The 144,179-nt window shown below is 47.9% G+C and overlaps 1 pseudogene; it reads right to left on the reverse strand.

The window, feature by feature from the left end:
- Positions 1-54,867: 54,867 nt before the first annotated feature.
- Positions 54,868-57,161, reverse strand: LOC124672692 (annotated as a pseudogene).
- Between the last annotated feature and the right edge of the window lie 87,018 nt (positions 57,162-144,179).

Consider the following 144,179-nt stretch of genomic DNA (forward strand, 5'->3'; position numbering starts at 1 on the left):
ACGGTTTTGCTCTGCCACGACATGACCCGACGAAGAAAAGCAGAGTGATTTTGGAATTATCAATTCCAAAACCAGGGGGGCATGTGTTATCACCAGAATTTAACCGGATCAGAGGTGGGCCGCGTTCAAGATTGGGCTTGAAGAATATACATGGAAGAAATACGTGAACCGGCCTTGTACACGAAGTTTGGGCTAGTTTGCCCTTGTATCTGTAAACATAGTAGGATACGTGTCGGTTAGTTAGAGTTTGGCTCATGCACGGTTGGGATTATTCCCACGTTAGAAAGTCTACGGACTATAAATATGTATCTAGGGCTATCGAGGAAAACAACAATCACGTTCATCACAAACCAATCTAGGCGCATCGCCAACCCCTTTGTTTCGAGGGTTTCTTCCGGGTAAGCATCATGCTGCCTAGATCGCATCTTGCGATCTAGGCAGTACAAGTCTATCCGTTTATCATGCGTTGCTCGTGCCGAAGCCTTGTTGATGGCGAGCAACGTAGTTATCATAGATGTGTTAGGGTTAGCATTGTTTTACCACGATACATGCTTTCGTCCATGCAACCCTTAGACGTCTAGCCGCCCTTACGCCTATCTTAGGTGTAAGGGCGGCACCTTGCTTGATCATTATCTAGTAGATCCGATCCGTTATGATTGCTCCTTGTTCTTCAAGGATTAGTTTAATATCTGCATAGTTAGGCCTTGCAAACGGGTTGAAGGATCCAGTAGCACGTAGGGTGTAGTTTGCTAGCCCTAGACAAGATGTTCCGGGGATCAACTTCATGTTGGTTTTTAGGCCTTGTTTAGGGTTGGTTTATTATCACTATGCGTGGCTGCCAGGCTCAATCACGAGTAGGATGTTCCGATTATGTGGTGAAAACCCTAGATCGTCGTAGGTCCTTTTAGCTATATATCGATCAAGCAGGACCACCATGTGATCGTAGACCTCATACGAACCATGGGTGGATCGGCTCCTTGAGCCGATTCACAGGACAACCTGAGAGCCGATCGAGGCTCGTATTTAATGTTTACGTGTACGCCATGCAGGAAACTAAGCAAAGCAAATCCATCACCTTCCTGATCAGGTATAGATCAGGTGGCACGCCCTTGCACCAGCATCGGGACGTGTGTACCAGAGGCTTTGCGGGCCGTTGCTCGAGGGACCAGGGCCAACCGCAGCTCTGAGTTGTTCCCGGCTCTACGTGTTGCCCGTCGCTGCTCGCCGGTGGGTTTCTGACGCCAACACATTCTGGCACGCCCGGTGGGACTGTCTTCGACATCAACTGCATCACCATCTACATCTGAGATGGCGGAAGGCACTCCAGTCACGTACGAGGATCTGACCGAGGAGCTCAAGAAGAAGTATGACGAGGTCAAAGCTATCCTCGAAGCCGACCTCATCGGCTCTTTCCAGAGGACCCGCTCACACGGCATCGGGTGGAAAGGGTTCTCGCCCGAAGGCGCGCTCGATGGAGTGGACCTGTCTACCCCTTCAGAAGAACGCACCAGGTCTCTGCGTCAGGAGATTAATTTCATGGTAGCGCATTCGCTACACCGCCATTCTGAGAACCTGGTGAACACTTTGGAGCGTGTCGCCCTTCGGGTGATCCAAGAAATCATGAGGCACTAGTACTCTCCGTCAGGACCTGCTCTAGGGACTCACCAAGGAGACATACCACTCCAGTCCCGACCACCGCTGCCATTCGTGTTGGCAGCACCAGAAGTGCCGAGTTCACCGGCATTCGTCGTCCACAAGATCGGTGGTGACCCTAGTGATTACCAGTTCTTGTATGAGGCGCCTAAGGAGATCCCTCACGGATACACGTGCACATACGTGCCAGATTGCAGTAGCTGGGAACTCACGAACCAGACTACAACAGCAGGGACTTCTGGGACAGCAGGAGGAGCTTCTGGATCAGAACTTGAGAAGCAGACGTGGCTAGCTAAGTACGCCACTCCGACGAACCTCCAGAACTCAACTTCTGCAGCTGGCTCAGATCGTGAGAAGCAGACGTGGCTAGCCAAGTATGCCACGCCAACAAACCTCCAAAGCTCAACTCCTGCAGCTAGCTCAGAGCTTGAGAAGCAAGCGTGGCTGGCTAAGTACGCCACTCCAGCGAATCTTCAGAGCTCCACTCCCGCAGCCACCACCGCGGATCAGATCGGTACGATCTTGAGAGACCAATTCGGCATGGTGCCGAAAAGGAGGGCAATCGGCTATTCCAAGCCGTACCCCAACGAGTACGATTTGATCCCACTAACACCCAAATACCGGCTCCCTGAATTCTCCAAGTTTAGTGGGTCGGATGGCTCCAGTTCAATCGAGCATGTGAGCCGATATTTGGCGCAGCTGGGCACGATCTCAGCATCAGATGAACTACGTGTGAGGTTCTTCGCACAGTCCCTCACAGGATCGGCTTTCGGGTGGTACACGTCGCTGCCACCAGACTCAATCCGGACTTGGAAGCAGTTGGAAGAACAGTTCCACATGCAGTATCATTCAGAGGCTTCCGAGGCTGGCATTGCCGATCTCGCACAGGTACGTCAAAAGCGCGGAGAAACAGTGTCAGAGTACGTCCAGCGCTTCAGGACCGTTAGGAACCGATGCTATTCGGCTTGTTTGACTGAAAAAGAAGCAGTCGAGTTGGCGATGGCGGGTCTCGCATCGCCGATCAAGGACATGGCTTCCCAAGCAGACTACCCTTCGCTGCGCATATGGTTCAGAAACTGTCATTATATGAACAGCGCCACCCAGACTTGTACCAGGACAAATTCAAGCGTGCGGTAGTCCTGGTTGAGGCAGATGAAGATGAAGGCTCTGCGGGAGATCAAGAGATAGCAGTGGCTGAATGGACTCGGGGGGGCAAGCCCCGTGTCCTGCAAGTGGGTTAAGCCACAAGGTCCTCCAAAAGGGTTTGACTTCGACGTGACCAAAGCTGAGCAAATTTTCGACCTCTTACTCAAGGAGAAGCAGCTAAAATTACCCAAGGCCTCAAAACCCCCACGGCACAGGAGTTGAACGGAAAGCCATACTGCAAATGGCATAACACGTTCACCCATACCACCAACGACTGCAGGGTGTGGCGTCAGCAGATCCAAATGGCGATAGAACAAGGGCGTCTAATCTTTAGCCAGTACGCCATGAAAGTCGGCACGCACCCCTTCCCCGCCGTTAACATGGTGGAGTGCACTTACCCTGGGAGGTGCCAGCCAGGTTTCTCGTTTAGTATTAACATGGTAGGGCCTGGGCACCACTCTGGTAAGGACAGAGACGAGGGCAGCCGCTCTCATAGCAAGGACAAGGAAGAAGCCGTTCCACGCGATCGGCTCCGACACGATGGCAAGCGCTACATCACCGAGGGAGAGGTGAAGAATGTGCGATATCAACGACCTCTCTCTGATCATCTCCTCAACAAATATGTGAGTCAGTACGACCAACGCCGACGAAACAGCGACGACGATGAAAGAGATCGTTTGGCTAGCAGGGACGCCAGGAGACAGCGTCGGCATGATCGAGACGAGGAGACATATGAGCGCCGTGCCAAGAACAAGTCAAGAGAGCAAGACGACGTGGACAAGCACTGAGACTGTCCCTTCTTCAAACACTGCTGGGATTCAGGAATGAGCCGATTGCCTACAATCGGCAATTGCCCAGAATGTAGACAGAAGAAGAAGAGCACCGGAGACGTGTCAGTGTTCAAGCGTCTAGGACCTCTCCCATCTCGGAACAAGCAAGCTGAGTCCTCTCGGGAGGAAGATCTCGAGGAGTTAGAAGATGACGATGAAGAAGAAGAAGATAAGTACCACCGGCCAAGGTGGTGCCCTGATGGACTCAGCCGTTCCCAAAACGTAGGGTTCAACGACTACGTGGCTTGGAGGAAGCCGAAAGGTTATACCTGCACACGTTGAGGAAGGCGCGGCCCGATCTGGCCGCGAAAATTCAACGAACCCTGGATGAAGAGGGTCGACCACAAAAGATGGAGTAGCGCCCCAAGCAAAGGAAAGCCGATGATGAGACATCGGCTAGTACAAACATGGTGTTCATTCTTCCAGCAGAGTTTTGTGCTCCTGGAATAGACGAAGCACCTGTGGCACAACTCGACTGTGGCCCACGGCCAGTTATCTTTGAGAAGCCACGTGAAAGAAGCTACAGACACCTGAAGGCCCTGTACTTACGAGGTTATATCAATGGGCAGCCTGTCAATAGGATGCTGGTGGACAACGGGGCGGCAGTCAACATCATGCCATACTCCATGCTACGTCGGTTGGGACGCTCTAGCTCAGATCTGATCAAGACCAACGTTACACTGAGCGATTTCAACGGCCAAGCATCTGAAGCACAAGGGGTTCTAAACGTGGATCTGACCGTAGGGAGGAAAACCATCCCTACAACATTCTTCATCGTCGATAGCAAGAGCACCTATGCTGTCCTGCTAGGGAGGGATTGGATCCACGCCAACTGTTGCATTCCATCCACGATGCACCAATGTTTAATACAGTGGGATGGAGATGAAGTAGAAGTCGTCCACGCAGATGACTCAGCCGAGATTTCAACGGCTGGCATGAACGTTTGGGAGGCGGTAGGCCAAGAGCCACTCTCAGGCATCACTTTGGACGACTGCGAGTACATCGACGTGACAAAAAACGGGGTGAGGCTGGTCTTATCCATCGGCCTGACCGTGTAACAAGAGCAAAGTCTATGGACGTACACGGGAAGGCCGATCCTTGTGATCGGCCCCAAAAAATAAAAAGTGATGATCTTGTATCAAGCACGTCACGTAGTTGTGATAAAACACGAACTCGATGTAAACCTTCATTGAGCAATGCAATCGAAATGGGGGCCGATTCCAGCAATCGGCCCATATTATCCTTACCACATGTTTTCCCTGTGTTCAGTGTCGATCTAACAGGTGATGGAAAGCTAGGGTATGGGTTTACATCGGCTGATGAGCTAGAGGAAGTCGACATTGGTCCTGGGGATAAGCCACGACCAACTTTCATCAGCAAAAAGTTAGATCCACAGCTCAGGAGCCAGATGATAGCTCTGTTAAAAGAGTACCCAGATTGCTTTGCATGGGATTACACAGAGATGCCTGGGTTAGACAGGAGCATCATTGAGCATCGGCTCCCGCTCAAGAAGGGATTTCGGCCGTTCCAACAACGAGCACGCCAAATGAAGGCCGAAATCCTGGAAGAAGTCAAGAAAGAGATCGAGAAAATGTTGGCCGCCGGGTTCATCAGGCCATGCAGGTATGCTGAATGGATCTCCAGTATCGTACCTGTAGAGAAAAAGGACGGCCGATGGCGTGTGGCAATAGATTTCAGAGATCTCAACAGAGCCACTCCAAAGGATGAATATCCAATGCCTGTGGCAGAAACATTGATCAATGCAGCTGCTGGCCACAAGGTGTTAAGCTTCATGGATGGCAATGCCGGCTACAACCAAATCTTCATGGCTCCAGAAGATATACACAAGACCGCATTCAGAGTACCAGGATCGGTGGGCTTGTTTGAATATGTGGTCATGACCTTTGGGATGAAGAATGCCGGTGCAACGTACCAACGAGCCATGAAATATATTTTTCATGATCTGATCGGCAAGTTGGTGGAAATCTACATCGATGACGTGGTGGTCAAGTCTGTCTCCATGGAGGGACACTTGGATGATTTGCGGCGCATCCTGGACCGAACTCGGAAGTTCGGACTGAGAATGAATCCAAAGAAGTGTGCCTTTGGTGTGACGGCCGGTCAGTTCCTAGGGTTTCTGGTCCATGAACGGGGAATTGAGATCGGCTCGAAAAGTCAAGAGGCGATACGCACCATGCAGCCGCCTACCACGAAGAAGGAGCTCCAACGTCTTATCAGCAAGATCAACTTCGTCCGACGATTCATCTCTAACCTGTCAGGACGAATTGAGCCGTTCATGGCGTTGGTGAAGATTAAATCTGATGAAGAGTTTCACTGGGGGGCAGAACAGCAGCAGGCGTTTGACGAGATTAAGCGGTATCTAACAACGCCGCCTGTGCTAGTCCCACCCCAGCAAGACAGGCCGTTCTATATCTACTTGTCAGTAGCTGACACGTCCATCGCTTCGGTGGTGGTGCAACTTTACGAGGGTGTTGAAAAGGTTGTATTCTACCTCAGCAGGAGGATGTTGGATGCAGAGACAAGGTATCCTGAGGTCGAGAAGTTATGCCTCTGCCTATTCTTCACCTGCACCAAGCTTCATCACATCCTTTTGACGGCAGAAATCATCGTCATATGCAATTCAGACGTGGTCAAGCACATGCTGTCGGCTCCTGTTTTGAAAGGCCGACTTGGTAAGTGGATGTTTGCGTTATCGGAATTCGACCTCCGGTATCAGCCGGCGAAAGCAGTCAAGGGACAAGCATTGGCCGATCTCATAGCTGAGCGGATTAATACTAATATAGCAGCACTATCTGTACGTGCATGGGCTATGTTCTTCGATGGATCGGCTTGTGACGACGGTTGTGGCATCGGCATTTTGCTCGTGTCGCCTCAGGGGGCAAATTATTCCTTCTCCATCAGACTATCTACCCCTTGCACTAACAATGTCGCTGAGTATGAGGCAGTACGCAGGGGAATGGAGTTGCTTTTGGAAGCCGGGGCAGAAGCGGTAGAGCTTTTTGGAGACTCGAAGTTGGTGATCTCCCAGCTCACGGATGAGTACAAGTGCGAGAGTGAGTCACTCTTCCCATATTGGATGGAATGCCGCGAGCTAATGACAAAATTTCGGTACATCAACTTCAATTGGGTCCCAAGATCTCAAAATACCGAGGCCAACGATCTCGCACAAATGGCGTCAGGCTATAAGGACATACCAGACGGATCGGAAGTTCAGGTGCAGTTCCTAGAACAGGATGACTGGAGAGCCGATATCTTCAATTACTTGAAGGATTCGGCTCGGGGGGCACCTAAACGGATAAGATACAAGGCCATGAAATATGTCCTTATAGGAGATGACATGTTCTACAGGACGTTGGAAGGGTTACTGCTCAAGTGCCTGGGACCAACTGAGTCTAATCGGCTCCTGCATGAGGTGCATGAAGGCGCCTGTGGAACTCACCAATCGGCTCATAAAATGAAGTGGCTGATCAGGCGATCAGGGTTTTATTGGCCCACCATGCTTGAGGATTGCTTCAAGTACTACAAGGGATGCCAAGCGTGTCAGATGTTCGGGAAGATTCAGATGGTACCCGCGTCAGCAATGAATCCCATCATCAAGCCTTGGCCATTCCGAGGGTGGGGCATGGATATGATCGGCAAAATCCATCCTGCGTCGAGCAAAGGCCACGAGTGGATCCTGGCCATTACAGATTACTTCACCAAATGGGTGGAGGCCGTCCCTATGAAGAAGGTAAAATCAGAAGATGTTATCAAATTTGTGAAGGAACACGTCATTCATAGGTTCGGGATTCCTCAAACCATCACGACCGATGGAGGTTCGGTCTTCATCTCTAAGGAATTCAGAAAATTCCGTGATGAGATGGGAATTAAGCTGATCCGATCATCTCCATACTATGCTCAAGCCAACGGGCAAGCTGAAGCGTCCAATCGAGCCTCGATCAAGCTGATTAAGAGGAAAATTGACGAGAACCCTAGGGTTTGGCATGAAACATTGTCAGAAGCTTTGTGGGCCTATCGCATGTCATGCCATGGAGCTATAAAAATTCGCCATACCAGCTCGTCTATGGGCAGGAAGCCGTATTGCCTTGGGAAATTACGGCTGGATCAAGACGTGTCACGTTTCAGAATGACCTGACAGCTGAAGAATATGCAGCTCTGATGAGTGATACTATTGAGGATGCAACGGAACTTAGACTTTGGTCGTTGGAGAAGATTAAAGAGAACAAAGCCAGGGTAGCTCGTGCATACAATAAGAAGGTGAGACCAAAGGAGTTCCAAGTTGGTGATCTAGTATGGGAAGCAGTGTTGCCATTAGGAACCAAGGATAAAGCATATTGCAAATGGTCTCCTAATTGGCACGGTCCATACAAAGTCGTCCAGGTTTTGAAGGGTAATGCATACATGTTGGAGCAGCTGGACGGCGCTAAGTTCCCAGCAGCTGTCAATGGTCAGCACCTCAAGAAATATTTCCCAAGCATGTGGGACGATGGGCAGTGAAACATGGGGGCCGATTCAGAAAAATCGGCCAGTAAAAAAAAATTTATGCAAATTACAGCCGATGCGCAGACATCGACTTGAGAAATATGGATACCAGTACAGCCGATGCACGGACATCGACTTCAGAATAATAAAAAAGCCGATGCATTGCTATCGACTCTAGACAGAACAAGCTCAATTGAGCAGGTTAACAGATCAGTTCCAAGCCAGGGCCCATGGCATTTGAGATGATTCTCTCGTTGGATTTCTTGAATCTGTGCGTTTGAAATTCGAGAATGGCATGGACACGGATGAGATCTGTTCGACTGCACGAATAGGCAACCGTTTTAGGCCTTAAAATGCGTGTTATGGTAGGAGCCGATGCTCTGCCATCGGCTCTTTGTGCAGCAACTTCGTTTGACAATCGGCAAAATTGGCAAGAAAGCAAAGTTAATGGGGAAATATTTTCTTCATTGATAAGAGGATTTCTTACAAAGAAAGAGCCGATTTCTCAAGGGAGGAAGAACAAAAGAAAGGCCTGTTGGCCAATCTACTACTACTACTAGGCCTACACTAGTAGATCCTAGTCTACGGGCCGTCGCTACCCTCGTCGTCGTCGGAGCTCTCGTCGGCGCTGCTGCCGGCGGGCTCCTCGTCACTGCTCCAGCGGCCCCCTTTGGGGGCCTCGTCATCTTCATCATCATCGTCGTCGTCGTCGTCGTCCGACCCGGCGCGGAAACGCTTCGCCGACGGGTAATCCACGAGGGAGTCGTCGTCGTCTTCCTCCTCCTCTTCCTCGGAGGGGGTGTAATCGTCCCAGGAGAACGAATCGTCCTCGCTCTCCGATTCCATTTCCCCATCGGCGAGGAACTGGAGTTCTTCTTCTCCGCTGGTCAAGGTCTTGTCGTCCTCGGACCAGACGGAGGAGGCGTGGTCCTCCTGGTCCCACTCCTCTGGGGCGCGCTCGTCGTACGCCGCCATCTGAGCCGCCATCGGATCCCACTCTGGTGTGGGCTCGCGGGAGGAGGAGGAGGAGGAGGAGAAGGACTGGGAGGAGAGATCCGACGAGGTGGAGGAGGAAGAAGAGGAAGACATTGCTCTGAGATTGGGGTTTCTTGGTGCCGATGGCCAGAACAGAGCAAGGGGATGAAGTGGCGAAATTGTTTGGAGCGGTTAAATAAAAGGGGATATGGTGGAGATTCAATGCCACAACAGTTTCCGAGGAAGTGGTGCCCAAAGAAAAAAACAACAACGGTCAAATCACGCGGAGAAGTTGAGAAGGCAAGGCATCATGATGAAGGATACTGCGACGGTTTTGCTCTGCCACGACATGACCCGACGAAGAAAAAGCAGAGTGATTTTGGAATTATCAATTCCAAAACCAGGGGGGCATGTGTTATCACCAGAATTTAACCGGATCAGAGGTGGGCCGCGTTCAAGATTGGGCTTGAAGAATATACATGGAAGAAATACGTGAACCGGCCTTGTACACGAAGTTTGGGCTAGTTTGCCCTTGTATCTGTAAACATAGTAGGATACGTGTCGGTTAGTTAGAGTTTGGCTCGTGCACGGTTGGGATTATTCCCACGTTAGAAAGTCTACGGACTATAAATATGTATCTAGGGCTATCGAGGAAAACAACAATCACGTTCATCACAAACCAATCTAGGCGCATCGCCAACCCCTTTGTTTCGAGGGTTTCTTCCGGGTAAGCATCATGCTGCCTAGATCGCATCTTGCGATCTAGGCAGTACAAGTCTATCCGTTTATCATGCGTTGCTCGTGCTGAAGCCTTGTTGATGGCGAGCAACGTAGTTATCATAGATGTGTTAGGGTTAGCATTGTTTTTACCACGATACATGCTTTCGTCCATGCAACCCTTAGACGTCTAGCCGCCCTTACGCCTATCTTAGGTGTAAGGGCGGCACCTTGCTTGATCATTATCTAGTAGATCTGATCCGTTATGATTGCTCCTTGTTCTTCAAGGATTAGTTTAATATCTGCATAGTTAGGCCTTGCAAACGGGTTGAAGGATCCAGTAGCACGTAGGGTGTAGTTTGCTAGCCCTAGACAAGATGTTCCGGGGATCAACTTCATGTTGGTTTTTAGGCCTTGTTTAGGGTTGGTTTATTATCACTATGCGTGGCTGCCAGGCTCAATCACGAGTAGGATGTTCCGATTATGTGGTGAAAACCCTAGATCGTCGTAGGTCGTTTTAGCTATATATCGATCAAGGAGGACCACCATGCGTAGACCTCATACGAACCATGGGTGGATCGGCTCCTTGAGCCGATTCACAGGACAACCTGAGAGCCGATCGAGGCTCGTATTTAATGTTTACGTGTACGCCATGCAGGAAACTAAGCGAAGCAAATCCATCACCTTCCTGATCAGGTATAGATCAGGTGGCACACCCTTGCACCAGCATCGGGACGTGTGTACCAGAGGCTTTGCGGGCCGTCGCTCGAGGGACCAGGACCAGCCGCAGCTCTGAGTTGTTCCCGGCTCTACATGTTGCCCGTCGCTGCTCGCCGGTGGGTTTCTGACGCCAACACAAACCCAATGATGGGTGCACATGAATATATGTTCACAAAATGTGCATTGACCTGATGTTGATCCTAATTGCTATTTCATCACTAGAAAGACAGTACAGCTAAAGAGTAGAAACTTTCAGCAAAGTTTGAGGGAGAAAGAGCATTGCAATAGTCAATAGACATGTTGGCTGAACAGTCCTCCATTTTTCTTGACCATTAATCTATACAGAGTTACAGTAAATTTTATGCACAAATCTATGTCTCTGTATGATCTTGTATTTCATCTAAGAGGACAAACCATGAATCCTACACACAGTTACGGAATCTACAACTCTGTCTGATCTAGCATTTGATCTAAGAGAACGACAACAGTGGGGAGGGGGACAAGGGAGTGGGGAGGGGGAGAGGGACTCTCACCGAACGGCGGCGGTGGCAGGGCGCGGTGGTGATGGCGTTGTCCTCCTCCTCTGCGGTGGCAGCTTGGGCTGCGCGTCCTCCTCCTCCTCCTAGATCTGTGGCGGCGGCTCGGGCTCGGCTCCTCCTCTGCTCGGCGGCGGGGTACGTGGCGGTCCTCCTCCTCGGTGGCCGCAGAGCTAGGTGGCTGCGCTCGGCGGTGGCGGTTGCGCTCGGCGGTGCTAGGGCTTGTCGAGGAAGAAGTACTGCTATTGTGAGTGGGGAAGAAAGGTTCGAGTCGATATTTCACCAAGTGTCTTAATTCTGTGGCGCACCATCCTGTAGATGCGCCACATAATTAAGAGATTCTGTGGTGCACCTAAAGGATGGTGCGCCACAGAATTAAGACACTTAGCAAAACAAAATGGGTTACTGCTATGTATGTCCTGACAGATACTTAGCACTAGCCTAGCGGTTAATTAAGGCCAATTTTAGCCCATTAGTAGCCAGGTTCAAACCCTGGCTTTCACACAATTTTTCTTCCTTTTTTCATATTATAGTTACATTTCAATAAATAACACAACATTATTTAGGAACTAGGAACATTATTTAGGAACTAGGCGCAATCTAAAGGGTGCTGTCGAGTGTCGAAGGTGCTGTGGTAGTAGCATATGTACATACCAAGAATTACATGGTGAAATATATTTGTTATACAATTATTTTGGAGCACGCCGATTCATATTTACACCGGGATAAGCCAAACGACGCCTATGCATGCTATAGCCCAATTACATAGTGGAGGTAGGTACCGCGAGGAGTGGTGACTGAAGGTTCTGAGTGGCTCTCTTGCTGGTACCAAAGATTAGCTGTGCTTTGTTGCTGGTTGTCGATCTAGAGCTCGTCAGTACCTTGCATTGTTGTCCAGTCTGTGGATGGCCCGCTCTTGGCTTGAGCAAAGGGCTTTGGCGATGGAATACCGAGCACATCCTTCCATTATGGTTCCCTTTCGTTAAAAAAAATGGTTCTCTTCGGTAAGAACAAAATTCAAATATTAACTGTGGAAAACAGAAGAAAGAATAATCATGGACTGTGGAACATTCAGCTAACTTTTCCATTTTGTTCAATATGGAGTGGATGCAGACGTCGTTTAGGAGAGTTGTGCAGAGTATACTTCAAGAGGTTAGGTATACGTATGAATCGGCAGAAATGAGAAATATTCTTCATGTATCTACATAGCATCAAATTAACTATACAGTGTAGGAAGCATGAATTTGAGGGCATCCCCGTGAGAAATATTTTTCTAACACAAAAAGGATCTCAAATGCAGATCACTAATGTGTGAAAATTGCTTGTTACTGAAAGTGGGTATAATGTAAGACAGTGCAACAGTGGTACATAAGTATAATTAAAGGTGCGTCATCTATTTTGATTTATCCAGTGTCCATGCAGGGCAGTGTGCAGATACAAAAAGAACCCAGACGAAGTAAATATATATGTATGAGAGTTACTTGCTGCTAAAAGTGTGACTTAAACTGGGAAGCTGGGCAACGTGTATAATGTAAAGCAATGTAGTATGGGAATGGTGTTTTGGCACATGGGAGCATATGCTCCCTTTATTTTGAAATGCATGTTACATACATTTTGAAATTTCAAAAAATTGAAACGAAAAATTCGAACGTACATCTTCATGTGCTACACGCTCACAAAGTCGTTTCATAAAAATCCAACTTGTCGTGTGACGTGTGTAAAAAAGACAAAATTCAATGCTGAAAATAAGGCTTTTCAGGAGATAAGTTTTCTCTTTTTTACACAGACCACAAAACATATTGGTTCCTCGCGAAACTTGACGAACGTGCGAATATTTTGGAGATGTACATGTAAATTTTTTTTTCAAAATTTTTCGACATTCCGAAATATAATTTTTTGATAGAGGGAGCATATGCACCCGGGAGCCGAATTGAATTTCCGAATGTAGTATACTATTCTTTATCGAAAAATGTAGTATACTATTAATATATAGATAGGTATAAGTAAAGGCACGCATCTGTTGATCTATCTAAAGTGCATGTAAGGCAGCAAAACAAAAATTAATAAATTATAGAAGATAAAAAATTATTGCTTACATCATAAAATAGTACCTCATGGTCCACAGCAACGAAGCCTACCTACACATCCTGTCTTGTTTGTTGGTCTCTGCATTCCCAGATTCAGTAAATGCGCACGCGAACTTTCCGACTGAATCCCTACGGCGACAAATTCTTCAATGTTTGAGGCTTGCATGTTAGAGCCCTTGAACCTGCATTTGAGCGAGAATGTTTAGTCTAGAATTATACTCCGATTTCTTGCCCAGAGCTTTGACCAGTGAGTCGTGACAACTAACCTGGATCCTCTCAACCATTTTAATCTCGAGTGTTGATTTTTTGTCATCATACATGTCGCCTGCGAACGGAATGGCCTAACGGAACTGCATGCATTTGTTCACGGGCTCATCTCCATTCTCGACGCCCTGGACCTGACCGTGTCGCGCGCCTGCGAGTCGCACTGAAACTGCTGAGCTTGCACCCATACCGCGACCTTCAGCTACTGGAGGCGGCGTCCGTGACGTCGTCGCGGCCGTCAATCTTTCTTGATGGCCCTCCGCATGCTGGAGCACTCCCTTTGGAGGCCCTGCACGTCCGCAAGGTATCGCTGTGTGACCTGTGTCCAGCCGTGTGTCGATCGCCGCGCGCTGCTGCTGCTCCGGAAGCCTATTCGGAGCGCCCGCGGACGCCAGCAACGTGGCGGTGATGGCGCGCCAGAGCTGCAGTTGCTCGAAAAAGAGCACCTGCAGCACCACGCGGAGCGAAAGCCGCTCGCCGCGTGCGTGAACGCCTCCACCGTCAGCTTAATGCAGTCCTCCACGGCGCACACCCTGACTCGCAGTCTCGCTCCTCCGCTGTCAGCCGCCGATGCGCCTGCTTTGAACAGTCACAAATCAACAGCTACTCGACAAACCGCAAAATTTCGCCGACCAAATCTCACGCCAACATCTGCCTAGCTTAGACAAAGGAGCTGAAGGTGGAAGATGACTCTGAACAAACGACGAAGGAGTACTATCGACCGCCTGCGACGGAGCAGTAACGGCAACGGACGAAATAGGCACAGACGCAGTCGAGAAACGCCCACAGGCAGAACATGAGAACCAGCGGAAAGAACCGATCGGCCACTGCCTCGAGAACGACCACGACCCGGAGGCCTACCCCGCCGCCGTAAACCCTAAACCGTCAGAGGGGGCACCACGTCAAGAAGACCGTGAAGGGATGGACATCAAGAGTGAAAATCATGCCGCCGATGCAGCAACAATCGACAGAGGAGAAAAAGAAGGAGGCCGGCCTCGTCGTCGGCCAGCAGAGCCCCTCGCACTCATAGAGCACCTGCAAGAAGAAACAACCCACATCAAAACGCGAAGGAACAAAGAAAACTAAGAGCATGTCTAGTAGAACCCTTAAAACTGTAAAAGTTTTCTAGGATTTACAGGCCGAGATTTGCAAGTTTTGGACACATTTACAGGTTGAAAAACAGGGGTCAAACCCCTAAAACGGAATATTCTGTTACACGGGTTGGGTTTAGGGGTTCTATTCTTTACCTCAACCCCAACCTCTAAACCTGTCACATATTCATCACAATATGACACAAAAACACAATGAATCATCAAACATACTACAAAAGTAATAATCATGGATGCATGGTTTAGTAGTTTTTACATCACATAATCATCATCTTGCCCATCTCATTGGCACCATCACCAAAAAATTACACGTCGGTGCCATATGCTAGGCCACTCCACCACCATCAAACCCCACCATCATGCGAGTTGTCGACACCGCCATCGCTCATGGTAGTGTCAACTACAAAGGTAGAGGAGGACCCTCGGAACATCCTCTTCCTCTCGGCGATGTCCTCCTTGTACTCCTTCCACCATTGCAATTGCTCTTCATCCATGTCTTTCTTGCACATCATCATGTGCTCCTTCTCTTCCACCATGAGTTCTTTCCATACCTTTGCTTCTTTCACCTTGAGCATCCTCTCCTCCAAGTCGGCCTTGCGGGCTGCCTCCTCACGCTTTGCTTCAATGTGTGCAAGCTTGACCACCTTCTTTTGCTCGGTGATGAGAAGCTTTGTCTCCAACGTCTTTGCGGCGGGCGGCACGGGCGGGGCGGGGGAGGCGTCCATGGCGGCGGCGGCCGGTGCGCGGGGGCGGGGGCGGGGCGACGGGCGGCGGTGGCGGGTGGGTGGGATTGGGAAATTTCCCTCCCGCCCGAAACGAAATGGAAATGCAGTTTAGAGGGTCAACCCCTCTCCAACCCGGTTTTGTACAGGCCAAGAATAGATTCCCAGGTCGGACCTGGGAATTTTTTTACAGTTTTACAGTTTTAGGGGCTCTAGTCTTTGCGATTTTTTCGTCAAAAACTGTAAAAAAGCGGTTATTTTTACAGATTTAGGGGTTTAGGGGCTCTACTAGACATGCTCTAAGGCACCACAGCACACGAAGCGAACGGCAAAAGTCGCCGGCACCACCACAGGCCGTCAAACAAAAACCGTGACCCTCGGAGCTCTCCATGATGCCCAAACCCCAACGAACAAAGAACCGAAGGGATCAGCAGAAAAGGAAAGAAAGAAAAGTGGGGAGGAAAAACGGGGCGGCGACGCTGCAAGAGAATATAGAGGAGACACGTCAGGGTAAACAGAGCTAACGTGGCGGCACACCGACTAAAACACACACCGCAATATTTACTGACAGTTAGGTGGAGACCGGGAGATCCTCCACAATACACGCACAAAATCCGCTGTTACCGGTAACCGGTCACCCATCCATCCGGAAAAAAAGCTGAAGAAAACTAACCAGCGGTCAGGCCGAACAGGAAATCAAACAAAGGCTGCACGTGGTGCTCAACGTATGGATGGGAGCCAGGGAAATTACCACATAAACAGTACCCAAATCAATTTTGAGTGCGTTGACCTGATTGAACTTTATATAGTGTATAATTTGTAGAGAATTATAAATTACTTGTCTCATGCAAATATGTTCTTGCCTCTCACACACACATGCATGTACTTGTCTAACACACTCACACACATGGGGAAGAATGGTTTGAGTCGATTATTTCACCAAGTGTCCTAATTCTGTGGCGCACCATCATGTAGATGCGCCACAGAATTAAGGGATTCTATGGCGCACCTAATGGATGGTGCGCCACATAATTAAGACCCTTAGCAAAACAAAATGGTTTACTGCTGTGTATTGACAGATACTTAGCACTAGCCCAATGGTTAAGGCCAATGTTAGCCCATTAGTAGCCAGGTTCGAACTTTGGCTACCACACAATTTTTCTTCCTTTTTTTTCATATTTTAGTTACATTTCAATAAATAACACAACATTATTTGGTAGTAGAGTATTATAAATTACTTGTCTCATACAAACATGTATGTTCTTGTTTCTCTCACACACACATGCATGTACTTGTCTAACACACACTCACACACATGTGATAGACCAAAAAAAGATATTCTTCGTCCCGACTTCGAGCTCTAGTGTCTCTTCGCAATCTTCTTGCCCTTTCGGTTGTTGGCGGTTGAATACTTTATGCCGGCCACCTTGAGATTTTTTCGCGTGAACGGACAACCTTTAGAGGGTAGGGAGGTCTTCCTTCTTACTTTACTAGTAGTAGCCATGTCGAAGTGGCTGTCGAATTCCTCCTCGATCTTCGGGTCACCGTTCTTGTCCAAGTCTTCCTCGTTGGCGTCTCCTTGCATTCCTATGATGCTCCTCTTGCCCCTCCTCACGACAACACGGCTAGGCCTCGACGGATCGGTGATGAAGAAGCATTGGTCAACTTGGCTACCGAGTACCCATGGCTCATTTTTCGCGGATGCGTTCTTCGATTTTGCATCGGGTATAACCATGGTTGTAAAATATCGGCCTTCTTTTTCGACCTTCTTGGCCCATCTCACACGAAACATTGGCACCGTCTCTCCACAGTAATTGAGCTCCCATATCTCCTCGATCCTTCCAAAAAATCTTTCCTTGACATTAGTCTCGTTATCGGCGTATGACAACATAGTTACTCCTGAGTTTTGATTTTCACTATTTCCGTCCTTTTCCTCGGTGTAGAATCTGTAACCGTTGATGTCGTACCCCTGATAGGTCCTTACGTTATGCCCGGGGCCCTGTGATAAGGTGTATATGAGTTTTTCATCCTCAGTAGAAGGGCTTTTTCTCTGTGCTTCAACCAGTTGAGTTTGCTTGAACCAACGCGTGAAGCTGAAGTTGTGCTCTTTGGTTACGTCTCCCATCTTCCTCGGTCGGCCCATATCGATGTAATTCTGCTCGATCATGCTTTTGTGCTCTTGCACGAAAGGTTCGATCAGTTTTAAGTGTTGTAGCGCGACCCGGTGAGCCCTGTCAAAGTCGTCGCGTCGATTGGCAATGCCGACATGGACTGAGCGGTAGCCCTCGCGGTGACCGACTCCAGCGAGCCTGCCGAGGTGCGTCCTGGGGGTAGACCAACATGATCCTCGTCGTCATCGGTGCTTAGATAATTCTGGCAGAAGGAGATGCACTCGTAGGTTAGAAACCCCTTGGCCATGCTTGCGTCTGGAAGGGCCCTATGACGAACGTATCCTTTCATGACACCGTTCTGCCTTTCGAAAGGCATCATGTTGTGGAGGAACGTCGGGCCGAGCTGCTTGATGTCTTCAACGACATGGAGAAGGAGATGGACGCATATATCACAGAATGCGGGCGGGAAGTAAATCTCGAGCTCACATAGTATCACCACGATCTCATCCTATAGCATCTTGAGATGCCTCACGCCGATCGACTTCCTGGTGATAACGTCAAAAAAGTTGCAAAGGCCAAACAGCGTATCACGGACGTGCTCGTCCATTATGCCTCGGATCGCAACGGGAAGTATCTGCGTCATGAGCACGTGGCAATCGTGAGACTTCATCCCGGTGAACCTCTTCTTCGTTACGTCCAGATATCTGCTTATATTCCCCGAGTAACCGTGAGGAACTTTCACTCCTACGAGGCACCTGAAAAACTGCTCGAGCTCCTCCGGACTCGTTGTGAAGCAGGCAGCGGGAAGCAGCACCGCGTTCTTCTTAGCCCTTTTGCGGAGACATTGAGTCCCTTCCGTCTGATCATCATCATCTTCATCATCGTCGTCGTCAGTATCGGGGGCTTGAAGATCTTTCCTGATGCCAAAATGTTTAAGATCGTATCTTGCTTTCGGTCCATCCTTGGACTTTTCTGAGTTGCAAAGAGTGCCAAGTAGACTCTCGGTAACATTCTTCATAATGTGCATGACATCGAGGCTGTGGGGCGTGTGGAGGACCTTCCAGTACTCCAAGTCGTGGAAAACAGACCTCGCTTTCCATACACCGAGCAGCGGCTCCGGCTTCGGTCGCTTCTTTCCCGCGCTGGGCACTCCTTCCAATTTTTCAGAAGATCATCGATTTCTGCGCCGCTCCTCGGGCGTGGGGGTCCATCGGGCTCATCTTTACCATTGAACAGATCACCGCGTTTTCTCCACGGGTGATCCAACCGAAGCCACCTTCGAGCACCTGGGTACACGGTTTTCGAGGACCCGGGATCCCTTGGTAGCTGTAGATGCGGGGTCTCGTCCATGCACTTCACACAGCCGTTGAATCCATGGCCGACCTGGGCAGATACATATGCGTAACCAGGATAGTCCGTGACCGTCGTGATCAACGCGGCTCTCATATCGAAATACGTTCTAGTGCAGGCGTCCCACGTACGGGGTGGCGTCTTCCACAACGTGTCTAACTCCTCTTTCAGCAGCCCGAGATACAAATGCATGTCGACACCTGGTTGTTTCGGCCCCTGAATGAGAATACTCAGGTGTATGTACCTTTGCTTGGTGCACAGCCACGGGGGTAGGTTGTAAGGTCATACAAACACATGCCAGGTGCTATGCGTGCTACTCTGGTTGCCGAACGGATTGAGTCCATCGGTGCTCATACCCAGCCTGATGTTCCTTGCGTCGCCCCCGAACCTAGGGAAGGCGATGTCCAATGCTTGCCACTGTCCAGCGTCCGAAGGGTGTGTCAGCATATAGCCCATCTCCGGATCTTCTTCGGGCTTCTCCCTTTCCGCGTGCCATTGCATGAGCTTTGCTTCCTTAGGGTCCACGAAATACCGCTGCAGACGGGGAGTGATAGGAAAGTACCATACCACTTTTCGAGGTACCTTCTTGTTCCCAACCTTGTAGCGTCCGTGGCCACACACCGGACATGTGGTTCTGTCCTTGTACTCGCACCTATAAATCACACAATCATTAATGCAGGCGTGGTATTTTTCGTGCGGTAGGTCAAGGGGACACACGACTTTCTTGGCCTCCTCGATACTACTTGGCAATGTGTTCCCCTCCGGGAGACGATCGTGCCAGAATTTCAAGTTCTTGCTGAAGCTGGAATCGGTCCACTTGTTCTGCGTCTTCATCTGCAGGTAATCAAGCGTTACATGCAAGCGCGTATCCTGCGGACGACACCCAGGAAAGATCGGAGTCATCCCGTCTTTCTCCATTTGCGATAGCTTGGCTCTCTCTCTAGCTGCAACTCTATCGTTGCTCGTCTCCTGGAGGAGAAGATCTTGAACATGAGAGTCCCGCAAGGCCGAAATTAGCGGGGTCGCGCCGGAATCTTCTTCTTCATCATGATGATCTTCTCCGCCGGCATCTTCTTCTTCATGATGATCTTCTCCGCCGACTTCTTCTTCATGATGATAGTCCCCGTCGGCATGATGATAGTCTTCTTCATGATGATAGTCATCTCGCTCGACATGGTCTTCATGCGCACCATTTGATGGGGCTGGCCGCGCCTGGTTGTCTTGCATGAAACCGCACCTCAGCAGGTGCTCCTCCAGTTGTCTGGAATCAGGGTAGATCCAGCGCTCGAGTTTGCATGATCGACACGGACATCTTATCTGGCGCCTATTGTTCCGAATCATGTCCTCCTTCGCGTCTATCTTGTATCTAGAGATTCGAGCGGAACTCATCGAGAGGACCATGCTTGCCTGCAAATGGTATACATAGAACAGGAAATTAGAACCGCAACAAATGCACACACATGCATGTGCCGTACCTCTCCTCATGGTATTACATGGAGCGGAAAAATTCGGCATGACCTCTCCTCAAGGTAGGACATATGGGTAGTGCAAAATTCCCCGAAACGGAAATGAATCAACATTTCGGCAAACATCCATGCACCACACCGGCACACACACAAGCGCTTCACCTGCAACAAGCATAGATACACACGACGGCCACACAAGATCTACAAGCATATGCATGTCTCCTCCAAGCATATGTATGTCTCCTCCAACTACTCACCTTGTAGATTCGATACCGAGACGAGACCGCGATCGATGAGTTCGAGAGGACGAGAGAGTATGGAGAGCCTTCTCCTCAACTCCAATTAAGTATCAACCAAAGTAAGTGCAATAAATACCGAAGCAAGTGAAAAGTAGAGCCAAAATGGTATGAGAGAGAAGGGGGGACGAACTAGATGGAGGAAGAAGAATGACTTGTTTAGTGTGGTAGGTGGGAGGTTGGCTCACTTTTGTATATGTGGTTCGCTAATTCTGTGGCGCACCGAACACAATGCGCCACAGAATACCTTATTTCTGTGGCGCACCAGGAAAACTGCGCCACAGAATAGCTTATTTTTGTGGCGCACTGTTGCCGTGCGCCACAGAATAGCTTATTTCTGTGGCGCACTGGGGTACGTGCGCCATAGAAATAGTAAAACCAATGATTGGGGGTGACAGGTTGTGGGGCCCACCAAGTTTTTGTGCCGCACGGTTCGCTGGTGCGCCACAAAATTATGCTATTTCTGTGGCGCACCTTGCCTGGTGCGCCACAAAATAAATTTCTGTGGCACATTTTTCGAGGTGCGCCACAGAACTAAGTTCCGCCTATAAGGGTTTTCCTACTAGTGCAATGCTCAGGCGACAAATAGAAACCCTCAAGGGCCCAGGAGTGAGATTCACTTGCCACGTCCTCCCGCAATTACGGACGAAAATCGACACCAGCTCAGAATAGCGGCAGCACCACAACCATGTCCATACGTTGATCCTAACTCCAACGGAGCGGTCTCGATGATTCAGAAGGGTTGGCCGTCCAATAGAGCTCAGAAAGTAATCTCGCGACAAGTGTTCATGGCAGAGAAGATGCCTCCACCAACGATTGAGTACCTCAATTGGTCAGGGCAAGATATCGGCTTCACAATAGCGGACCACCCTCAGCAAGTTCCTCGACCAGGGCAGTCAACACTTATCTTACCAGCAGTAATTGTAGGATTCGACGTATCTCGAGTATTCATAGATGGAGGCAGCAATCTAAACCTTATGTACGCAGATACACTAAGGAAGATGAACATATCTCTAGGAAATCTAAAACTAACCGACACACGCTTCCATGGCATCACACCAGAGAATCCGAGTTATCCGTTGGGGAAGATCAATCTCGACGTTCAGTTTGGGACCCGAGAGAACTACAGAATAGAAAGGCTGGAGTTTGAAGTCGTGGATTTCCCGTCGTAGTATCACGCCTTGTTGGGACGGCCATCATATGCCAGGTTTATGGCGGTACCACATTACACTTACTTGTTATGGAGGTTACCTGGACCTAAGGGACCAATCACAGTCAAAGGAAGTTTCGCGTTAGCCGATAAATGTGACAAGGATTTCCATCGACTGTCAGAAACTTTCGGGATGCAAGCAGAATACATGGCGTCAAGGCTTACGACTGATTATGATGTGCTACCAGATGTAGGGAGGCCTAACAAGGAACCAACCTTCAACACTGCAAAAGATTCCAAGGAGGTGCAGATTCACCCGACAGATCTGAAGAAAACGACGTCTATCGCGACAAACATGGATCTCGCATAGGAAAGCGCGCTCGTCGAGTTCCTCCGTGAGCACTGGAAAATCTTCGCATGGTGTCCAGCTGACATGCCAGGAGTACCCAGGGAACTTGCCGAGCACCACCTAAACTTGGATCCAATAGCGAGACCAATCAAACAACCTTTGCGGCGTTTTTCGAAGCCAAACCGCAAAGCTATGCTGTCAGAAATTGATCGACTAAGAGAAGCTGGTTTCATTAAGGAGCTGCATACAGAGGCCACGTGGGTAGCAAACCCAGTGCTGGTCCCGAAGAAAAACACTAAAGTCCTTCGCATGTGTGTCGACTTTACGTGTCTCAACAAACATTGTCCAAAGGATCACTTTCCCCTCCCGAGGATCGATCAAATTATCGACTCCACGGCAGGATGTGAACGTCTTTCCTTCCTGGATGCATACTCTGTTTATAACCAGATTAGATTGAAAGAAGAGGATGAGGTCAAAACAGCGTTCATTACACCTTACGGCGTGTTTTGCTACAGAACAATGCCCTTTGGTCTGAAAAACGCGGGAGCAACATATCAGCGGATGATGCAGAAGTGTTTAGCAACACAGACTGGAAAAAACGTACAAGTATACATTGATGATGTCGTCATAACATCAAAAAAGGGGGCAACGCTAATCAAGGACCTGAAGGAAACTTTCGACAACCTAGACAAGTTTTGTCTCAAGCTGAATCCGACGAAGTGTTCTTTCAGCGTCCTTGCAGGAGAACTTCTCGGGTTCCTAGTCTCAGGAAGAGGGATTGAAGCTAATCCCAAAAAAATCCAAGCTATCGTAACAATGAGGAAGCCAACAAAGTTGAAAGAAATACAGCAGCTAACTGGGCGAGTCGCAGCTTTAAGAAGATTCGTCGCTAGATTGGGAGAAAAGGCGTTATCGTTCTACGCCTTAATCAAGCAAGGAGAGAAGTTCCAGTGGAACGAAGAGGCAGATAAGGCTTTCGAAGATCTCAAGCGCACAATTTCGACACCACCAATCCTGGTGGCGCCGAAAGAGAAGGAACCCCTCTTGTTATATATTGCGGCCACACCCCAGGTGGTCAGTACAGCACTTCTGGTCGAAAGAGAAGAGGAAGGAAAACTCCATGGAGTGCAGAGGCCGGTATATTTCATCAGTGAAGTTTTATCGCCTTCAAAACAGCAGTACCCGCAGTACCAGAAGCTAGCATATGGAGTGTTTACAACCGCAAGAAAATTGCAGCACTATTTTTCGGCGCAACCGATAATAGTGGTTAACGAGGCGCCTCTATCCAATATACTAAAAAATCCAGAAGCTACAGGTCGTGTCTCCCTTTGGGGAATAGAATTTTCTCCTCAGGACATGACGTACGAAAAAAGAAAAGCAATAAAGTCGCAAATTCTGCCAGATTTCATCGCAGAGTGGATGGAGCTGCAAAACACAGGACCCCAGGATTTACCGAGAACTTGGACGATGAACTTTGACAGGTCCAAGAGGGTAGAAGGAGCTAGAGCAGGCGTGATACTCATATCACCTGAAGGCAACAAATTAAAGTATGTATTACGGATGACGTTCCCAAACGCGTCCAACAATGAGGCAGAATATGAAGCTCTTATACACGGGATGAAGATGGCGAAGGCTTGTGGTGCAACTCGACTAAAAATCTTTGGCGACTCACAATTGGTGGCTCAGCAAGTCATGAACCAATGTGATGCAGTCAACGATAGCATGGTGGCATACAAAAAAGTATACAATGAGCTCGAGAAGTTATTTGATGGCTGCGAGGTAAATTACATCAGCAGGCTGAGCAACGATGAAGCCGATGTTCTTGCAAACATCGGGTCGCAGTGCCTCGCAATTCCACCAGGTGTGTTCTGGGAAGAGATAACCGAGAGGTCTACAAAGCTGAAGAAGGCACAGAAGAAGCAGAAGTATGAGAAGACCTCGACAACCCCTAAAGAAGTACTCGAAGAGGAGGAGGAACAAGAGCTAGTGATGATGGTGCAGATTCCATGGATGCAAGTTTACGTATCATACATCTTAAGGAAAGAAATACCCGACGACCCAGTTGAAGCAAGGCGAGTTATTAGACGATCCAAAGCTTTCACGGTGGTCAAAGGGGAGCTGTACAAGCGAAGTATTTCGGGTGTGTTACAAAGGTGCGTTACACCCGAAGAAGGAAGGATAATCCTGAAGGACGTACACGAGGGAATATGTGGTCATCACGCGAGCAGTCGAGCTATTACGGCCAAGGTTTTCCGAGCTGGATTTTACTGGTTGACAGCAATCGAGGACGCGTAAGAGATAGTATGAACTTGTGACGCGTGCCAGAGATTTGCCGCGAAGCCTTACTCTCCGGCAGCGGAGCTGATGCCAATACCGTTGTCTAGGCCCTTTGCTCAATGGGGCCTCGATATGGTGGGAAAGTTACACAAGGCCTCGCAGGAGGATACGAGTATATGCTCGTCGCTGTCGACAAATTTACCAAGTGGATATAAGCAAAGCCGATAAATTCACCAGACGCAGCGTCGGCAATAAAGTTCGTGAAAAGCATTGTTTTTCGGTTTGGAGTACCTCATAGCATCGTCACGGACAACGGCAGTAACTTTACATCCAAGGAATTCAAGGCATACTGCGGAGAAGTAGGCATTAAATTGCACTTCGCGTCAGTTGGACACCCGCAAACCAATGGTCAAGTCGAGAAAGCCAATGGCATCATCTGCAACGGTATCAAGAAGCGCTTGTTAGGACCACTGGAAAAAGCTCGACATACGTGGCCAGAAGAGTTGTCAAGTGTATTATGGAGTATTCGAACAACACCAAATACAGCGACACAGGAGACTCTGTTTTTTTCTGGTCCATGGAGCAGAGGCAGTACTGCCGATAGAAATAGAGCATGATTCTCCAAGAGTCACGGAGTACGATGAAGAAGCGTCCAGAAGAGCATTAGAGAACGATGTCGATGCACTTGACGAAGCTCGAGATGAAGTACTATCACGGGTTACCAAGTACCAGCAAGACTTGAAAAACTACCACAGTCGACGTTTGCGGCCAAGTTCTTTTCAGGTCGGAGATTTAGTTCTACGACTCAATCAAAACAGTACTGAAAAACTCGAGTCGCCATGGCTTGGCCCTTACATCGTCACAGAAGTAATCGAAGGAGGAGCGTACAGGATCAAGGACAAGAAGACGGGGGCTCCCGAGAAAAACCCCTGGAATGTGGCGCAGCTAAGGCGTTTTTACGCTTAGTGTCAAAATATAGTCCTCCTTGTAAAAATACAATGTACTGAAACGCCCGCGAGTTTTCAGACGCACTCTTTTCGTTTCAGGGCACCGAGTGGGGCTGAAAGGTTTTTAATGAGGCGGGCTCGCGGTGCTGCAATATAGTAAAAGATATTGGTGATATACATCTTTCTTCGTCGATAGGCTCGGGGGCTCATAACTGACCCGGTACTCGATTGAAGGTGAGGGATAGCTTTCCTCCTTGGGGAAGCGCAGCGCATTCTCCTTCTTGGTGAACCCCAGCTTCTTCAGCAGGTTCATGTCCTGGTTGGAGATCTTGGATCTCTCCCACTCCAGATCTTCGGCAGCCATCTTGGACTCGGGAGTACTATGCCTGGTCAGACGCGCGCGTGGTGGCATCAATGAGCGTGGAGAACAAAGGTGCGAGCGTGGTTGAGCGCTCAAGGCAATGGGAGCAGTGGAGGATTTCTTGCAGAGGAAGAACAGAGGTGCGGCGCGAGCGAAAGTATTGACGGAGGAAGACGATGACCTTAAATAGAGGTGCGGTGAATCGATGCACCGTTGGATGAAGAGATTGCGGGATAGATGGTGTACACGTGGACAAGGGGTAAAAGAGTAATTTCATTCAGACGAGAAAGAACAGGAGCTACAGTACGTGCGCCAGGAAAAGTGGAGGACGTGTGTCCCCCACTTGCACGACGTGTCAACTTGATGAGCAATTTGGGCCCGCAAGGCAGAGAAAGAGCAGTTCTCGCGTTTTCCCGACACAGCGGTCGTGGCTACCGTCAGCAATGATGTCACTTTGGCAAGAGAAAAATTCGGCTAAACAGCTTCATAAGAATGGCGACAACAGAAGATTGTTGATTATTTCGAGAGCCTTTGGTCAAATACAAGTTTTTGATCAAATGCTCGGGGGCTACTTTGGAACAATGAAAAACTCGAGAATGACAAAATAGAAATGGCGAGAGCCTATGATCAAATACAAGCATTTGCTCATAGCCTCGGGGGCTACTCCCATCGGGAGCGCTGTTCGCGCACCCGACAGATATGAAAACTTCGGGAAAGAAGGAAAATATAGCAACGTAAGGTGTTGAGCCTACACCCAAGCACAAGTCCTTGGCTGTAGCCTCGGGGGCTACTACCATTGGGAACGCTGTTCGCGCGCCCGATGAAATTATAAAAAAAAGAGAGAGAGAAAGAAGAAAAAGAGAGCATATTTCGAGTTATATAAATAACTCTACATATACTCCCATCGGGAGAGCAATTTAAGTCATCCGTTGAATCAATAAAATGTGCTATTCCAACAGCCGAAAAAGCACTCGACAATATATTCTCATAACGCCAAAGTTGCGAACAATTTCTGAATGCCGCAAAACTTTGCGAAGGTAAGACCCCCGATCCGTTCTGCGTGGCGTGGCGCCGTCTCTGACGTCAGTTTGCTCCTTTTTTCCGTATCAATAGATACGAAGAAAAATCCTAACGGACGCGTTAGGCACCCGATAAAATATGACTGGGACTCGACAGAATGGTAAGACCTTAAGCGGCACTTGTCGAAGTTTACACCAGTATCTCAAGATCATGTCCAGGGACGTGATCTTGAAGTAGGTTTTTGCGGATTGCCACTGGAGCAGTTAACTAGTACCTGATCCGTCAGATGAACTAGCCCCAACTACCATTATCCCTGTACAATATATAAATTTGTATCCAAAGATATGTGGTAAAGTTCAAAGCTATTGAATGAATATAAAGTTGGAGATTTTCCCTGACTCTGCGATCCAAGCAAAATCTCGGGGGCTACTAACATAGGCATCCCCAATGGGCCTGCCGAAGATGGTACCCGGGGTTTACTGAAGGCCCACGGCCCGAAGAATAAGAAGAATCGGAAGCCCAGATTACTATTAAGGAAAGCTAGAGTTGTATTAGGAGATAATATTTGTAATCTTGCGGGATGAGTTGGAAACCCTCCCGGACTCTGTAACTTGTGTATTACGAATCCCTCGACTCCACCTCTTATATAAGGGGGAGTCGAGGGACAAAGAAAGCATCGATTCATTATCTCACAAACCCTAGTTTTCATATCGTCGATCACTTTTCGGCTGAAACCTTCGAGATCTACTTGCCCTCTACTTCCGACTAAAACCCTTGTCTACAACCCGTAGGCATTGACAAGTTAATCCCTTGTCAGTCACCCATCCTCACACTACTCTAGCACTAGCATGCTTAACTTCCAAGTTCCTTTCCGTCACGCATACAAGTGCTGCGCGCGCATGTAAGTGATACTAGTATCATATCAATCCTATTAACATGTTGGTCGATGTTATATTTCTTTATTGTTTGAATTTCAAATAATTATTTTAATAAACAAAAGTAATGATGTAATAATAATCTTGAATAAATAAATAAACAAACATTACTTTATAATTTGTATTATTTTCAATTTTTTTTTGCCAAAACCAAAACCTGGAAATTTGAAAATTTTATAATTTGCTAAACCTGAAAAGTAACGGTAATCTTTATGCGGGATGCAATTATTAATTTTAATTTTAAAAAAATAAAAAAATATTAATCCTAAATTTCTAGCAAAAAACTAAAATCTTCATGCTTTCATATTTTAATTTGGAATTTTGAGAATCTAAAAATTGGCTAACCGAGTAAACCCGAGTAAATTCGGATGTAAATTTTTCCCACGATCATTTTGATATATTATACGCTTTTTGGGACATCGTAGGAAAAAGTTAATGCCATTTTACCTTTTTCTAAACTTTTTATGCAAAATAATTCGAAATTAAAATTTGTTAATTTTCCGTGATAGTAGGTTGCGTAACATACAGGAATCTCAAAATATTTTATTTTTTGAATTTTCTATCATTTTATTTTCTATTTTACAGAGTTAAAAAAGACGATCCACGGGGGGGGGGGGTGGAGGTGCGTGGGGAAAAGAAAAACCTTTAGCAGCTGTTCGTAACACGAACCGGTGCTAAAAGGTTCGCGGCTGACAACAACCCTTTAGCACCGGTTCGTGGCACGAACCGGTGCTAACGCCGCGGCTGGTTCCCTGGACGTCCAGACCGCACGAACCGGTGCTAATGACCCCTTTGGAAACACTTGTTACATAGAAGAACTTTGGATGGCAATAAATGGGATAGATGGACACACTTGTTACATAGATTAATTCTAGTTCAACTCACAGATCATGATGATATTTTCAAATGGAGGCTTACAACATCCAGCCGTTTTACTGTTAAATCCATGTATAATGATATGCTTAATGGCCACACTCCATATCTTAAGAAGTATATTTGAAAAATGAAGGTACCTTTGAAAATTAGGATTTAGTCAAACGGAATTGGCATGGTGATGTAAGATGTTGTTTCTGTGATCAAGAGGAGACAATACAACACTTATTTATTTCTTGTCCATTTACACGCATGATCTGGAGAATCATCTATATGACTTTTAATATAACTCCCTGATGAGGACATCCCTACTACACTACTACCTCCGTCATTGCAAGATGAAGACGATGCTGCTGTGAAGCTCAAGTCCAATGAAGTCAGGATTGGACCAATGACACGAGCCCGTGCGAAGCTACTCAAATAACAGGTGAACTTGTTCCTAAGTGATACTTTGATTGATGAGAACTTTATACTGCCTAAGTCATATTACTTATGTATGATTAGGTATGAGGAGGGAGCAACCATCACACGAGGAGGAGAGAAGCAGCTGGACGTGAAGCTGGACATGGGGTTGGCCATGAAGCTGGACAAGAAGACATCCCATGGAAGCGCGAGGCAGGAGAGGGAGGCATGCGCGAGGGGAGAAGAAGAAGTCCAGGCCAGCGCCAGGCCCGGTCAGACCGGCCGCCACGCCGGCGCGCCTGATCCCAGGCCCGGTCCAACTAGGCGCCCCACCGGACCAGCCCGACACTGACCGGATCCCCAGCTTGTGCCAACCGGGCACTATCCAGTAACCCCAGACGCTTAGCCCGGTCACCACCCGGTGCCAGACCCGATTGAAACCGGATGGCCCGGTCCTAGGCCCAGTCGACCGGCCGTATGACCGGCCGACTCCGAGTCTGTCTCGACCAGATCCAATCTGGGTCGGTTTTCTATCTGTATTTTCGACTCCTAGTCGCCCTGAACCCCTATATAAGTGCCCAGGACGCCCCAAATTAGGTTTAGACCACGTTTCAGATAAACCCTAGTTCATAGTTGATTTTTGCAATTTTATTGAATCTCTACACCATATTGCATTGATTTGGTGTAAAACCCCTGAAAGTCTTGTGTGATCTGCTGTTCCATTGGGAATTAGACGGTTGCAACTTACCGCTTCGGGGTCGGCGGCTACGTGCGCAAGTGTGTGGAGTTGCGAATATCTTGCAGGGTTGAGAGTTGTTGCATTGGCGACAGGGACCAATCGAGAGACTTCGTTGCGTCATACAAGTTATCATCCACTTCATCATCGTGTATCTCCACTGTGTTCATCCCGTGATCATCATCACCACCGTTGCTTACTGAGAAGATCGGGACACCCCATATCATCTTGGTATCAGTTTTCAGTGTTTCCTCGGTATGCCATCCACAATCCACCCCATAGTTGAGTTGTGAGTGTTTCCTATCCATAAAAAGACGAAGGAGATACAGAAACAAGTATAAGCGCTACTCGACAAAGTTATATCCACATAAGCCTTAGTCCTTGTGTTGTTCCTGTTATTCTAGTTCCTAAGAAAGATGGTACATGGCGCATGTGTGTAGATTGTATATCGATAAACAACATTACTATTCGATATCGTCATTCTATTCCCAGTTTAGAGGGACATGCTAGATGAATTGAGTGGTGCTGTTGTTTTCTCTAAAATTGATTTGCGTAGTGGTTATCATCAAATTAGGATGAAAGAGGGGGATGAATGGAAAACAGCCTTTAAAACAAAATTTGGTTTATATGAGTGGTTAGCAATGCCTTTTGGTTTGACTAATGCACCTAGCACTTTCATGAGATTGATGAACCATGGTTTGCGTGATTTTATTGGCAAATTTGTGGTTGTGTACTTTGATGACATATTAATCTACAGCCACAATGAATCTAATCATACTATACATATTCGACATGTTTTGCAAGTGTTGCGTGATAATAAACTCTATGGTAATATTGAGAAGTGCACATTTTGCAAAGATAAGGTCATATTTCTGGGTTATGTTGTCTCTAAGCATGGAGTAGAAGTAGATGTGTCTAAAATTGAAGCAATTAAAAATTGACCTACTCCCATGAATGTGAGTCAAGTAAGAAGTTTTCATGGTCTAGCAGGGTTTTATAGAAGATTTGTGCCCAATTTTAGTACTATTGTTGCACCTTTGAATGAATTGACTAAAAAGGGTGGTGTATTTGAGTGGGGCGCAGCCCAAGATCATGATTTTGATGAACTGAAGGGATTGTTAACTTCTGCACCGTTGCTTGCACTTCCTGATTTCAATAAGCAATTTGAGATTGAATGTGATGCTAGTGGTATTGGAATTGGTGGTGTGTTGATGCAAGAGGGTCGCCCAATTGCATATTTTTCTGAGAAACTTTCTGGTGCTATGTTGAACTATCCTATCTATGATAAAGAATTGTATGCTTTAATTAGAGTTCTTAAGGTTTGGCAACATTACTTGTGGCCAAAAGAATTTATCATACATTCTGATCATGAAGTTTTAAAATACCTGAAAGCTCAATCTAACTTGCATAGGCGTCTTTCTAAGTGGGTTGAGTTCATTCAGTCTTTTTCATACATTATTAAACATAAGAAGGGAAAATATAATATTGTTGTTGATGCTCTATCTAGGAATAATATGCTATTAACTCAACTTGATGTTAAAATTTCTGGATTAGAGATACTATGTTATTTGTATGCTACTGATCATGATTTTGCTGAGCCTGTTGACTGCCAAAACCCACCGGCGGGCAGCGGCCTTGTCAACACCGTAGAGCCGGGAAGAGCCTAGAGCTGCGGCTGGCTGAGACCCCTCCGAGCGACGGCCCGCAATGCTCTTCTGGTCACACGCGGCGATGCGAAGTGCAAGGGCGTGCCACCTGACCTATACCCGGCCGGGAAGGTGATGGGGATGCCTCGCTTAGTTTCTGCGGGGCATACATGTGAACGTTAAATACGAGCCTCGATCGGCTCTCGGGTTATCCTGTGAATCGGCTCAAAGAGCCGATCCACCCATGATTCGTACGGGGTGCACGAATACTTGGTGGTCCTGCTTGATCAAGATAGAGCTAATGAGATCTACGAAGATTTAGGGTTTTCACCGCATAATCGGATCATCCTACTCCGGGTTGGGCCTCGCGGCCACGCACGGTGCTCGTAAGCCGATCCTAAACAAGGCCTAAAAACCAACATGAAGTTGATCCTCGGAACATCCTGTTTAGGACTTGCGAACGCCACCCTACGTGCCACCGGATCCTCCCCCTTTGTAAGGCCTAACTATTGCGGATATTAAACTAATCCTTGTAGAGCAAGGAGCAATCGTAACGGATCAGATCTACTAAATAATGATCAAGCGGGGTGCCGCCCCACACCTGAGATAGGCGTGAGGGCGGCTAGATATGCAAGGGTTGCACTACGTAAGCATGCTTAAACGAAGAACAATGCTAACCCTAACACATCTAATGATAACTACGTTGCTCGCCATCAAAAGCGCTTCGATACGAGCAACGCATGAACAACGTGGGGCTTGTGCTGCCTAGATCGCAAGATGCGATCTAGGCAGCATGTCGCTTACCCGATAGAAACCCTCGAGACGAAGGAGTTGGCGATGCGCCGAGATTGGTTTGTTTTTGGGGTTGAACGTGAGTTGTTGTTTATTCCATAAACCCTAGGTACATATTTATAGTCCAGCGGACTTTCTAATGTGGGCGTGCACCAAACCGTGCACGAGTAAGATTCTATTTCTAAACTAAGATACGATCTAATATGTTACATATACACGGGCAATTAAGCCCAACTTGGTATAAAAGGCCGATCCACATACTTCTTCTATATATATTTCTTCAAGTCCATCTCGATCGCGGCCCACCTCTGACTTGGTCAAATTCTGGTGATAACACATGCCCCCCTGGTTTTGGAAATGATATTTCCAAAATCATTACGTTTTCCTTTCGTCGGGTCATGTCATGGCAGAGCAGAACCATTGCAGCATTTTTCGTCATGATGCCCTGTCCTCTCGACTGCTCAGCGCGATTTGACCGTTGTCTTTGGGTACTGCCTCCTTGAAAACTGCTGTGGCATTGAATTTTTTCACCGTGGCCCCCTTTTATTTAACCGCTCTGAGCGGTTCGCCATTTCACCATCCTGCTCTGTTCTGGCCATCGGCACCAAAAACCCCCAAACTCCCACAGCCATGTCTTCCTCTTCTTCTTCTTCCTCGTCGGTCTTCTACGACTCCTCCTCCGAGCTTTCCTACGGGTCCTCCTCCTCCCGCGAGACGCCACCGGACATCCGCGCCCCAGAAGCATGGGACCTGGAAGACCATGCCTCCTCTGTCTGGTCCGAAGACGACCAGTCCCTGACCAGCGGGGACGAAGATCTTCAGTTCCTCGCCGTCGGGGAACTGGAGTCGGAGAGCGAGGACGACCAGTTCCCCTGGGACGGCTGCCCCACCTCTGAAGAAGAGGAAGAGGAAGACGACGACGACGACGACGACTCCCTCGAGGGTTACCCACCAGCGAAGCGCCTCCGCATGTGGTGGGACGACGACAGCAGCGACGATGAAGACGAAGACGAAGCTCCCGTAGAGGGCTATGGGAGCAGCGACGAGGAACCCATCGGCAGTAGTGCCGATGAGAGTTCCGAGGACGATGACGAAGGAAGCGACGGCCCGTAGATTAAGATCTACTAGTATAGGCCTAGCAATAGTAGATTGGTCCATAGACCTTTCTTTTGTTCTCCCTTCCCGAGCAATCGGCTCTTTCTTTGTAAGAAATCCCCTTATCAATGAAGAAAATCCCTCAACTAATTTCGCTCCCTTGCCGATTGTCGAATGGAGTTGTCGTACAGGGAGCCGATGGCGGAATATCGGCTCATCTTGCTGTCTGGGGCCAAGCTGTTGTATAAACTTATTTCGCTAAAGTCGATATCAGCGTATCAGCTCTGTTCTCTGAAGTCGATGCCCGTGCATCGGTTGTACTTGCATACTGTTAATCTCTATACGTTTCCCAAGTCGATGCCTGTACACCGGCTGTGATATATATAGGTTTTTTTGTTTTTGTTTTTACTGGCCGATTCTGAAATCGGCCCCCACATCTTACTGTCCATCATCCCACATGCTTGGGAAATATTTCTTGAGGTGTTGACCATTAACAGCCACGGGGAACTTTTCGCCGCTCAATTCCTCCAGCATGTATGCATTACCCTTCAAGGCCTGGACCACTTTGTACGGGCCGTGCCAATTAGGAGACCACTTGCCATATGCCTTATCTCTGGTTCCCAATGGCAACACAGCTTCCCACACAAGATCACCAACTTGGAACTCCTTTGGCCTAACCTTTTTGTTGTAAGCACGAGCCACCCTGGCTTTGTTCTCCTTAATCTTCTCCAACGACCAAAGCCTGAGTTCTGTTGCGTCCTCAATAGTGTCGCTCATCAAAGCTGCATACTCTTCGGCTGTCAGATCATTACGAAACGTGACGCGTCTTGATCCAGCCGTAATTTCCCAAGGCAATACGGCCTCTTGACCATAGACAAGCTGGTACGGCGAGGTCTTTATAGCTCCATGGCACGACATGCGGTAGGCCCATAATGCTTCTGATAGCTTCTCGTGCCAATCCCGAGGGTTCTCGTCAATTTTCCTCTTGATCAGCTTGATCGGGCTCTGATTGGACGCCTCGGCCTGTCCGTTAGCTTGAGCATAGTATGGGGATGATCGGATCAGTTTAATCCCTACGTCATCACAGAACTTCCTGAATTCTTTAGAAGTAAAGACCGAACCTCCATCGGTCGTGATAGTCTGGGGGATTCCAAACCTATGAATGACGTGTTCTTTCACAAACTTGATCACGTCCTCTGATGTTACCTTTTTCATAGGGACGGCCTCCACCCACTTGGTGAAGTAATCTGTGATAACCAAAATCCATTCATGTTTTTTACCTGATGCCGGATGGATTTTGCCGATCATATCCATGCCCCACCCCCGAAACGGCCAAGGCTTGATGATGGGGTTCATCGCTGATGCTGGCACCATCTGAATTTTTCCAAACATCTGACATGCTTGGCACCCCCTGTAATAATTGAAGCAATCTTCAAGCATAGTGGGCCAATAAAACCCCGATCGCCTGATCAACCACTTCATCTTATGAGCCGACTGATGTGTTCCACGGCGCCTTCATGCACCTCATGTAAGAGCCGATTGGACTCGGTCGGTCCTAGGCACTTGAGTAGCAACCCTTCCAATGTCCTGTAGAACATATCGTCTCCTATAAGGACATACTTCATGGCTACGTATCTCACCCGTTTAGGTGCCCCCGAGCCGAATCTTTCAAATAATCGAAGATCTCGGCTCTCCAATCATTCCGTTCCAGGAATTGTATCTGAACTTCCGCTCCGTCGGCTATATCTATGTAGCCCGACGCCATTTGTGCGAGATTGTTGGCATCGGTATTCCGGGACCTTGGGATCCAATTGAAGTTGATGTACCGGAACTGTGTCATCAACTCACGGCATTCCACCCAATATGGGAACAGCGATTCACTTTCGCAATTATATTCCTCCGTGAGCTGGTTAATCACCAACTTTGAGTCTCCAAAGAGCTCTACAGCTTCAGCTCCAGCTTCCAATAATAATTCCATTCCCTTACGTATTGCCTCATATTCTGCTACGTTGTTGGTGCAAGGGGTAGATAATCTGATGGAGAAGGAGTATTCTGCCCCCCGAGGCGATACGAGAAGAATGCCGATGCCGCAACCATCGTCACAAACCGATCCATCGAAGAACATAGCCCATGCACGTATGGATAGTGCTGCTATATTGGTGCTGATCCGTTCAGCGATGAGATCGGCCAACGCTTGGCCCTTGACTGCCTTCGCAGGCTGGTACCGGAGATCAAATTCTGACAGCGCAAGCATCCATTTACCGAGTCGGCCTTTCAAAACAGGGGCCGACAACATGTGTTTGACGACGTCTGATTTACAGATGACGATGATCTCTGCCGTCAGAAGGATGTGATGAAGCTTGGTGCAGGTGAAGAATAAGCAGAGGCAAAGTTTCTCGACCTCAGGGTATCTTGTCTCCGCGTCCAGCATCCTTCTGCTGAGGTAGAAAACGACTCTTTCAATGCCATCATAAAGTTGCACCACCACTGAAGCGATGGACGTATCAGCTACTGACAGGTAGATGTAGAATGGCCTGTCTTGCTGGGGCGGAACTAGCACAGGCGGCGTTGTCAGATATCGCTTAATTTCATCAAACGCCTGTTCGTTGTTCTGCCCCCGGTGAAACTCGTCGTCAGACTTGGTCTTCACCAGCGCCATGAACGGCTCGATTCGTCCTGACAGATTAGAGATGAACCGCCGGACGAAATTGATCTTGCCGATGAGGCGTTGAAGCTCTTTTTTCGTGGTCGGCGGCTGCATGGTACGCACCGCCTCCTGACTTTTCAGGCCGATCTCAATTCCCCGTTCATGGACCAGAAAACCTAGGAATTGACCAGCCGTCACGCCAAAGGCACACTTCTTCGGATTCATTCTCAGCCCGAATTTCCGAGTCCGATCTAGGACGTGCCGTAGATCGTCCAAGTGCCCCTCCATGGATACCGATTTGACCACCACGTCGTCGATATAGATCTCCACCAACTTGCCGATCAGATCATGAAATATATAATTCATGGCTCGCTGGTACGTTGCACCAGCATTCTTCAACCCAAAGGTCATGACCACATACTCGAACAAGCCTACTGCCCCTGGTACCCTGAATGCGGTCTTGTGTATGTCTTCCGGAGCCATGAAAATCTGATTATAACCGGCGTTGCCATCCATGAAGCTCAACACCTTGTGGCCAGCAGCGGCGTTTATCAATGTTTCCGCCACGGGCATCGGATATTCGTCCTTTGGGGTAGCTCTGTTAAGATCTCGGAAATCGATGGCCACGCGCCATCGGCCGTCCTTCTTCTCCACCGGAACTATACTGGAGATCCACTCAGCATACCTGCATGGCCTGATGAATCCCGCGGCTAACATTTTCTCAATCTCCTTCTTGACTTCTTCCAGAATCTCGGCCCTCATCTGACGTGCTCGTTGTTGGAACGGCCGAAATCCTTTCTTCAGGGGGAGGCGATGCTCAATGATGCTCCTGTCCAAACCAGGCATCTCTGTGTAATCCCATGCAAAGCAATCCGGGTATTCCTTCAACAGGGCTATCATCTGTCCCCTGAGCTGCGGATCTAACTTCTTGCTGATAAAAGTAGGTCGAGGCTTATCCCCGGGACCGATGTCAACTTCCTCTAGCTCATCAGCTGATGTGAACCCGTACCCTAGCTTCCCGTCAACTGTGAGGTCGACGCCGCATACTGGGAGAGCGGGCGATACGGATACAGCGGGCCGATTACTAGCGTCGGCTTCTACCTTGATCATCACCAGGATGTTTTGGCGGTGTCGGGGCCGATCGCATGGAGCAGCCTCTTCCTTGTCTTTTCCATGAGAGCAGTTGCCCTCGCCTTTATCTTCATCAAGGGGGTGCCCCAGTTCTATCATGTTGATGTTGAACGGATGTCCTGGTTGGCACCTCCCGGGGTGAGTACCGTTAATCCTGTCAATGGCACGCGCCGGTGAATTATGCGCTCCTGGTGTCGCCGATGTGCGCGACAACGGCAGACGGGGCTGGAGTGGCACTTTTCCTGGGCAGGTTCTGAGAGCTGGCTCTAACAAAGAGTGCTGATTCTTCATGACCTCCCTGATCATCCGAACGGCGACATGCTCCAAAGTATTCACCAGGCTCTCGGAATGGAGACGCAACGAGTGAGCCACCATGCCACCAATCTCATGGCGTACGGCCCTGGTACGTTCCTCTGACGGGACAGATAGGTCCACTTCATCGAGTGCGCCTTCCGGTGAGAACTCCTTCCGCCTGACGCCATGCGAACGGGTTCTGTGATATGAGCCGATGAGGTCGGCTTCGAGGGTGGCCTTGACCTCGTTGTATTGCTTCTTGAGCTTGTCAGGCAGCTCCTCGTAGGTGACTGGCGTGCCGTCCGCCATCTCAGATGTAGATGGCGATGTGGTTGATGTAGACGATAGTCCCACCGGGCGTGCCAGAATGTGTTGACTGCCAAAACCCACCGGCGGGCAGCGGCCTTGTCAACACCGTAGAGCCGGGAAGAGCCTAGAGCTGCGGCTGGCTGAGACCCCTCCGAGCGACGGCCCGCAATGCTCTTCCGGTCACACGCGGCGATGCGAAGTGCAAGGGCGTGCCACCTGACCTATACCCGGCCGGGAAGGTGATGGGGATGCCTCGCTTAGTTTCTCCGCAGGGCATACATGTGAACGTTAAATACGAGCCTCGATCGGCTCTCGGGTTATCCCGTGAATCGGCTCAAAGAGCCGATCCACCCATGATTCGTACGGGGTGCACGAATACTTGGTGGTCCTGCTTGATCAAGATAGAGCTAATGAGATCTACGACGATTTAGGGTTTTCACCGCATAATCGGATCATCCTACTCCAGAGTTGGGACTCGCGGCCACGCACGGTGCTCGTAAGCCGATCCTAAACAAGGCCTAAAAAACAACATGAAGTTGATCCTCGGAACATCCTGTTTAGGACTTGCGAACGCCACCCTACGTGCCACTGGATCCTCCCCCCCTTTGTAAGGCCTAACTATTGCAGATATTAAACTAATCCTTGTAGAGCAAGGAGCAATCGTAACGGATCAGATCTACTAAATAATGATCAAGCGGGGTGCCGCCCCCACACCTGAGATAGGCGTGAGGGCGGCTAGATATGCAAGGGTTGCACTACGTAAGCATGCTTAAACGAAGAACAATGCTAACCCTAACACATCTAATGATAACTACGTTGCTCGCCATCAAAAGCGCTTCGATACGAGCAACGCATGAACAACGTGGGGCTTGTGCTGCCTAGATCGCAAGATGCGATCTAGGCAGCATGTCGCTTACCCGATAGAAACCCTCGAGACGAAGGAGTTGGCGATGCGCCGAGATTGGTTTGTTTTTGGGGTTGAACGTGAGTTGTTGTTTATTCCATAAACCCTAGGTACATATTTATAGTCCAGCGGACTTTCTAATGTGGGCGTGCACCAAACCGTGCACGAGTAAGATTCTATTTCTAAACTAAGATACGATCTAATATGTTACATATACACGGGCAATTAAGCCCAACTTGGTATAAAAGGCCGATCCACATACTTCTTCTATATATATTTCTTCACGTCCATCTCGATCGCGGCCCACCTCTGACTTGATCAAATTCTGGTGATAACAGAGCCATATCGCTTGTGTGCTATTGGTAAAGCATGTGAAAAGTATCACATACATGATGTGTTCTTGTTTAGAGCTAACAAACTATGTGTTCCAGAATCGTCTGTGCGTTTGCTCTTATTGCAGGAATCTCATACTGGACGTTTGATGGGTCACTTTGGGCGTGAGAAGACACTACTCATGCTAGCTGACCACTTTTCTTGGCCAAAGATGAGGCGGGATGTGGATAGATATGTGAAGAGGTGCATTACTTGCAACAAGTCCTAGTCCAAGCTGAAGCCTCACGGTTTGTATACTCCTTTACCGGCACCTACTACACCTTCGGAAGACATTAGTATGGATTTTGTGTTGGGTTTGCCGCATACTAAGAGAGGCCATGATTCTATACTTGTGGTAGTGGATAGATTCTCTAAGATGTCACATTTTATTGCCTTCCACAAGAGCGACGATGCGTCGCATATTGCTAACCTGTTTTTCAGGGAGATTGTATGTCTACATGGAGTCCCGAAGACTATTATTTCTGATCGTAACGTGAAGTTTATGAGCTACTTCTGGAAGACGCTTTGGAGAAAGCTGGAGACGAAGCTACTTTTCAGTACTACTTGTCACCCCCAAACTGATGGTCAAACTGAAGTGGTGAATAGAACATTTTCACAACTGTTGAGATCCATGATAAAAAAGAACCTCAAGGAGTGGGAAAATTGTTTGCCGCATGTGGAGTTTGCTTATAACAGGGCGGTACGTTCTACCACAGAGCTTTGCCCCTTTGAGGTGGTGTATGGTTTCAAACCCATTACTCCGCTTGATTTGTTGCCTCTACCCATACATGAGAGAGTCAATATGGAGGCATCAAAGAGGGCAGATTTTGTACGGAAGATGTATGTGAAGACTAAAGAGTTGATAGAGAAGAAAGGCAAGAACAATGCTGCAAGGGTGAACAAGAAGCGCAAGGAGATATTGTTCAAGCCTGGTGATATGGTCTGGGTACATTTTCGCAAGGATAGGTTCCCGAAGCTGCGGAAGTCCAAGTTTCTTCCTCGTGGTGCTGATCCTTACAAAGTGCTTGTCAAGATCAATGATAATGCATACTCTATAGATCTTCCAATTGATGAGTTTGGTGTCAGCAATTCTTTCAATGTGGCTGATTTGACACCATATGACGGAGAAGACCTTGGAGCGTCGAGGTCGACGCCTTTTGAAGGGGGGAGATGATGAGGACATCCCTACTACACTACTACCTCCGTCATTGCAAGATGAAGACGATGCTGCTGTGAAGCTCAAGTCCAATGAAAAGTCAGGATTGGACCAATGACACGAGCCCGTGCGAAGCTACTCAAACAACAGGTGAACTTGTTCCTAAGTGATACTTTGATTGATGAGAACTTTATACTGCATAAGTCCTATTACTTATGTATGATCAGGTATGCGGAGGGAGCAAGTATCGCACGAGGAGGAGAGAAGCAACCGGACGTGAAGCTGGACATGGGGCTGGCCATGAAGCTGGACAAGAAAACATCCCATGGAAGCGCGAGGGAGGAGAGGGAGGCATGCGCGAGGGGAGAAGAAGAAGTCCAGGCCGGCGCCAGGCCCGGTCAGACCGGCCGCCACGCCGGCGCGCCCGGTCCCAGGCCCGGTCCAACTGGGCGCCCGACCAGACCAGCCCGATGCCGACCGGATCCCCAGCTTGTGCCAACCGGGCACTATACAGTAAGCCCATACGCTTAGCCCGGTCACCACCCGGTGCCAGACCCGGTTGAAACCGGATGGCCCGATCCTAGGCCCGGTCGACCGGCCGACTCCGAGTCTGTCTCGACCAGATCCGATATGGGTCGGTTTCTATGTGTATTTTCGATTCCTGGTCGCCCTGAACCCCTATATAAGTGCCCAGACGTCCCCAAATTAGGTTTAGACCACGTTTAAGATAAACCCTAGTTCATAGTTGATTGCTTTGCAACTCTATTGAATTTCTACACCATATTGCATTGATTTGGTGTAAAACCTCTGAAAGTCTTGTGTGATCTGTTGTTCCATTGGGAATTAGACGGTTGCAACTAACCGCTTCGTGGTCGGCGGCTACGTGCGCAAGTGTGTGTATCTTGCAGGGTTGAGAGCTGTTGCATTGGCGACAGGGACCAATCGAGAGATTTCGTTGCGTCATACAAGTTATCATCCACTTCATCATCGTGTATCTCCGCTATGTTCATCCCGTGATCATCATCACCATCGTTGCTTACTGAGAAGATCGGGCCACCCCTTATCACTCCCCCCTAAATATTACAAATATGTTTAGAAAGTGGTTGAATGTGGTGCCCAAAAAAGATAAAAGAAACATCAGAGTTGGGGTTTCTGCTGTTTTATGGGCCATATGGAGAGTTCGTAATGATTGCATCTTTAACACAAAAAACTTTCCATCAGTTTTACAGGTTATCCCTTTGGTTACTCACTCGATCCGTATGTGGTCTTATCTACAATTGGAGGACGAGCGTCCGGCTTTGGATATTGGGTGCAACCGACTGGAGACGGTTGCACGGGATTTCTACAACCAGTGTGCATGGCGTGCTGACCGGCGTTTGACATGTTGATGCAAAGGCGCTTCATGTTTTCCTTTTTTTCGATGGCTCATCTTTGTTGACCCTTTGCGATTCGTGATTTGTAATAAGGCTTCCCACACGCTCTTTTGTAAGACTGGATTTTTTTGTTCAATAAAAACGGCCGTATGCATCATTGCGATGCAGTGGCTAGGGCAACCCATTTGGAAAAAAAAACGGAGGCTTCTCCCTTTTTGTACACTTCTCAGTTCACCTTGTCAAAATAACCAGGGCATCAAGCGTACAATGCAACGTGGGGGGTCAGCTAACTGGTTTCAGACACATAATATGTTGCGAGCATGGTATGTAGTCGAAAGGTGACCATGAAAGATTATGGAACTTCGTTACTACTCCAGACGAACTGAACCGTATCGCTCCCCCTAAAAGCACAACCTAACGCGTCTGTCTGTGGAAACGATATTTGTTCGCGTCTTTTAGTGGAGATGCTTTCGAACAGATACAATGTCCCGGTCCCGGTAACTCGCATCAGCTACTACCAGCGCTAGTTTTACACCTTTTTTTGTTTGTCTCGCCCCAAGTGAGAGAAAAATTGGAACGGACACTGCAAGTGGATTTCACTGCCACCTTATTGGAACGAGAATACATTGGAAGAATAAACATTCGGCGAAATAATTTCACCACTATAACCCTTTTTAGCCACGCATGTCTCCTCAGCGCCGCAGCTAGCCCTGTCACGCCGTGGTGCACGGCACCGCACTCGTCGCTAGCGTGAACTGGTAGGCTCCACGTGTGCAAGTTCCACGCCCTGTGCTGAGGCGCCGCACTATGAAGTGCCACGCCCTACCATACGGTGCGACAAATCTACTTGGATTTAGTCGGCCTGAGCGGCACAAGCCAAACCAGTTCCTATTCCTCATCCCCCAGACACACGTCGCTGGTGGAGGGCAGTGGCAGCTGCTAGGGTCCCTCTCCTTCTCCTCTAATCATCTACCAAAAACCCACAGATTTGAAGGGTTTCTCCGGGGATCTTGATTTCAACCTCTTTCCCTAGGTATTCTCCCTCATTCCCCTCAATTTCATCCAAAATTCTATCGCATTTGCTCAAATTTTGTTATTTTAGAGAAACCCTAGTATATGAAAAAAATATATAGATTGATATGCACTTTTAATCTTGTAGCATGCGGATAGCACGTGTGTGACTATGTTTAGGTCTTGTGTGATCTAGATTTGTAGTTCACATACGGAAGGTCACATGCTCACATATTAGTTTTTATATTCTAACATTTGCTCAGACTAATAATTTTTATATGCTCACATGTGTAGGATGATGCTTCTAGATCCTCACTATGATGATAAACACCATGCCTACTTGATGTTAAAATGGATATGGAATAATCAAAGTTGTATGTGTGCAGGTCCTCCTCCGACTTAGGTGTCACGAGGCCTCCTCAGGGAAGATGCCATACGATGAGCGATACACGAAACACATCTAGAAGCTAGGACTCCTCCCATTCATCCGTATGGTCAGCCGGTCAACACCGAACATGAACCCTTCTACGATCACCACGCTTGTCGATCGTTGGAGGCCGGAGACACATAGTTTCCACCTCCGGACCAGGGAGATGACTGATGTTTGACCTTATTGGTAAGATTCATGGGGATACTATAAACAAGAAGGCGGGAAAATTAAAGGTCTCGGCCGGGACTACTTTCTCTTGGATCTCACGGAACTTCAAGACAATCGTGTGTAATAGACATAAGCAAAATGGCATCAGAGCTTTTAGCTCTAGACCTGGTTATATGGCTGGAGTTTTCTTTTCGTTTAGTCCCGCTATGCTGTTAAGTTTGTTTCTGGAAATGAAAAAGGAGCTCGGGATATGACATAAGCAAAAGTGTGGAAGATGGAGATCATAGTGCCAAAAGAATGACATATAGAAATAAACAAAAAAATTAGGGATAAACCTTTTTTACTCTTTTTGGATATGTTAAAAATAGATATTATATATACAAATCGAACAAATTTATTAATAAACCATATATGTTTTGCATCTATGTCCTCTTCTATATAATATAGTATATTTGTGACGACCAAATTTTTTGAAAAAAAACTTAAATCATCTACGAAACTTACATAGTATGTGTATCACTAGTGGAAAACGGGGCTATAGGCCCGGTCCATTTGGGCCTTCAGTCCCAGTTCCCAAACCGGGACCAATTAGGCGGGACTAAAGGGGGTACCCTTTAGTCCCGGTTCAAAGTTTAATCGGACCTAAAGGCCTCGACACGTGGTGCGGCCAGGGAGCTCGCGGTGGATGGCCTTTGGTCCCGGTTCGTGGTACGAACCGGGCCTAGGTTTCTCTGCCGCGGCAGAGAATTGCTATTTCTCTGCCGCGGCACAGGTTTAGGCTGTACCAGCGTTTCTCTGCCGCGGCAGAGTTTCAGCAATGCATATATATCATTCAAGAAACCACAAAAAATCGTCGTGAATATATATAGACATCGTCAACAGTACACGTAATGCATGCATATTTACAATATAAAAGCTAGTCGGATCTCTTTACTAAATATCGATATCTACGCCTCTACGAAGATCCTCCATCGTCACGATCTGCCGATAGTGCTCTCCACCTGGGGTAAGGGCCTCGGTAATAAAGAATCCCGCGATTTCCTCTTGAATTGCTTTTATTTGATCCTCCGTTATGAGAGTGTCCCGCAGGCTTATCATCTATATTTAAAAAAGGAGATCAATATATGAATGGAACTCAATACAATAGATGGTACTAATTAAGATTAATTGTGAAAATTTGTTATGGTACACGAGTATGGCGTATACGGGCATCCCCACCCTTGGGACAGGCCATGTCACGAATGAAGGTGGAGACGTAGTATCCACATAAGTTATTCCCGGGTTCCTGCCTCATACACTTTACGAAAAAATAGTTCGATCAAACTAATAATCAAGCATCGTATTGAAAGTAAATATCATATATAGAGTTTCACGGACATAGCTATATATATAGTACTACTTACAGGGTAATCTTCAAATGTAAGCTCCGGTTTCCATTTACCCGGAACAATATTGATGAACCGTTTCCAAGCCCTGCCCGGCAAAAAATAATGAGTAAATGAGTAATTGATTAGTTGATGATATCTTCGAATTAGAACAGATGAAGATGCCAATACGAAATTGATTGAAACTACCTCTGGAGGATGGCAGCCATGTCCGCCCATTCCGCATATTCTTTACGTTTCGAGTCCATGACTTTTACGACTCCAAGGCGAAGATCAATGATTAGGAGAATAAAGTGGAATCTGCACAAGCATAGCTCAATGATTACGAGAATAAAGTGGAAGGTGCACAAGCATAATGTATGTTATATATAACACTCACTTGAAGTTGTAGGGAAAGAATATATCCTCTTTGTCTCGCTTGCTTCTCTAAAAACATTATGATGTTGTCCTCTCGTGTCCTTGGCGAAGTCTCGAATCGTAACTTCATGAACTCGTGTTTGGGTCTATGAACCCCAGCGGTAGGAGCTTGCCTCTTTTGTATTCCAGCTTCTTCATTCTGCATAATTAAATGTATAGCGTACACAAAGAATATAATGAGGATAATTGTTAGTGCAAATGAATGAGCTACGGACTTAATTACATAAATAAATCACTTACAGGCGGTAGCAGCGATGACCAGCTTTGTCGAGGGCGTCTTGATTGAATAACTGAAACAGTTCTTCTAACTCAAGGTTTATCTCGTCTTTCCCCCGGAAGTAATGCTCATCTCTAAGATACACCGTGAGGTAGGCATCACCTCTTCGACAGGCTTTCAGGTACCATTCATGCAACCTTCGCATCTGAGTCCCTAGACGCGCGAGCTCGCCAGGTTTGACGAGATCAGATCCGTATCTATACTTGTTTACCACTTGAGCCGTTGGATAGTAATCTTCGTACTCAACCGATGCTCCCCGAGCTCTAGCCGCCCGTTCGATCATCGATGCCGTCTCCGGATCATGATAGGGCTCCACGACGAAGTGGGGTACGGCCTGAATGTCCTGCTGTCCAAGCTGGGCGACTTTTTTTGCTTCTTTGCTCGCTCTAGAGGACTGTCCAAGTGAGCGGTCAAAATCAGCTCTCAGCTCAGGTCTCTTCATTCTCGTCTCGGCAAAGTGCTTCACTGCCTGCGGTGGAATAAACATCTTCCTCGGCGCAAGAAACGCCTTTTGCACTTCAGTCTGCTCATGTGGTAACAACTCTGGAGTCTGTGCCCTCATCGGAGTTGATGATCTCTTCGGAGCTGTAGGAGGTGCCGTGGACCGCTTCCTCTTTTGCTTAGGTGGAGGCGGCGGAGTCTCCTGACGAGGAGGAGGAGGCGGCGGAGTATTTTCACGCGGAGGAGACTGCTCATGCACAGGGGAATCATCATTGCGCAGAGGAGAATCATCACGCGGAGGAGACTGCGCAGGTGGCGGAGGAGGCGGACGAGGTGGCCTGCTTGTTGGCTTCTCACCTGGAAACACAATGTTCTCCTTCCGCCATTGCACGGTGGTTCTACGGGCTTCTCCCAGTTCTTTGATTTCCCCATCTTCACCTGCAGGGTGCTCAAGCACCAACCCCTCATAATCTCTCAACACTTCATCCACCATCACAACAGCAAAGTCGTCTTGGACCGGATGGCAATGGTAAGACCTTGTAGGTAAGAGGATGCCGACCGCCGCCTTGAAGGATAGGTTGAAAAATTTAACATGCAGCTCACAAGGACGGCTCTCAGTGAGATCATCCACGGGGGGGGGGGTAGCGAGGAGGCTCGACCACCTGGTCATCATCATCATTATCCACCTGCCGAGAGGAAGCCAAGCTGCTTTTCCGGTGTTGTTGAGATTGCGGCGGGACGAGGGCATTGAGCAATGCGGGATCTACGACCTGCCCTCGAACCATCTGGGATGTAAGTACTTGGGTTACCATGGTTAATTGGGCTTTCATGGTGCTCATACCCTCCTCTAAGTTAGCTAGGCGGTCTGTTTCCCTTGCCTTTCTCCTCTCATGGCTTTTATCAGGAAATCTCTTCCTTTCCGCAGGAAAGCCATACTTCCACGGAACGGAGCCTTCTGTGCCTCGTGTTCGTCCGCCGTGTTCTTTGTTCCCAAGGGCGCGTGTCAGCTCATCGTTCTCTCTTTCGGGCTGGAACCTCCCCTCCTCCACGTCCCTATGTGCTTTTTCCAGGGCATCAATGGGAACCTTCAGATGAGCTTTCGTATAGATGCACTTCCCTGTTTCTGGATGCAACTTTCCCCCAATCCCGTAGAACCACTCCTTGCACCGTTCGATCCAACCGTGTGTCCCTAATCTGATCCCTTTCCTGGCCAGTTCCGCCTCAGCTGCCTCCCACTTAGGACGGTTAGCCCTGTATCCACCTGGACCAAGAATTTGGTGATATAGCTTCAACGCAGCATTTGCCTTATTTGTTTCCGACCTTTTCTTAAATTCTTCCGACTCCGTGTTGTACTTCACGAATTCGTCCCAGTGATTTTTTACCTTCTCACTGTCCGGAGTCTTCTTTTTCTTGATAAGGCCGCGCAATCTTTTCTTGTGGTTCTTGAATAGTTCGGCCATCTTCTTCTTGCCAAACTCGCGGAGGGCCTGCTCCATCTTGGCCTTTTCAGCGTCATCCCCCTCTTCGGGTACTATGTTGAAATGTGACATGAGCTTGGTCAGAATGCTGTTTTTGGCTACATTATCGATATAAAGACCTTGAGCTTCTTCCTCTGCCGAGACAGCACTAGTCCCTTCGGCTTGTGCCATTCTCGAACGGTGATCGGGACGTGGTCCCTAACAAGCACTCCGCATTGAGCTATAAATGCCTTTGCACCTTTCTCTGGAGCAATCGGTTTACCATCCTTAGCGATGTGGGTGATGTCGTGCCTAACACCGTCATCCAACTTTTTGGCCGGGCCTCGCTTCCTCGACTTTACAGAAGAAGTGCTCGATCCGGAGGGCTAAAAAAGAAATAATTCATAGTCGAGTACAATTTAATTAGTTAATGCATCTAGTCGATCAACAGCGGCTTAATTAATTTATATACCTCGGTGATAACTACAGTTCGGGAGCCATTATGATGATCTTGTTCCTCACCGGCGCCACTAGGATATTCTTCCTCAATATTCTCCGCTCCCTCACCGGAGTCATTCAAATAAGTTGCGGTGACATCGTCACCGCCATCATCCGGAATAACGTCGTCGTCGCGATCATCCGAGTACCGTGGGCTATGAGGTTCTCCATGAAATTTTCTTGAATTTCATCTCTGTCCATGCTTTCTACAACGACCTGCAAGCTATATATAGGAACCATCATATGATCAAATTAAGGATAATGCAGAAAACTGAAAATGGAGTTACATATGTAGTTCTTAACTAAGGATCGATAATATAGTGCTGAAAGTAGATAGTGCAGTTACATGCATACATAGATCGGGTTCATGTTTATTTAACCCTAATACATCAATCACTAGTACAACCACTCAACCGCGCAGACCGGGTCCTAGAGGGCGCCGACCGGGTCCTGAGCCGCGCTGGGTGTACCCCCAAAGCCGCAGAACAACAACGGGAGCATAGCTAACATGAGATCCCCGCATATGCTCCATCCGGTCCTATACATGTTGTCTAACGCGTACATGTAACGGCGAACATGCGTGTCCTCCGATTCAATGCGCTGAGCTACCTCCTCCGGCGGGGCCGGCTCCCTCTGAAACGACCGTGGCCCATAAGACCTCCACCAAAGAATATCCGGGTCGACGATGGGACCCGGATTCCGCACCAAGGTGCGCGACCCGGAAGCTAAGACCTCCCAGTGCCACCCCGGCGGAGCCCAGTCCCGGACCTCCCCCATCTGCTCCATCTCCTCTAGAAGAGTCAGACCACGGCGCGGCGGCTGTCGCGGCATCGTAGCTACGAAAACAAATCATATATATATGTACCAACGTTAACATAATTAAAAAAATAAATTCACTACTTAGTCGGCGCCGGCACTACCGTTTGGGGGGCGCCGGCACTACATACTTTATTTTGGGCCGGAGGCGCGGTGGCACTACATACTTAGTCTGTTGCATACTCTTTTCTAACACTAACACTAACACTAACTAACTAATTTTTCACTAACACTAACTAACTAATTATTCGCGAAATTTCTAACTATTTTTCACTAACACTAACTAACTATTTTACTAACTAATTTTCTAACTATTGTTTTAACTAATTTTTCTAACTATTTATCTAACTATTTATCTAACTATTTTCTAACTATTGTTTTAACTAATTTTTCTAACTATTTATCTAACTATTTTCTAACTATTGTTTTAACTTTTTATCTAACACTAACTTTTTCACTAACATTATCTAACAAACTAACTAATCTAACATGCAAGAAAAAAAAGAGGAGAAGGGGCGGCGCCGGCGGCCGGTGCTTACCGGCGGAGGTGGTGGCCGGGGGCGCGGAGGACGGCGAGGAGGCGGTCGCGGGGGCGGCAGGCGGTGGGCGGGCGCGGGAGCGGGCGCGACGACGGCGGCGGGCGCGCGGTGGCGGAGACGGAGGCGGTGGACGGCGCGGCTGCGGGCGCGGGCGCGAGCGCGGTGGCGGCGGCGACGGCGGGCGCGGTGGCGGAGGCGGTGGCGCGTGGGAGCGCGGCGGCGATGGCGCGCGGCGGCGGCGATGGCGCGCGGCGGCGGCGATGGCGCGCGGCAGTTGGGCAGCCTGGCGGCGCTCTAGCGCTTCGTCTCCGCGGGATTGATCTCCGCGGAGACGAAGTGTTTTCTTTTATACTGGCCTCCGCCTCCCGGAGGGTTAGAGATACGATGGAAGCCATGTGACCTGGTGATGAGGTTTGCAGATATGAGTCTAGATGTGATATGTAAATGGAGGCCAAGCCAACATATATATATAGTGAAAAAATGGCGGGAGGACGGAGGCGGGAAGCGATGGAAAGCGCGGGAAGAAAAATAGGCGGGAACGCGGTGGCGCGCAAAACCGTCGGTGGGATAAGGACGTGTGGGTAACCTTTAGTCCCGGCTGGTGGGTACAACCGGGACTAAAGATCCTTTTTTGTGTCATCTAACAAAACTGTCGGTGGGATAAGGACGTGTGGGTAACCTTTAGTCCCGGTTGGTGGGTACAACCGGGACTAAAGATCCTTTTTTGTGTCATCTAACAAAACTGTCGGTGGGATAAGGACGTGTGGGTAACCTTTAGTCCCGGTTGGTGGGTACAACTGGGACTAAAGATGTCGGCAGGATAAGAACGCATGGGTGGACGCACTGCTCGATGAGATAAAGCATATAGCGCACGACGCCCTGTCGAAGGAACAAGACAAAGTAGAAGAGGTGCCGTGCCTATAAAAGGAGCATCGATACGCCTTGTCAGCAGATCAACAAGCCAAGCAGAGTTTCATTCCCATGGATGAAGGGAAGGGTTGGGAAATCTCCCGTGGCGCAGCTTCTCGAAGATGTCGTTGGTGCACATGCCCTATGGCATCTTCGGAAGCTGCTCCTCGGAATTTTTCCCTGCAAGCCCCTAAACGACTACACATCTCATCTAACAGTGTTGGGGAAAGGGTTGGGAAATCTCCCGTGGCGCAGCTTCTCGAAGATGTCGTTGGTGCACATGCCCTACGGCATCTTCAGAAACTGCGCCTTGGATTTTTTTTCCTGCAAGCCCCTGAACGACTACATCTCATCTAACAGTGTTGGGGAAAGGGTTGGGAAATCTCCCGTGGCGCATCTCCACTTTTAATATCTTACATACAGTTACATGATTACACACAAATAAATGGGAAATTGATTGCCATGTTGAGATACTCATTTGTGCCATGAACATTCTTCAATTAACTTGATGATGGAGCATCTTCATCATTTAATCTTCTTCGGCCGTAACCATGGAGCATCTTCATCATTTAACTTGATGCTTGGATCAATGTTCACTCGAAGGGTGGAATTTCATCAAACTGATTATAATCTTCCGACATGTCTGTCTTGTCCTCCACTCCCACGATGTTTCTTTTTCCGGAAAGAACTATGTGGCGCTTTGGCTCATCGTTTGATGTATTTGTTTCCTTATGTTTCCTTTTTCTTGGTTTGGTAGACATATCCTTCACATAGAAAACCTGGGCCACATCCTTGGCTAGGACGAATGGTTCGTCTCTATACCCAAGATTGTTGAGATCCACTTGTTGTCATTCCATACAACTTGTCTACCCGAACCCCGCCTCCTGTTTTGTTGACCCATTTGCACCTAAACAAAGGGACCTTAAAAGAAGGTCCATAGTCAAGTTCCCATATATCCTCTATGTAACCATAATATGTGTCATTTGGGCCTTCATTCATTATTGCATCAAATCGGACACCACTGTTTTGGTTGGTGCTCTTTTTATCTTGGGCGATCGTGTAAAATGTATTCCCATTTATCTCGTACCCTTGGAAAGTCACTACAGTCGAAGATGGTGTCTGGGCCAGCAAGTACAACTGATCTTCAATATCTTTGTTATTCAGGAGATGTTTTTGCAACCAACCGCCGAAAGTCGACATGTGTTCACGTCTAATCCAATCGTTCGACTGCCCGGGTTACGGGAGCGTAGAAAGTTCTTGTGGTCACCGATATACGGAGCCACCAAGTTGGAACTTTGTAGAACTGTGTAGTGTGCTTGAGTCAAAGAAATCCCGTCCCTACATATCATTGATTTCCTTCCTAGCGTGCCTTTTCCACTTAGTCTCTCTTCATGCCGCGATTCAGGAACACCAATCGGCTTAAGGTCAGGAATAAAGTCAACACCGAATTCAATGACCTCCTCTGTTCCATAGCCCTTGGAGATGCTTCCTTCTGGCCTAGCACGGTTATGAACATATTTCTTTAAGACTCCCATGAACCTCTCGAAGAGGAACATATTGTGTAGAAACACAGGACCGAGAATGGAAATCTCATCGACCAGGTGAACGAGGAGATGTGTCATAATATTGAAGAAGGATGGTGGGAACACCAGCTCAAAACTAACGAGACATTGGACCATATCATTCTGCAACCTCGGTAGAATTTCTGGATTTATTACCTTCTGAGAAATTGCATTGAGGAATGCACATAGCTTCACAATGGGCAGTCGAACATTTTTCAGGTAGAAGCCCCCTCAATGCAATCGGAAGCAACTGTGTCATTATCACGTGACAGTCATGAGACTTCAGGTTCTGGAATGTTTTCTTCTCCATATTTATTATTCCCTTTATATTGAAGGAGAAGCCAGACGGGACCTTGATACTGCTCAGACATTCAAAAAATATTTCCTTCTCTGCTTTTGTAAGAGCGTAGCTGGAGTAATGACGTCCTTTAACTCTCTCATGCAGTTTTTTGGGGTCTTTCCTACGTTGCTGGTCTTCTTGTGCTTCTGGTGTATCTTTTGTCTTCCCGTACACGCCCAGAAAGCCTAGCAGGTTCACACAAAGATTCTTCGTCACGTGCATCACATCGATTGAAGAGCGGACCTCTAAGACTTCCCAATAGGGTAGATCCCAAAATATAGATTTCTTCTTCCACATGGGCGCATGTCCGGCATCGTCATTCGGAACGGACCGTCCGCCGGGACCCTTTCCAAATATTACATCTAGATCCTTGACCATACCAAATATATCAACACCATCACGATGGGGAGGCTTCCTCCGGTGATCAGCCTCACCGTTGTAATGCTTGCCTTTCTTTCTTACGGGATGGGTAAGCCTAAGAAATCGACGATGCCCCAGGTACACGACCTTCTTATATTTTTCCAAATAATCACCTTCGAGCTCATGTAAACAGTGCGTGCATGCATTGTATCCCTTGTTTGACTGTCCTGAAATGTTACCAAGAGCAGGCCAGTCATTGATGGTTACGAAAAGCAGCGCTCTTAGGTCAAATTCCTCCTGCTTGTGCTCGTCCCACACATGTACACCTGCTAGGGACCACAGCTGTAGAAGTTCTTCAACTAATGGCTTCAGGTACACATCAATGTCGTTCCCGGGTTGCTTCGGGCCTTGTATGAGCACTGGCATCATAATGAACTTCCGCTTCATGCACAACCAAGGAGGAAGATTATATATACAAAGAGTCACATGCCAGGTGCTATGGCTGCAGCTCTGCTCTCCAAAAGGATTCATGCCATCTGTACTTAGACCAAACCGTAAGTTCCTTGCATCCTGTGCAAAGTTTGGGAACTCTCTATCGATTTTTCTCCATTGGGAGCCATCAGCAGGGTGCCTCAACATCATGTCTTTCTTACGATCTTCTTTGTGCCATCGCAACAACCTAGCATGCTCTTTATTTCTGAACAAGCGTTTCAGCCGTGGTATTATAGGAGCATACCACATAACCTTGGCAGGAACCCTCTTCCTGGGGCGCTCGCCCTCAACATCACCAGGGTCATCTCGTCCGATCTTATACCGCAATGCAGTGCACACCGGACATGCATCCAAATTCTCGTACTCATCGCGGTAGAGGATGCAGTCATTAAAGCATGCATGTATCTTTTGCACATCTAATCCTAGAGGGCAGACAATCTTCTTCGCTTCGTACGTACTAGCGGGCAATTCGTTACCCCTTGGAAGCTTCCTCTTAATTATTGTCAGCAACTTTCCAAATCCTGAGTCAGTGACACCGTTCTCTGCCTTCCATTGCAACAATTCCAGTGTGCTGCCTAGCTTTTTATGGCCATCTTCGCAAGTTGGGTATAACAATTTGTTGTGATCTTCTATCATCTTGTCGAAGGCCAACCTTTTCTTTTCAGTTTCACATTCTCTCCTTGCATCAGCAATGGCCCGGCCAAGATCATCATCAGCAGGCTCATCTGGTGCCTCTTGATCTTCTACTTCATTGTCTTCATTGCCTGCAGTATCATCGTATTCAGGGAAATTGGGATAACCGTCATCATCCTCTTCCTCTTCTTCATTGTCTTCCATCATAACCCCTCTTTCTCTGTGCTTGGTCCAACAATAGTAACTGGGCATGAAACCGGATCGCAGAAGGTGGCTGTGAATGAGACTCGAGTGAGCGTAATTTACGGTATTCTTGCAGTCCACACATGGACAATACATGAAGCCACCATGTTTGTTTGCCTCCGCCACAGCCATAAAATTATCCAGGCCCGAAGTGAACTCGTCAAACCGTCGGTCAATGTACATCCATTGCCGATTCATCTGCATGATATAATTAAGCTGATCAAAACCATTACAGAACATCACGATGTATATATACACATGCATTTTATCAATTGCAGATGAAAAAGATAAAATTGTTAACCTCGATGAAGAAGAAAAAAGCAAGTTAAGTGTGGCTTGATTTGTGTAAACTCAAGTGACAAATCCTCTTAAGCATTTCATCGAACACCTCTTGTGCATGTGAAGAAGAGAGGAGAGCAATACACCCCTCTTGTGAAGAAAGTGAAAAAATGGCCAATTGTGGCTCACACTTGGGCAGAGGCAAGGTTATGTAGCCAGAGGCGGGGCCTTTGGACCCGGTTTGTATTACAAACCGGGACTAAAGGTTCCCCACGCCTGACACGGCCTGCCGCGCCCTGCCGTGGACACTTTAGTCCCGGTTTGTAATACAAACCGGGTCCAAAGGCCACTACAGGACAGGCGCCAGCTTGTGGGGTCGCCCTGGGCAAAATCGAACCGGGACTGGGACTAAAACTTGGGAACAAAGGCCTCTTCTCCACTAGTGTATCTACCAGCTGAGCTAGGAACGTGAGCACTGCCTCCTCCCGTTCTAAAAAATTCAGATGCCCATGCATTTAGATACACGTCCATCTCTAGTAGCTTAGTAATAAAATGTTGTTTGCTTCATGTTGTTTAAAGTTCTAACCACTAGCAGTAGTACAAATCGAAGATGTGATCTTATCTACTTGAGCTATGAAATTTTCTTATGGTACTGTAGTTTTCAATCTTCATTAAATATTGCATTTTAATGTTAATTGGAGGTATTTGGGAAAACAATTTCTCACAAATGAACTTGCTAGCCCTAGATCCACATGGAACAGCCATGGTAGCAAGATCTGTAGCAGGGGCATGTACGAACGCAGCAGCAGATACATCTAATTTCTCGTTCTTTTACTACACTCCACATGCAGTTCCGGTTTCTTCAAGGAAAGCTGAGCTAGGAAGCCTTCCATCTCCAAAGGATTGCCATATATTGTCACGGTCTAGAAAGACTGGCACAATTTTGGATGATTCATGTCACATTTCATGCGTTCTCGCGCTCCGCCCGGTGGTGGCTCTCGAATTTCTTGCCAGGTCGCTTTAAGTGTCACGAACACAGCAGCGTTGCGCGGAAACCACGTAACGCGTACGGTGTAGGAATGCATCCACAAAGAAACCAAAAGCGTCACAGCCAATCCAAATCAGAAAAGAGAACAACTTCTGCGGGTTTTCTTTTGACATGAACAGTGTCCTCCTATTTATTAACAACAATGGAAAAGCACGAAGAATAGCTAGCATGGGAAACAGATTGCACATCCATCGCTGATCAGCGATCACAATTTCAAATAGACGCCAAAACGACTGCTAGCGTTTTTGACAATCATCTAGTGTAGTTATTAGCCCCACGACCGAGCAATACGTACATTGCAGTACAGATCATGCCTTCCACGTTAAGCCAACTGCGCTACGCACCTTGTGCTCGTCAGACATCCAAGTGATGTGGCCGAACTCCCATGATCCGGCTGGCTTCACGGTTTCGCTGCGGAACTCCACCGTGTAGCTCTTCTTCTCCTTCTGCCGCTTCAACACCAGTGTCGTCGGCGTCACCTTCACCTTAACCCCGTGCGGCACCTCGACGGTCACGTTGTACGTCTCCGGCTGCTCCGACACCATTGTCACGGTCCTTGTCAGCCTGCGGACGCGGGTGTCGCCGTCGAAGACCACCACGATCGTCGGATAGTTGAGGTTGGCCGCGCCGCCGGGGAGCGCCCTCCTGCATTTTGTAAGCTCCGGTACGAAGCGTCGGATCTGCGGTGCCGTGTAGTTGAAGGAGCAGAGAAAATCGACGTAATCTTGCGTCCCGGCGTCGTAGACCAAACCTGGGTCCATCGCCAGTGCCGGAACGACCATCCCGGCCCCGGCTGCCAGCGGCGTGGCGCTCCCGACGCCGCCGCGCTGTCCAGTATGGCCCCATCGGCGTTGTCGGTTATTTTAACTGTAGTGATCAGCGCCGACCGCACCATGGACGGTGTCCAGTCTCCGTGCACCTTCTTGATCAACGCGGCGACGCCGGCGACGTGCGGGCACGCCACGGAAGTCCCGGACATGATGTTGTACTCCGTGCTCCTCGGGTCGACGTCGGGGTAAGACAAAGCAGCGCCGGACCAGGCGGCGAGGATGTTTACGCCCGGAGCGACGAGGTCCGGCTTCATGACCTCGGGGACCACCGAGTTTGGGCCACGGGACGAGAACCCCGCCACCACCGGCGCCCGGTTCTCGACGCCGGTGACCGTGTCGCAGGAGAACACGAACGAGGCCACCGGGTACGGCTCGGACGACATGTAAGCGTCCAACTTCTTGCGCTCCGTGTTGCTCATGCTGAGGCCGGGGAGGATGAACGCCCGGCCGGGGACCGCCTCCCGGAGGCGTTCTGTGCCTTCCACGGCGACTATGCCGGCTCCACCGGCGCTCTGCACGTAGATGCCGCTCTTGAGGTCGCTCTGTTTATTGTCGCACACCACCACCTTTCCCGCGATCTTGTCGGGCGTCAGGTCATTCTCGCCGCAGGAAGCGAGCACGACCGGTAACATTCCCGTGCCGTTGGCCTTCCTGGCGTACAGGGACTGGCCTCTGAGCACCGCCCCGTTGCCGAGCTTGAGTGTCGCCGGGAACACGCGGTCCATGGTCGCGGCGCCTACCGTGGTCATCCACGGCGCCACGTTCACCACGGACGATGCCTCCGGGCCGCCGTTGCCGCCCCCGACGACGACGAAGACGCCGCTGCGGTCGGCGCCGAACATGGCGATGGAGACGACGTCGTCGTAGAACTGCGGGTTCGTCGAGCCTTCCACTCCGACGGACATGGAGATGACGTCCACGCCGTCGCTCACGGCGGCGTCAATCGCCGCGACAAGGCCGTGCTCGTCACATCCATCCGTGTTGCACGCCTTGTACATGGCGATCCGTGCATTGCTCGCCACGCCATGGGCGGTGCCGCTCGAAAACCCGGATAGGCTGGCGCCACGTACCTTCGATCCGGCGGCTGTGCCGGACACGTGGGTACCGTGGCCGACCTTGTCCCTTGGAGTGAGGGCGCCATCCAGCTCGGCGGTGAAGACCTTGGCCCCGACCAGCTTGTTGTTGCACAAGCTGGCGTTGAAGCCCTCCGCGTCGACGCACATGCCTTTCCAGGTCGACCGCACGGGGCCGAGACCGGTGTCGTTGAAGCTGGCGCTCTCCGGCCAGATGCCGGTGTCGATGAAGCCGATGATGATGCCGTCGCCGAAGTTCGAGTCATGCCAGGCGCCGAATGTCTCGTTGAGGCCCATGAACTCCGGCGATCTCGTCGTGTGGGTGTAGCGCACTCTGCTCTTGTACACGCCGGACACGCCAGGGGTCCTCGACATGCGCCGGGCCTCGTCGTCGGCGAGTCGAACAGCGAAACCGTGCATCACCGTGCCGTAGGTGTGCATGAGGCGGCTGGAGGAGCTCGTGGTGGCACGAGGGGAGTGGGTGGCCACCATGGAACTGTACCACCGATCGAGGGTGGCGAACTGAGACGGCTTGGCCAGGTGGTTGGTTTGGATGATGTAGGTGTGGGAGAACGAAGAACGAGGCTTCTGCTCGGCAGTGGCATTCTTGGTCTTCTCGATGGTGGATGAGTGCGTGGGCTGAGCAAGGACCAGAACTAGCAAAGTGCAGTGCAAAAGGACTGAGAGTGTGGAAGCCATTGTTGGTGCTTGTGTGTGAGCTTGTGGTGGAGGAATGCATGTATGTATGTGGTTATGGCTTTATAGAGAGCTTGAGCTCATATGATGAAGTCAAGACTTAATCTTTTCTTGGCGAGGTTTTTGGACGATGGTGGCTGTTGCTGCTCCAAGCCTCGTCAGGCAGAGATGGCTGCGAAAGATGCGGCGTCTTTCCATCATTGACTTTGAGAATTGATTTTGGTTCTGCCAGAAGTACTTTTGCGTGTGCAGCAAATAGCACAAAGAGGCTCATGGATGCCAAATACAAACAAAACGAAGCAGAATTCCATGGATGAAGAAGGGGTGAAACGGCCTCCACTACCCTTCTTTCCTTTTCTTAAAACTCAACTCAACTTGTCCCCTGCCTGCTTATCTCTGCTGAAGGAGATACACCAATTAAAGGCGAGACTGAACATGCAAGCCCACAGTTTTCAGTTAACATTCTAGCTTCTGTATGAGGCATGAAACTAACTGCCTAAATCTGTTCCCACTCTCCTCTGCTCGGTCGGGCAACTTGTGACACCACTACTGCAGTGCGGTCAAGACTTCACATTCTCTACAATTTATGCAATCTCAAGGTGGCATTGTGTCAAGACTTTGCTAGGAGAACAAATTTACACACTTTCTGGTTTTGGGCTGATCCTTCGTTTGACAAAGTATGTAACTGAGGAGGATTTCCAGGGACGTGCCGAATTAATGGGCAACAAATGCAGTATAGATTTAACTATTATTGCTAAGAATATAGAACTCCCCCAGGTTTCTGATGGGGAATAGAGAAGAACTGATGGGCAACAAATTGATGCACTGTCCCCTCCTTGTCAGCTATTATTGCAATATGCTAGAACAAGTAACCCTGCACTCTCAGGCACAGTGGAGAAACAGAAGTTAAGCACGGTATGGAGAAGAACAACGGAATCAAACGCCTTGCACATTCCCGCGATTTCTTTGCTGTACATATTGCAGTCCTGCTGTTGCATCTCTATTCTCTCTTGGCGGAAACAGAGGTTATATATCACAGTCCTGCTGCTGCATTCCCACGATTTTGTTTTTTTATAATTGATATTTATTTCGCTAGGAAGCATTTTCTGCGAGTGTGTAGCAAGTAGTTCAAAGAAGAAACATGGAATGCAAACAAATAATTCTAAAGATGGAGAAGTGATGAAAAGGCCTCCACTATCCTTCCCTTCTTTTATTAAATCAAGTAGCGTTTTCCCCTGCCTGCTTGTCTCTCCTGAGAGAGATGCCCTAGTTAAAGACGACACTATACGTGCTGCACCCAATTTTTTCAGCTAACATTCTATCTTCGCGTGAAGCATAATGAAACCAACTGTCTAAATCTGTCCCCAAGTAGCACGGAAGCTATCACTTCATAGCTAGTACTACGTAGAACTAGTAGTTACTAGAGCTCCTTGCCAAATTTCAAAAACAACGTGATATTTGAGCGTTAGTGCTTACCCTGCACACTTACAATGATCTAATCTCTTGCGCGCCTAGATTCATACACTGACAACTCAGAAATAATAGACATGATCTAATCTCTTGCGTGGCTAGATTTACTCTATAGTGTTATATATCCGCTGCGAAGTGTCATTTCGTTCTATTAGCAATTGGAATATAAAAGGGGAATGTAGATAATATGTGCATCTTGGAAATCATGATTGTAGATAACAGAGAATAAAGTTATTCTGCAACTGGTGATGTAGTTAATTACATGTAGTAAAGACCAGGTCCGATGGTTATGTACTTCAGCCACAATTACTGCTGATTGTTCTTGACGTAAATAGCTCCGAGGGTCTACCGCAAATTTTGAAACCGAGGAACCTCGGTTTTCCTGTAACTAATTCTTATGATTTCATTGTCATTGTCAGATACACATATGCTCATATTTAACAATGGTTACATTTCTTGCATTTTCTCAAATGATTGTTTGTGCTCTGCACTGGACTTCTGTTGTCTCAGTATTGCACTTCGTATTCACATTCAGCTTTTGCTATTAGAATAATTTTCATTAGTACTCATTTGCGATTTTTTTGCGTTAGTGCTCAACCGTTCTTCAGAGATTCGGTTAGATCTATCAACTTAACCATATTTCTCTTCCTAGAAATATTAGTACTTTGTACATCGTGTTTAACTAGGCGAATACCATGCGTATATGTTCACGGTTATCTTAAAAAGTATTAATGCCTAATGCTTATCCGGCAGAAATTGAGGATTTAAGTGACTATTGTATCACCTACTTCGTAAAACCATACAATCCAACATGCTAGGGCTTTAACTAGATCAGTCAATGTCCCATTGTAACACTTGATGATTTCTCATTTTATTTCCGTCCAAACTAATTTTGAATTGCATTAACCCCTTTTTTTTTCCTCGGAGAACAGTGTGCTTCTTGTAGAAAAGAAAAATCCATTTTACTGCCAAGAGGCATTTCATCTGGTTTGTTGATGGATGATGGGTTGTTGCTTTGTTGCTCTTGGTATGATCAAATGCATGTTTCTAAGTTTTTTTTTGTACTTGATAAAATCATAATATATCACACAACTTGCATCGGCATATTGTAATTCAAATTTTTAATGTCCAAGATTTATTGAATATTTCTATAGTTCTTTCCATAAGATGGACGGGCGCAGCAACGCGCGCATCCATGGTCTAGTACACACATGATATGAAATACATACACCCATGATATGATTATACCAGTATCAAACCATTATTTGATCTCAAATGTCAGAACCGAAGATCGATCACAAGCTAGTTAATTAGTAATCTAAACTAAAATAACATAGATGATAGATAGGAAATACAGTCACGATGATCAGCATCAAGACGAAGGCGGTCTTCATTCGATTCATCCTCATTTCTCTCATCTCTTCAGCTAGATAGTGCGCGTATCTAGCTTCCGCCTCCTCCATAGTCTTATATTGTGTGTAGATGCAGCTGCAAAATGGCGTACCTGTATCGAACAGTCTTCCCAACTGGCATAGACTCCGGGAACCCTACCCTTGTAAACGACATACGAGGCATCTCTATGCATAAGATAAATATTATACGCTAGTAAATCAAATTCATACATAATATACGACGTAGTGCCACAACATTTAAAAGAAGTCAAGTAACAAGAGATGAGCCTCATGTAAAAGACACGCGATCAAAGAGGTAAACCAATAAGACCAAGTCAAATGCGCAAGCAATGTGTATGGACATATAGACAAGGTCTTATTGGGTCCCTCTTTCATTAGACGGTGCCAGAGTATAATCATCGGCAAGTGCATTTGAATATAAATACACACGGCAAGAGGTCAGCCAACAAGATCAAGTCAAATGCGCAAACAATGTGTGACGAGGGTGCTCCTCGACAATGCCCTCCGTTTGGGGCTTAGGGTTGATGGAATCCTGTAGGCTGACACGAGACATCGGTTAATCAGACAAGCGGGGAGAGCAATTTACCCAGGTTCAGGGCCCTCGATGAGGTAACACTCATACGTCCTGCCTGTCTGATCTTGATTATGAAAATATCGGGTTACAATGGGGTGCCGAAGGTTTCGGCTATGATCTCGTCGAGAGGCTAAGTGCTACGGCGACCTAGCTCTAGACTTCTGGTGGCTAAAGTTGCTAAAATTGATTGTGTCCCCCGGCAGCCCCTCTCCTGGCCTTTATATAGGAGGCCAGGTCTCAAGAGATCTGTCCGGGTACGACTAGGTTTACAAGAGACCTAGCTCTAAACTTTCCTTGTTCGGCTCTTCGTCTTGTACTTCAATGAATCTTCTCCAGCACCGTTCTAGTGGCCCACCTTGCCATCGGGTATCTTCATGGGCCTCCAGTTGGGCCGTACAGGATAGGGCAATGTCGGTTACCCGAAGGGTAATGCCCACGTCAGTAGTCCCCGAGTGTCTAGCCGAAGATTTTTCGGGTAGAGACTAAAGCATGCCTCAACTGAACATTCTTCTCCCTTGATTGTTCTTGTCCATCTTGTAACAACTTCATCTTCTTTTATCGGGTGCGCGTCCAGCACTCCCGATGGGAGTAGCCCCCGAGTCTAGATACGTATGCTTGCAATCCGTGTGTAGACTCAAGTTGTGCCACTCGAATATCTTCTTCTGCCGAAGTTTCTTACAAGTCTTCATAGGTCATCCGATACACGCATATCAGGGCTTGTACTTTTCAGTAATGTTTGGACGCGTAAAGGATATTGAGTAATGCGCCCAGCTTTGCTGGTTAACTGCCAATGGAAAAACAACATTACCCTACACAGAATCAAGTCCCCGGGCATGATCCCGGAATGCAAAAAAGTTTCATCGGGTGCGCGTCCAGCGCTCCCGATGGGAGTAGCCCCCGAGTCTGGGCACGGGCGCTTGTGACCGGGTGCAGACTCGAGATGAGGATACCGTTCTCTTGTTCAAATACTTCTTCACGCCCTTCTCTCTGGAAAATTCTTCGAGTCTTCGTTTATCGGGTGCGCGTCTAGCGCTCCCGGTGGGAGTAGCCCCCGAGTCTAGGTGCGGATGCTTGCAATCCGTGCGTAGACTCAAGTTGACCACTCGACAATTTTGTTTGTTACTTCGACTCCTGAACCAAGCTTTTACGACATCATTGATGACGTAATCACTGCCATGGTTTGATTGACAAGACGTGACCTGACGGGCCCATCCTAGTTCTGTGCGGGCAGTTTTTAGGAAATGACTAGTGCATGCACATTAACCGAGGTGCCTCCTCGATTTCCACACATCGTGGGAATAATGGGCCGCCGGTTCTGCTCTCTACAGAGTGACACGTGTACGACTAGATCTCATCCACCTCCCGCGATAACTTTAAGGTTATGGCCACGATCTTCCAGCGGTCTTATGGTATAAATAGAGGGCCTTCATCATTTTTTACTTTTTACGCCTCTATACTGCTCATCTTCTTCCTAGCCTTCTTCTCCACCTCTGTTCCTTTCCTCGAAAGCTCCGGACGCCATGGGCAAGAAGAAGGGCGCCAGCGCCTCGGGCACAACCAGCGTCAGCCGTGATTGGGGCGCCTCCACCATCACCAATCACGATGTGAGCAAGCTCCGCTCCCTCGGCTTCATCTCCTCTTCCGACGACGATATTCGTCTTCTAGGTCCTTCCTCACGCCCAAATCCCCCAAAGGGCTTTACTGTCATGTTTGTCGCCTTTCTGTTTCGCGGGCTTTTGCTTCCTGCCCACGAGTTTCTTCGTTCCCTTCTGTTTTTCTATGGGATCTAGCTCTGGCAGCTGACCCCAAATTCCATTCTCCACCTTTCTATTTTTATCACTGTCTGTGAATCTTTCCTCGGCATTGATCCCCACTGGGGTCGTTGGAGGAAAATTTTCTATGTCAAGCGTCATAACGACAACAATGGCCCCCCGTCATCGGCGGCGTTGGCTTCGTTGTTAGAAAACAGGTTGATTATCTTAACTTCCCGATGAAATAATCCGTCCAGGGCTGGCGCCACAAATGGTTCTACCTGCGAGACACTCTAGTGCCTGGGCGGCGTTCCAACCTTCCTCCCTTTGAGGATGTCCTAGTGGCTCAACCGAAGAAGTCTTGGCGAAACACCCTGTCTCCTGATGAAAGTGCTCTAGCCGACAAGCTGTTCGAGCAAGTTGTTGACCTGAAGAACGCAGGAGGCCTGACGATGTGCGGCACTGAAGTAGTTTCAGTGTTTCTAAAACGTCGGGTGCAGCCACTGATGTCCCGTCCCCACCAGCTGTGGATGTACACTGGGGAGGGCGACAAGTCGAGAGTAAGCTCTGCTGACCTGTCGGATGACGACCTTCACGACGAAGTGCGGCGCCTTACTTGCTATAGCATGAAGGACACCATTGTCCTGACTTCGGCTCGCTCTCCATATGATCTGACACACCTTCCAGCTGAGGTATTTTTTATTGCATTCGCTTGTTTTTTGCTACTATCGTGTTGTTCTCCAATTTGCCACTGATTCTTCCTTGTTAACAGGCCTCCACCGTTGCCCGATGTTATCCCCCCACACCCGGAAGTGGTGTGGAGCCAGAAGATGATGATGATTCCGAGGAGACCGATGATGCTCAACATGCCCTTGAGGACAGTGATGTCCAAGAAGAAGAAGACCCCGGGGACAATACCCTTACCAGGAGCAGGCGATGTAGGAGAATAAACGATGACTTGATCACGACGGCTGAATCGAGTCCTAGCGGACAAGATAATGATGCCGATGAAGCTGCATCGCCCCCTTCTGCCCCGAAAAGTTCGGCAGGCTTTTTGCTGTCAAAGATGACTTAGACCTGTGAGTAATTATTTCTCCTTTGTAACTTCCTTTATTCTGTACGATTAACATCCTTGCTTTCCCAGCACCTCTAATGATGATGACGACATTCCTCTCGCAAAGAGGGCTAAGTTTTCTTCCGGGAGACCCGAATCAGGCAAGGAGTCAAATCCTTCGTCTGCCAGACGAACGCCGCCCTCAAGGACGGTCGTGGAGAAGATCCCGGTGTCGAAGGTTATTCCTTCTGGCAACGTCTCCGTTCCATCAGCTGCTCGCGACCATGTAAGTGATGTATCTGTTTTGGCTTCTGATGCATTTTCATGTTCGACTGAGGTTTATCGACCCTTCGCTTTGCAGCCAATTTATGCCACGGTTGACGCTGTGGCAGAGTTCGCCGAGCAATTCACCCGCCTGGAGTCTGAAAACGCTCATCTTCGGAAGTCCATTAAAACTTCGGCTGACCAGGTGTTGGAGGCTAACATGCTCGCTACTGACGCTCAGAATGAAAATACTCTGCTAAAAGAGGAGCTGAAGAAGCTGAAGCAAAAAATGAAGGATGATCAAGATGCTAGGCGAAAGGCTGCGATTGCTGCCGATGAAAAGGAAGGCATCCTTCGTGAATCCATTGCAAACTTAATGGGTAAGTTTTTTCCGCGCATATCTTTTTCCCAATACTTTCCTCCATGTTGCTTATCTGTCTTCCTTCAGGCACTGCTGATCTGAACATCAACCGAGCTCGTAAGCTTCGAGAGGATTCCATGATTGACGCTTTGTCACTTGCTACCGAATCCAACACCCAAGTCCTTGGGGTTTTGTAACGGACCAAGGGAGCATTGTCGAGGTTATTCTCGATGATATTCCCAAAGATGAAGCAGGACAAGACCCTTGGCGAGATGGCGGATGCTTTCCTCGTTGATCCTTCAGAACCTGTGGAGGTACTTAAACGTCGTTCCCGTCTGTTTGGAGCGGTACTTACTTTCCAGCTGCTGATGGGTCATGGGCTGGGCTCTGACTTAGAAAAGTTGTCTAAGGCATTGCCTGTAGATGACAATGATTGCCTAATCAATCTCGAGCCCTTCAAACAATCAGCAGTAACGTGTGCCAATCGACTCCTCAAGCTGGTTGACGAGGCGAAGACCAAGACTGCTCCCGAGGCTCCTGGTTCATCGTCGGCTGTTCCTTGAATGTTAACTTGCTTTATCAGTCTATAATTAAGGCTCGATACAATTTAGCCTAGCCCTTTTCCTTTTATTTTTGGCTCTGTTACCAGTACCAATAGTATTTTGAATGTAATATATACGCCGCTGCGCTCCCGATGGGAGTTTTTATTAATGCTGTTCTGAACTACGACTTGTGTTGCAGATGCCTTCGTCTTCTTCTTCTCGTGCCGATCCTTCTTTAAATCTTTCGGATAATGACGAATCCGTTCTTTTTCGTCGTTTGCGCGATCAAATATCTCGATTGAACAAAGACATTACCACCCTTCACGCAATGGCAGCGTTGGTGAAAAGAAAAGGTGAGATTGCGGCCGCGATTGAACAGCACGCCCTCGATCGTCTCCGTGTTGCTACTGAAAGCTTCAGCTGTAAGTATCTGTCCATCCTTCAGTTTTTATAAATATCTTTGTCGCTGATGTTTGCCTCTTGACAGTCGCAGCTCCTGACGAAGATGAGGAGAACAAGAGGATCCATGAGAAGATTGAAGCAATGACCGATGTTGCTCACCCGAAGCATGAGCTATGGTCCAATCGACCAAAAGCTGTCGCCGTGGCCAAATTCGAGCATCGGGCAGAGAAGGTGCACTACTATTTCAACAAGTTCCACGCCCATCTCTCAATGGTTTGGAGAACGTTGTTTCCTCTGGACGAAGCACCTGAAACTTTGTCTGCCCTGGTCACTCGATTCAAGACCCCTGAAAGGATTCGGCTGTTGGTGCGAAAAGAGCTCCTGGGTGGTGCTGAGCGCGCCCTTTCTTCGGTGTTAGCATGTCATCCGACCTTAGATTTGGAGGCCATCGCAAACACCAATAGGAGTTTAGACCAGTATTACGATGTTGCCAGAAATCCTGCTTATACTATCATCTCTCGGATGGAAGCAGGTATTGAAAGGGATCTAAGGGCCCGAGAGGACCAGAGAGGCCTGTCATGAATATATGTATGTAGTAACCTTGTACCTGCAAGGGATAATCTCATATGAATTTAATGTGTGTTTTGTACATCGTGTACTTTTGGTGAATTTGCTAATTCGATTGATAATTTTCTGTCGGGGGCGGCTGAGTGATCAAGTCAACCTGCTCACCCGACGACTCCGTTGTGATTGCAAGTTTATTGCGGAGTCGATACGTAAGTTCTGTAAGAGCGACACCCGTCGAATAATCGAGGGATTTAGAAACTTGGCTTCGTCACGCGATGCACCGGTTTGAGCCTTTTTTATAGTAGGTCCATCGTCTGCAGCGCTCGCGTATTTTCTCGAGGCTTGGATGGGTTGTTGTGTGTCATTAATGACACTGTGCGCACGTTTGGGGCTTAGGGTGCTCCTCGACAATGCCCTCCGTTTGGGGCTTAGGTTTGATGGAATCCTGTAGGCTGACACGAGACATCGGTTAATCAGACAAGCGGGGAGAGCAATTTACCCAGTTTCAGGGCCCTCGATGAGGTAACACACCTACGTCCTGCCTGTCTGATCTTGATTATGAAAATATCGGGTTACAATGGGGTGCCGAAGGTTTCGGCTATGATCTCGTCGAGAGGTTAAGTGCTACGGCGACCTAGCTCTAGACTTCTGGTGGCTAAAGTTGCTAAGATTGATTGTGTCTCCCGGCAGCCCCTCTCATGGCCTTTATATAGGAGGTCAGGTCTCAAGAGATCTGTCCGGGTACGACTAGGTTTACAAGAGACCTAGCTCTAAACTTTCCTTGTTCGGCTCTTCGTCTTGTACTTCAAGGAATCTTCTCCAGCACCGTCTAGTGGCCCACCTTGCCATCGGGTATCTTCATGGGCCTCCAGTTGGGCCGTACAGGATAGGGCAATGTCGGTTACCCGAAGGGTAATGCCCACGTCAATGTGCAATATTAGTTTACAACACACGACTTATAGATCATTCAAAACTAAACCTAAGCAAGTTCATCATATAAATTAACAAGTACGAGGCAAGGAGCGAAGGCCATCAAACGTCATGAAGTCCCGGTGGTCGCCCTGAAGATGATAGAGCTCTTCTACCTGCCACTGACTTGGTTTAACAGGGCCATAGTAGAACAACCCCTCCGAACTGCAGACATCCTTCCAAAAGAGTTGCCCAAGCTTATGATGAATGCGATACAACTCGAATCTGAAATCTTCCTCACTACAGTTTGCAAAGTCCCTGACCCATGTTGTAAGACTAGATGGCTCCACAAGTAGCCGATGATCCGGTACAAACTCACGCATGTGATGGATTGCATAGGATGTCTCCATCGTGCTATTTTTTGGTTGCTTGACGCAAGGGAACTCCATTTTGTGGCTGAATACACACATGCCTCTGATGACTACTACTTCTGTTTTCAAGATGTTACCCTTCAAGTAGTAGCGGTTGAGAGCATAATCCAGGACGTTTTTGATGTTGGTGTAGTTTTCGGTTTTGCACTTCCCGAGTCAAAATACACGGCGTGCGAGTGTTGGATCCACGAAACAATGAGGGTGCAATATTGGTCTCTATGCAACACAATTCAAACAGACCATTATATCCTCAACACAAACATAATGAAAGAAATATATACGAAAGCATCTTGTGGCGCTAGCAAGTGACTTACTCGGGAAAATAAGGAAGGACAAACATTTCTTTGTCCTTATTCACCAAGAAGAGACTTTTGATGTAATGCATCGCATTGAGTCTGTTCTCATAGGTGACCAAGTAGCTCTCATACAGGTAATAGGGGTCCGCTATCGCCAAGCTCGGGGATAACTCTTGCTCTTTTCTGACCTAGGAGGCCTCAACAAGCGTAAATAGGCGAACAAAGTTTCGATGGAGTCTATTCATGTGAAACATGTAGATTATGTCTTTAAATCTCAGGAAAAACACGTCCGCGGGGTGTTTATCGAAAAAGTCCAAGCCCTTAGGAACCATGACGATAAAAGGCGGGTATGTTGGAGATTCCATACAAATAAGACGCATTTCTTCTTTAAGAATGAGGTCATGCAGACTCTTCATATCACCAAGTAGCGTTAGGTACTTGTCCCACGATAACATAGGTTCACCCGCCACATGATATTGCCGGTCTTGCATGTAGATCTTGTCCACAATCCGATTTGTCTGGCAAGCGACATAATCCTTTTTCTTAGGTCTTTTCCATTCTTTTTTTTCAAATCAAGGTCGGCAGGACCTGATGCCACATGTGATGCGAGCGTAGTAGGATCTGACGCCACATGTGTTGCAGGCTCGACAGAACTAGAAGTCTCGGTTGAACCATACGCCACATTGCGTTGGTACTTGGGATGTGGCCCTTGTCGACCTTCGGCAATCCAATCTTCGATCAACTGGATCAAGGTAGAAAGGTTGCCGTTGACCCTATTTTCCACTTGGTTTTCGATAATGGTGGCCATGTTTGCTTTCAGGGTCACCAATTCTTGCTTAACTACATTAAGTTCCTCTCGGAGGGTGCGGACCGTGTCTGCATTTTCTTCACCTCCACGCGAACCGAAGAAGATGACCCGGCGACAACGTCATTACATTTTCCACAAAAGCGACATGGCTAGCTAACACTAATCAAAATTGAAAATAATTAGTACAAAAAAGAAAATCACAAATTTTTTGGCATGACCTTTGCTAAAAATGGACATACGGAGTGCTAGAAATTTATCGAAATGGAAATTAATCAACATTTTGACAAAACATCAGCAACTCATATTCTTGTAAAACAAAACATCAAGCGTATCCATATAATCACGGCAGCCAATCAAGCATACCCAATGTAATCAGCAATTCATAGATTCATTTCATCGAACAGTTGTGGCAAGAAGTTCATACCGGGTGGGGCGGGGGAGGGGGCGCGGAGCGGTCGGCGGCAAGAGGCACGACGCATCGCGGTCAGCAGCCGGCGACGGCGAGGCGTGGAGCGGCGGGGGTCATAGGCGTGGTGGGTGGCGGCGTGGAGGTCGAGCGTTAAGCCATCCAGGAAGATTGGGGAAGATGTGAACTGGAGGAACTTAAACGCGCGTCACACTGAAGTTTTGGTTTAAGTCAAAATAATAGTAGCGGGCCCTAGTAGGGCACGCTGCCAGTATTAGACGCACCCCTTTGCCGCAAACTATTGGCAGCATGCAGTCATGACGGCACACGACTGATAATTAGTTATTAATCGCGTGCCACCACAAAAGCATGATGCGGCTAAGTTCTATGCCTAGGTGCAGCCGGGGCCTGCATACTAGTTGTGTGCTCAGCCGGGCGGCATGCTACCACTACAAGCCTACTAGTCGCGTGCTGATTTTTCGCCCGCTGCTAAAAATAGCAGTCACGTGCCTATTCTAGGGCCCTCTGCCATTTGTCGAGACTCTATAGTCTTTTCCCTACTAGTGGTAGAAGAAAACAAAAAAAATCCTAGCAACAAGAACGATATAGCCAATATCTATACTATGTAGATGTAAGGTAACAAAGGGATTTGGTGTTCATACCCTTAAATACCAAAAAGCGATACATTCCAATGAACATTGTTGATGTAGTCGTACGTCGACGCCGACCTCAAGGTCTTGTAGACGCACAAGCGATGGAGTGCTACAACTGGTAGCACTTCCGCAGTTCTACCCGCGGCTAGTGTAGATGATGTCCCTCGAGCTCCGGTCCAGCGAAGCAAATGAAGAAGAAAGATCTGGACTGGGGATCGAGCAGTGCAATGGTGTACATATGGTGGAGAGCTCAAACCCCGTATGCACGCTCCAGCATCCAGAACCAGATGTGAGGGAGAGAGAGGGAGAGAGGCAAGATCCAAGGGGCTGGAATGAGGGGAGGGGCTGCCTCCTCCTTATATAGTCGTGGGGAGGAGGTGGCACCTCCACTAGGTGCCCCCCTTGGGCGACCACCCCATCTATGGTGTGGTGGGGGCGACACCTGCCTGGGCCGTCGCCCCCTTTCCCTTGGGGTTGAGGTGCCCCCCTAATGGGCTACCAATTGGTGGCCCATTAGGGGTTAGCCTACTTTTAATTACGTTCTAATTAATTCCTTTAATTAAATAATAAAATATATTATTTAAGTCTCCGAATAATTCATCGACTTCGGAACTTTTCCTATGCCTCTCCAGGAAAATTCCGGAGTTCTCTCTTATTTCTTCGACTATCCAAAATCAATCCCTAAGCATCGTATACCCATTAGCGCGCCCCGTAAATTTCAAGAATGTGTAGAAATGATCGAGATACCTCTCCGATAAATGACCCAGAATGGGATCTGGAAACCCATGATGGTCCCTACACTTAACCTTATCGCTTGAACCTTGAACATTAAGTCCTAATCCCTTTGTTTCACAATATCTAGTTCGATCTTGTTACCGGCAAACACATTTACTCGTTCCTGTGATATTACATGTAACATCCAAAATTTTAAAACAAAGAAGAAAATGAATTTCCCTTTCCCAAAATTTGGAGCCAATAAAAACTTAAATTGAATTGCTTTATGTGCATAGTATTCATGCATGTATGTTGTGATGTTGCCACGCTGTTTGTTTGAAGTGTTTAATAATGTTCCTAAACCCTAAACCATGCCTATTTGGATCAAAGGGAAACAAAGCAAAAGAAAATAAAATAAAAATATAATTCTGTATGAGCATATGTCCATAATTGCTAATATGAATCTATGCCATGTGTACCTTGACTTAAATGGTTTGAAACTCTCAATAAACTCAACCTAACACTAAATTAACCCAAAAGATTACAATTTGGTCAAAGAAAATCAAAACAAATAAAAAGAAAATGAAAAACCCTAGCACATGTGATAATGGTCACTTGTGACAATTTTAACATGATGCCTACTTTGAACCCCTGTGGTTATTATTTTCTAAACCAAACCTTCTCATCTTTTTGCAAAGATCTATAGTACTCATAAAAGTGAACAAATAGGTGTTGGCCAACCTTGCTGATTCATTGAATGGCATCCAAAGTGGCAACATTGAAATAGATTCTAGATCATCCCAAATTTGAATCTCACCAAATCAACTCCAATCTTCAAACCAAGGACATCAATAGGTGCCAAACTTTATTTGAATCACTCCCATAAAATATTTTGACAAAATTCAAATTTGAATCTCTTTCGGCCATTTCATCAAACACTTGGTGTGCAACATTTGACTTTGAGCATACATCTCAATATCCAATGGATATTTGCCTAAACCCTCAGTGCTTATGTCACCACTCACTCCTCCTTGCATCCTCTGGACCAAGCCATACATTTGCACCACTGTTCACGAGAGAAAAATGACCAAACGATGCTCATGTCATGCACCATGCCACCCACCATGCCAACTCCCTCCCCTCTCACCTCTGGCCTACCTCACCATGTCTAGGAGACGTGCCTAACTCCCCTGAGCACCACTGTACTCGCCCTGGTCGAAGAGGAGCACTGCAGCACCCGGAACGCGACGTGCCCCGTGACGCCATGATGCGCCAGGACGTGCACGGCCACGCCCACGGGCACGCCAGAGTGTCGCCACGCCACATCGCTGCTGACCTCCCCTCGCTCTCCCCTCTCGCACACGCACTCGCCAGGACACCAGCAACCTCCCAGACATGACCACTCGAGCCGGAGAGCCCTGTAGCCGCCGTCACCGTCGATGATCTCCGCCACGATACCGCACGGCCACCTAATGCCCACAACCTCTCCCGACCTCCATTTTCTGTGCCATCAAGCGTGTGATGATCGCCATGACGCCAGGAACAGAGCAGCGTCCTCGCCTTGCCCCTTCGCAGACAAGAACACCACCTCCATGGTCGCCACCGTGACCACCCCGCAGCACGTCGTCGACCCTATAAAAGGAGGCCTCCCCTGTTCAATTTCTTCACCCCATTCCTCTTCCCTCTCCTCACTGAGCCTCCTCGAGCAAGCCCCCTGCCCAATTTAGCCCACCGTGCCCCAATCGATCGCCGGAGAACCGCCGGAGCCGTCGCAGAAGGAGCTGAAGATTGGAGCCACCCCAGGAGCTACCGCCGGTACCAGGAGCTTCACCGTTGTCGACAACGCTGATCTAGCACCTCACCGATGATCGCCGGACCTCCGGTGAGCCTCCGACCCCCTAGGTTCACCGCAGCCAGGGTTTGATCTCGTTGTTGATGATGACGAGCCTCAGCCGTAGATCTTGATTCTAATCCTGTGGCCCTCGTTCCCTCATACCGATTCGGGTTTTAATAGTCACTAACGAGTGGGGCCCATTGTCAGGCCGCTCGCGCGTGCGAGATGCGCTTCTGGGCCGGCCCTTTTTCTTTTTCTCTCGCCCATTTCGTCTTCCTGCCTAAGCCCATGAATTCGAATTTGAATTAATTCATTTAACCTAAATTCATATACTGGTGCTTTGTTCAACTTCAAATAGAAAAATATCTACAGAGCCAAAATTTATGAAATAAATATTTCTGGAAAGCTGATGAAATTATCTATCCAACCCCATTGTTCTCAACCTTTGATTTATTACAGATCAATTGCAATAAAAATAACAAGGCAATACCTTTTCAAATTTCAAACATTTATTAAAAATCAACCATAAACTATTTTGAGATGATTCCACCTCTCATAATTCACATTTCAAATAATCTATTTGAATATGTAAAAATATGACATGGTTGCTTCATATGATCATGGGATAGATTCAAATAATAGCTATGTGGCTATTTCTAGCCCATTTAAATTAATTAAAAATGGTAGTTAAATATTATGAGAGGTATCCTCTCATTTAAATCACCTTTCCAAGTAATTCAATGTGAGGTGATGACATTAGTCTACATGACCTCATATTTTATTACTAGAGAAAATTAAATCTTTTCCAAAGTAGTATTTAAATTGTATGAGATGTAGTATCTCATTTAAAACATTTTTCCAAATGAATAAATATGAAGTGGTGACTTTGGTTAACATTATCTCATACTTTATTATTTGAGGAAATTAAATCTTAGTAGTGTTCAATGAGAGGAAATTACTTTTCAAAAGAAATAAATGGAAACCCTAGTAGGAATTAAATCCTAGCATTTGTTTTTCAATGAGAGGAAATTATTCTTCAAAAAGAAAACAAAGGCAACCACAATATTAAAAATGGTGTGATGCTATATTATCTTGTGTGAGCCATTTGAGTGTTAAGTCTAGTACTTCAGTATTGTTTGGTGATTGTATACCTCGTATCCGTTTTTAGACGCTAGTACCGAAGGCTACGAGGAGGAAGAGGTCTTCTACGAAGAAGAGGAAGAACACTTTGATCACTGTACCAACCAAGGCAATCTATTTACCAATACAAGATATTACCATGAGCAAGCTTTTACCAATGCAAGCTCTACTAATGCAAAGTGCAAGATACCCTTGCAATACTATTTTGTTTAAAGATTTGTCCAAGCCCAAGTTTTTATCTTGCAATCTTTTACTTTGCTTATCAAGACTTATTTTTTATAGTTAACTTTGGTCTAGAGATAGAGTATTACAAGAGCATCAAACTTAGCCTAGAGAGCAAAAACTTAGTTAGCACCCCTCATGACTAGTTGCTAGTGCTAAAACTAAAATTGACTACTCTAGATGGGAACATGTGAATCAAATGACTTCGAAAACCTTAGAATGATGAGTCATTCTATTGAAAGTTTTGAAGGTGAATATGACTTGTGAATGACAAGGTGAATTTGACAAAAACTGATGGTTGGGTTCGGATGCGATACCATTCCAACTTTAGAGTACCCCCACTATACCTGATAATGGGTAGGGCTTAGCTGGAAATTTATGTGCTTTAGTATGGGTTCCCTCTGAACAAGCGTCATAAGGGTTATGCCGAGGCTGCCTCCGTGAAAAGTGAAATGACGTGAAATAGAGGTGAATGTCCTACCCAAGCCCTGTGCAGTTCCCAGGATGGCAGATTGCCATGGCTGGGAGGCCAAGCTCATAGGGGAGGTGCCTATACTAGGGTATGTAAGTGAAAGGTTAATGGTTGATGATCCGCATAATGAGTATGATTATTCAGGGCTATCCCTGACGGATGTAATCAAAAGTTGTGGCACAAGTGTACAACCTCTGCAGAGTGTTAAACTATTCGAATAGCCGCGTCCGCGGTCATGGACGGTTGGATGGTCATACTGTTCCGTTGTTAGATGTTTTCTAAAAATGACTTGTGACTTAAAAGGTGAATTTGACTTGATCACAACAGAGTTGTGGGAATGACACTAATGTTCCCACTTGAGTAAATTTAGACAACTAAAGAGTCTTTGACTATTAAGTATTTATGAAATAAAACTAGCTTTGTGCAAATAAACCTAGAAGCTTAGAACCATGATTAGAGCTATTAGTACTTCTATTAGTGGTAGTTTGCGAGTACTTTAAAAGTACTAATGGCTTTGTACCTGGCTATTCAAATGGCCAGACTATGAAGAGGAGCACCAGTACCATGAAGATGGATAGCAGGACGTCTATGATAACTAGGACTACCTCCTGACATCAAGCGTTGCCTGTGGAACAGATGGACCGCTACTACGTTTCTTCCGCTATGTGTTTTGTATTTGATCTTTAGATCAACTGTTGTTGTAAGTTTGGATCATGAGATCCCTTGTTGTAAGATGATTATGGCTTGTAATGAATAATGTTCTGTGATATCGACTATTATGTCTCGCAAAAACAATATTCCTGGGATTGCGATGTATGGCATAATAGGCATCTGGAATTAAAAATCCGGGTGTTGAGAAGTTGGTATCAGAGCCATTGTTTGACCTTAGGAGGCCCTAGTTAGAATGGACGTCTGAAAAGCTTAGTTTCAAAACAAATGAAGTGAATATTTATGAGAACTTATTCTCACTCTTATCCTTGAGATCTTTTCAAAAAGAGAAATCCATGCTCCACTTTTCCTTGTAATTCTACATAATATTTTGCACACTTGATCACTTCACTAACTTACTCATCCTAATTGTTCATAGATGGAGTACAACTATGAGTTCTATCAGCTTGGCCACGGAGGAGACCTAATGTTCGAGAAGGATTTGGAGCAACTAGTTGAATATTTAGGACGTCCGTATCCCGAGTTCTTTGGAGTACCACTCAATAATCAGTCGGGAAGACAAGCTCAGTGGGAAGTTACTGCAGATCTGAGAGGAAAGCTGGGAGCCCCAATTTGGGAAACCATATGGTTTTCTGTGAAAGGGAACACTTGGAGGGATGGAATAGCCAAAGCCATGCAGGAAGCACTCGCCCGTCTATGTGGACAGAATGTGAACAAGATCAAGAACACTCGTTTCTTTTACTACCCAAGACATGACCCCATGGGAAGGCCAATAACCATGCCACCGCACCCGGAGATGAACCACTATGTTGCATACCTGGACTTCATGTTGTACAAGACCCGCAAGGAGTTGGACAACGCTCTCACCTTTCGCCAAACACATTACCCATGAAGACGAAGAACCCACCATTCCGGATGAAGAGTAGTATCACTAGAGCACCTGCGTCGGTGTGAGTTTGTATCCATCCCCTATGTATCGTAGAACGAGGAAATGGTTCTTAAAACCATTGGTGTGTTAATTTGTAATGTGTGTTGTTTGGCATGAATGAAAAAGTGTTGTTGGTTTTTACCACCTCAACACTACTCAAGTTTTGAACTTTTCAAACTTAAACCAAACAAACCATAGAGAATTCTCTCTTATCTTATGATCTATCTCAATGTTCAGATGGCCCCTCCAACCCGCAGCAGCAACCAAGATGCAATGCTGCAGATTCTACAAATGTTGGTGACAGATAGAGAAGTCGAAAGAGCTGAGCGGCAAGCCAACCTTGTCGTACTACAGAAGCTAGCCCAGAACAACCAAGGACATGGACATCAGGATCATCCTGGATCCAAGTTGAAGAATTTCCAGAATACTAATCCTCCAATGTTTAGCAAGACCGAAGAGCCCTTACATGCAAATTACTAGCTCCAATCAATGGAGAACAACCTAGAAGTTGCAGGAGTTGAAGCTGCGGAGAAGGTGCTGTTTGCCACCCACTATCTGTCAGGACCTGCCAAAGCCTGGTGGAACAATGCCCGTGCAATGAATGAAGGACAAATGATGACTTGGGAGGACTTCAAGCTCAAGTTCGGCAGATACCATGTGCCACCGGGTTTGATCAAGAAGATGAGAGATGAGTTCAGGGAACTCAAGCAAGGAAGGATGTCCGTGGTGGAATACCGTGACAGGTTCCTTACTCTGTCTAGGTACGCCCCGGACGAGACAAACACCAATGAAAAGAAGAAAGAAAGATTCCTGAATGGATTGCACGATGAGATGTAGACAGTGCTAGTGAATATTCCGTTTGCTGACCTGGAAGCACTAGTGGATTCTGCCATCCAGATGGAAGGAAAGCTCCACCAAGCCAATGAGAACCGCAAGTGCCGTATGATGCACCAGAATGGACCCAACAATGCACAGAAGTACCGCACCAGTTCACCTGCAGGATTTGCACCAAGATCCAACAAGCCACCTGTTTCGACGTTCCGTCCAAACTTCACCCACAACAATGGAGGACACCCGAAGCCCGGAGGCAACAACAACAACAACAACAACAATAACAATAACAACAACAACAACAACAACCATAATGGTAACAACAACACCAACACTGCCCCAAGGACTGGAAGCAATGATGTACCCATTGCCCCAAAGGACAAGTCAACTGTGACCTGCTATGAATGCGGAGTTAATGGTCATTACTCCAATGAGTGCACCAAGAAACTTGCGAAGACAGCCCCCAATACCACTACACCTGCCCAGCAGCAGCGCCATGTCTCAACTGGAAGGAACCCGAACAACCGCAATGGTCGTTTCTACCGCATGAGTGCAACAGAAGCCCAGGAAGCACCCAATGCCATGCAGGGTATGTTTTCCTGTTAACCCATTTTCCCAATCTCTCTTAGGTTCCTAGTTTTTCTTAAATCTCGGGACGAGATTTTGTTTAAGGGGGGAAGGTTTGTAACATCCCAAATTTTAAAACAAAGAAGAAAATGAATTTCCCTTTCCCAAAATTTGGAGCCAATAAAAACTTAAATTGAATTGCTTTATGTGCATAGTATTCATGCATGTATGTTGTGATGTTGCCATGATGTTTGTTTGAAGTGCTTGACAATGTTCCTAAACCCTAAACCATGCCGATTTGGATCAAAGGGAAACAAAGCAAAAGAAAATAAAATAAAAATAGAATTCTATATGAGCATATGTCCATAATTGCAAATATGAATCTATGCCATGTGTACCTTGACTTAAATGGTTTGAAACCCTCAATAAACTCAACCTAACACTCAATTAACCCAAAAGATTACAATTTGGTCAAAGAAAATCAAAACAAATAAAAAGAAAATGAAAAAACCTAGCACATGTGATAATGGTCACTTGTGACAATTTTAACATGATGCCTACTTTGAACCCCTGTGGTTATTATTTTTTAAACCAAACCTTCTCATCTTTTTGCACAGATCTATAGTACTCATAAAAGTGAACAAATTGGTGTTGGCCAACCTTGCTGATTCAAATTCAAATGATTTTGAATGGCATCCAAAGTGGCAACATTGAAACAGATTCTAAATCATCCCAAATTTGAATCTCACCAAATCAACTCCAATCTTCAAACCAAGGACATCAATAGGTGCCAAACTTTATTTGAATCACTCCCATAAAAGATTTTGACATAATTCAAATTTGAATCTCTTTCGGCCATTTCATCAAACACTTGGTGTGCACCATTTGACTTTGAGCATACATCTCAATATCCAATGTATTTTTTCCTAAACCCTCAGTGCTTATGTCACCACTCACTCCTCCTTGCATCCTCTGGACAAAACCATGCTTTGCACCACTGTTCATGAGAGAAAAATGACCAAACCATGCTCATGTCATGCACCATGCCACCCACCATGCCAACTCCCTCTCCTCTCACCTCTGGCCTACCTCACCATGTCTAGGAGACGTGCCTAACTCCCCTGAGCACCATTGTACTCGCCCTGGTCGAAGAGGAGCACTGCAGCACCCGGAATGCGACGTGCCCCGTGACGCCATGACGCGCCAGGACGTGCACGACCACGCCCACGGGCACGCCAGAGCGTCGCCACGCCCCATCGCTGCTGACCTCCAATCGCTCTCCCCTCTTGCACACGCACTCGCCAGGACACCAGCAACCTCCCAGACATGACCGCTCGAGCCGGAGAGCCCTGTAGCCGCCGTCACCATCGACGATCTCCGCCACGGTACCGCACGGCCATCTAATTCCCACGACCTCTCCCGACCTCCGTTTTCTGTGCCATCAAGCGCGTGATGATCGCCATGACACCAGGAACAGAGCAGCGTCCTTGCCTTCCCCTTCGCAGCCCAGAATGCCACCTCCATGCTCGCCACCGTGACCACCCTGCGCACCTCGTCGACCCTATAAAAGGAGGCCTCCCCTGCTCAATTTCTTCACGCCATTCCTCTTCCCTCTCCTCACTGAGCCTCCTCGAGCAAGCCCCCTGCCCAATTTAGCCCACCGTGCCCCAATCGATCGCCGGAGAACCGCCAGAGCCGTCGCAGAAGGAGCTGAAGATTGGAGCCACCCCAGGAGCTGCCGCGGGTACCAGGAGCTTCGCCGTCATCGACAACGCCGATCTACCACCTCGCCGATGATCGCCGGACCTCCGGTGAGCCTCCGACCCCCTAGGTTCGCTGCAGCCAGGGTTTGATCTCGTCGTTGATGACGACGAGCCTCAGCCGTAGATCTTGATTCTAATCCTGCGGCCCTCGTTCCCTCATACCGATTCTGGTTTTAATATTCACTGATGAGTGGGGCCCGTTGTCAGGCCGCTCGCGCGTGCGAGATGCGCTGCTGGGCCGGCCCTTTTTCTTTTTATCTCGCCCATTTCGTCTTCCCGCCTAAGCCCATGAATTCGAATTTGAATTAATTAATTTAACCTAAATTCAAATACTGGTGCTTTGTTCAACTTTAAATAGAAAATATCTACATGGCCAAAATTTATGAAATAAATATTTCTAGAAAGCTTATGAAAGAATCTATCCAACCCCACTGGTCTCAACCTTTGATTTATTACAGATCAATTGCAATAAAATTAACAAGGCAGTACCTTTTGAAATTTCAAACATTTATTAAAAATCAACCATGAACTATTTTGAGATGATTCCACCTCTCATAATTCACATTTCAAATACTCGATTTGAATATGTAAAAATATGACATGGTTGCTTCATATGAATATGTGCTAGATTCAAATAATAGCTATGTGGCTATTTCTAGCCCATTTAAATTAATTAAAATGGTAGTTAAATAATATGAGAGGTATCCTCTCATTAAAATCACCTTTCCAAGTAATTCAGTGTGAGGTGATGACATTAGTCTACATGACCTCATATTTTATTACTAGAGAAAATTAAATCTTTTCTAAAGTAGTATTTAAATTGTATGAGATGTAGTATCTCATTTAAATCATTTTCCCAAATGAATAAATATGAAGTGGTGACTTTGGTCAACATGATCTCATACTTTATTATTTGAGGAAATTAAATCTTAGTAGTGTTCAATGAGAGGAAATTACTTTTCAAAATAAATAAATGGAAACCCTAGTAGGAATTAAATCCTAGCATTTGTTTTTCAATGAGAGGAAATTATTCTTCAAAAAGGAAACAAAGCCAACCACAATATTAAAAATGGTGTGATGCTAGATTATCTTGTGTGAGCCATTTGAGTGTTAAGTCTAGTACTTCAGTATTGTTTGGTGATTGTATACCTCGTATCCGTTTTTAGACGCTAGTACCGAAGGCTACGAGGAGGAAGAGGTCTTCTACGAAGAAGAGGAAGAAGACTTTGATCACTGTACCAACCAAGGCAAGCTATTTACCAATACAAGATATTACCATGAGCAAGCTATTACCAATGCAAGCTCTACTAATGCAAAGTGCAAGATACCCTTGCAATACTCTTTTGTTTAAACATTTGTCCAAGCCCAAGTTTTTATCTTGCAATCTTTTACTTTTCTTATCAAGACTTATTTTTTTATAGTTAACTTTGGTCTAGAGATAGAGTATTACAAGAGCATCAAACTTAGCCTAGAGAACAAAAACTTAGTTAGCACCCGTCATGACTAGTTGCTAGTGCTAAAACTAAAATTGACTACTCTAGATGGGAACATGTGAATCAAATGACTTTGAAAACCTTAGAATGATGAGTCATTCTATTGAAAGTTTTGAAGGTGAATATGACTTGTGAATGACAATGTGAATTTGACAAAAACTGATGGTTGGGTTCGAATGCGATACCATTCCAACTTTAGAGTACCCCCACAATACCTGATAATGGGTAGGGCTTAGCTGGAAATTTATGTGCTTTAGTATGGGTTCCCTCTGAACAAGCGTCATAGGGGTTATGCCGAGGCTGCCTCCGTGAAAAGTGAAATGACGTGAAATAGAGGTGAATGTCCTACCCAAGCCCTGTGCAGTTCCCAGGATGGCAGATTGCCATGGCTGGGAGGCCAAGCTCATAGGGGAGGTGCCTATACTAGGGTATGTAAGTGAAAGGTTAATGGTTGATGATCCGCATACTGAGTATGATTATTCAGGGCTATCCCTGGCGGATGTAATCAAAAGTTGTGGCACAAGTGTACAATATCTGCAGAGTGTTAAACTATTCGAATAGCTGCGTCCGCGGTCATGGACGGTTGGATGGCCATACTGTTCCGTTGTCAGATGTTTTCTAAAAATGACTTGTGACTTGAAAGGTGAATTTGACTTGATCACAATAGAGTTGTGGGAATGACACTAATGTTCCCACTTGAGTAAATTTAGACAACTAAAGAGTCTTTGACTATTAAGTATTTATGAAATAAAACTAGCTTTGTGCAAATAAACCTAGAAGCTTAGAACCATGATTAGAGCTATTAGTACTTCTATTAGTGGTAGTTTGCGAGTACTTTAAAAGTACTCATGGCTTTGTCCCTGGATATTCAAATGGCCAGACTATGAAGAGGAGCACCAGTACCATGAAGATGGACAGCAGGACGTCTATGATAACTAGGACTACCTCCTGACATCAAGTGTTGCCTGTGGAACAGATGGACCGCTACTACGTTTCTTCCGCTATGTGTTTTGTATTTGATCTTTAGATCAACTATTGTTGTAAGTTTGGATCATGAGATCCCTTGTTGTAAGACGATTATGGCTTGTAATGAATAATGTTCTGTGATATCGACTATTATGTCTCGCAAAAACAATATTCCCGGGATTGCGATGTATGGCATAATAGGCATCTGGAATTAAAAATCCTGGTGTTGACATTACATTCCCGTGACCTAGTCACATGCTTGCAAGCTTCGTAGATGTAATCTCACTGAGAGGGCCCAAAGTACATATCTGTCACGCAGATTGACAAATCCCGATCTTGATGCATACGCCTCAACCTATTCCTTTGGGATGACTGAGAGACACCTTTATAATCACCCTGTTACGGTGTGACGATTGATGCAGTCAAAGCTCCTTCCGGTAATAGTGATGAGATATGATCTCACGGTCAAAGGATTGGGTTACTATATTTTCCTAGTTATCACAATGTTGAACTTTATGACTGGATCTCATTGCAATACTTATGATGGGTATGTGTCCATAACATCATTCATCTAATGACATGACTGCTGGGTCTCGTATCAGAAAACAAAAATTCTAACTTTAACACGAACCCTAATATGCCCAAGATGTATCCATGTTGTAATGCAGTAACAGATGTGATATCGGTGACGTACCCGTGTAGACCGATAGCGGATAACGTCCGCTAGAACATGGATGATATAGAAGAACCACTAGTAGGAAAAGCGTCATCAGTGGCGCACGAAAATTTGATTCTGTGGCGCATGGGAGGTGCGCCATAGAAACGTCGCCACAAAAATAAGGTTTCTGTGGCGCACCTGGCCGTGCGCCACAGAATTAAGGTTTCTGTGGCGCACTTGGTCCGGTGCGCCACATAAATAAGTAGTTCTGTGGCGCATGTGATATAGCTGCGCCACAGAATTATTTTTTGGTGCGCCACAGAACTATCTACAGGTATACTCGATTTTGTGCTCCCTGGTGTATTATACAGGTTTTATACTGGTTTTATACACCGTATACAGGTTATATACTGATATAATATAGACAGATATAATATGGACATATATAATCATCACATCATCATCACATTACTTAGAGCCCGATCGAGTTATACATATAGCTCCATACAACTCATAATCCATGCAAATTAAGAAAGTTCTCATCATCTCTAGATACAAACGAAGTGACACCGGCCGCCGCCTACACTAGGATGAAATAGAGTACCGCCGCGACAATGGTGAGCAAGAGCGAGAGCACAAGGAAGGTCTTCATCTTGCTCTTGTTCGCTTGGTGCGCCCTCCACTTGGCAACCGCCTCGTGTCTAGTCGGGTACCCTTTGTAGCAGTTGCAGCTGAACTACAAAAACCAGAGTACATTAAAGCTAGCACTTCAAACCAGAGAACTGCACTTCAAGTTTTTAGCTAACATTAATTCATTATATATGGGCAGTACCATTGGTACAACATATATAGAACACTGCACAAAAGCATATACAAGATAATGAGCATGAGCATGAGCATGATCATTTCATAAATGAATTCAAATAGTAGCATTTCATGTACTAGTAGCATTATAGAGCATAAACAAGCATACAAGCTTATAGAGCAAGCCAACCAGTAGCTACTGCCAACATGTGACTTCAAATGAAAATGCTATTATTCCAGATATAATTAAATAGCAGAAGCTTGAGCATCATATGGAAATGCTAGTGACTACAAATGAAAATGCTATTACTCATAAATATACATTACAAAAGGTAGTAGCTAGTGACTTAAATTTTTTATAAATTCAAAGAGAATTATACCAATAGCTAATCAAATTTTAGTAGATAATTACTTAAATTTAAAAAGGCGAGTATAGAGCAAGCCAACCAGTAGCTACTGCCAACATTTGAGCATGAGCATCATTTAACCTTACATTACATACATTATTTCCTACCATCTGCATAGAAGCATTACATAAACCCTTTTATTCATCATTGCAGGGAAGCATTACATCAACCCTTACATTACATAATTATTCAGACAACCTAGGACACACTAAAACTAGATGGCTGAAACTACAACTAACTACAACAAACTAGGATACCAAATCTTTGATTTTTTTCATGCCCTTCCTCAGCCAAGCACAAGATAACTCCAGCTTTAACCTTTTCTTCAAGATTTGGTTCTACATAGTAGGGCAACACCTCTCGTGGGTCCTCCTTCCTTCAACCGATGCTTATACTTTTTCAGTTTGATCTTGCCCTTAGGTCCGGATTTTGGAACCGGGAGAACTTGTGTAGTGTATGTGAACACACCTAGCTGGTTCAAGCCATCTGCTGCTTCTTCTTCCCTGAACCTGGCAGCAGAAGCTTCCCTCTCTTGCACACTTCTCCTACGATACACTAGCAACTCCTTGTCTCCCCTACACATAGAAAAAGTCTTGGAAAGAGTGGCATCCCTAGAGCCAGAGGGACCAAGGGAGCCAGTGCTACTCCTCTTTGCACTCCAGGACAGGTTGTCCATGTTTGGTGTGGTTTTCAGGTTCACTACACTAGGCATTTATATAGGATGGAGGGCATGCACAGAGGGTATGAGAACACAAGCTGAACAGTTGTGTTACATAGGACAATGCCATCAGTTACTTTTTTTGAATTGTGATGTCAATCCACAAGAGGGAGAATATTCTCCAAAATGGGTCAGAGACAAGCCATTGGGAATATTCCCCAAAATGGGTCAGGAGAGCCTGTCCATTCTTGCTAGGCAGAGGCATTTTTGGTTCAGAGGAATATTCTTGCTAGGGCAGAGGTGGCCAGAGGTGAATTAACCCAAGCATTTTCATTTTCTAAACCTAGGCAGTAGCATTTCATTTTATTAACAAATCCTAGGCAGTAGCATTTCATTTTATTAACCCAAGCATTTTCTTTTTCTAAACCTAAATTTTCTACTGCCAACAAAATAGCAAGAACTTTATTAGCTCTAGTGCAAGCAATGAATTAAAAAAATAGCAACCAATGAATTAAAAAAATAGCAAGCAATAAATTAAATCCTAGCATTAGCATTGGAGTCATTATTCTATTTCATGAATGCTTGTTCAATGGATGAAAATAAGAACAAGCTATTAAACCACAACCAAAGCATCAATCATCATAATCTTCTAAGATTCAGATTATAATGGATATTTACCAACAATTACTTGGCATCCATTCATTCTATGCAAACAAATTGAATCATTATGAATACACAGTTCATCAATAAATAGTTCCAGTAATTCATACTGACTCTCTGTTAACCCTCTTTTAAACATTGTCAAAATTCTTATCATCTGTCTAAATCAAAATTCATACTGACCATCAAATTTCTATTTGACTAACACATCAAAATTCATAAATTGAATGTCCACACAAGCTACAGCAGCACTACATCAAAATTCATACTGACCATCAAAATTCTATTTGACTATATGTATATGCAACATTGTCAATTGCTCAATCAAAATTAACTACATCACCAGCAAGAAGTTAAGCAAATTGAGAACCAAATTGAGAGGCATAGGGGAAAGGGAGGGAGGCATAGGGGAGAGGGAGGGGCCGGGGCACAGGGGAGAGGGAGGGAGGCACAGGGGAGAGGGAGGGATCTCACCGACGGCAGCGCTAGGCGGTGATGGCGAGCGCAGGCGATGGTCCTCCTCCTCCTCCTGCTGGCGGCGCGGGCGGGGTGGTCCTCCTCCTCCTGCTCGCGGCGTGGGCGGGGTGGTCCTGCTCCTCCTCCTCTTCCTCCTGCTCGGCGGTGCTAGGCGGCAGTGGCGAGTGCAGGGAAGCGACGACGGCGAGCGCTGGGAAGATCGGGCTCACGCGTCCTCCTCCTCGATCTGCGGCGGCGGCTCGGGCTTGGGCGTCCTGCTCGGCGGTGGCGTGGCGGTCCTCCTCCTCCTCCTCCTCGGCGGCAGCGGCGCTAGGTGGCGGCGCTTGGCGGTGGTGGTGGTTGCGAGAGCAGTGGCGCAAGGGTTGTGAGTGTGGGGAAGAAACTGCTGTTGTGTGGGGAAGAAAGGGGGCGATCGAGTTATTTCACCAAGTGTCTAAATTCTGTGGCGCACCCCTCTAAGTGCGCCACAGAATTAAGCTTTCTGTGGCGCACCAGCTCTTACATGCGCCACAGAATTCCTTAATTCTGTGGCGCACCTAAAGGGGCGTGCGCCACAGAATTTAGACACTTAGCAAAACAAAATGGTTTACCGCTGTGTACCGACGGTTACTTAGCACTAGCCCAGTGGTTAAGGTCAATGTTAGCCCATTAGTAGCCAGGTTCGAACCCTGGCTGCCACACAATTTTTCTTCCTTTTTTTCATATTTTAGTTACATTTCAATAAATAACACAACATTATTTACTAATTAGTAGAGTATTATAAATTACTTGTCTCATACAAACATGTACGTTCTTGTTTCTCTCACACACACATGCATGTACTCAGCAGGTGCTCCTCCAGTTGTCCGGAATCAGGGTTGATCCAGCGCTCGAGTTTGCATGATCGACACGGACATCTTATCTGGCGCCTATTGTTCCGAATCATGTCCTCCTTCGCGTCTATCTTGTATCTAGAGATTCGAGCGGAACTCATCGAGAGGACCATGCTTGCCTGCAAATGGTATACATAGAACATGAAATTAGAACCGCACCAAATGCACACACATGCATGGGCCGTACCTCTCCTCAAGGTATTACATGGAGCGGAAAAATTCGGCATGACCTCTCCTCAAAGTAGGATATATGGGTAGTGCAAAACTTGCCGAAACGGAAATGAATCAACATTTCGGCAAACATCCATGCACCACACCGGCACACACACAAGTGCTTCACCTGCAACAAGCATCCATACACACGACGGCCACACAAGATCTACAAGCATATGCATGTCTCCTCCAAGCATATGTATGTCTCCTCCAACTACTCACCTTCTAGATTTGATACCGAGACGAGACCGCGATCGATGAGTTCGAGAGGAGGAGAGAGTATGGAGAGCCTTCTCCTCAACTCCAATTAAGTATCAACCAAAGTAAGTGCAATAAATACCCAAGCAAGTGAAAAGTAGAGTCAAAATAGTATGAGAGAGAAGGGGGGGACGAGCTAGATGGAGGAAGAAGAATGGCTTGTGTAGTGTGTGGTAGGTGGGAGGTTGGCTCACTTTTGTATATCTGGTTCGCTAATTCTGTGGCGCACCTAAAACAATGCGCCACAGAATAACTTATTTCTGTGGCGCACGAGCCAAACTGCGCCACAGAATAGCTTATTTTTGTGGCGCACTGTTGCAGTGCGCCAGAGAATAGCTTATTTTTGTGGCGCACTGTCGCCGTGCGCCACAGAATAGCTTATTTTTGTCGCGCACTGTGGTACGTGCGCCATAGAAATAGTAAAACCAATGATTGGGGGTGTCAGCTGGTGGGGCCCACCAAGTTTTTGTGGCGCACGGTTCTCTGGTGCGCCAAAAAATTAAGCTATTTTTGTGGCGCACCTTGCCTCGTGCGCCACAAAACAAATTTCTGTGGCGCATTTTTCGAGGTGCGCCACAGAACTAAGCTCCGCCTATAAGGGTTTTCCTACTAGTGAACATTCGTCGCCGACCTCATGGTTGTGAAGAAGTTCTCTCCCTGACGGCCAGTGTCGCAGGTGCATCACCTCGTAGTTTCGCATACGTAAAGTGCGCAACGATGCTCCCGGCTCCGATCCAGTGAAGTTGCGGAAGTAGATCTTCTGGATCCAGATCCCAGCAGCGCTCCCGCGTACCCGATGGAGTTGTCTCCTCTCTATATTTGCAATTCTTCGGGGAACCGCACAGAGTCGAAAACTAGAGAGAGATATTTCTCTATTTAATTGTGTATTTATTTTGCCCCAATGGACTACTATATATAGGGGCAAAGGGGGCAAGACAACATAGGGGGCAAGGTGGGACTAAACAAAAGGAGGAGGAGGGGCCGGTCGGTCTTAGCCACCCGCTTGTGCCCCTCCACCAGGGTCGTTCGGCCATCCGAGTGGGCCGGCCCATTGCCCCGGCCGGCCACCCCTTCCGTTATCTTTTTCTTTTTTCCTTTTCTTTTATGGGCCCCTTCCATATGGGGTCCAATAAGGTAGGGATTCCCTTTTTCATTAAATAAAAATCATATTTTTGTTAAATTAAACATATATTAATTCATCTAAACAACATATTAAACATATCGTTTAATTGCCATCTATCCGAGACACCTCCCTAACTATTCCAATCAACTTTCGGACTTTTCCAAAACCCTATTCCAGATATATCTCTCAACTCTGATGAATTCAAAACTATCTCTAGTTTCGTTGAACCCTTAAGCATGTTAGCCTACGGTTTAGAAATATCATAGCTATGATCCGGGACTAGGTCACCGACCATATGATCACTAGGGGGTATGGATAACCAATGTGATCACTATGTATTCCAGAAGATATGATCGTCGTTTGAACCTATGCAATTAGTCTTATTCCTTTTGTTCACTAAATACCGGCACTTGTGCAAGACATGATCATCGGTATCGCGACACCTAGTTCGGTCTCGTTTAAAACAATGGCTATTTATGTTCGTTCACATGTGATTACATCCCCATGACCTAGTCATACACTGCGCAGCTTTCATGGATGTAATCTCACCGAGTGGGCCCTTATAAAATCATCTTGTCATCACGTGGACGAAACAAATCCCGCTCTTGATTCATAGTCCTCAACCATTCTATCGATATACCTAACTACACATTTATGATCACCCTATCATAGTGTGATGATTGATGCAGCTAAGGCAACCTCCGGAGATGACGATTAATATGATCTCACGGTCAAAAGATTAAGTCACTATGCACTTGATATAAACATTCTAACATTGAACTCGACATGACTTGATTGTTACAATACTTATATTGTGGGTATGTCCACCATATCATTCATCCAATGATATGATGTGACGCCCCAAGACCGCGGTACCATGAGGATTCGAGCGATTTCGTCGAAGTCCGCACGTATCGATTCTGAGACGCCCTCTGACACGATGTGCATGACCAATCATACACGTGATGCTAGAGGAATTACCACAAGAGGTTACATTACAAAAGGTTTACAATAGAGCCCACAAGAAATATATATTACAACAACAACTCCGATGAGTCAAGAATACAAATTATATACACTACAAAGATCCAAGTCATACAGAAGATCGAATACGTCCAAGTACGGACAAGATACAAATTGGACTAACAGTCCCGAAGATAACCAGTGGTGTCGATAACCCTTCCCGGCCCAAGACGGAAGGGTAACCTTGCTAACGTCGTCATCTCAAACCTGCGAAAGTCGGGCCAAGGGTTGCCGACAAAAGGGGAAGAGACAAAAGAGAAAGAAAGGCGAGAGTAAGTACCAAGGCACGTACTCAGCGAGACTAGAATGGCTATGCTTACCGGTGGGAAATATATATTGCCCGGCTGTATGGTGGAGTTTAGCGGCAGCAAAGCTTGTACTAATCAATAGAGACACGCTACAACATTCGTCTAAACAGAGAAGGTGAGGGTGCGCAAAAGCTAACAATTCTATACTCTGCAAACATAACCCAGCCGATGCATTCCCCCCTTCGCAAAGGAAGAAGTACTAAAAAGGGCACTCATGTTGTTGACGAGTTTTATTAGATATGGTTGTAGTAATTCTATATTACTACGCAAGTTATTAGCAAATTATTAACAACAACATAAATGTGTAAGTTGTTCTATGATCAAGTTAAACAGCTCCAAGTCGTCCATAACCGCGGACACGACTTTTTGAAAAGATGTACACCCTGCAGGGGTTACCCAAATGTAACCATACACATGATCAATCACAACAAGCGACAATGCAGTCTCACAACACGACCGTTCCCAATTCAACAAGAAAGTCTAGGGGGCACCCGAATAAGCAACACGTGATGAAGTTCGGGCGTAATCCGAGGCATACTCAGAGTTTGTGATGGCGGCTAGGCGTGCAAACCACACACATCGCTAAATGTCCCGCAAGGTACAATACAGAACATAAACACTTGAAAGCAACAGTAAGTAAATCATGGCATACATGGCATAGGAAAATAAAACCAAGGTTGTAGCCCTCTTTCCAACTGACTTGAGAAAAGGTATGGGTGAGGGGGTCTCAGTAGTAATCTCCACGTACGGGTAGAGTGCTCAATCTCGGAATAGATAACAAGAACTCGGGTCCTAGTGGACATTAGCAACACAAAGATCTGATGCTTTCGCAAAGGGGCTCACAGATGCCACTGCTTAGAAATTTTAGTTGTTAACAATAAAGTAAGGCATGAGTATCTCCAACAACGAATATAGAATGTGATAACTTTCCAACAACCTAACATATATAGAGATAGCAGAAGATCCCTAAACATGCGCTATGATGGCTGTGAAATACGCAACTTTTTCTCGTGTTTAATTAAACCCTTAGCTAAGTCAAGAAATTGACTAAGTTTACCTCTCAACTTGGCACTAATGACTAATTAATGCAAAGATGTGCACTCTCTTCTATTTTTTAATGATGTGGAGGAAATCAAGTCATAATGACAAATGGACCTCCAATTACCGAAGAAAATCGCGTCAGGAGTACGGCAAAGTTGACTACGCTCAAAGAGGCGGTTCTAGGGACTTTAACGAGCATCGGTACAGGCAAGCCACGCCCGTACCGTCCGCCCGTACCATGTGTCGCTGCCTTCCTGAGGATAAACCCGTATAAGTTTCGTGAAGGACCCGACGCTAAAAAGAGAGCCATTCATCACCAAACAGAGCTGCCATCCATCATATCGATCTGCACAACATCGAAGGAGATCCACCACCATAGTTCATCCATTCCATCTCAAATGTCCTCCATAGCCATAGCCATAGCCATCACCATTGTAATATAGATCTCCTTTAGAATTGGTGACCATTGTAAGAATATTGTGATTTCAATCTAAGTATTTGCCACAATGATTTCTATCTTTGTTATTGATCTTGATATTATGTGTGAGTAGTCCTCACGGGATACGGCTTGGGGTGAATTCTCGCAGCGTTTATGTGCATCTAATCTTATTATATGTGTAAGGATTGAATATGAGTTTTGCAATCGTGTATCCTTGTCTCTTTCCCTTGCTTAGATGATCTGCAGGTACCCGTATCATTCCGATCGATCAATGGAAGAGGTGGGATGAGTGGAGAACAGCGTGCTACCACGAAACTTCAGTGACAAAAGGGGAAAGTAACGGTACATGTTTAGTGATTCATTCGGTGTCATGGCACAATCATCTAGCTTAATGCTTTGGTCTATATTCATACGCTTAATAATTGTTATTGCTCGCGGCTGTGAGGACAGTGGTTGGACCAAGAGGCTTTTGTCACCTCTGGCTTTAGGGGCAAGAGTATTTACGGATGTGTGAAAGAGCATATCTCCTTTAGTAAGTGGTTTTGGTGTTGATGACAATAATTATATATGACTAAATTCGTTATATAAGATTTGTAGGATGTAGCATGCTCGGTGTGCCCAAAAGTTGAAGAGCTTGAAAGATATGAAATGCTATTCGTGTGTGGTTTATGTTGGAAGAAAGAATGGAAGAGAAAAGAAAGAAAAGAAATGAAGAAGAGTATGGAAGAAAAGGAGAAGAAATAAGAGAAGAAAGAAAAGGGAGAAAAGGGGGATGCATGGTCGGAGGCTCGGGCGGTACCGCCAGCCTGGCCACGGCCGGAGGCTCCGGGCGTGGTACCGCCCGAGGTACCGGCAAAGTGGCCTTGTGCTGCAGTAATGTCCAGGGCTCTGGGGCGGTTCGGCGGTACCCCGGCCGGTACCTCGGCCGGAGGCTCCGGCCTCCCCCTCCCGGCCCGCAGCAGCCTGGCCGGCTTGGCCACATGGCAGCCTCCCACCGGTGCGCCCGATCAACTGCAGCCGGTAGTACCGGCCCAACCTGGCCGGTACTACCACCCAGACCCTCCAACGGCTGGATCCCTTCAAGGGTATTTATACTCCTTCTTCTCCAATGGTTCTCTCTCTCTCTCACTTTTTTCCCCAAATATGAGACCACCATTGTTGAGCTCCATTTCGCCTAGATCTCTCTACTTCTCCACTGATCAAACTTTACCATTCTTGAGGATTTGCTATTGATGACCCAGATCTACTCTTCCACCAAAGGGATTTGTCTTTCATCAACATTCTTAGTGGATCTTTGTGAGGTGACCTCGAAGCTACTCTTCGTGTAAAGCTTCATGGTTACATCTTGGGAGCCTCCAATTTGGCTGTGGATGTGTGCCCCAAGCTTCGTGTAAAGGTGCCGGTTGCGACCTCAAGGCAACCGCTTAGTGGAGCGTGGGCTAGGCCTTTGTGGCGTTGTTCACACGAGAATAGGGTGAGCCTTCGTGGCACCACACCCCTCCGAACGTAGACGTACCTTCTTGCAAAGGAAGGGAACTACGGGAATCATATCATCGTCTCCCCGTGTGCTCCACCTCGGTTACCTATATCCTCTCACCGCATTTACTACATGTATCTTGTATTGTTGCTTGCTATCTTGTCATATAGGTGAATTCACTTAGTTGCATATCTAGAGAATTTACCTTTGTGTCAAGCCTAATTTGAAAATTTTATCTTGGATAGGCTTGCACATGCCAATGATCTCCTTGATCTCAAGGAGAGATTTGAGAAAGAAAATGCCGATAAGATTGGTGCGTTATCTCAAGCTCTTGGGGAAGAACAAGAGCTTAGAGAACATTTAGAGGAAAAGTTGTCTTCCATTGAGGAAATTCCCAATGAAACCTTATCCAACCTCACTAAAGAGCGTGATCATGCTATTGCCTTATCTAATGTGCTTAAAAAAGAAAAATTTGAATTTGGTGTTGGTCATGCTAAACTAACTAAGGAGTTAGAGAAACTTGAAAAGACTCACAAGGCCTTGGAAAGTTAATTCTCTACCCTTACCAAGTCACATGAGCAACTTCAAATTCAATTAACTAAAAATGATATGCCTAGTTCTTCTACTTCTTCTTGTGATCATGTGAATGTTATTAAGGAGAACACTAGGTTGAAGGCCAAGTTTGCTAAGTCCTTTCCTCCCCAAGGTGAGAAAAATTTGGATGATCTTTTGAGCAATCAAAGATCAAACAATGGGAAGGAGGGGATTGGATATGAGCTAAACACAAACAAGAACAAGAAGGCCAAGCCCGCACAAGCAAAGGAGAAAAATATTGTGGGTGGTGATGTCACTAGGGACAATACCACTCATAATAATTTTGCGGGAAAATATAACCCTCATTATGTGCTATTCTGTGATTACTATGGAGATGTCTATGCTAAATATGTTGGTTCATATGATGGTTATATTGCGTGGTCTATTTGGGTTCCTAAGACCCTTGTTACTAATAAAAGAGGACCCATTGCAAAATGGGGACCTAAAACAAAGACTTGATCCCTTGTAGGACTATGCCGCCGGAGGATCAAAATGGGTGTTTGATAGTGGTCGCACAAGTCAAATGACCGGTGGCAAGGACCTCGTTACAGAGTTGAGGCCTAACTTGGACATGTGGACCGTTACATTCGGCGACAACTCCAAATCTGAGGTATTGGGTCTTGGCAAGGTTGTGGTTGCACACAACATTACTCTTGTGGACTTCATGCTTGTCAAGACTCTTGGTTACAATTTATTATCCGTTCATGTCCTAGGCAAGATGGGTTTCGCCATCTTCATTGATATTGATATTGTGGTTCTCTTGTGGAGCAAGACTCTAAAAGTCGCTTTCGTTGGGTACATCGAAAGCAACTTGTATGTGGTTGACTTTTTGGGGAAAACCACTACAAACGTGATGTGCTTATTCGGAAATGCGGACGTGGGTTGGTTGTGGCATCGCCGCTTGGCCCATGTCAACATATTGTGGGACTAAAGGACAATGTTTGTTTTGCCAAAGATCGTGTTTGTAGGGCTTGTGTTGAAGGTAAAATGCATGATTCTCCGCATCAAAGCAAGAACATCATCTCTTCCAAGAGAATATTGGAACTCCTTCATGTGGACCTTTTTGGTCCCACTACTCGTGCAAGTCTTGGTGCGAAGAAACATTGTTTGGTTATTGTTGATGATTATTCAAGATATACTTGGGTTATCTTTCTCAAGAAGAAGGATGAGACTCAACAAATCTTCATCGACTTTCTCACCGAGGTGCAACGTCAACACAACCTCACTATATTGGCAATTAGAAGTGACAACGGCTTCGAGTTCAAGAACTACACACTCAATTACTTCCTTAGTGATGAGGGGATAAGACATCAATATTCTGCTGCATACACCCCTCAACAAAGTGGTGTCGCGGAGAGGAAGAACCGGACTCTCATGGATATGGCAAGGTCTATGTTGTCATAGTATAAATCCCGATATGACTTTTGGGCCAAAGCCATCTCCACCGCATGTCATTCCTCAAACTGGCTTTATCTCCGCAAGGGCTTGAACAAGACACCTTATGAAATCCTCACCGGAAACAAGCCCAATATCTCCTACTTCCGAGTATTTGGTTGTAAGTGTTACTATAAAATCAAAGGAGTTCGTTTGTCTAAATTTGCACCTAAAGCTTTGGAGGGTTTTTTTGTTGGTTACGGTGCCGAATCTTACACTTATAGAATCTTTGAAAAAGTCTCGGCTATTGTCATTGAATCTTGTAGTGTGAAATTCGAAGAAAATGATGGCTCCCAAGTGGGGAAAGTTGATGTTTGTGCAGATGATGAAATACCTCAAGACGCCATATTAAGAATGGGGACAAGATTTCACCTCCATTGAGGGACACGGTGTGGCGCCTCGGGAAGGACTATGCTCTACTCAAGTGGAGCCCTCATCCTCACAAGCTCCGGATCTTGTGGACAATGCTACACCAACCGAAGAACAAGCTCAAGACCCTCCCTCTCATGAGCAAGATCAAGGACAAGATCAACCTAATGAGTTTGATGGAGAAGCACCAAGTGTTGAACAAGAACAACCCAATGATGATGGTGCAAACCCAAGTGATGTCCAAGATCAACCTCATGATGAAGAGCAAACTCAAGCAATTGAGCAAGCTCAAATTAATGGTCAAGACGGGGATCAAAATAGTTAAGAAGACCAAGTGATGTCTCAAAGCTCTTTTGAAGACATTGAAGCCCGTCGCAAAATAAGAGTTGCAAGAACTTTGGAACTTCGAGGTCACACTATTGACAAAGTTCTTGGTGACTTGAAGAAAATGACCACCTGGAGACAACTTGCCAACTTTAGTGATCACCAAGCTTACATCTCCATGGTGGAACCAAAGAAAGTCTTTGATGCACTTGAAGATCCGGATTGGTTGGATGCTATGCATGAAGAACTCAATAAGTTCAAGCGCAACAAAGTATGGAGATTAGTAGAGAAGCCCAAGGATTGTCGCAATGTTATTGGCACGAAGTGGATATTCAAGAACAAGCAAGATGAACATGGCATTGTCATTCGGAACAAGGCAAGATTGGTGGCTCAAGGTTTCTCTCAAGTGGAAGGCATTGACTTCAGTGAAACCTATGCTCCCGTGGCTCGCCTTAAGTCCATCTGTATCCTTCTTGCATATGCTTCTCACCATAACTTTAAATTGCAACAAATGGATGTTAAAAGTGCATTTCTTAATGGACCTCTAAAAGAGTTGGTCTTTGTTAAGCAACCTCCCGGGTTCGTGGATCCCGAGTTCCCTAACCATGTCTATCAACTCGACAAGGCACTCTATGGCCTTAAGCAAGCTCCACGTGTGTGGTATGAGCACCTTAAAGAGTTGTTACTAGACCGTGGATTTCAACTCGGGCTAATCGACCCCACTCTTTTACTAAGAGGGTTGATGGGGAGCTTTTCATTTGCCAAATATATGTAGATGATATTATCTTTGGCTCTACTAATAAAGCTTTTAATGAATAATTTTCAAAGCTTATGACCAACAAGTTTGAGATGTCCATGATGGGTGAATTGAGGTTCTTTCTTGGATTTGAGATCAAGAAATTGAGAGAAGGAAACATTCATTTGCCAAGCCAAGTACATTCAAGACATGCTCAAGATATTCAATATGAAGGACTTGAATGGTGCAAAGACTCCAATGGCTACCAATTTCCATCTTGCACTTGATCCCGGTGGTAAGGACGTGGATCCAAAGGTATATCGCTCCATGATAGGCTCCTTGCTTTACCTTTGCGCATCTAAACCGGATATTGTGTTGAGTGTAGGTGTATGTGCAAGGTATCAAGCCGCTCCTAAAGAAAGCCACTTAGTGGCGGTCAAAAGAATCTTTCGATATTTGGTCATTCCCCAAGACTTGGATTATGGTACCCAAAGGGTTATGGATTCTCACTTGTTGGCTATACGGACTCGGATTGGGCGGGAGATAAGGATGATAGGAAATAAACCTCCGGGGCTTGCCAATTTCTTGGTAGGTCCTTGGTGTGTTGGTCTTCTAAGAAGCAAAATTGTGTAGCTCTCTCTACCACCGAGTCCGAGTACGTGGCGGCCGCTAGTGGATGCACACAACTCTTATGGATGAGGCAAACTTTAAAGGATTACGGTGTCACTTGTGACAAAGTGCCTCTTTTATGTGACAACCAAAGTGCCATCAAGATTGCATACAACCCCGTACAACACACAAGAATGAATCATATTGAGATTCAGAATCACTTCATTCGAGAACATGTCTCCCGGGGTGATATTGAGTTTGTCGTGGTAACGTCACGGCATATGCCATAGGATGGCTAAAGAGAGTGGTTCCTGCCGGGTCCGCGGTGGTATCCGGATGCGGGTATGGGCACGAGCGATACGGCGACGTACCCAGGTTCGAGGCCCTCCGATGGAGGTAACACCTCTACTCCTGCTATGAGTGTATATGATGATATCACAGTACAATGGTGCTCCTAGAGCTGTATCCGGCTGCTCCCTCGGAGGCTAAGGAAGACGAAGGTCTCTCTCACAGGGCAGCGCTAAGTCTAAATGAGTGTGGAATGATCGATCGTCCCCCGCTCGAGGGGGGTAGCCCAGCTTATATAGGCACTGGTACTTTACATAGAAGTCCCTATAGTCTAGTGGCCGGCTTGGCCAGCTCCGGCTTCCGCTCCTTCCCGAGGCGTTGACGTCATGGAGCCGTTGAGGCGTAGTGGCCTGTCCCATCCGCCTGCGGGAGTCAGCGGCATGGAGAGGAGGTGTCTCTGTCGCCATTCTCCACTGTAGCCGTACGAAGCGGCGTCAGCCATGATGGCCTGTCGAGCGGGGGGCACTGTTGCTCCACAGTGCCCCTTACTTTACGGAAGATGAGGTCAGCGTGGACCTTTGAACCCGGATCACCTACCCAGCTCCATCTCCTGCAAGACTCGCCAGCCTCGAGTCGGCCAGGGTGCAAGATCCCAGTCGGATATGGCTTGTAGAAGCCGGCCCAACCACAGCGTAGACGGCCGTAGCCAGGCCGACTAAGACTTAGAGCCAGCCAGCTCCCAAGGCAGCCGGCAACGGCTCCAGCCGGCTGCTCCTCAGCCGGCCTTTGCCGCGGGCCAGCCGGCCTTGAGCCAACTGCTCCTCGTCTATTGCCCTACCCGGGTCTTCCCCCCGACATTAGCCCCCGAAGCTGGCAAGGTCCTGCGTTAAGAGGGACCTAGGCAGGTTTTCCTAGCTGTTAGATTATCTCCTGGATATGTTTGATGGCACCCGGAGGGGCCGACTGAGAATTTTCATTCAGCCGGCTGCGCCCCTCATCCGGCTTGCTGCATCCGGCCGCTCCCAGCCGGATGCCACATTGATCCTGCAATTTTATTTCTTACAAGTATTGGAGATGTCTCCGTCTTGATGGGAGAGTTTGGGGCCGGATTGGAGAAACTGTCCGGCTCCGGCTGCGGCTTGGGCGCGCCGGAGTTTCCGCCGCCTCGATCCTAGCGCCCGACTTGATGGCCTCTGACGGCGCAGCTGCTGTCGCTTCGCCTGGTCACATCATTGTCCCCTCCGGATCCTTTGCGATCGTGGGCGACGTGGTGTGGCCGTTTCCTGTAACCGTAGCGGTAGCGGGGGGAGTTATGGCGCAGTTAATCCCGCGTCGTGGCCCACGTCCACCACTTGGCCTCCCCCAGGCGTCCTTAAATACGGGTGGAGCGGTACCGAGGCGGCCCTCCGCTCTACTTCTTCTTCCTCGTGCTCAAGCTCTTCTCTCTCTTGCGCTCGAGCTCTTCGACGTGCTCGATCGATTTCGCCGGCGACTTCCCGGCGAACTCCGGCGAGCTGCTGCGGCCGCGCTCCTCCGCCGATCCGCAGCCGCCGCACCGTCCATCCGGCGCCACGGGTCCTCGCGCGTCCACGGTACGCTCGCCGCCACCACGCTCTCCTCCGGTGAGGAGCGGTTCCTCTTCGCCCTTCGACCTCGACTGGTCATCTTCTTCTTCTTCTTCCACCACGGCGGCGATGGCGCCTCCCAGCGGGTCGTGGGAAGGCTCATACATGAAGGAGGATGACATCGAGCGTCTCGTCCGCCTCCGCCGGATCCCGCCGGGGGTGGTGACGCGGGTTCCAGGGACGGTGATCCAGCCGGACCCATAGCCCGGTGAACGCGTCGTCTTCGGCGCGCACTTCGATCGCGGACTCGGGCTGCCGGCTTCGCCCTTCTTCCGCCGGTTTCTGGAGTTCTTTGGCCTCTAGCCGCATCACCTGCCGACCAACGCGATGGTGCAGCTGAGCTGCTACGTGGCCTTCATGGAGGGCTACGCCGGCTTGTGGCCGGACATCGAGTTCTGGTGCCGGTTGTTCTATCTGAAAGCCCAGACGGCTGACGGCAGCCTGCGAGCCTGCGGGGCCGCCTCCATCTACTCCCGCCAGGGCACGCCCTTTCCAAAAATCCCCACGGTCGACTCCGTGAAGAAGTGGCAGATGTCATTCTTCTACGTGAGGAATTCGAATCCGGCGTTCGACTGGATGAACTTGCCGGAGTACGACCCGGCGCCTCCGGCTGCCCGCAAGAACTGGGGCACCAACTACAAGCCGGCTGATCCGGAGGCGGAGGTGAGCGCCCTCTAGGACTACCTCCACGACTGCACCACCACCGAGCGGCTGACGGCAGCCGACCTCCTTTGCTGCTACGCCTCCCGCCGGGTGCTGCCTCTTCAGGGACGCGCCCACAAGATCTGTCACATGTCCGGCCGGCTCGATCCGACCCGGACGTCCAAGCTGGGGCTCTCCAAGGCCCAAGTCGCCCGGCGGGTGAACAACATCTCCCAGGCGAAGCTGCCGGAGAACTGGGACTGGGGGCTGCCGCCCTACCACCGGCGAGATCTGCCGCCCGTGGTGAGTTTCTTTTTGGTGGCCGACTTCCGGCTTGCAGCTGCGAGGCCGACTTGACTTATTTGTTGTTGCTGCAGAATTTTGCCCGGCAGCGGGCTGAGGATGGCGATCTGGCGCACAAGGACTGGGTGGCAGATCATGTTGGTTCGGTTGACGAAGCTGGCGACGACGAGAATCCGGAGGCGCCCGACCAAGGGCAGGACGACGCGCCGCCATCTCCGCAGCCGCGCGAGGAGGAGCCGGACGTGCCAGCCTCTTCGGCGCCCATTCGCGCGGTGCCACTAGCGGCGAGGCCGCCTGCCACCGCGTCATCTTCTACGGCCGCGCCTCAAGGGCGGAAGCGGCCGACTGAGCGACGCACCGCCCGGCTTGAAGCGAAGGCGAAGAAACAGCGCTGGGCGGGTCCGAGGCCGGTTCCCGAGGCAGCCGGGTAAGCTTTCTTCTTTATCATTTTGTTTGATTCCTTTTCTTTCCTCTCTTGTTAATCTTCTTTCTGCTTATTTGCTTCAGGGCCCCCATTAAGTTTTCTTATGGTGCCGGCTCCGGCTCGGCCCCTGGAGCGGACCTGGGCATGCAACGACGGGTCAGGGAGCCGACTCCGCCGCCGCCGTCATGCCCACGCACGCTGCCTGTCGTCCCGCCGCCTGCTGCGGGTCTTTCTTCAGCTGCACCTTCGCCAGGTGCAGCCTCTTCTGGCATTCGAGGCGAGCCGGCTCGTCGCGCCGGCCAGCCTACCCTTGATGACATGTTCCCGCTCCGCGTCCGGCTCGTGGACCCTGCAGCTGGAGCCGGCAGGGGTACGCCAGGCGCGGCCGGAACTGGCGAGGCCATGCCTCTTGCAGCCGGAGCCGGCGGGGCCGCGCCCGAGGTAGTCGTCTTGGACGCGGGCTCAGATGAGGCGCCGCCTATGCTCGACTCCACCGTCCCCACCGGGCCAACAGTTTCAACCGCGCCGCCTCCCTCTTCGGAGCCGGCGAGGGATGAGCCGGTGGAGCAGGAGCCGGCGCGAGATGAGCCGGCGGAGCAGGAGCCAGCGCGCACGGTTGATGCCGACGCCAGGGTGCTGGTGGTGATGGAGGGCCCGGCGCAGGCGCCCTTGGGTCTTCATGTTGCTAAGGCCGCCAAGCTGCTGAACGTGGTGTCTGCCCCTACGTCCAGCCTTAGCTCAGCTGCCACCATGGAGCAGGAGCCGGCGCGAGATGAGCCGGCGGAGCAGGAGCCGGCGCGCACGGTTGATGCCGACGCCAGGGTGCTGGTGGTGATGGAGGGCCCGGCGCAGGCGCCCTTGGGTCTTCATGTTGCTAAGGCCGCCAAGCTGCTGAACGTGGTGTCTGCCCCTACGTCCAGCCTTAGCTCAGCTGCCACCATGGAGAAGGATTGGCACCGGGCGGACTCCTGCGAGGTGACCAGCCGAGAGGGCCGGCCGGGTGTGGCGCAAGTGGAGATGTTCTTCTCCGGCTTCCGCGCCATGGCCAAGAGGCAAGCCGACGAGACTGAGGCCCGCCTGGCGCGGCTGGAGGCGGCCGAGAAGGTTAGTATATAACCGCATGGGCCGGCTGCTTGGAGCCGGTCCGGGTTTTAACTTTGGTACTATCCTGGTAGCCCTCCAAGGCATGGGCCGGCTGCTTGGAGCCGGTCCGGGTTTTGTTTAAACACTTATCTTCGTCTTTTCTTCAGACGGTGTCGGACAGGCGGACTGTCCTGTACAACCGTGTTGTGGTTAGCTACCACAAGGCCAAGAACGAGCTGGCCGACATGGCCCGCGAGCTGGAGGCCACCAAAGGTACAGTTTCTTTTCTTTTCGTTTTGTTATAACTTCTTGTTTCAGCCGGCTGACGGCTTCCGTTTGCAGCCGTTGCCGCCCGGGTTCCCCAGCTGGAGGAGGATCTTCGAGCCGCCCGCGAGCGCTGTGCCAAGGCTGAGGAGGCGGCCGCGGCTGTCACCGCCAAGGCGCAAGAGACTAGCGGGGAGCTGGAGCGGCTGCGCCGGCTTGAGTCCGACCACGCCGCCGCACTCAATGCTGCGAAGGAGACCGGGCGGAAGGAGGTGGAGGACCTCAGCAGGCGACTGGAGGAGGTGGATAAGCAGCGCCTGGCGCTTCGAAAAGAGGTGACCACCAAGTCTGAGGAGTTGTCTGCCACCGCCAAGCGGTGGGTGGAACAGATTAGCGCGCTCGACCGCGGCTTGGCGGGTGAGTCTTTGGTTTTCTTCCATTCCCTTTGCCGGCTTTCGGCTGTCGGCTACCGGCTTGAGCTGGCAGGCGGCAGCTGAAACCATTTCGCTTTTTTTTTAATCTCCATCTTCGGGCTGGGGGCAGTCGGTTCTTGCCGGCTGCCGCCAGTCTTTTCTTTTACTGAGACTTCGATATCTCCATCTTCGGGCTGGGGGCAGGCAGTTCTTGCCGGCTGCCGCCAGTCTTTTCTTTTTCTGAGACTTCGATATCTCCATCTTCAGGCTGGGGGCAGTCGGTTCTTACCGACTGCCGCCAGTCTTCTGCTTTACTTTGAAATTTTGCATTTTTTCTGTCCTTTCCCCGGATTTTTAACATGCTTTTTAATTTCCTGCAGCCGCTTTCCCGGAGGCGCAGGCGGCGGCACTAGCGGCGGCTGGCAAGGCGCGGGATGAGCGCCGACAGGCTACTGGGGAGCAGAGCTCGGACTGCTTCTCCATGGACGACTACCTGGCGTCCATGGCCGCCCGCGTGGAGCCAATCACCATGTTGGGCTGGGAGCTGAGGAAGGCCGCCGAGGAGCTGTATCGGCTGCTCTGGCCGACTGAGACGCTGCCGGGGGAGCTCTCCAATCTTATCAAGTGGTTGGAGACGGCGCCTGACCACTTTCTCGACTGGAAGGAGTCGGCCGCGCGCGCTGGAGCTGACATGGCGCTGTCGTTTGTGCTCTCCTGGTACAACGAGGTCAGCCTCGACCAGCTGGAGTACCGGCGAGCCGACGTGGAGGGCAAGCTTCCTGCTGAAAACAAGACTGCCCGGCTTGCTTGCGCCTGCGCCATCGCCGACTTCGTCGATAAGGGCATCTTCATCCGTGACCCTCGTCCGCCTCTGGAGGACTCGGATGAGGAATCAGAAGACGAGGAGATAGAGATGGAATCCGCGCCTGATGCTCCTCCGGTTGGTCCTCCTCCAGCCGGCGCTTAGCTTTATCTGTTCATGCACTTTCCTTTTGCAAGACAATTTGTTAAATCCCCGGGATGCTGGGTGTACGTGTAAGACGATATTATCGTCCTTTTATTAATTCGCACTTTAATGTAGTTGTTAATCATTTGTGTGCCGACTTGCTTTCTTCCGGCTTGTTCGCTTTTTCCCATCCGCCCCACTCTTTGGCTTTGCCCTTGCCGATCGTACGTCCGACTTGCGGTCCGTCACCGGATCAAGAGCGTGCCGCTGGGTGAGGCCGATAGTATTTCAGTCGGACGAGCCGAGTTCGGCAATCCGGCACATTTATGAAAAGTTTAGACAAGTGTCAATTCGCCTTCACTCTTTCCCTTGGTCGTTTTTCGCGTGCCGGCTCCTTAAGCATCTACCCCCGCCAGCCGGACAACCGGGTTGTGGTCTGTAGCTGGATCGGGAGTCGGCTGTCGGGAATCCGGTTCACGGTACTAAGCCTGCCGCGTGAGAGGGTGCAAGCCAACTGGCGAAAGCAGTAGAGTATGCGAAGAAATTGTTGAAGCCGGCGCACATTTTTCATTGGCACGGGTTACAAAAGGAGTACAAGGGATACATACATTCCTTCTCTCAAGTGTAAAATGGTCGAAGCAACCTGACATTCCATGGACGTTTTGTCTCCTCGTCAGTTTTGTTCGCCTTGTTCTTCTTAGCCTCTTGGGCATCTATGAGATAGTAGGAATCATTGCCTATCGTCTTGCTCACGATGAAGGGACCCTCCCATGGGGAGGCTAGTTTATGCTGTCCGGTTGTCCGTTGGATCAGCCGGAGCACTAGGTCTCCTTCTCGGAATTCTAAGGGCTGCACCTTCCGGCTGTGATAGCGTCGGAGGCTTTGCTGGTATATGGCTGATTTGGACAGAGCCAGCAGCCGGGCCTCTTCGACCAAGTCGACTCCATCTTCACGAGCCTCTTTAGCTTCAGCTTCTGTGTACAGCTTGATCCTTGGCGCGTCGTGCTCAATGTCAGTCGGCAGGACGGCTTCGGCCCCGTATACGAGGAAAAATGGTGTGAAGCCGACATAGCGGTTTGGCATGGTACGCAGGCTCCAGAGTACGGAGGGCAGCTCTTCTAACCAGCAGCCGGCTGCTCGCTCGAGCGGCTCCACCAGCCGGGCCCGGATGCCGGCTAGGATTAAGCCGTTTGCCTTCTCCACTTGGTCGTTGGTCTCCGGATGTGCCACGGATGATAGGTCCATTCGTATCCCCATCTCCCCACAGTAGCGTTTGAAGATGCCTTCGGCGAAGTTGCTGCCGTTGTCGGTGATGATGCTATGGGGGTAGCCGTATCTCACAATGATATCCTTGAGGAATGTGACGGCTGTGGAGCCGTCCAGCTTCTTGATTGGCTTGGCTTCAATCCACTTAGTGAATTTGTCAATCATCACCAAGAGGCGAGTCATGCCGCCTCGGGTTGTTTTGAATGGGCCCACCATATCCAGGTCCCAGACGGCAAAAGGCCAGGTGATGGGGATGGTCTTCAAGGCGGAAGCCGGCGTATGCCTTTGCTTGGCAAACCGCTGGCAGCCGTTGCACTTTTTCACCAGCTCTTCTGCGTCCCTTAGCGCAGTCGGCCAATAGAAGCCGTGCCGGAAGGCTTTGCCTACTATGGCTCTAGAGGAGGCGTGGTGGCCGCAATCTCCCTGATGGATTTCCCGTAGGAGTTCGATCCCTTCAGCCGGCTCGACGCATCGCTGGAACACCCCACTTACGCTGCGTTTGTACAGCTGGTGGTTGATGATAGTGTAGGCCTTGGCCCTTCTCTCAATCTGCCTGTCTTGAACCCTATCATTGGGAAGCACACCATCGGTGAGGTAGGAGAGGAATTCTTGCGCCCATGACGGCACGCATTTTATTTCAAACACGCTAACCATCAGGGCCTCCATCGTAGGAGCTTCCGGGTTCGACTGCATGGTCGCCGGGTTCGGCTGTGGAGCCGGCGGGTTTAGCTGAGAAGCCCCCGACTTGGGCTGAGGATCCCCCGGGTTCGGCTGAGAAGCCCCCGGGTTCGGCTGTGGAGCCGGCGGGTTCGGCTGAGAAGCCCCCGACTTTGATTGCGAAGCCCCCGGGTTTGACTTAGAAGCCCCCGGGTCAGCCGGCACGAATATTGAATCCGAGTCGGGTGATGGCGTGATGGACGGCTTGCGCAGGTGTTGTAAAGCCACACCCGGCGGAATTGCCTGCCGGGTTGAGCCTATCTTGGACAAGGCGTCAGCCGCCTCGTTGTTGGCCCTTGGCACGTGGTGGAACTCGCACCATTCGAAGAAGCCGGCTAGCTGCTGGACGTGGAAGCGGTATGATGCCATGTTGGCATCCTTCGCGTCCCAGTTGCCAGACGCCTGTTGCACGACCAAGTCGGAATCGCCGAAGCAGAGGATGCAACGGACGCAAATCTCCTTGGCCAGCTTGAGCCCATGGATGAGCGCTTCGTACTCCGCCACATTGTTGGATGCGGCGAAGTGAATCTGCAGGACGTAGTCCAGCCTGTCTCCCTTAGGAGAGGTGATGATGACTCCGGCTCCCAAGCCGGTGCGCATCTTTGAGCCGTCGAAGTGAAGCTTCCAGTGCGTGGAGTCCGGCACAGGTGGCAGGTACTGCATCTCCGCCCAGTCGACGAAGAAGTCGGCTAGGATCTGTGACTTAATGGCCGTTCTTGGCTCGTAGCGGATGGAGTGGGCCGCCAGCTCCAGGGCCCACTTAGCAACCCGGCCATTGGCGTCCTTGCTGCCAATGATTTCTGCCAAGGGTGCTGTGGCCACCACCTTGATGGGGTGCTCTTGGAAGTAGTGCTTGAGCTTCTTGGCCGCCATGTACACGCCATAGGTGACCTTCTGGTAGTGGGGGTAGTTTTGCTTCGACTAGGAGAGCACTTCACTCAGGTAGTAGACTGGGTGCTGAACCGGCTGCTCCTTGCCGGCTTCCTTGCGCTCCACCACCAGGACAACGCTAACCACTCGGTTGGTGGCTGCGATGTACAAAAGCATCGGCTCCACTGAAGCCGGCGATGCCAAGACGGGCGCAGTCGAGAGCATGCGCTTTAGTTCGCGGATGGCTTCATCCGTCTGTGGCGTCCAGCTGAAGGAGTTTGTCTTCTTGAGCAACTGGTACAGGGGCAGTGCCTTCTCCCCCAGCAGGCTGACGAAGCGGCTCAAGGAGGCCAGGCATCCGGTGAACTTCTGGACGTCCTTGAGGCACTGCGGCAGTTCCATCTTCTCTATGGCACTGATCTTCTCCGGGTTGGCTTCAATTCCTCGCTGAGAGACGAGGTAGCCCAGGAGTTGGCCGACTGACACGCCGAACGTGCACTTGGCCGGGTTGAGCTTCATCCGGAATCTTCGCAGATTGGTGAAGGTTTCTCTTAGGTCATCAAGGAGGGTAGGCATCTCCTTGGTTTTCCCAACGACATCATCCACATATGCGTGAACGTTTCTGCCGATTTGATCCTGCAAACACTTTTGCATGCACCTTTGGTAGGTGGCGCCTGCGTTTTTCAAGCCGAATGGCATAGTCGTGTAGCAGTAAGCCCCATACGGGGTAATGAACGAAGTCTTTATTTGATCATCCGGATTCAAAGAAATCTGGTGGTAGCCTGAGTAGGCGTCTAAAAAAGACAACAGTTCGCAGCCGGCAGTCGAGTCTATGACTTGATCTATGCGCGGCAGGGGGAAGGGGTCCTTCGGGCACGCCTTGTTGAGGATGGTGTAGTCGATACACATGCGCCAGGAGCCGTTCTTCTTCAAAACCAGGACCGGGTTCGCCAACCTTTCCGGGTGCAGCACTTCCATGACGAAGCCGGCTGCTACGAGCCGGGCGATTTCTTCACCGATGGCCTTCCTTCTTTCTTCGGCGAAGCGGCGAAAGGGTTGCTTCACCGGTTTGGCCTCTGGCCTGACGTGGAGGTGGTGCTCAGCCAACTCCCTCGGCACACCCGGCAGGTCCCTTGGAGACCATGCAAAGATGTCCCGATTCTCACGGAGGAAGCTGGTGAGCTCGCTTTCCTATTTGCTGCTCAAGCCGGCACCGATGGTGACGAACTTGTCCGGCTGCGCCGGGTCGAGCAGGATCTTCTTAGTGTCGTTGGCCGGCTGGAAGTGAGTCGTCCCAGCCGGGTTGCCCACAGCCGGCATGTCCGACTGCGCGGCCTTGGCCATGGCGACGGCGTCGTGGATGAGCTGCTTCTCGGCAGCTATGACCAGCGTCTGGGCCATCTTGGAGCCTTGGGTGGCGCATTCCATGGAGCGGCGATAGTCGCCGGCTATGGTGATGACCCCCTTTGGGTCCGGCAGCTTCATCTTCAGGTACCCATAATGGGGCACCGCCATGAACTTGGTCAGGGCCGGCCTGCCCAGGAGCGCGTGGTAGGGACTGACCAGGTCCACTACCTCGAACTCGATGTTCTCCGTGCGGAAGTAATCCGGCTTGCCGAACATGACTTCCAGGGTGATCCGGCCAATCGGCTGGCACGAGTGGCCTGGCACGATGCCGTGGAAGACAGTGGGGGTGGGGCGCAACTCGGCCTCCTGGATGCCCAACTTGCGGGCTGTGTCGCGGTAGAGGATGTTGATGCTGCTGCCGCCATCGATGAGGACGCGCGAGAAACGCACGCTGCGCCGGCTTGTGCCAATGGTGGGGTCGAGGACCATGGCGTAGCTGCCCGGCTTCGGCAGGACAGCCGGTGTGTCACGGCGATCAAAGGTGATGGCCTGCTCTGACCAGTTTAGGTACTGGGGGACCGGCGGCATGACCTCGTTGACCTCGAGGGAACGGCGCTGCTGGCTCGTTTTGTCCTCGGGCTCGGTGGTGAAGATGATGTAGATGGCGTCCTCAGGCAGATACCTTCCGCCACGGTGCACTTGGTTAACCTTGTGGTGCTCGAGGTTGGCATTTTCTGCGCCGGCTTGACCACCCGGCCCGCCGGCTGGTGGAGGCGGGGGTGGAGGTGGAAGCGGCTCGCCGCTCGTCAGCCGCTTCATGAAGTGGCAGTCGCGGGTGGTGTGGTTGGAGGGGTTCTTGCCGCTGTGGTACTTGCACGGCGAGTCGAGCATCTGCTCGAATGTGTACTTCGGCTTCCAGGGCCGGTCCTGTTTCTGGCGCCGGCTGCCGCCAGCCGCCGCATGGTCCGACACGGCTGCCACATGGGCGGAGCCGTACCGGCGGTCCGGCTGGTCGCTGTGCCGCTTGCCGCGGTAGTTGTCCCGCCGGCTGCCGTGCGAGCCGCCCTCGGCCATCTTGTTCTCGGCCGGCTTGTTGTTGTCCCTCCTGGACGGAGCCGGTGATGCCTCAGCCGGCGCTTTGCCGGCTTCCTCAGCCAGCGTGTACTTGTCTGCAATGGCCATCAAGGCGGCCATCGTCTTGGGCTCGCTGCGGCGCAGCTTGTGCCACAGCATGGTGTTGGGCCGACAGCCGCCCATGAAGAAGCTGATGGCTTGGATCTCGTGCACGCCCTCGCAGGAGTTGCGCATCTCGCACCAGCGCGTCAGGTACGCGCGATCCTTCTCGTCCGGGCCCTGCTTGCACATCTCAAGCTGTTGAGGGCGACCCGGCCGACGATAGGTGCCAGTGAAGTTGCTGATGAAGGCCTATTCGAAGTCGAGCCAGCCGTTGATGCTGCCGGCTGGCAGGTTGTTGAGCCATGTGCGGGCGGAGCCGAGCAGCATGAGGGGGGAGTAGCGCACAGCCTAGCGCTTATTGCCTTTGGCGATGCCGACTGCGGTGGAGTAGTCCAGCAGCCAGTCCTCCGGCTTGGCGGTGCCGTCGTACTTGGGGGTGTCGCGCGGGAGCTGGAAGCCGTCAACCATGGGCTCATTCAGGATCCGCGGCCCGAAGCACTTTGGGCCGGCTGGCCCTTCTTCTTCCGTGATGCGGGATTCGACCAGCCGGTCCAGGCGGTCCCTGGCGTCTACTGGCTCGATGCGCGGGCCCAGCCGGAATGGGCCGGCTGGCGGTGGCCGCTTGCCTCTGGGGCCGGCCGGTGCGGGCGTCTTGGCGCCGGCCTCTCGGAGTCTTCCTCCTGGTGCCGGCTTGGTGGTGGCCGGCTGCGGCCGCTGTGGCCGCTTCCCAGCCGGCTTGTCCGGCTGGAGCTTGCATGGGAGGCCCGGGAGTCCCGGTGCCGGCTCGGTGCTGGGGAGGCGGACTCGGCCGAGTCCCTGGGACCGTCCCTGTCGTTGCCTGCAGCGCCACGAGCGTGAGAAGCTCTGGGGGCATTGACGTACCTGGCGTCGGCCGACTGCTTGGTGGCCGCATTGAGCAGCTCGGTTACCCGCTTGGTCTGGCGGCGTAACTCTTTGCCTTCGAGGCGGTTCAACTCTTCTGCGGCGGCTTGCGCCGCGCGCATGTTCTTGTTGGGGGTGTTGTAGACGGGTTGCTCCGCAGACGGAGCCGGCGAGGGGGCGCCGTCGCGGGCGATCTCGGCGCCTAGGTCACGGCCCCTCCGGCGGATCTGGCCGGCTCGGCTTGGGTGGTCGCCGTCTGGCGTGAAGCCATGAGCGCGGTTGTACTCGCGCTGGGTGATCTCCATCTGGCGCTTGGCAGCGGCCAGTTCTTCGGTTTGCTTGAGGAGGAGCTGGCGGTGCGCCTCCAAGTCCGGCTCGATGGTGGTGGGGTCGCCGCCAGGCGTGAGCGGGGAGCTCAACTTTGCCCGGACTTCGTCCAGCCAGGATGGTGGCGGTGGCGCTTTTGCACCCGAGCCGGATGCGCCGGCCGCGGCGGGACGCTCCAGGTCCGGGCCACGGACACGCGTGGACTTGGCCCCGGCGTCATCGCCGGCTGCCATGACTTCATGCATGACGCAGGAGCTGGCGGTGGTGAGGCTGGCGCCGGCTCCAGGAGGAGGGCTTGCGCAGCGCAGGATCTGGCGCGGATAGCGCGGGGGTGCGACGGTGGCGACGTAGATGTCGAAGCCGCCGAAGCTGATGACGTTGCCGCTGGCAGGGAATGGCCGGTCGGCGAAGCAGCCAGCGTTGTCGCTGACGCAGTCGAGGGAGCCGAATCTCCAGACCAAGCCTGAAGCGACTCGCTCGCCGGTGGTGATGGTGAGGCCCGTCCGGATGAAGACACCGGCCGCAGACGCTGAAGGCCCCACGGTGGGCGCCAAATGTCGTGGTATCGTCACGGCATATGCCATAGGATGGCTAAAGAGAGTGGTTCCTGCCGGGTCCGCGGTGGTATCCGGATGCGGGTATGGGCACGAGCGACACGGCGACGTACCCAGGTTCGAGGGCCTCCGATGGAGGTAACACCTCTACTCCTGCTATGAGTGTATATGATGATATCACAGTACAATGGTGCTCCTAGAGCTGTATCCGGCTGCTCCCTGGGAGGCTAAGGAAGACGAAGGTCTCTCTCACAGGGCAGCGCTAAGTCTAAATGAGTGTGGAATGATCGATCGTCCCCCGCACGAGGGGGGTAGCCCAGCTTATATAGGCACTAGCACTTTACATAGAAGTCCCTATAGTCTAGTGGCCGGCTTGGCCGGCTCCGGCTTCCGCTCCTTCCCAAGGCGTTCACGTCATGGAGCCGTTGAGGCGTAGTGGCCTGTCCCATCCGCCCGCGGGAGTCAGCGGCATGGAGAGGAGGTGTCTCTGTCGCCATTCTCCACTGTAGCCGTACGAAGCGGCGTCAGCCATGATGGCCTGTCGAGCGGGGGCACTGTTGCTCCACAGTGCCCCTTACTTTACGGAAGATGAGGTCAGCGTGGACCTTTGAACCCGGATCACCTACCCAGCTCCATCTCCTGCAAGACTCGCCAGCCTTGAGTCGGCCAGGGTGCAAGATCCCAGTCGGATATGGCTTGTAGAAGCCGGCCCAACCACAGCGCAGACGGCCGTAGCCAGGCCGACTAAGACTTAGAGCCAGCCGGCTCCCAAGGCAGCCGGCCACGGCTCCAGCCGGCTGCTCCTCAGCCGGCCTTTGCCACGGGCCAGCCGGCCTTGAGCCAACTGCTCCTCGTCTATTTCCCTACCCGAGGTCTTCCCCCCGACAGATTTGTCATTCATTGGTACCCATGACCAACTTACGGATATTTTCACGAAGCCTCTTGATGAATCAATATTTTGTTACTTGAGGAATGAGCTAAATATAATAGATTCAAGTAGCTTGGATTGAACACTTTGCATACTTATCTATTCTTGAACTTCTATTTCGTTTAGGTGTGGGCATGGAAATAGGGGGAGTGCGGTTTAAATTATTGAGCTATCCCTCCCCCCATAATGCCAACATTAAGAAATCATTCTCTTTATATCAATTAATGATATGTGAGCTTCAATGATGAGTATTGGTTTTGGGCCCAAGATATATCTTCGCGGTGCCATACCTTATCACTCATATATGGTGTCCTAGGCCACCGACCTCTTCTTGTGAAGAGTTGTTATTATTGGATCTTAATGAGTTGTTCTTTTTTGGTCTTTCATGTTCTTATGGGAATTGGCTCAATGTTTGGCTTTTTCTAGATTTGATCCTTGCAAAATTGAGTCCATAGTACCATACCTCTATTATAGTGTCCGTCCTAAGCCATTCTCTCACCTCTAAAACATTATATCTCTTGCACAAGCTCATTTAAAAATTGCATCTCAAAACTCTTTTTTGTCAAAATCTAAATTGGAGGAGGAGGTGTCCTCCTCAAAACCTTTTAAAAAAAACAGCCCAAGTGTTAAAAAAAGGGAGGCTGGCCGACCCGGGCCTGGCCAGGCCGGTAGTACCGCCGGGGCCTGGCCGGTACTACCGCTGGCCCGTGGCTGGTACCTCTTCACGGGAGGCTGGGTCAAACCCAGCACTTCCCCAACCCACCCGCCCGCTCTTCCCCAACCCACCTCCCAGCGCCCCCAAACTCTCACGCTCGCTCAGCCGCCGCGCCGGCCGCTGGCTCTCCGGCCGCCGCCTCGACCACCTCCAGCCAGATCGGCTCCGTGGGGATCTTCCCCATCCTTGCCTCCTCCATGGCCTCCGGTATTGGCCCCTCTCCCCGCTTATTTTGGCCGTATTTTAGGCTCATACATGTGTTGGTTTTAGGTACAACATGCTTAGATTTTTGGCTAAATCTTGCACTAAGAGCTTGTATCAATTTTTGATCTATGTCTCCTCTAGTATGTAGTACCATGAACCTCTAATGTGTGGCCAAGAAATTTTTTCTCACCATCATGCATGTTTGTTTTGGGTCAAAGACATTTTTGTTTTTCATAGAGATGAGCTTGTGCACTTAATTATCCCATATGTCCCTCTACGCTGTTCGTCTATTTCACAGGTGCTAGTGGATCATGTTCGGCGAGACCACGGAAGAGAAGAGGGGTTCCGTCTGTTGAGGACGAGATTGTTGAACAAGATGAAGTGTTACCCCGTGCCACTACTGCTCGTGATGCTTCTTTGGCCAATAAGAAGAAAGGGAAGAAGGATATTGTGTCTTATGGCAGCGTACGCCTTCATGCGTACATGGCTATTCGCACCACTAACCCCTATATGGGGCCACAGACTTCTCGTGCCCGCAACCGTCACTTCTACACCGAGGTTCAAGAGCGAATATTCAATGAAATCTATCCTCCCAAGGTAAAGGTGGTTGATCAACGGTATATCAACATTGACCATTTGAAGAAGGATGCATACTTTCATGAAGCGCTCGGGATTTGCCAGGAGTTTGGTTTGCTTCCCATTATGTCTTTCCAATGCAACTATGATCCTTACCTTGTGACTCAGTTTTATGCCATGGTCTATTTTCATGATGATAAAGCTCGCTCCATTACTTGGATGACTCGTGATGAGGTACTCACTACCACTTGGAGCAACTTTGGACAGATTCTTGGCTATCCCATTCCGGACAATTGTGAAGATGATCGTGCTAGTGGTTGGAGGTTTCACGAGAACTCTAATGCAAGCACCAAGGTTGTTCTTGAGCCACTCTATATGCCCGGTCGATGCAAGCTTGGGTTCACTTCCGGTGTTCAACCCGTCTATGATATCATGCTTCGCATCTACCGTGAGACAGTTTCCGTCAAAGTAGGTAACGTTGATGAGATTCACTCCTTTGTCATTGACTTGATGCTTCAAACACACCTCCGGAGGGGCAAGGGTGTGAAGATGGATGTCATGGATTGCCTATGGAACCAGATTTTTCTGCGTATGGTGGAAAAGAGGTCTCCTTCCTTTGCTCCCTTTATCGTGAAGCTTATTTCTGAGGTGTGGCGTCAGAAATTTGATGGTGCAATTCTGGAGCCAATTTCACCACTTACTGAGCATCCTCGCAAGAACCTCCTTATCAAAGATCATGGGCTCCCAGCTTCTGCCACAACCACAGCAGCTCCTACAGACACAACAGCCCCTACAGCAGGTCCTTCAGATCCTTCCACTGCTCCTGCTCGCAGGACCGATGGATTTATTGCTCATATGGCCCTTGGAGGGCCTCCGGCCGACTCCGCATATGACCCCATGCTCGAGCCCTCTTGGTACACCAAGCTCAAGATCAAGGTAAAGAAGACCTTATGTCTCCAGCTGGATATTCAGGAGCGTATGTATGACTCCTATGTGGTCGAGAAGAAAGCTCGGCGCCGTCAGAAGAGCATCATGAGAAAACTTGGTGTGGATGTGTCTCCTCCAGGATCTGAAGAGAATATCATTCCGAAGCCTCAGTGGATTTCTGCTCATAGGCAGTGGTCTGATAGTGAAGACGGACCCTCCTACGATGTCGACTCTGATATTGGCGGGGAATTCCTTTGAGTCTCTCGAGACGATAGCATCGCTCTTCAACCTTGCGATTTCTTTGACTTTTTATGCTTGTGACTTATGGTTTTCTATTGTTGTGAACTATCTATTATGTGTTATGGACCTTATCTATGTGTGTGAGACATAGGGGCTATCTATTTATGTATGAGACATTATCTATCTAGCTATCTATGATAAAGACTAAGTGGACTACTTGTGGTATGATCTATAAACTCAACACTTGTCTTTACACACATATGCTTTGTCTCTTCTCAAGTGCAAGTGATGAATTTGTTTGATGACCATTTACCCTTGCACTTGTTGGTTAATCTAAATTGTTAGAGTATATTGATCCTAGATAATGTGCTTCTTATTCATATGCTAATTTTATTGGATGCACATGTCTAGGGGGAGCTTATTATGTCCTCTTATAATTCCATTGCTCAAATACTCAATACCTATGCAAATCTTATGTTGTCATCAAGAAACCAAAAATGGGGAGATTGAAAGAGCATATCTCCTTTAGTAAGTGGTTTTGGTGTTGATGACAATAATTATATATGACTAAATTTGTTATATAAGATTTGTAGGATGTAGCATGCTCGGTGTGCCCAAAAGTTGAAGAGCTTGCAAGATATGAAATGCTATTCGTGTATGGTTTTTGTTGGAAGAAAGAATGGAAGAGAAAAGAAAAGAAGAAGAGTATGGAAGAAAAGGAGAAGAAAGAAGAGAAGAAAGAAGAGAAGAAAGAAAAGGGAGAAAATGGGGCTGCGTGGCCGGAGGCTCGGGCGGTACCGCCGGCCTAGCCACGGCCAGAGGCTCCGGGCGTGGTACCGCCCGAGGTACCGGAAAAGTGGCCTTGTGCCGCAGTAGTGTCCAGGGCTCTTGGGCGGTTCGACGGTACCCCGGCCAGTACCTCGGCCGGAGGCTCCGGCCTCCCCCTCCCGGCCCGCAGCAGCCTGGCTGGCCTGGCCACGTGGCGGCCTCCCACCGGTGCGCTAGATCGAATGCGGACGGTAGTACCGGCCCAACCTGGCCGGTACTACCGCCCAGACCCTCCAACGGCTGGATCCCCTTCGAGGGTATTTATACTCCTTCTCCAATGGTTCTCTCTCTCACTTTTTTCCCAAATATGAGACCACCATTGTTGAGCTCCATTTCGCCTAGATCTCTCTACTCCTCCACTCAAACTTCACCATTCTTGAGGATTTTCTAGAGATGACCTAGATCTACTCTTCCACCAAAGGGATTTGTGTTTCATCAACATTCTGAGTGAATCTTTGTGAGATGACCACGAAGCTACTCTTCGTGTAAAGCTTCATGGTTACATCTTGGGAGCCTCCAATTTGGTTGTGGATGTGTGTCCCAAGCTTCGTGTAAAGGTGCCGGTTGCGACCTCAAGGCAACCGCTTAGTGGAGCATGGGCTAGGCCTGTGGCGTTGCTCACAGGAGAATAGGGTGAGCCTTCGTGGCGTTGGTTCGCCTTCGTGGCACCACACCCCTCCGAACGTAGGCGTACCTTCTTGCAAAGGAAGGGAACTACGGGAATCATATCATCGTCTCTCCATGTGCTCCACCTCGGTTACCTCTATCCTCTCACCGCCTTTACTACGTGTATCTTGTATTGTTGCTTGCTATCTTGTCATATAGGTGAATTCACTTAGTTGCATATCTAGAGAATTTACCTTTGTGTCAAGCCTAATTTGAAAAAGTATTAAAATTTGAGATTACACCTATTATGTGGGGACCCCGGACTAACAGTCCGAAATTCCCTGTTATGTATACAGTTCACGATCCCATGATCAGTGCGCCATGAACACATAACCGAACTGATATCAAATTACACCATCCATTACAAAGCGGAATAAGAAAATTACAACATGGTCACATGACCGATAATTACATAATAGCCTCGAAGGGCCTAACTAAACATCAGAGTAGCATCATCACTTCAGCAGCGCAGTACCCAAGTCATCTGCCATAACCCTACAGGCAACTGACTGGGAAGACGTTCCTAGCTCGCATAGACGTCGCCAACTCCTTCTTCGTTTGCCGAGTTCGTTCAAGTCTGGCCAAGTAAATAGCCAGGGACAAAGCCGTGAGTACATTTGGAATTGTACTCGCAAACCATCAAGAAAGATGCTAACAGAGCTAACTAAAAGAGACAAGAGAGGAAGAATAGTTTCTCTTGTGGATATAGCATGTGAAAGAGAATCAGTTTCTCTTGTGGATAAAGCATGCCGGCATCTCAAGTGATGCGGACACTTTGGTGGTCCTATGACATCTCTATATCTTTATTGAAGAAGAGTTCCTCTACATGAAAACACTAGGAAGGGTCACCCAATTTTGTTTCATTTTCCTCAACCATCTCCACATGGTCGGCACAACATCTTTCCCGTACCCTTCCGGTACTTCCAACACACGCATTTCCTTTGGAAATCATTTTCAAAACCAAAACTCGACACAGCTCGGTAACGGCCATTCCAACCGTCCATGACCGCGGACGCGGCTATTCGAATAGTTTTAACTCTGCAGAGTGTGCGCACTTTCCCCACAAGATCTGATAAATCCGCCGGGATCATCCCCGGTTCGCCATACGAAAGTATGCGGGTCTCGGATAATCAGTCGAAGCCTTTCGCCCATTCAACTTAGCAAGAGGTCCTACCCTATGGAGTATGTACCTCCCCGGCACCGTGGCAGCTCACCTCCTCTTGAGCGTGGCTCCACCGCCAAGCCAGGAGACCCATAGTGTCTTCCGGACGGGTCAGCCCCGAAGGCCTCCCGTTATACGATTGTCTCCCACTACGACAACCCGGACTCGGGGGTAACTGTACCCTTGTATAGTTGTGCGGTGCCTCATGCTAAGAAGAACAAATGTCAAGCTAAGCCCCGTGCCCACGTTGGAGTAGTGTGGTTGCGCGGGTTAATTGTTCCGGGCGAATACAAAGAACCATGTGTCGTTTTTCTCAAAAACCCAAGTCACACACACTTTCCTCTTTCCAACCATCTTTGTCAAGATCCTTTCCTTTCATAAACCATACGCTCGGGTAAGGTCGACTCACCCAAGGTTTTCTCAAAACTTTTACATCAAGGTAAACCTTGAGGGGTTCCCAACCTATAGTTTCATGAGTTGAACTAGTATTGCACTACGGCCGAGATGAGAGTCATCCCGCCATAGATGAGGTATAAAGGGGTAGTGGAGTGGATCATACTTGCTTAAGGTAAGCATGTATTATGACAACACAAGGAGGAATATACTCTCAGATTTGTGGTGCTAACTACACAACTTAGATAGTGGAGTGTCACTATCCAACATATTCTCCAAGATGGTACACGGCATACTCCTCTCAAGTTGAGAATACACCAAGATCATGATATTGATACCTCTATACTACAAAGGGGTGGGTGTGGTGTAAGTTACTATCTTGAGATGGAACATGCTCAAGTTGAGCATACAAGATAACCAAGTGGGATAGCACAGCCATGTTACCATGCATCCCATAACACAAGGACAATAGTGGAGCATCACCACTAGGGAGTACCCCACTTGAAATCACACATAGATGACATAAATAGAGATAATAACACACATAGAATGAAGGTGCTTTGAACATCAACAAATGACATCCAACTAGACACCGGATCAGAGATCAAAAGATGGCTTGCCTTGGCTTATTTGTCCCTGTACTTCTTCAACTCCATCAATATAAGAATCCCAACAATATAAATAAAATCCTTGTCCAATTCCACTTCTTCTTCTTCTCCGGAATTGCTCGCGTCTATCGCCGGAAAGTATAAAAGGAACACAATCAATCACATTGCACCAACAAAACAAACATACAACAACCATAATTTAACCATTCAATAAAGAGCTACCATACAAAGGACTTATAGATACCACCAACAACTTAAAGAAAATCCATGTTATTTACCTAGTAAAGGTATGAGAGTATCACAACTTAGCAATTGCCTCTCTCGGTTATCACCATGGTATAAATCAAACATCCCCTGGTAGATAACATCATAAAGAGGACAAGAGCATTAGTTTGACATCAAATACATTCACAAAATATTTTCAAACATTTTTGGAAAAGTAGAAAACAGTTTTCCTAACTAAGTTTGCTCACATAACACCACACAATAATAGGAAGCAAATGATATGCCCTACCATTTGAAAACTTAAGAAAAACAAAAGAGCTAATGTTAAATTGCAGAGGTTTTGTTTTGCAAGCATAAAACAAAGGTTGCCCATTTCTAATAAAAAGAGTTGGTCAAGGGTTTTAAATAAACCGAAAAGTTTGGCTTCAACAATGCATGTCACACATATACATTACTAACAGTAACAAATATGCATGAACATAGACTAATACTATTTTTCCTGGATGGCCAGTACTAATACAAGACTAATCCAATTGGAATCACCCCAAAATATTAAACCTACAATTTTAGGAATTTCTTTGAATCTGACTGTACAGAAAACAAGATCTGTAAGCCATAAATCGTAGAAAAATCCTAAAAATATGAGACCACTGGCATTTGAAAGATATTTAAACAGAGATGCACACACAATTGGATTTGGGTTCAAAATGTTTCTGAAACTCTCACAAATGGATTGACAAGATTACTGCATGTCTATACCATTTGCTTTACCTCTGGAGTTACAGAACAGATAAGGGTTTGAAACTTGTTGGAGATGATTAAGAAAACATCCAGTAGTACTACCAAATTGGAATCACTCAATTTGGATCACAGATGGATTTTTGGTGATTTAAAAGCTAACAGCCATGTCTGCAGAACACACATAACAAGTTTAATTCACCCAAAATCGTACATAACTCATAAAAATATGAGGTCAGCTGCATCTGAGAGGTATTGAAAAGGTGGTTCTTACCCAGTTGGTTTCATTCAAAAATTCATTCCCAAGCTCCTGGTTTAATTCGACAAAGTCAGATCTGACCAGATATTGATCTGTGAACCATCTCAGTTTCAGGAGGTCAATCGAAATGAAACCACCGCCAAAATGAAGGTATTGAAGAGGGCTTTCACCTACAGTTGAGTTTGTTCAAAAAGGTTTTGTAAATCGCAACAAATCTAACAAACAGTGAATCTGCATATTTACAGAACTTTATTTACCACGGACAATCCGTAACGAATTTGAGGATGAGACCAACGCCAAGTTGTAGATCTTTTCCGTATCTATCTGCGGAACTTTGAATCACTCGATTTGAAGCTGCAAACAGTTTTGGCGGATTTTACAAGTTCGTACCAGAATCTGAAAACAGCAAGATAGCAGAAATTACTGCAGGGATTTGGACGAACTTTGCTCAAGAACTTCAGATCTGAGGATAGCTCACCCTTCTCCATGCTTGGGCCAACATGCACCTGCATCAAGATCCAATCTTAGCAATGGAGGAAGAAGAAGAGGAGAGGAATCTATCTAGGGTTGGGGAAGAAGAGGGAGAGGGATGCTCTCATGGTGAGGATGAGCTTGAGGGAGGAGGGGAACTTCATCTTGATGGATTTCCATGGCCATGGCCGGCCATGGAGCCTTGGGGGAGCAGCAGCTCGTGGGGAAGAGGTAGGAGAGGAGTGTGAGGGAGTGGAGGAAGGAGTGGAGAGTCAAAAATGAGAGCCAAAGGTGGAGGGGTGGCCGGCCAAGTGAGCTTTATAGAGGGAGAGAGTGGTGGCAGCCCTTCACTTGATTGGCCAAGGTGGGTGGCTGCCCATTTAGTGATTGGGTTAGGTGGGAGGCAAAGCTTGTAAGAGAAGGAAGTGAGGAGGGAGGGCTGGCCGAAAATCTTGTCATGGCCGGCTCCTTCTTGACAATCACAAGTGAACAAGCAAAATACAATGCCACTTCATGAATGTCGACCAAGGTGGAGTGTTGGGAGGGTTAGCTAAAAATGGTTTGATGATGTATACAAATTTGGGAGGGAGGTGATAATAAACATTGGTGCCTATGTGGGAGAACAAAGAACTTAGATCAAATTGTCCATTTGGCCAAGAGATGATGGTGATGATGGTGGTCTAGACAATTGCAGAGCAAGACTAAGAGAGATGGTGAGTGAAATATCCATATACTCACAAGGATGAATATGGTGACATGAATCTCCAATTCATGAGGTCAAGGTGATGATGGAAAGAGATGGAGGAGTGGGGTATGTATGATGAAATATAAGTTGCTCTTCAAATAAGAGGTCAAGTGGGAGTGGGTTGAAACACTCCCTGAGTCAAGGGTTTAGTTGAAAAGAGAAGGGAGTCCATAGAAAGTATCAAGAGATCATCTACTTGATCAAGAATTGGTGGATGAAGGAACATTATGGGGTAGATCAGAGGTGTACACAAGAGGTGCATGAGTTTTCATTTGAAATAGAACTTATTTGAAAAGTATTTGAAACACCTCAATTTGTCTAGGGACAATTGGGAATGAACTCAAGTGGAATGAAGTTTGAAAGTGTTGAGATAAAACTAGTTGGAACATAGGGGTTCAAAATGTTCTACTTACTTTCTCAAGTAAAGTAGAGTTTTTTCTTAAATGTAAAATAAGCAAGAGGAAAACAAGAAATGGTATAAGTACCATAAACAAGCCTTTTGTTAAAAAGAAAACAAAATAGAAAGTAATGTTTCAGAAATCAGTACTTGTTAGAAATGGGATGAAAAACAAAGCCCATTTCAGTTCTTTGTTTTCTTTGAAGAATTATCTTGAAAAGAGTTAATAAAACTAGAAGTAGTTTTGTGTTCAGAACTAGAGAAGGAAAAACAATAGGGTTTTTGAGAAAGAAAACTTAATTTAGGGAGGATTGTTCTCAAGGGTAGATGGTGGCTACAAAATGTACCTATCATTCCCACTCTTGGTTTTGTGAAGATTAAACTTGGATTAGGATAAAAACAAGAGGTAAAAGAGGAAGAAGTGGTCTAGTGCTGAAACACTAGTTAGGGTATAAGAGAAGGATGCAAGTTTGGAATAAAGGATGATTTGAGCTAGCTTAAACACAAAGAAGAATTTTAAGTAGGCACACTCATGTTGCCATGAGTAGAAAAGTTTGATGTGGAGAAAAAGGAAAACAACTTTTCCTAAGTCACATAGGTGTTTTATTAGGTGATTTGTTTGGCTGACCACTAGAGGTGTTGTTCTTTGAGGTAACTCAAGACAAAACTCAACAAGCAAAACAAGACAATACATCTACCAACAGATCAAAGCAATTCATCTTAACAGACCGATCAAGGCAATTCATCTCAATTAGTCTATAGAAAAAGTTTTTGTTCCCCCTGATTTTTGAAATAAGGACAACTAATCAAGGTTGCAAAAGTTGGGGTGTTACATATCCCCCCCCCCTCTAGGTGTCATCCAATCCTTTCAATGTGCTACTCACAAATCTCTTTTACCTCTATTTTATTTGTCACACATATGCGCTTCAATTATATATGTATGCATAGCTACAGGAGAAACCTTAACCCTGACCTATTTTCTTCATTGAACACAAACCTCTTAAAAGTAAACTAGAAAGGCCCGGTAAACATAAAATCAAATAAACTAGCAAGTCTTGTAGATGTTCCCATTACACCATTTTAGCAGTGCTTCCCAAGGTTCGATTAAACCTAGGTCTACTAGGGAAAAATCTTATCATACTACAACCCGTAATCCGGATCGAAGGTATCAACCATTTTTCTGGCGCCGTTGCCGGGAAGCAATTTCGCTATTCCGGTAAGGTTACTAGAGACCTTGTTAGTAATTTTATTTTTGTTTTAAGTTTTTATTATTAGCTTACTGTTTTTATTCTCTACTTGAAAACCCAAAAAAAATAGTTATTTGTTCTTTTACAATCATAGGAGAAAATACCAAAAAGATAATCACTATGGAAGAAAAGAAGCATGGGGAATATGGTATCCCCAATGATGATTTTATTCTTGCACCCATAACTCAACCCGCTGTTACAGCGGAGAACTATGAAATTAAGCCTAACCTTTTGAGTTTGGTTCAACAAAACCAATTTGGAGGCTCAGCCGCGAGTTTGGTTCAACAAAACCAATTTGGAGGCTCAGCCGCGGAGGACTCAGGTATGCACGTGAATACATTCACTGAAATATGTGATATGATGCGCATTAAACATGTTGACACCAATGCGGTAAAATTACGCTTGTTTCCTTTTCACTAAGATGAAAAGCAAAAGAATTTTTGCTAGCTTTGCCTAAGGGAACTATTACTTTATGGGATGAATGTACTAATATATTCATGACTAAGTTTTTCCCACCAGCAAAGACTATGCAGCTGCGTTCTAACATTACAGGTTTTAGACAAGAAGACCGCGAGCCACTAGCGCTTGCATGAGATAGGATGAAAGAAGCCACCATGAATTGTCCAAGTCATGGAATGGAAGACTGGTTAATTTTGCACATATTTCATAATGCCCTTAACCCAATGTCAAAGTCTATGCTTGATACTGCGGCTGGAGGAAGATTCATGAGCAAGCCAGTATAACTGGTAAGGAGAATTCTAGATGATATGAAGAGCAACCATGCCCAATGGCATGTAGAAAGATCCTCATCGAGAAAGGTGAATTAAATCACCGAAGGTCGCAATGAAGAGCTTACTTCAAACGTAGATGAGCTTATAAATATTCTGAAGGGTAAGGAGAGTACCAAGTTGATGCCATCACCAACTCTAATGTTGAGGAAGTAGACTTCATAGAAAGAAATCCTTATAACCCTGCATGGAAGAGTCAAAACTATGGCTCTAATTTTCCAAAACAATATAATAATACTGCAGGAGTTCCAAATAATAATTACACTAATGGTAGTGGAGCAAGCAATGGTAATGTTTCAATTGAAAATACTTTCAAATTTTTTATGCATGCTCAAACTGAATAAAATAGCACCCTTACAAAGCTTACTGAAAATCATAGAACTATGTTAGGGAATTTGTCTAATCAAATTGTTTCTCTTAAGAGTGATTTTCAAGTTCTATAGGAAAGGACAAAGACCGTTGAGGCACAATTTGGGAAGATAGCTGAAAGCCAAACTATAACACTTGCAAGATTTGTAGGTAAACCAGAACCAAACCCCGTTGAAGACCTCAAGATGATGAGGATCGATAGAGAAGGAGAAGCACCCGAAGAACTGGACTATAGAAATGCTCCAACACCAGAATACTCTGTAGATCGAAGATCTAGTAAAGATGATCACGGTCAAGCACCCCGAAGCCGATGAAGGTAATGGTGCCATGTACCGGCAATTTATTCATAAAGTAGCATGCACAGTTCATGATTTAGAACAATAATATAAGAAGCTAGCTGAAAAACTCCCAGCTAAGCTTGATGATATATTTGAGACCACTAATAAGATTCATATTGGAACAAATGAGGTGGCTGCACTCTGTGATCTTGGTGCAAGCGTCTCCACTATTCCAGAAAGCTTATTTGATAAGTTAGGAATGGGTCCATTTAAAGCTACTGAGCTAATACTTCACTTAGCTGATTCAATTTATAGACATGATGTAGGAATTAAAGATAATATTGTAGTATAAATAAGGATGTCCTCCTCTTATTGATCTTGTTATTGTGGACATGCCTGAAGACCCTATAGCTCCTATAATCTTAGGAAGACCATTTCTTAGAACTATAAAAGCTCTAATCAATTTACATGAAGGGAATGTGAGAGTTGGACTACCATCCAAAGACCCATTTGTAGTATACTTACCTAGAAAGAAGAAGGCCAAACATGACGATAATGTGGGATCATCACTTTGAAATCTAATTACTTTGGAGTGGGTCTTCCACTTCCTACATCTAGGTGATCACCATCTTGGTCAAGCTAATTGACCTTAACTAGAAGTGCTTCATGGGAGGCAACCCATGCTTAATAATTTTTTCTACCTAGTTCTTGTTTAGTTTAATGTTTTATTTGTTCGTTTGTTTTTGTTATTAATAAAGAGTGTTCATGAGATCCTTCGGAAAAGAGGAGAAGAAAATAGGTAACAATGCCTTTCAATTTTATACTAACAATTGAGCATTCTTCATATTATACATTGTTGTTTTTCCTTAGTTATTTTTGAGGTAATGTTGATGTACAAGGGCATGTGAAGGAATGCACATAAATTTATAAGTTTCGCAGGTTCCAGTAACTTTAGCAACCAACGATACGGTGGGATCCGCCCGTACCACGCGCCCGTACCACGCGCCCGTACCACATCTCTAACCCAAAGAAGAAAAATTGAAAGTTTGGTCGAAGAAACTAGTAACTTTAGCGACCATCGGTACGGGCATACCAGACCGTACCGCCCGTCCGTACCACTTCGACGATGAAACTCCAATTTTTGGTAAGGAAGCAGTAACTTTCGCGACATCGGTACGAGGGGGATAGGACCGTACCGCCTGATCGTACCGAGACGACCGGCTTAACCAAAGCCAGCTGCACCTGGTACGGGCATATGCGCCCGTACCACGCGTCGGAAGCCAAAAATAGGCAGTGAAGAGGTAAACCTAATCAAAATTGCATATCCTCTCTCTCTCTTCCTCATCCAAACTCAAAACTCACTCCTTTGGATCTCCAAATTCGTTCATTTTTTTATTCGATTCCTTGCACTCCATCGAAGTATGAGAGAAATAGATCAAGATACTACCACAAACCCGTAGTGCAGAGGTGGACGACTCTCCCTTAATCATGGTGATGATGATGAAGACGTTGGAGAAGGTGGAGATCCCTCCGGTGGTAATCCCGATGGAGTTTCCCCCTCCAAACTTCTCTGCAACGGCCTCCATTTTCGTGTTTCTGTGTATGTGCGGCGCTCTCCTCCCGAGAACTCTTCGGGGCCATATATATAGTGATTTTTAGGTCAAAATACGTTGGTGGGACAAAGAATCAGGGCAATCAGACGATCGACGGCTGAAAGAGCCAGGGTGGCACGCCCAGAGGGGGTGCCACCAGGTCTCTTTCGGGCCTCAGGCCTCTCCAGGTGTGCTTCCAGGGCCCAGGGTGCTTCTCTCGATGAAAATATGATGCTCCAAAAATCCTAGGCCAATTTGACTCCGTATAGGTCTCTGAAAGTGAAAAATACGCAAAACAGGATTTTCCTGTTCTGCAGAGTTATAAACCAAATAAAGGGGATCATTGATAAATCCCCATAAATCAATGTAAAACATTGTATTATCATCATATATGTTGCAAATATGTGGGAATTCAATACGATAAATGACAAAGTTCACGTATGCATTTTACATGCATCACATACTAATATGGAATTTTCACATTAAGCTCCCACTCAAAATATGTCGTCACATATTCATGACAACTATTTAGGCTCCCACTCAATTCAATGCAATTGCAGGTCTTCTCATTATTTTAGAAATCTCCAAAATCCTTTTGATCATTTTATCAAAATTGAGATTCCATTTGTGATGTTCTAGCATTCATATGATTTACAAACACCGCATGTTGTATATATACAACCTTGTTCCATTTTTCAAAATGGGTCAGTTTTGTTCATCCTCACATCAATTATCATAATTGTTATGATTGCCAGTTCAACCCTAATGACACAAGCATTACTATACAAATGTAGTCAGCTCTTTGATATTTGCCAAAACATGTTTTATGACATACCAAACTTGCTTAGTCTTTAATGAATTTCATTTGTTATTCAGAAGAAGTTTTAAGTATCTTGTCATACTTAATATGATCAAGTATCTCAAACTTTGCTATCTGGTGGCGGTTGGCACCTTTGTAGCGCCACACCTTCGCAACGAAGACGTACCTCTTGTGGAGGGAACTAGGAGAAATATATCGTCTCTCCGTTGTCTCCGCGCTTTTCCTCGGTCGTACCGCTTCCCTTCTTACTTGTCTTGCATCTTGTGTTTTCTTGTTTTTGTTTGCATAGCATCTAGGCTCATCTTTACTATTCTGCAATCAGCTGCAATCAGCTTTACGTTTCTGCAACCAACATAAAATTGAAAAAACTAAAATTTGGTAGCTCATATTCAACTCCCACCTTCTAGTCGCATCATTACCCTTTCACCCCCTCCCCCAGAGTTCTTCGAGATTCCAGCATTCTTCCGTCTAGCTCAGGTTACACCGTTTTTCCGTCCTGTTTCTTCAAGGTAGATTCATACTGAACGTTGGAGGACTCCATAATTTTAATAGTTTCCACCTAACATCTTGGGAGGAATCTCTACCTTTTCTTCATAGTGGTTTCCAATGATTAGATCCTTGGAATATTTGCGTCAATTAAAACTGATCATATGTAGTATTAAGCAATTTCATTGCGTCATAACTATCTTGCTTCACTTCACCAAAAACTACGCCATCAACACGGAGTGGCCACCATCAGCCTCATGAGTCATGAGGGTCCCCCATCGACCGATATATAGAGCCAATGGGATTAAGAAGAGAGAGAAAAATCGTCTAATATTATGAGCACTAGTGTTTGTACATATCCATAGAAAGGTAAAAACATCTAATAAAATGAGTTTGTTTTATAACTTATAAATCTAGATTGTGCTGTGGTCTAATCTATTGATGAAAAGCATACCAGCCATTTTTTTCCAAAAAAAGAAGAAGGGTTATCATGTTTAATGTTTTCTAAAAGAAGGCACATTAAAAGGAATGATTTAAATGAGGTAAACAAGGAAATCATGCGATTAAATGGATAGAAATAAATGCTGGATGCATCACCTTCAATATAAAAACCCAAGGAACTTGAATATGGAGAAACACCGGTCGAGAGACATTCCTAACCTTATAGGTGACCCCATAGATCGACGACATGAATTTCCTCCTTTTCCTCCTCCAGCTTCTCACCATCTCTCTCCCTTACATTCCAAGAAATGTTGCCGAACTAGTCTATGACACTGAAGGTAAGGAGCTAACTAGCAAGCACAACTACTATATCCTCCCAGCCAAACGCCTGAGTGGCGGTGGCCTTACAACAATCCAGATTGGCGAACAATGTCTCCATTTCGTGCTCCAGGAGCACAACAGTACAAACCTCGGCACCCCCCTGCGGTTGACACCATTACCGTGGAAAAGATCAATTGAAGAGCCGATCCGGATGTCGAGCGACATCTGGATTGAGTTCCATGACCTTGATAGTTTCTGCGCAACAATGCTAGATTGGCACCTCACCAATCGTTCCCCGAAGACATTATCAGGAAGGCGTCAGCTATTGGCCGCTGGCGAGGAATGGGGCGGAAGGTCCTTCGGTGTGTTCCGAATCGAGAAATATGGAGCGGACGTGATGGGATACAAGCTAACGGCGTGCTCCAAGAAAGAGGCGTGCAAGGATCTGGGCGTGTATGCTTCCAAGGATAAGACCTGGTTGGGTGTGAGTGACGAGCCACTCATGGTTGTGTTTATGAGGAAGACATTGCATTAGCATTAGCAATGTGTGCAATATCACAGTACCGATTCTCAAGCTCATGTTATGTACTATGATGCACCAGTTTCAATAAACGCAGAGAGTACTTTGTAGTGAATTTTATGATGACTTACCTTGGAAGCGTTTCTCATAGTGTAATGGCGACTCTCTAACTAGATCAAACACATTTAGCTCTCTCCACCACATTGATCAACAAAATTTCTCTCGTGTTCATAGCGTGAGAAAACATGCAAGAAAATGTGAGGCTGCGAACTGAAATTCAAATTCTCAGGCACACACACTAAAAATATCTTGATCAATTTCATAGAACCTTCGCCTCAAATTTCATAGCATGTATTCTGACCGTGACGGTAGCAAATTGGAGATTCAGCGAAGCCTCCCTACTGATTATCAAATTGCTCATGCATGGTTTTCTCATGTTTTTTTCATCTGTGTAGCTATGAACAATCCTGTAAGTACTTGTTGACCTAGCAGAAACCTCGACAGTTGAAATCTGCATTAGAATGTCATGACCATGCATGAGTCCGACCGTTCAGTTGAGCCCTGATAACCTCCCTTCTTTGAATCTTCGTTTTGGTTTAACAATCATGTGTAAGGTTACCGACTTTGCAAGAACAAATTCCGAGAGTACTAATTCAAGGGCCTCCGACTACGGGTTGGTGGCGTGGTGCCTCGGGGCTGCGGTGCCGCTGAACTGTTTGATTTGTTCGTACACGGGGCCGGGGGTTCCCAAAAGAGGTAGCCATCCAGAATCGTGTTGCCGCTGATGTCCCTAATATTGTGCCATGTTATCTATAGTTAGCTTATAGCTAACTAGCAAAATACCCGTGCGTTACTACGGGTTATAAAAGAATAATGTTATAGTCCTGCAGTATTTGAATTCAAGCGTAGCAAATATTCAAACAAATATGTATCATTCTGTACACATTAGTGCTTGATCATCAGATTAAACAACATTCTCTATTCGTCCATAAAAAAGTGTCTTAACTTTATCAAAAACTTGTTGTATCTGTACATATATATATAATAAGTCTAGATACACTTAAATTATTTTGATAAAATTGAAACATTCTTCTATGAATAGAGGACGGACAAAACTGCTAGCATGTCAGAAATAAACGAAGACATGCCTGAACGCAACAATCTTTGTAACTTTTTCTTTGTGCTTAGCAAGTGTTGGTCGGTAGCAACGGTATTGTTTCTTGCATGAAATTAGAAGCACATAGGATATTCATAAAGAGATCAATCACCGTCAGAATCGTATGTGCTGCCATTTCTTTTGAGGTATTTTTTGAGGTAAAAAGTGAAATCAATCTCTGCGCTTTCAGGCATAGCAAACGACATTTATTTAATCTGCACTTCGGTGCTGTCCATGCGAGTCACTTGATGGCCATAGTCGTATGTACGTACGTGAACTTCAGTTGATCTACATCACCCGACATGGTATCAGTGTATCGCTGCAGCTTATCGCGGTAATCCTCTCTTCAAGGGTCCACCGAATGCATCACCTTCCAGCACGGCGACGACCTATTTGACCTCCTCCACCGCATTGCCTCCAGCGCGGTGACAGCAGTCGACCTTTAACCACCGCAACCACGTTCTCACGCGCGCGCCGCCAACTCCATCGCCGTCTGACGCCACCAGATGTTACAGAATTCGCTCCGACCACCGCGCTCCCGCGTGGCAGTGATGAAAATCTGGTTAACAGCTCCGGCGCACACTGGCTGTCCGAACATGTGCCCTGTACCCTCTCATCCACTGTGCGCTCCGGCGGTGAACCACGTCGGCACATCTTCGAGCTCCGCTATGATGAAAGCGCCGCGCCCAGTCTGCCCAACTCGAGAGCAAAGCATGAAAGAAGCCGCCGGTCGCCTTGTGATGAAAGTGCCGAGCCCAGTCAGCACCTCAGATTCTTGAGGGCAATTAAAAAAAACTGGACATATTGTAACTTGGACTGCGCGTTTCTTCTATCTAATTAACTGCAAAACAAACCTGAAACCAACCCGCCTGGCAACATTTTGTTGCCGCTGTAGCTCGATGATGGAATTGGAGCGTTTCATCACTTTGAAAGGCATGTATGTCTAGGTCTGCATCGCCAGAATACTGAACTGTCAGGTCGTCTACAGATCGGCTGCACAGAGGCAACTTTTTGATGGAAGATTTTGTCCAGGCAATGGCCGTATGTACGCGCAGACGATGATGAAGCGACGCTACAGCACCGGCTACAGCGAGGAAGAGCAGGGGAACTGCGGAGCTCACCGCGGGGCTATCGGCATAGATGTTCTTGCACAGAGACGTCCGATGATGGAGAGCTAGAAGGCGCCATGGTCACCATGACGGAAACTCGACGAAGACGGCGTCTCGCTCCAAGGCAGCTCCGGTTCCAGGAAGAAGGCGTGTAGGTCGAGGAAGTCAAGGCGGCTCCATCCCCGGCCTTGGATGGTGATGAGGTCGACGGTGTCGTGCTCGGCGACGACGAAGCTTTTGCTCCTCGCGATCTTTTCTGACCAAACTGAACTGTCCTGGAGATTTCTGTCGGCAACAAAGAAGAAAGAAAGGATATTTGGAGTAGGCGGCACTGGCCGACGCCGTAGAACATGCCATGCTCGCCCATCGATGTTCTCCCTCCCCTCCGGCTAGTATCTCTCCAGTGTTGCTCGTCCCGTCCACTCCAATCAAGCTCGCCCTCAACTCCCCCGGTGGCGCTGAACGACGACGCACGGGGTCTGAAGCTGCCGTGCGTGGGACGAACTCACGTTCCCTCCCTTCCTCCATGGGGCCTCCACGGCTCCACCAGCGATCTCGACCAGCGCCATCGCGGCCGGTCCCTGCCTCGTCACCGGCGGCCCTCTCCCGTGTTTACCGCCCAGAGCTCGTTCTAGCGTGGAGCGTCCAGCATCGCCCGTCGAACTCGGCCTCCGTGGCATCCTCTGCTCTGACTTGCTCCACCTCTGGCTCCCGCCGCCAAAGACACTCCGATATTTAAAGGCAAGAAAAGATGGTAGGAAGATCTCTGAGATGAGATCGAGTACTACACGTTTGAAGGGATTACAGACGATCTCTGAGATGTAGTAATACGCGTCTTTTCGCTGGAGCGGTTCGTTTCCTTATCTTCCGTGTTGGTTGCCGTGCTGGGTTGCTTTCCTTTAATCACGCGTTTGAACCGTATAGAAAACCGGTTGCTTTCCTTTAATTAGCCATCCAAATCCGGTTTTCTAGCGATCGATGGACAAACTTTGTTTGACGGACGAAAAATAAACCTGGTTTTCTTGACCTACTAACACCACCGATTCGTAACTTATTAGTAGAGATATGTACAATAGTTAGCTATAAGAGTGTGTAACTTTATTGGTATATAGTCCATCTCTCACTCTCACAAAGTACCTAGACTTCTACCCTTGCCAGGTCAAAGTAGCTTAACGTGGGTGGTGTAATCAACAATGGGATGGGCTCTAAGAGCTATTTGTGAGCCGAGAGACATGCCTCTTGTGGACAATTGGTGGATGTGTCTTGTGACTGGAGTTGAATCTGGTCGAGTCTTCGGCAATGTGTGTAAAGTAAACAATAGAATTACCCTGAGATAAAACATTTTCTCTCAAGTAGCAACAACACATCTACAATCTTAGAAGTTATATCACTCTCCCAGAAAACTAGAGGCAAGAACCTACTATCGAGCATAAATACCCCCTCTTGGAGTCACACGTGTCCACTTGTCCAGAGTTTCTACTAGCAACGGAGAGCATGCAAGATCACAAATAACATGTGACATCAATATATAAACAATCTCAACATAGTATACAATATTCATCGGATACCAGCAAACAAAACATATAGGATTACATAAAGATGATCTTGATCATGTAGGGCAGCTCACAAGATCTATACATGAAGCACGAAGCGGAGAAGATAACCATCATGGTATGTGTTTTATTATGGTGTGAACAAGGTGCTCAATACTTGGAACGGAGTGGTGGCCGGTTAGATCGATGAGGCCGGACGGCTAGACTTCTACCCTTGCCAGGTCAAAGTAGCTTAAGGTGGGTGGTGTAATCAACAATGGGATGGGCTCTAAGAGCTATTTGTGAGCCGAGAGACATGCCTCTTTTGGACACTTGGTGGATGTGTCTTGTGACTGGAGTTGAATCTGGTCGAGTCTTTTTTTCGCTTGCCCCCTCTCCTCTTGTAGGAAAAAGCCTTCTACAGTCATGGTGATCGCCTATCTGGCCACCGTCTATGATGGCCACTGTCCTCGGAGGAATGGCCTCCGAGTCTCCTCATGCTTCGACACTATGGCCACGCGGGGTGGCGTGGTCATGCACCGACTCTTCGCCAAGGCACTATTCACGAGGTCATTGATGACCTCAGCCACATTGGGAAAGATATTCCGAGCCGACTGCCCAGGATACTTCAAGATTAAGCCTAAAGACCTCTCTCGTCACGTCGAGGCATGAACCCTGGTCGACTGGGCTGACATGTTGCATTGACCTGACCACTCTCTATACTTATATGTCTCAGTTGAACCAGAGGCAAGGCCGGCTTCCGAGAAGTGTATACCCCGGGAGAGCAGCACGAAGTTATTTGGCCTTCAGGTACCCTGTGCCCATTGACCCTATTAGGGACCTAAGAGGGGCACCGTACTGTGGCCAAGCAGGGAGACGTGGTTGTGCACTAGTAGGACGCTGTGGCACTTCAGTGATGTGACAAATGACCACTTGATGCTAATTGCCCGGGATGTGACAAGATTAGGTTAGCGGACCTCTTTTGTCACATGTTGGTACGTCCTCTGGCCAACTGGGTTGAGAGGTCATACTGATGTATATGGTCTTTGCGGCCCATGTCCCAGAGAGTGGACTTTGGGTGCCTTTTTGTCGGTTTCTATTTGTCTTCTATAGATGGCTTCAGGGCGAAGCCGGTCCCATGGGCAGCTCGGATCTTGGAATGATCCTAGCGAGCTAAGTTAAAAAAATGGCATAATAGCTCAGTCTCTTCGCCTTCCAGCGATAGAAAATCCATGAGTTCATAACCCCGAGTCTTGCTTGTTGGTTTTTACCCAGGTGCATAACCTCTTTATCCTTGGCCATCATTGTGTTTATCTTTATTAACCACGCCAAATCAACTAGATAAAAGAAATTGACATTCTTCTTAGTCATACCTCTGCCTTCATTGGTTGAGCCAGCTCGACCCCATAAAAAAATTAGGGGTGTTAAGCCATACCTAAAGAGTCGAGGGTGCTCCTAGACGGCTGACTATAGTTAGCGGGGCTATGGGTACCATATATCCCGTGACCCCATTCCTATCGTTCTTAGTTTATTTAATTGTGTTTATCTGAAAACCCAAAAATAGGTACTATGGCAAACCAGAAGCATGGGAAATTTGCTACTCCCAGTGATGATTATATTCATGCACCCATCACTCAAACCGTTGTTACAACGGTAAAATGTGAAATTAAGCCTAATCTTCTGAATCATGTTCATCATAATCGGTTTGGGGTTCCGCTTATGAGAATGTAGGTATGATATGTGATGGTGCTTATCGTAACGCCGAATTCACATTGTTGGGGAAACCCAAGATGAAGGTATGATGAGCACAGTAACAAGTTTTCCCTCAGTAATAAACCAAGATTTTATCGACCAGTAGGAGAAATGCGTGACTTCTGAAGGTATTGCTAGCTGACTATTGGCAGGGCGCACTACCGGCATCAGCAACAACGTGGAACCTGCACACAACACAACCAAAGTACTTTGCCCCAACTGAGAGTGAAGTTGTGAATCTCACCGGTTTGCTGAACACAAATGATTAGACGTATCGAGTGGAAAGAGATGTTTGCAGAAAGTAAACAGAACAGGAATTGCAGTAGAATTTATCAGTAAAGGAAACAGGACCGGGGTCCACAGTTCACTAGAGGTGTCTCTCCATAAAGATAAATAGCATGTTGGGTGAACAAAATACAGCTGGGAAATTGACAGAATATCGACCATACATGAAAAGATGATTACTATGAGGGCATACAACATAATACATAGACTGTAATCCAACTACGTCCGTGACTAATAATCCACCTTCCGGTTATCGTTCGAAACCCGTTCATTATTAAGTTGCAAGCAATAGATTATCGCATTCAGCAACGTGTGTAAATTAAACAATAGAATTACCCTCGGATAAAACATTGTTGTTTTCTCCCAAGTAGCAACAACACATCTACAATCTTAGAAGTTATTGTCACTCTCCCAGAAAACTAGAGGCATGAAGCTACTATCGAGCATAAATACCCCCTCTTGGAGTCACAAGTGTCCACTTGTCCAGAGTTTCTACTAGCAAAGGAGAGCATGCAAGATCACAAATAACACATGACATCAATGTATAAACAATCTCAACATAGTATACAATATTCATCGGATACCAGCAAACAAAACATATAGGATTACATAAAGATGATCTTGATCATGTAGGGCAGCTCACAAGATCTATACATGAAGCACAAAACGGAAAAGATAACCATTTTGAAAGAGCAAAGTCTAAACCCCGGGTTTTGTGTGTTTGATGACAACACTTGAACAATCTCACCTTGTGCAAAGAGTGTCTTTGATAGATTTGCAAGTGCGCGGTGACCTCGTTGGATACGTCAAGATCGGAGGACTGAAGCGTAGCTTTTAGGTTTTCTGGTTTTGTGTGTGTATCGCGAGGTGACATGGTCGGAGAGGAAAAGAGGAGAAAGCAGTTTTTGCCAGGCCGGTACCACCGGTACCAGTGGCGGTAGTACCGCTACCCCTACTGGTACCACCCATCAGTACCGCAGATCAAGGTTCAGTACCCTTGCGGTACCTTGAGCGGTAGTACCGCTTTAGAGCGGTAGTACCGCCCTGGTACCGCTTGAGTACCGTAACTAAAGTTACGGCAGTACCGCTCTGGTACCGCTCTGGTACCGCTTGGTATCCAGTAAGCTCTGGAGGCCATTGCGGTACCTCAAGCGGTACCACGAGCGGTAGTACCGCTATGTGTCCACGTGGACTAGATCTGGGGGATTTCGAATCCAGGGCGGTAGTACCAGTTACCAAAGCGGTAGTACCGCTTAGGCAAAAATCGCAGATAACGGTTGGATTTCGGGGGGCCTATTTAAAGGGCCCTTCTTCCCCAACACGATTTTATCTATTCTCTCTCTCTCTCTCTCTCTCTCTCTCTCCTCCATTGTTGCTGAGCTTAAACCTTGAGGATCTCCCCAACCATCTAACCAATCTTGCCCAAATTTTGAGGAGTGGTGGAGGAGGCCCCGATCTATAGTTCTACCTAGAGAGATTTCATCAATTCGTGCTAGTCCTTAGTGGATCTTGGATATAGGGTTCCTATGGTGGGATCTTGGAAGAAGTGCTCCTATGGAGGCTAGCTTGGAGTTGTGCTAGCCCCATAGGCTGTTGGGAGCCTCCTAGTGTTGTGGAGCTCGCCCCAACCTTGTGAAGGAACCACCGCCTCGACCGGTGCCTTAGTGGAGAAAAGGGAGCCCCTTTGTGGAGCTCTCTTGAGGAAGAAGGTGAGGCCTTCCTTCGTGGTGTGGCCGTCTAGTCTCTTGTGAGAGACTAGCACCTCCTCAACGCAGACGTACTCCCTCTTGTGGGAGGAACTGCGGGAAACACATCCTCGCCTCGACTCCGCGCCCTCCGGTTGTCCCGCTCCTTACTCTTACTATCATGCTTGTTCCTTTACTTGTTGCACTTGCCTAGGATCACACTAGGATCATCTCCATCACTAAAGCAATCACCTTTACCTTCTGCTTTGCTTAAAAACTGAAAAAAGACATAAAAATTGAGTAGCACCCATTCACCCCCCCTCTTGTTCGCTACGATCCATTCAATTGGTATCAGAGAAAGGTTTTCTTGCTCGGGCTTTACCGCCTAAGAAATGGCTGAACAAGACAAGGTTGTGAATGGGTCTCCTTCCCTTGTACCACCCGCTCCATCATCTACCATCGATAGCACAACGGCTACGTTGGATGACCTCAAGAAATTGGAGTCATCCATCGTTAACCAAATGAAGGCAATGATGATGGAGTTGGTGGCACAAAAGCCAACCCCTATCGTAGATCCTAAGGCAAGTGCCGAGGATCCCCCACCAAAAGCTAATCAATTTCCTCTTGTTGATTTTGTCGCGCAATCGACAAAAGATCCACAAAAGGAAGGGCTTGGGGAGACCGGCACTTCAACAAAAGGGAAGGATGAGACACCGGTTGCGGAACGTCTAGGGGGTAACCATGCGGTGCCACCACCAAGTGATTACACCATAAACGTTCCAATACCTATGCCACACATCTTGTCGCATGGTTCACCACCATTACTTGAATCAAATAGCTTTGAGAATTGGCAATTCTTGATGAAATCTCATGTGCGCAGCGCGTCTACCACTAGTAGGAAAAGCCTCATCTGTGGCGCACCAAAAAATGATTCTGTGGCGCATGGGCGGTGCGCCACAGAATTCTCGCCACAAAAATAAGGTTTCTGTGGCGCACCGGCCCATGCGCCACAGAAAGTTTTATTTCTGTGGCGCACAGACGGTGGTGCGCCACAGAATTTTTTTTGAAATTCAAAAAAAATGGCGGCCAGATCTAGATCTAGATCTGGGGCCGCCAAATTTTTTAATTTTTTTTGATATTTCACTGGAAGGTAGCCGGAGGTGGGTGGGTGGGTGGGTGAAGGAGGAGGACGGCCGGAGGAGGAGGAGGAGGAGGAGGTGGTGGTGGTGGTGGTGGTGGTGGAGGTGGTGGTGGAGGTGGTGGTGGTGGAGGTGGTGGTGGAGGTGGTGGTGGTGGAGGTGGTGGAGGTGGTGGTGGAGGTGGTGGTGGTGGAGGAGGTGGTGGAGGAAGATGAGGTGGTGGTCGCCGGAGGAGGAGGAGAAGGTGGTCGTCGCCGGAGTAGGTCGCCGGAGTAGGAGGAGGAGGAGGCCGGCCGGAGGAGGAGGTCGCCGGAGTAGGAGGCCGGCCCCGGAGGTGGTGGTGGTGGTGGTGGAGGAGGAGGAGGAGGCCGGCCGGAGGAGGTGGTGGTGGTGCAGGAGGAGGAGGAGAAGTGGAGGAGAAGTTTGCATCCAAGGAGGAGAAGTGAGGAGTAGTGAGGAGAAGTGGAGGAGTAGTGAGGAGAAGTGGAGGAGGGCGGCAGAAAATTCAAATTTTGTACGTTAATTCTGTGGCGCATGGGCACTTGGTGCGCCACATAATTTTTTTCCTTTTTTGTATTTTGCAGCAAAAAAACTTTAACTGGCTGTAACTTTTTACTCTTTTCGAATTTGGGGATTTTTCGTGGGATCATTTTGATATATTATGCGTCTTTTTTCGAGTTCGTATGCAACCAGAAATCCAGTTTGATGATTTTCCCTCACAATTTTGCAAAAAAAGTCGAAATTTATGTTTTTAATTTTCAGTGGTAAAAGATGACATAATACATGGGCATCTTGATGGAATTTATTTTTTGAAATTTCTATCTATTTCTTTCATTTTTTACAGAGGTAAAAAAGGCGATCCACGGGGGGGGGGGGGGGGTGGAGTTGCGTGGGGAGCCAAAAAAACTTCTGTGGCGCATGGAACTCATGTGCGCCACAGAAATGTGTAGTTTCTGTGGCGCACCATCCCACGTGCGCCACAGAAAGTCTTAATTCAGTGGCGCACCAGTTCCAGTGCGCCACAGAATGTCTTATTTCTGTGGCGCACGTGGTCCTGTGCGCCACATAAATAGTGAAACCAATGGTTGGGGATGGCCCCACCAAGTTTCTATGACGCATGGATTGTTGGTGCGCCACAAAATTAAGCTATTTCTGTGGCGCACCGTGCCTGGTGCGCCACAAAACAACTTTCGGTGGCGCATTTTTGGTGGTGCGCCACAGAACTAAGTCCCACCTATAAGCGTTTTCCTACTAGTGTACCGAGCTTTGGCGCATCATCGAGGAAGGCTATTCACCACGGGACCCAAAGAGCTTGACTAGGAGAGAAGTGGTGGATGACCAACTCAACGCTACCGCCATCAACATGATCCACATGGCCGTCACGCCCAAGGATCGCGCTCATATCCGCTCGCTCAAGACCGCCCAGGAAGCAAGGGATAAACTCGAAAAGCTCTTCCTCGGAAATGAGAGCATCCGAAGCTCTCGCTTTGATGAGGTGAATAACATGGCCGACAACTTCGTCATGAATGAAGGAGAGACCCCCGAAGAAATGTATCGGCGCCTCATCGCTCTCGCCGTACAAATGCAAGATCTTGGAGCAACGTTTGTGGATGATCATTGGATCCAGCGCAAGTTCTACAATGCTCTCCTCCCTTATGAGGAAGTAAAGTTGACGGCTGACGTGGGCATTACCCTTCGGGTAACCGACATTGCCCTATCCTATGCGGCCCAACTGGAGGCCCATGAAGATACCCGATGGCAAGGTGGGCCACTAGGACGGTGCTGAAGAGGATTCCTTGAAGAACAAGACGAAGAGGAGCCGAACAAGGAAAGTTTAGAGCTAGGTCTTTTGTAAACCTAGTCTTACCCGGACAGATCTCTTGAGACCCGGCCTCCTATATAAAGGCCAGGAGAGGGGCTGCCGGAGGACACAATTAATCTTAGCAACTTTAGCCATCAGAAACCTAGAGCTAGGTCGCCGTAGCACTTAGCCTCTCGACGAGATCACAGCCGAAACCTTCGGCACCCCATTGTAACCCGATATTTTCATAATCAAGATCAGACAGGCAGGACGTAGGGGTGTTACCTCATCGAGGGCCCTGAACCTAGGTAAATTGCTCTCCCCGCCTGTCTGTGAACCATGTCTCGTGTCAGCCTACAGGATTCTGTCAACGCTAAGCCCGAATCGGAGGGCATTGCCGAGGAGTACCCTCGACAATTGGCGCCGTCTGTGGGAACCCTGTCGGCACAAGATCCGTCATCGGCAGATCTAGTCATGTCGTCGACAGCTTCATCGACGGCATCATCATCATCACCGATCTTAGGAAGCCCGATTCGATTCGGCTCCTACGAGTTCACCCCACACAGCGACTCGTCTCGCTCGACTTTTTCAGATCTGCAAGGGAACATGGAGATGACGTTTGGCAGCGTCCACTACAACATCAACGCAGAAGGTGTCCTCAGATTGCTGGAGTCATCCGCTCCCGGATCAGCAAGAAAATCACCACCATTGGCCGCAGGGCCAAGCCTGTCGTCATCAGTAGATCTTTCGGCTGGCCTGACGGACTCGATGAACTCCTGCCCGCCATCGACTCCTCGGTCGACGTCTTCGATGTCAGTCGGATCTGACAACCCCGCATCGTCAGAGATGACCTCGTACTACTGCTTGAACTGCGACACCAGACACGGGCTGGGATCGAGTGACACGCCGTTCATCTGCAGCGCCCAGTATTCATCGGGAGAAGATAGCATCGACAGTATCGCCAAGGAAGTCACCTGGAAAGCGGTGCACCATCAAGTCTAAGCTACCAACAACACAGGAACCGCAAGGAACGAGGGAGGAGGAGAACACACTCCTCGCTCTAGCAGGCGACGAAGCTTTCAAAACAGTGCTAGTAACAATAGTAGCGATTACACCATCGCAGAGGAAGAATGGGCAACTGCCAGGGCAGCCGTGCTTAATAACACACCACTCTCCGCCGGAACTTCAGTCGGGACCCTCAATGCCTACCGTGAGATATTGGACAAAAATCGGGAACGGCTATTAGTCGAGCAAACCACCCTTGAGAAACGCCTGCTTGCGGCAGAACAATCTAGCGAACGGCGGAGGGGCTCGCGAGGAAGCGCTTCCCGAAGCAGTCAAGGCGTGGGGAAACATCGGTCAAGGTTTTCCAGATTATCGGAAGACGATGCTAGGGAAATAACGTCAAACCTATCTAGATCGTTCATGACCATGGATACCGCGGGGATGCTGAGGCCAAAAACCGTAGAGGGAGCAACTGCCAACCTCACGGTGTACCTTGTCAACCAACGACCCGAAGGTTCCATGGTTCAAGCTCATCGGGGCGCTTTGGGAAGCCTCGCAATCCTGGGAGACAAACTGGTTCCACGAAAAGAAAAAGCCTCACCCCAAGTCGGAGGTTCAAAGCACCGTTCAAGGGACGCCCGGGACGAGATTACCCAGAGCAGAATCGACAAAGCTAGGCGACGTCGAGCCGCGAGGGGAGAAGATGATAGCGACGCCTCAGAAGAAAGCGAGGAGTACAACAGTGAATTGAGAGGGGCTGACCGCCTGAGTTACAAGATCCGTGAAACAATGCCGCCCAAGAAGTTCAAACCTACCCCTATTGACGCCGCGAAGTATGACGGACAACAGGAGCCAAGATCATGGATAGACGATTACCTGCAGACTGTGATCCTACACAAAGGAAACCAGATAGCAGTCATGCAATGCCTGTAGCTTCACTTGAAAGATTCGGCACGGGCCTGGCTGAGAGGTCTGCCGAAAGGATCCATCAAATCATGGGACGACCTGGTGGACGCTTTCGTCGCCAACTTCCAAGCAACGTACAAAAGGCCAGTTTGAATCGAGGAGCTACTGTATTGCCAGCAGAAACAGAAGGAGTCGATGCGTGCATACATTGGCAGGTTCACCAAACTCCTGAACGCTTCCGAGGACGTTTCTGTTGTCAGAGCAATCGATGCCTTCAGCGACGGATCCGACGAGAAACGTACATAGAAGAGCTCGGGCGCAAGAAGCCGAAAACCATAACCAAGTTAATGGAAATCGCCAACAGCTGGGCTGATGGTGAAGACAACGTACGAAGACCGCGACAGCGCAGTGACGACGAGGATGATGATCAGCCGAAGAATGATTTGGGTGGTCGCAGGGATCGTCGAAAGAAGAGGAAGGACCGCAGCTACGACGATAACAACTTAGTAGCCGCTGGATATTCCGATCGACAAGATGATCGGTATGATGATAGAAGAGATGATCGACAGGACGACAATCGGAGCAACTCTGGAAACCGTAGCAACTACAAGCCACGACCCCAGAGGATCCCCGAGCTACCCTATGCCGAGCAGATAAATGCGCCTTGCTATCTGCACGCGTACATCGACTCCAAGGACAATAAAAAGAAATCAAACCACTTACTCAGAGATTGTCGACAGTTCATCGAGATGCAGAAGCTCATGCAGCAGCAACAACCGCCACCACCACCACCTCCACCTCAGCATCAGGTATAGCAGGCTCAGCCCCACAACCCTAACGAGTCTTTTCCACCGCCTCGTGGGCAAATGAGCATGATTCACAGGACTGGTGTATCGAGGAGGGAGATGAAGAAGCTCACCCAAGAAATCAACCTAGCGGAAAGCATCATGGCCAATATTCCTGAGTATATCGACTGGTCATCTCAGAGTATAACGTTCAGTATGGCAGATCACCCGATGACAATCCCAAAGCCAGGACATGTTGCACTGGTAGTCGAGGCGCAAATCGGAGGATTTAAGATGAGCAAAGTTTTCATGGACTGTGGAAGCGGGCTAAACCTGATATTCCTCGACACAATTAAAACCATGGGAATTACGATGAGGATGCTAGAAGAGACAGATACCTGTTTTCATGGGATCCTTCCAACTTCACCGGCGTACTCTATTGGCAAAGTGTACCTGAACATCGTGTTTGGTAAACCCGACAACTCCAGGAAAGAAAAGATCGAGTTCGAGGTGGTCAATTGGGAATCACAGTACCATGCTATACTCGGAAGATCAGCTTATGCCAAGTTCATGGCTGTGCCGCATTATGCATACCTCAAGCTGAAAATGCCTGGGAACAACGGGACAAACATCACAGTCTATGGAAGTTTTTCACGCTCGGATAATTGTGATCGCGATTTCCAGAGGATCGCTGCAAAGTTTGGGCTCATGCAGGAGGCCGCCGATCCCCCTTCCAAATCATCGGCATGTGATAGCAAGGAAGATGAACGCGTCAGGAAGTCGAAGAAGAAGCCAACCGATCTTACTTTGGAAGCTTCAAAAGTGAAAATTTCAGCGGCTGATGGTACAGCAGTCTTAGAAGAACACAAAACGCTGGCAATCACTGCCGGGACCCCTGGTGAAACCAATGACGCCCCTGAAATCGCTGACGCGGTAATCAAGCCAGAAGATAAGAAGAACCCTCGTCTTTCTTTTCCTTTCAACAGGTTTCTTTTCGCCCTTTAGTTCCTTGTTTACTTTATTAATGAGAACTCAAGTTTTGTTTCCTTGAAAAACATTGCAGTAGTTCGGAACACCCGAACCACATCGTCATGAGCCTCGTTCGCATATTTCGGCGAACGTTGGGCAATGAAGAACACGCCCAAAGTTTGCGCTCCACACAGGCCTCTGAAATTACAAGTGCTAAAGGATGCGAAAACAATGAGGATCCAGCTATTGTCTTTTCGCTATAAGATGCCTCAACGAGTGACGTAAATAGCAAGAGACGTATAAAAACATATACTAACGACCCCATGTTCGGCACTTTACTTATGGAAGTACCAAAGAACGATGGAGTCATCGGTAGAACTAGTGCTCCCGGTATATTCGGGAGCTGCTGTCAAGACATGCATCGGTTGAAAGCAAAGTTGCACATACAACGGGTTTAGCAAGACCCTCAACACGAGCTGATCACTCAAACAATTTGCTTACCAACGAATGTACATACGCTTAAACGAGCAACTAAGATTTGCTCCTTCAAAATTTGCCAACGGCATTAAAATGGTAAACATGCATGTACATGCATGTGCCAGTAAAAGCAGTTTAAACTTAAAAACCCAAAAAATACTCGGGTGTAATAAGAAACCAAAGTCTTCTATTTACAGTAGGAGCTTAACCTTGAACTACCCTTGTGAAGTTCCTTTTTTTCAGGTGCCACCGAGTCCTTCTCTAGTCTGTCGACAATTATATTGGCAGGAAGTATCACCTTCGGGTATAGAGGCTCCAACTCGCCTACTGCATTGGCGATGGAAAGCAGGTTTGCAGAAGGATAACGCACAAGAATGAGGGCAAGTGTAAACCTAGCTCCCGCAAACACTTGAGCTCGCACCAAGTCTCGGATCTTCTTGGCATTGCTGAATTCTGACATTAAAGTCAACAACGTGGGAGGGATTGCGTTCAAGGGAAACATTGTCTTCCATATTACTCTCAGCCCCTTGTAGCGTTTGTCGAAGAATCGATGCACCTGTTGGACCCGGTCTTGGAACTTCGCGACAGTCGAAGCCTTCGACTGTTCCCTCCAGAAAACTTCGTTTGCTGACTATAGCTGGGTCAGTGCGTTTACACGCTCATGTATACGCTTGTTTATTTCAGCCTTGTTCAAAGCTACGACTGACAAAGGAACCAGCAGAAGATGAGAAAGTGCTTTCCATGAAACAACAAAGAGCAAGAGAGCCGGGGCACTTACAGTTCAAACTTTCGGTAGACTTGTACAGTTCAGTAGGTGCATAGCGCTCAGCATCTGCGGCAATCTCATTTTTCTTATTGATAATGGCAGCTAAGGCATAAGTGCTGCACATATCCTTCTCCATTTGCGCGATCCGGTCCTTCATGCGTTGGAATCGATCACTTTCAGGGACAGCACCCGAGGAGTCATCGACAAAAGTAGGCACGGGGAAAACCTGCAAAAATGTCGTCCAAAGGCGCGATGGATTACATGGAGTCAGCATTGGAAATTACTCCCATCGGGAGCGCTGGAATGCAAATATTATAGCAAAGTTATGCTGGCAACATTGCCAGCAGGAAATTCATTACAACCACGTAAGGTTTTATGACAAGACATCGTTTTTGATCCAGCAAAATTACAAGGTTCAAGGGGCTTGGGTTTGGTTTGATAAATTGGGAACAGCCGACGATCTTTTTGCCTCAACCAATTCAAGGAGCTGGCGAGCACATGTAAGAGCCGAAGCATTAAAGGTACTCAGATCAACGAATTTTCCGTCGGGTCCCCTTGGAAGCTCCTTGGACATCTCTTCAATGTTAGCTTTGAAGCCATGACGCATCATAAGTTGGAAGGCTAGGAGGGCACCATAGGTACGCGAAGTACGTTTGAATACCTCGATAACCTCCTTGGTGTTGATAGCAAAAGCGTTGAACAGCTGCCCCAAAGTCTTGTCTTGACTAATCTTGGGGAAAATCATCAAATGGATCCGCGCCATGGCTCCTTTGCCCTTCTGGAGAAGGTCCTAAACAAGTTGATGAGACGCAAGCGTCATCGACAGAGTGTTTGACGGAGAATTATTCGGGACCCCGTCCAGAGCTTCGGTAGGGATATCAGCAGCTCCTGAAAAGGATAGGGTGTGAAGAAGGGCATTAGCAAAAGAATCAGTGTTTGTAAAAACGATAATCAAGAAGAGCACAAAAAGGGGATTACTGAGCAAAGCCAGAGAGGATTGGTGGACAAGATCATCCTTCTCTATCGCCCGAGCTTCGGCAGTGAGCCTGGCGTTTTCTTCATCTTTCAGCCTCCTCTTCAGCTCCCCAGTTCCCCTTTCAAAGCGTCAATTTCTGCATGAGCTTCGGCAGCAATTTTGATTGCGCCTTCCAATTTCGAGGAGGAGGACTCGACCTCCTTCTGCAGACGGGCCTTGTCGACTTCCAAAGAAGCGTATTGGGAGGCTAAGGATTCTAAGGAAGATATAACAGCTTGCAAGTCCTTAAAGGAAAAAAGTTTTGTTGCATGAATACTCGAGGTTTATATGAAGAGCTATTGATTCAAAGAAAGAAAAGACTTACAGGTTTTCCTGAAGAAGGAGTTGCGGCAGCGGCAGCTGAAGGAATATCTTTCCCTTTAGAAAGGGAAGAAGAAGTCGACATTTGGGCTGCAGGGATCGTAGCAGGGGCCGAAGCCTCGGAAGCTGCAAGATCCGGCGGAGCAGCGCCGATTTTAGACTTTTTGGGTGGAGGCTCGATGAAGTCTTCTCCACTACAGAAGGAAAAAGTTGACGGAGTCAAAACAGAGGGTAACAAAGGCAAAAACGTAGGTTTTGAAGAAAAGCAAGGACTTACAGATCCCAAAGATCATCTTCATCGGCAAAGCCGCCGAATGACCTCTTCGAAGGCAACGCCTCAGCCTCCTCCGCAGCTGCATCAACAAAGGCAGCGTGATCAGCGTCGTCATCATGCATTGACCCCGCTGTGTCGCTAATATTGTCGGCTGCAGATTTGGGATCAATAGGGATGGCTTCAAGATTTGTTGGGTCAACTTGTTCGGCTTCCGAACTTGCATTTCCCTCAGTATGAGATCCCACGGGGACTGAGGAGTCTCCTCTCTCAGAAGTATCGTTAGGCAGGTCTTGAGAGTAATCAGGATTTATGAGATTCTGTCAAAAGTAAAACAAGTAAGCACAATGGCAGTCGTGACTATCAAAGAAGAACGACACAATGAGAATGTGAAAGAAAGAAATTACCTCAGTTGGCGGGTGATCAGCGTCAAAAGGTACATGGGAAGATGTGAGAGGGATCGAATCTTCCTGGCTGAAGTGAGTAAGACGACGAACTTCATCAAGTAGTACATGGGAAGATGTGAGAGGGATCGAATCTTCCTGGCTGAAGTGAGTAAGACGACGAACTTTGTCAAGTAGCTCTTTTTCGGATAATTCGGCAGCATTTATCCTAGTCTCATCACTTGGACCTGAATACAACCACATCGGGTGGGCTCTAGCCATGATCGGCTGAACTCGACGTCTCAAGAATACAAAGGCTACTTCTGTGCCTATCATAGTTTGACCATCGGCTTCCTTGATCCGAAGGAATCTGGCAAATAACCTGTCGACAGCTGGTTTCTCATCGGGAGAAAGGGTATTTTTCCAAGATTGTTTAGGCTTGGATTCAAGGACATCGGAAAAGCGAGGAAGCTGGAGTTCGGCTCTTGGAGAATCTTTAATATAGAACCACTTTAGTCTCCATCCTTGCACAGACTCCCTCATCGGGAAATTGAAGTAATTAACTTCTTTGCGAGCAACGAAACCAACTCCGCCAATGACGAAAGAACCGCCACTGCTGTTGTACCTCTTCACGAAGAAGATTTTCTTCCAAAAGCCAAAGTGTGGCTCGATGCCCAAGAATGATTCACATAAAGTAATAAAGATAGCAAGATGGTGGATTGAATTAGGAGTTAACTGCCACAGTTGGATCTCGTAAACTCGGAGAAGTTGTTGAAGGAATTTGTGGGCAGGAAGTGAAAGACCTCGATGCAAAAAAGATAAGAACATCACGGTAAAACCAGCAGGGGAATTGGGCCGTGAAATCGCACCTGGGAGAATAACATTCCCCTCTTCAGAAGGAATGTATCCGAGGCTCTTAGCCTTCTTCTCATCACGCTTCGTGGTGGTGGAAGCAGGCCAATCGCCGGGGATGGATCCAGCGACGGAGCTTGATGGCGCTGGCGGCGCCGGAGCTAGAGGAGGAGCATGGGAGGCGCTCCTTTTCAGAGGGTTTGGAGAAGATCTGGCGGCGGCGCCGCTGCTCGCAGCACTAGTGGCAAGGGTGGAGATCTTCTTCTTCCCCATCTTGCGGATTCACGAGAGATCTGGATTTGGTAATGGCGGCGCGGTAGTTTTGAACGCAGGGGATGAATGAGGAAGAAAAGGATGCAATGAAGGTGTGTAATGAGGAGAAGATTTGCAACAAGAGGTTATAAAATACAAAGCTAAGGATAGGACGAGCACGCGTCCCCAATTTGCTGAAAGAGGCTCTTTTTCATCAACAAATCACGGGAATCGAGGAGACGCTTTGGTAACCGCGCTCGAGAAGCGGTCATTTCTTAAAAACAGGACCACACAGGAATAAGATGGGCCCCAACAGGTCGTGTCCTGTCAAGGCGGTGACAATGGTGAAGTCATCACTGACGTCATAAAAGCTTGGTTGGTGAGTCAAAGAAATGAAACTGTCGAGTGGTCAACTGGAGTCTACACACGGATTGCAAGCATCCGCGCCTAGACTCGGGGGCTACTCCCATCGGGAGCGCTGAACGCGCACCCGATAAAAGAGCATG

This window comes from Lolium rigidum, chromosome 7, assembly GCF_022539505.1.
Source record: "Lolium rigidum isolate FL_2022 chromosome 7, APGP_CSIRO_Lrig_0.1, whole genome shotgun sequence".
NCBI lineage: Eukaryota > Viridiplantae > Streptophyta > Magnoliopsida > Poales > Poaceae > Lolium > Lolium rigidum.